This window comes from Xyrauchen texanus, chromosome 40 (genome assembly GCF_025860055.1).
Source record: "Xyrauchen texanus isolate HMW12.3.18 chromosome 40, RBS_HiC_50CHRs, whole genome shotgun sequence".
Taxonomy (NCBI): domain Eukaryota; kingdom Metazoa; phylum Chordata; class Actinopteri; order Cypriniformes; family Catostomidae; genus Xyrauchen; species Xyrauchen texanus.
The window spans coordinates 20,814,214-20,958,392 of NC_068315.1; the positions used below are offsets into that span (position 1 = coordinate 20,814,214).

Here is a 144,179-nt window from a genome sequence, read left to right on the forward strand (position 1 = left end):
GTTTAATGTGCATTTGCTAATACAAGACTGACAACTGGCGTGCCGCTATGCACTAACTTGCTTTAGTGACCTTTTAAACATACTGTTGTTTTAAGTACTGTAATATGATGTGAACACAGTAATCTGCTCACCAAGTTGGAGCCGTCTACCTATAGTTGCGTTCCAAATCGCATACCTCTGCAATATTCTATGCAATTTTGTTGTGTAAATAATGTGAGTAGTGTGGTCACACTCAAAATGCAAGTGGAAGAGTACTACAAGTGCACGGATTGTGTAATGTTGTGTAACCAAAATAAACAGAGTGTGTAATGTTAGACACTTCATGTACTCTTGCCTACTACTGTCAGCTAAAAATGGCGAATGCATCAGTGAAGTAAAAAAAACATTCCATTTAAGTGGATACTACACTTGACTTGACGGCATCATTTGCAATGTTGGGTGTAATCTGATTACAAAGTAAATAGTTACTGTAATAGAATTACTTTTTAGTCAAAAGAAGTGTAAGACATTCATTTTTTAATTCTTGTAATAACAGTTATTGACTTTCAATTCAGTTGATTACTTTACCCAACTATATTACATGGGTCACACATATTTCTAAAATAATTTATTTAACTAGAATGCATTTACAACATGAAATATGTTCATATGCACATTTTTTGGGTTTATGCAACCGTCTACGAACATGCTGGAGAAAGATTCGCCATTGGCTACAACATTTTTGAGAAGAGGGCATCATATATATTATACTGTATATATACTGTATGTATGTATGTATATATATATATATATATATATATTAGACAGTATGCAATAGGCTGGCATGTCTTAAGGTCAATATTATGTCAAAAATTAATCGGCTTTCTCTAGAAACTCGTCAGTCAATCATTGTTTTGAGGAATGAAGGCTATACAATGCTTGAAATTGCCAGAAAACTGAAGATTTCATCAAAGCTGTACACTGGAGTCTTCAAAGACAAAGGACAACTGGCTCTAACAAGGACAGAAAGAGATGTGGAAGGCAAGATGTACAACTAAACAAAGAGGATAAGTACATCAGAGTCTCTAGTTTGAGAAATAGACGCCTCACATGTCCTCAGCTGACAGCTTCATTGAATTCTACCTGCTCAACAACAGTTTCATGTACAACAGTAAAGAGAAGACTCATGGGTGCAGGCCTTATGGGAAGAATTGCAAAGACAAAAAGCCACTTTTGAAACAGAAAAATAAAAAGAAAAGATTAGAGTGGGCAAAGAAACAGACATTGGACAACAGATAATTTTTGTGGGATCAGCTAGACTGTAAGGTGTGTGAGAAGTGCTCCACAAGACAGACACATCTATGGCAAGTGCTTCAGGAATTGTGGGGTGAAATGTCACCTGACTATCAGGACAAACTGACAGCTGGAATACCCAGGATCTGCAAAGCTGTCATTGATGCACGTGGATGATTTTTTTGATGAGAACTCTTTGAAGTGGTTTAAGAAGTTCTGAACATTTTTCTCAAATTGTAATAGTAATTTTTCATGTTATTAATGTCCAGACTATACATTGTGATTAATTGAATGCAACTTTGGTGAATAAAAGTACCAATTTCTTTCCATAAGAGCAAAATCTCTACATTATCCCAAACTATTGGCTGCCAGTGTATGTGTGTGTGTGTGTATATATATACAGTGGGTACGGAAAGTATTCAGACCCTCTTAAATTTTTCACTGTTTGTTATATTGCAGCCACAGTTCTGTCTCTGAGCTCTTCAGGCAGTTCTTTTGACCTCATGATTCTCATTTGCTCTGACATGCACTGTGAGCTGTAAGGTCTTATATAGACAGGTGTGTGACTTTCCTAATCAAGTCCAATCAGTATAATCAAACACAGCTGGACTCAATTGAAGGCGTAGAACCATCTCAAGGATGATCAGAAGAAATGGACATCACCTGAGTTAAATATATGAGTGTCACGGCAAAGGGTCTGAATACTTAGGACCATGTGATACCATCCAAACTGAGCGATCGGGGGAGAAGGGCCTTAGTCAGGGAGGTAACCAAGAACCCAATGGTCACTCTGATAGAGCTCCAGCGTTTCTCTGTGGAGAGAGGACAACCTTCCAGAAGAACAACCATCTCTGCAGCAATCCACCAATCAGGCCTGTATGGTAGAGTGGCCAGACCATGAAAAACAATAAAAGACACATGACAGCCCACATGGAGTTTGCCAAAAGGCACCTGAAGGACTCTCCGACCATGAGAAACAAAATTCTCTGGTCTGATGAAACAAAGGTCTGAATGGCAAGTGTCATGTCTGGAGGAAACCTGGCACAGCTCATCACCTGGACAATCCCATCCCTACAGTGAAGCGTGGTGTTGGCAGCATCATGCTGTGGGGATGTTTTTCAGCTGCAGGAACTGGGAGACAGGATCGAGGGAAAGATGAATGCAGCAATGTACAGAGACATTCTTGATGAAAACCTGCTCCAGAGCGCTCTGGACCTCAGACTAGGATGAAGGTTCCTCTTCCAACAGGACAACGACCCTAAGCACACAGCCAACAAAGGAGTGGCTACAGGACAACTCTGTGAATGTCCTTGAGTGGCCCAGCCAGAGCCCAGACTTGAACCCGATTGAACATCTCTGGAGAGATCTGAAAATGGCTGTGCACCAACACTCCCCATACAACCTGATGGAGCTTGAGAGGTCCTGCAAAGAAGAATGGGAGAAACTGCCCAAAAATAGCTGTGCCAAGCTTGTAGAATCATACACAAAAAGACTTGAGGCTGTAATTGGTACCAAAGGTGCTTAAACACAGTATTGAGCAAAGGCTGTGAATACTTATGTATATGCAATTTTTTCATTTTTATTTTTTAATAAATTTGCAAAGATTTCAAATAAACTTCTTTCACGTTGTCATTATGGGGTATTGTTTGTAGAATTTTGAGGAAAATAATTAATTTAATCAATTTTGGAATAAGGCTGTAACATAACAAAATGTGGAAAAAGTGAAGCGCTGTGAATAATTTCCGGATGCACTGTATAAACAGGGTTGGGAGGGTTACTTTTGAAATGTATTCCACTACAGATTACATGCTGTAAAATGTAATTTGTTGTTGTAATTATAATGTAAAATGTAACAACTCAGTAATGTAATCTAAATACTTTGGATTACTTCTTCAGCACTGGTAGATTTTTTCACTTGTTTTAAAATACACATGTTAAAAATATATATTCTCTGAAAAACCGAAATATCTAATGCGGTGTTGTTTATAAAACAAGATCAATCAAATTGATTTTTTTTAAGGATTTTTAGATATTTTTACAGGAAAACAATACAAAAATATTATCAATAATATGATTTTTGCCCTACTATCAAAGGTCTTACTAGAAAAAAGATCCAATGTGAGTTTTCTTGATAAAAAAATAAGATTGTTCCTGGAAACATGTGCATGTAAAATGGCTAGAAATAGCATTTATAATAGCAAGATACACAAGGTTTATTTCTATTTCTTCTTACTTCAAACGTACTTCTCTGTCTGCTCGTATGAATGTAACTCATCATAAGAAATTGTTTCACTGCTGTTTAAATGTACTTTGGATCACATCATTTTACATTTTTTTACGCATTTGGCAGACGCTTTTATCCAAAGCGACTTACAGTGCAATTATTACAGGGACAATCCCCCCGGAGCAACCTGGAGTTAAGTGCCAGGTTGCTCAAGGACACAATGGCGGTGGCCGTGGGGTTAGAACCAGCGACCATCTGATTAACAGCCCTGTGCTTTAGCCACTACGCCACCACCACTCCCATCATTTATATTTATAAATGTTTTCCATCTGAAAGGACTAAATATTAAATGAGGAATGACAATAAAATGCAAAGTAGTCTATTCAGTAATCAAAATAATTTTTTAATGTAACTATATTTTAATTAACTATTACTTCTTTTGTATTTTAAATACGTAAATCCCATTACATGTACTCCGTTACTCCCCAACCCTGATATTGATATATATATATATATATATATATATATATATATATATATATATATATATATACACACACACGTATATTACATTTCATGTGTATGATTTCACACAATATAGTATGCTGAGATTGTACATTTTCTTTTCATATTTCACATTTGATCCTTTTAATCTAATCGCTTGTGTACAAATTTCACATTCTATCAATTTATTTTGTCATGAAATTGCATTTTTAATAATGGCACAAGCTGTTGTCACAGTTTGAAATTGTATACAAATTTTAACAAAATTTTCACAAGTTTGGAACCTAATGAAAATAGAATAACTATATTATAAAACTATTAATTTAAGTGCTACTATATCAAAACTACTATGCAAAAAAATAACAGAAAAGCACTTACATAGATTCACAAGCCCATTTGTTAAATTCTTTAATATTTACAGTGCTTTATGAAGAAATTTGTTTTATATTATATTACTGTGCCTTTTAAAAATGTATGAATTTACACATTTGTCACACTTACAAAAAGTTTAACCAAAGTCAGAGTTGACTTCGTTAAATGCAATGTCAATGCCATTTCACGGCTGAACTAAAGCGATGGTGACAGCGCGATCAAAACAGATCTGGACCCACTGCAGCTAAATAACGTCAATTTCCTTCAGGGCGTGCACTCACGAGACACAACATGCTGTAAAAGACGAAACTGAATCCAGCTTCTTTTATTTATTTATTTATTTTCTAACCAATTTGGAATGGCCAATTCCCAATGCGCTCCAAGTCCTCGTGGTATCGTAGTGACTCGCCTCAATCCGGGTGGCGAAGGACGGATCTCAGTTGCCTCTGCATCTGAGATCATCCTTGCATCTTATCACGTGGTTTGTTGAGCACGTTACCACGTACCACGTAGCAGGAGACGTAGCACGTACAACACATTATAGAGACCATGATGACGTTACCCCATGTGACTGTACCATCCCTAGCAACCGGGCCAATTTGGTTGCTTACGAGACCTGGATAGAGTCACTCAGCATGCCCTGGATTCAAACTCGTGACTCCAGGGGTGGTTGTCAGGTTCAATTCTCGCTGAGCTACCCAGGCCCCCTGAATCCTGCTTCTTAATTGCCAGTTTCTTATTCAGTAAAAGGATTGTGATGCTCAAGTTCTTCTTCGTCACTACACAACTCAATCTCTGGTGAGTAAAAACAGAATATTTACTCGCCAGTGGCTAATAAAATACATAATTTAGTATTTACTCGCTGTGATGAGGGCTGTTATGTTAGAGCTGATGGGCCACAGAACGAGATAGTGTCAGGGAGAAACGTGTGATGTTGAGGACTTGTGTGCGATAATGAAGGAGGTGGTAAAACAGACATTTTTTTGAACGAAAAACCAAAAACGTTTGTTAAAGTCTTTTAGAAAGTAGCTTAAAAGTAAAGTAGTAAATTATGTGATTATTTTTCCAATGAGGTAATCAAGCTGTACTCTTGAAAAGGGTACTCTCAAGCAATCTGATTACACTTTTAGAGAAGTAATTAGTAATTTGTAGTGAATTTCTTTTTTGAGTAACTTATTTAACACTGGTCATTTGAGACAGCTTAAGACAACTTGTGGATAAAGGACTGAGCATTATAGCTAAAGTTGCACTTCAGCTAAGAGTACTTTGTAGACATGTGGGTAAAGCCTTCCCTGCCAGATCAATAGAGAGCTTTGGGGTATTGACTGCTAAGAATACCATGCTGTTGAGCCTGTAAGGAGAAAGACACAGGGGCCGATGACTTCAGCGGCCATTACCCGTGGCACCACCCCTCTAATTAAACAAGCCTGAGCTCCCTTGAGGTCTGAGAGAGGGAGACTGAACATCCAAATCTCCTGTCTGCCTCTCTCTCACACACATATACAGGATCCTCATATTCCCCATCTCCTTTCATTTCCTCCCAGAAAACATCTCTCCCTCTAACCAAATATAACGGAGATAAATCTTATTAGCGATGCCCTTGAATCCTGCTACAAATGCTTCCCCATTCTCAGTGTGAGGGCCAAAGCACTTACGATATGATGCCGGGGGGGTGGGGGGGGTACATAAAGAGGACACAAATGAGCGCCGTTCAACTCAAAGTGGGGGGAAGGGATGTGTATGATGTTGAGGAGTATTGTGTCTATTGGTTAGGGATTAGCATACTGCTATATCGTCAACCTCTGGTGCCATCTGCCAGTGACTTTGCAAAAATGAAAATCAGATCCTCACAATGCACAGCAGCCTGAGCCGAGGTCCATCAGAATAGCCTGTAAAAATAGGTCAGTGGAGCTCTGATCCTTGTGTCTGCCACAACACAATCTGTGGCTTTATTACAGCATGTGCGTTTAGAAAAGATGGGTCTGAGCAGTCTAGGGGGAAGTCTGGAGAGATGCTCGGCTTGTGTGCATTTGAAATGTCACACGGTATGGAAAAAAAAAAGAGGATAAAAGAGAAAGAAGATTTCAGACAGGGATAAAAGAATTTGAAATGAGTCTTGGCAGCAAAACAAAGGCTTTGCCTGACTATGTCATCTACCAAGTGTCCAAGCAGCCGGTGAGAGTGGCGCAACTCCACAATATTACATTTACAATCACCCCCCGATGCCTGTCCATCAGTCTACTGTGCTTAGGATGGCCATCAACATCCTAAATCAGATCACCAACAATTTCAGTCCTGCTGTGGAGTGTTAAACCATAGCCCGTTCTTTTTTATCGACTACTAAAAAAAGATCAAAGACCCCTAGTCGGTAATGTGCGTATTAACGAAAGTGAGGTGGCTGATGCAACATTGTGGCAAGGCTTTTGCAACCCAGGCAGCTGAGCTCTATTCCTTGCAGTATGACTTGTATGAATAATGTATCCATTAGAGTAAAGCCTCGCTCGTTCTCTCTCACTCATTTTAGTCTGATTAGACTCGTCTCTGCACAGCTATAGAAAGAGGAAGACATATATAAAAAAACATTTTTACAGTATGCTGTATGCCAATAGAGATCAAACCTACAGGATTTTAGGGCTGGGTATTGAATAAAGATTTCCCGAATTTATTTGATTCCGATTCACAAGCTCTCGATTTCATTCTGAAGCAATTTTATTTGATTGTGATTAAATTGGGTATATTTCAGTTATAATGTCCAGTTTGCTTACAAATGAATGAAATTCTCTCTCAGCTAATGCTGTAAATTATACAGGGAACCTTCTAACTTGGTAAATTATGAAAACATAAATTTTCAAAACTTACAGATCCCGAAATATGCAGTTCGATTGCTATTTATTTAAAAGATATAACAATCAAGACAACCAATATTAAGTAAACTTTAAAGTAAAAGTAAAACATTCATCTTGTATTTTATCGTCATCGGATCGTTCCAATGAAGATCAAGATTCATTTGAAAATCGATATGATTATCGAGCTCAGCAGGATATTTAGTGTTAAGTTACTCTAAAAGTAATCCACTACAAATTACTAATTACATCTCAACAATTGTTATCAGATTTCACTGCTCATTACTTAATAGAAAAAGTAATTACATTTCTAACTACTTTAATTTTTAGTTGCTTTCCAAAACACTTTTTACACTTTGTCTGCTCAACGAATTCAAAATGATGTCTATATTTCCTCCTTGTTCTGATTACACAAACTTAAATGTAATGCATTATACTTTTTATTTTTTTACAATAAAGCAACTCATTTCTTTGTGATCAGAGTACACCCAACACTAAGGAGATATGATGGACTCTGTCTGTGTAACCTTCGATAGCTTTTCTCCTGAAAGCATCTCACTACTGTAAGACATGCTTGCTAAAAGCCTGGCCTTGCTATTTCTTCAAGCTGTTTTACATGGAAGAAATGGGTGATTGTGTTATATTGGAAAGTGGCAACACATGGTCAATCTCTACAAAGCAGAAAAGTGCACAAATAAAAGACATTAAAGGTGTGTTTAAGTATGCACATGGATTCTGTGTTTCAGGGCACAACTTTTGCATGTAGCTGAAATAAAAACCATGCAGGCTCAATGGGGGCATGATAAATGCAATGTGTACATGACTCTTAATCATCCATCATACAGGGATCTAAAAGGGTTGAATTTTGACACCGTATTGATGATATAGTGCAGAGTATCTCAGGAGGGGTTCACTGAAAGAGTAATATAATCCTGGTAAAGGCGCAGAGGCTAATATTAGCAGTGGGAATGGGAGATTGGTGCGGGGGAGAGGGAGTAACTGATAAAGAAAGGGAGAGGTCAAGGAAGAGAATGAGGCAGGCTCAGCTGTGCAATGGGCCCGGGGCACACCCGGCCATAATTACGCCTGGATTACGAGAGGCTCGCTCTCCAGACTGCCTGCCAAACATTATGTCCCAGATTATGGCCCAGATGCAGCACCACTAAGCTGCAGAAGTCGGTCAATGGCTGCTCGCTCACCTCTAAGCAGAATTAAAGCACACCCACAGCAGTAGGGGGTGGCAAGCGAGCTGGGCCAAAAAAGCGCAACTCCCCACCCTTGCACCCAACAACCAAATGAAAATGGGTTTGATTTGCAAAATATTTTTTGAGGGCTGTGCCATCTCAAACCCAGAACAAAAAAAAAACACACACACACTAAAGGGCCATTCACACAGAATGCCTTGCTGTGTTTTGTCTATGTAAATATGCACTCGACGGACGTCTCTGACCATCGTGATACATTTGAGCATTTAGTGGCATAAGAACCCTGTTTTTAAAACCCTGTATCATGTTAAAAACTGTTCACATTTTTAAAACCATGTCTCGAGACCAGTGTTGGGAAGTAAATAACTAAAAGAAGTGATGCTACCAACTACATTTTACAGTGGCGTTAAAGTAGCGATTGTACAATAGTAAAACTTTTTCAGTAGCTAGCTACATTTTCCAAGCGGTGTCACAAAATGCTACATTTATCATGTTGCATTGCAAATGCTACAATGGAGCGGATTGAGTTACCAAATGTGCTAACCTAAATCTCATATGGCATGTATCGCTGGGAAATCCAAATCATTGAAGTTAATCAGTTCTTTTGGACAGTTCATGTAAAAAGAACCAGTTAATAGTTAATATATATATATATATATATATATATATATATATATATATATATATATATATATATATATATATATATATATATTAGTTTTAGAGTTTGGAACTCCAGTTAATTTTTAGTGAGTCGGTTTGTTTGGAAGGTTTATATAAAGGAACTAGTTCACATAAATGATTCCCTAATTCACTTGAGCTCCTGCACAGCATTAAAGGAACTTCACCTTCTTTCTTGAAACAAACTATTGCTGCTGTTTTTTTCTTTTCTTCTTTTTTTTTTAACCATATTTACACTTTCTAGTTTTAATACTGTATATTTAGTATTAATATATATGTTTAACTTTATTGTTTAATGTCCCCCTAATAAAATATATCAGTTAATTAAATAAATATGAATTAATTTTATAATAATACATTATTTAATCTGATTGTTTTTACAAATATTTTGTTTAAATGGCTTCAATGTACTTTCTTTTTTGGTAACATGTAGTGTACACTACTTTGTTAAAAGTGTACTGCAGCTTAACTACTTTAAGTTATGAGCAGCTTGTAGCTTGGGAAGTTACATTTTCAAAGCAGTTCACACTGCTCAAGTCACCTGAGCTTTATTCCATTCAGATTTTTTAAGTGCAAAAATGTGTCCTATGCGAATGCCCCCCCTTACACATACAGACACACAAGCCCAAGCTAGTTCTAATTGCTTTATTAATTTGAAACAAATCACAGGAAAATGTTGAGAAAACCTAAACCTTTACATATTATTTATTGCATTTCAGAACACTGTAGTTCAAAAGCAGCATTGTGCTGTTTGCAAGTCCAATATGAGGCATCAGCCTCTGTCATTTAAACTTGCACAATTCTCTCGGTCCTCTTTTAATCTCCAGCATCCGGCACAGACAGTATAATTGGTTCTGGTTACAAAATGCATGTCTACAGACACAGGCGAGACAGTTCTACTGTGCTATGTGCAGTGCATCCATCTTCCTTTGGGGAGGAGCTTAAATCTAAATCAACGTTGGCATCCTCCATAAAAAAGCAAAAATAAGGGCGTTCTTTCCCAACCCCCTTCAGAGAGAAGACTTTAGAACATCAAAGACCTTCAGGGCAGACTCGATGCAGCCATCAAAATTGGAGTGTGTGAAACCGTCACCCCCACACACCAGCAGAGGCTGGGAGAGCAGTGTCATCTGCCCCGGGCAATCAGCCACCGATCTGGTCACCTAATTAGGGAACAACAAAATTGAGTGATTGGACTTCCAATAGCTGATGCAACCTCATTCTAACACTGATATTGAGTTGTTAACCCTCAGAGTCCCAAATAGAGTACATACAGTAAATACAGTGATGGCCAAAAATATTGGCATCCTTTGTAAATATGAGATAAGAAGGCTGTAAAAAATGTATCCTTATTGTTTATCCTTTTGGTCTTTCATTCAAAATATTCATAAACATGTATTCTCAAATACAGTAGATAAAAACAGCTACATGTCGCTGAATGATGATGACTAAATGCAGTCGGTGCCAGCCAAACATCACTTCAGTCTATTATGATGGACTTCAGAGGATGAACTGATGCCAACTCCAACCTGCATCACCTCGGTCTATTGATGGACTACGATCTTGAAATGGAATGTATAGACTAACTTTTGCCAACAAAAGCCTTCATCAGCCAATTAACAAGGACAATTGCATCTGTGAACTTCAGCAATTAATCAAGGATGGACTTCAAAGACATTAGTAATTAATCTTACAGTTCAAACACAATCGATGTTTAAACCCTGACCCTTAACACTTACTTCGTTTAATCATTTTAAACCATGATTTGAACTATACATAAGTAATATTTACATTATATTCATAATGTTAGCCAGAGGGGAACTGGCCCCCACAGTGAGTCTGGTTTCTCCCAAGGTTATTTTTCTCCATTAATCAACATCTTATGGAGTTTTGTGTTCCTTGCCACAGTCGCTTTCAGCTTGCTCACTGGGGTTATTAATACAATTATTATTGAATTATTTTTAAACACGATTAAGAATCGTATTTTATTTAATTACACAATGATGATTCATTAACTTTATAGACATTAAAGTTTTATTGTCTATTAATGCTGATATTATGTAAAGCTGCTTTGAAACGATGTGTGTTGTGAAAGGCGCTATACAAAAAAAATTCCAAACACAACACAAGTTTTTTCAAAAACTAATATTTTTGTCAAATATATGTGTGACAATTACTGGCACCCTTTAATTCAATACTTTGTGCAACCTCCCTTTGACAAGATAACAGCTCTGAGTCTTCTCCTATAATGCATAATGAGGTTGGAGAACACATGGCAAGGGATCTGAGACCATTCCACACAGAATGTCTCCAGATCTTTCAAAATCAGAGGTCCATGTTGGTGGACTCTCATCTCTAGTTCACCCCACAGATTTTCTATGGGGTTCAGGTCATAGAACTAGGATGACCATGGCAGAACCTTGATTTTGTGGTCAGTAAACTATTTTTGTCTTGATTTTTATGTGTTTTGGATCATTGTCCTGCTGGAAAATCCAACCACAGCCCATGTTAAGCTTTCTGGCAGAGGCTCTTATGTTTGACCTTTTATCTGTTGGTATTTGATAGAGTCCATGATGCCATGTATCTGAACAAGATGTCCAGTACCTCTGGCATAAAAACAGCCCTACAACATGAAAGATCCACCACCATATTTACCGTGGGCATGAGGTACTTTTCCATATGGCTACCTCTCTGTGTGCACCAAACTCATCGCTGTTGTTTACTGCTAAAAAGCTCTATTTTTTGTTTCATCTGACCATAGAACCCAGTCCCATTTGTAGTTCCAGTAGTGTATGGCAAACTGATAATGCTTGAGTTTGTTGTTGGATGAGAGCAGAGGCTTTTTTTTTTAAACCCTCCCAAACAACTTGTGAAGTAGGTGATGTCTGATTGTAGTTTTGGAGACTTTCTGACCCCAAGACCCAACTAATCCCTGTAATTCTCCAGCTGTGATCCTTGGAGAATTTTTGGCCACTTGAACCATCCTCCTCATCATGTGTGGAGATAACATAGACACACGTCCTCTTACAGGCCAATTCGTAACATCTCCAGTTGATTGGAACGTCTTAATTATTGCCATGATGCCATGAAATGTGTATTTTCAATGCTTTAGCTATTTTCTTAAAGCCACTTGTCATTTTGCGAAGCTCAACAAAATTTTTCTCCACATCATAGCTTTAATCTTTGGTCTTACCCAATGTGATGGATTGCTAAGAGAATTTGGCCAGTGTGTTAACTCATATTTATACCCATGTGAAACAGGAAGTCATGGCTGAACAATTTCATGTTCATTGTCACGCAGGTGTACTAATAAAAATACAAAATATGAATGGCAATATACTTCAGATATATTTTACTCACAGGGAATATATTTTACGAATTTCTAGGGGTGCAAATAATTGTGGCAACATGTTTTGGAGAAAAATATTTAATTATGTGATTTCCCCCCTTTCAATTAGTTTACTTCAATTAAAGGTTAGATGTTTGTGAATATTTTCAATGAAAGATCAAAAAGTTAAACCATAAAGACATATTTTACACAGCCTTCTTTGCACATATTTACCAAGGGTGCCAATATTTTTGGCCACAACTGTAAGTGCTAGTTCCTTATTTGAGCAGTGGGTGGGTGTGTATGCAAATGTGTCCATTTAAAGTTGAAGTGTGTAATTTTTTCAATGTTAAAATACTTTCTCCTATCCCAGTGATATGCAGAAACAACTATAAGTAAGCCACTCGTAGGCTTACTTATTCCCTGGAAAGTGTAAACAATGTGGAAAAATCAATATATTGTTCTGTTTGATCATCCTGACATAGCGACACTGACACGAATAATGGCGCAATTTTGAAGCGGTAATTATTTTCGCAAATCTGTTTGGTGATACTGTTTGCACAGAAATTACACTTTACAGTACACCTATACAATCGTATAAACTTAATTCTTTTTAAATCCAAAGCAAAATACAGAAAATTGACTGCTCCATAAATGTTGGATTAATCATAATCCATCATGTATGGCTTTTATATATTAAAGGAATAATTCACCCAAAAATGAAAGCTCTGTCAGCATTTTATTTCAAAACACCGGTTTTTATAAATCATCTTTTTTTCTGTACAAAAAAAGTGAATGGTGACTCAGCCTGTCAGTCACTAAAGTTCTGCTAAACATCTCTTTTTGTGTTGCACAGAAGTCATACGGATTCGAGACAACATTAGTGTGACATGAGAGCCTTGGAATAAGCATTATGATGTATGCATTCTATAATTAACAGTAAATTATTTCCAGTAGCATATGCAAATCTCTGCTGTCAAAAACAACCTTTGGCTGCAGACAAAAAAAAAAAAAAAAAAAGGCCACAGCTCAAAACAGCGTCTCTGTACAGTGTTTAAATGTAGAAATACTACAGAGAGTAAACACATTCCATGCATGGCCCATTACAAAGGCTTAGGCTGGCCCCAACGCTCCGCCAGATAAACATCGAGGTGCAACGCAAGGAAATAGTGTCCATTTCCTGAGGTTTTTACTAGGCATCGTAACAGATGGAGCTCTATCATCGTTCTGTCCAAACCTCCCCTCCCCTCTTGTTTCTTTAAATGGTAATCTTTGTGTAAATCAATTGATAAACGTTTGGCATGAAATGTGGCCAAGAACAAATTGTTTGGTTTATTCTAGAGCTAAGCTCATGTAAGCAGGCCTGAACTCCTCCATGTTCCTCTGGTGTTCATTCAGTACTCTAAAGTGAATACAGCATATCAGAACATAGGTTCTGCAAACTACAGAGCTTTAAAGCTGAAGTGTCATTTTTTCTATGCTAAATTACGTTTTACGTTCCGCAAGCTTATGTGCAAAGAGAACTGTAAGTAAGCCATTGGTAGGTCGATTTTCATGAAAAGTGTAAATAATGTGGTTCTGTTTGAGTATCCCAACCCAACAGAAATAACAAAATTGGCTCAACCAATGGTGTGAGTTTGGGGTGAGATTATCTGTTTTGTTCTGACCAATAGAAGGTAGAGGGGAGTGTTAAATATTTTTGCAATTCCGTTTGGTGATGACATTGATGCAGAAATTACACAATTAACCTTTAATAAGTATTTGTCATAAAACAAAAGTTGGGGAGTCTCCAACTTTTAAGGTCTAAAACCTTTTACAGCACATACTGTAGACATTTGATTTAATTTTATTCAACTTTCATAAACTATCATTTTATAAATGCTCAGTGGCCTTTAGATATGACAATTTGTTTATAGCCAGGCTAAGATTCAGAATTCACCTCAAATATTCATTAGCATGAAACTGAAGAAAGCACTCTGTAGGCAGTGTGTAAACCAAGCACATCACACAGGAAGTTGCATGATTTAATCACAGCTCTTATTTCAATGCTGTGGAATGTACAGTCGATGACAAAATCCTTGAAAGTCTCCCAATAAATAACAAAACCTGCACATTTATTTTAACTATTTTGAAATGGCATTTATGCACAAATCACATTTATTTTGAATCACTGAGGTGGTGCGCACACTTTCCATTAGGCCATTGTTTTTCACTCAACCACATTTTGCTCCAAAACCATATGCAGTTTTTATATGGAACACTAAAGATGAATTTTAAAGAATTTTCAAGCTCCATACACTTAGTCCATATTAGTGGTCGACCGATATATATCGTGAGGCGATAAATCGGCCGATATTCTGACTTTTTAAATTATTGACATGGGCCGATACATTTTCCATTTGGCCGATTTGTTTCTTGTGACAGACGTGTTTGAGCTCATAATGTTAAAGTGCTCATCTGTTTCATTCTCCCTCTCTCCTCCACAGTTCCCTGTAACGTTAACTGTCTTGTCTAATGATAAAAAGGCAAATATCAATAAAACTAATATCATACCATCTGCAAATATGTGCATATCTCATTTAAACAGATGCAATAAACAAAACTTAAGCAAATCCAGCATCCTGTGAGCATCTGCCTCTAAAGCATGTATTCCATCAGCCTCTCCTCAGCAGATCCTTGTAACTTTTAACTTTATTTTCTAATGATAAAAGGCAAATGTCAATAAAACTTCTATTATATATCGTCGGCAAATACGCAGATATCTCGTTTAAACAGATCTTACGAAAATCCAGCGTTTTCTTCCCATTGAGCACTCATCCAATATCTTCCTCTGAAGCCCGTATTCTGTAAACGTGTGCTATAAGTAAATGTCTTATTCACAATGCACTGTATGTACAGTTAGTTTGATTCTGTATTTTTGGAGTAAATGTGATGGCTAACATGCACATGCCATCCATGGTTGCTGGACTACTGTGTGTACTGTTATTTCCATCTTCCAAATATTTTAACAATTTCTTCATGTGTAGATAAATTATTAAAATCTAATGACTACACAGAAATCAGAAGAAACTGCTATTTACCATTTAAAATACAATATTATTTTTGTAGATTCTTTACAAGGTTTTGTGTGAAATTGAGTAAATATAGAGCTAATTAAGAGTTTATAATTTATTTATTTTTTAGCAATTTAATGTTTATGTTACTTACTATATTAAATTGTGTGATATATAGGCATTGTATCGGCCACCCTTCTCTCTGGATATCAGCATCGGCCGTTAAAAAACCCACATCGGTCGACAACTTAAGGCGTAAGACGATAGCTTTATGTGAGGAACACTGTTTTTCAATGACAGTAATTCCGTCTACTTTAACAGTGTTTTTTTGTCCTTTTCGGAGCTTGACAGATGTAGACACTATAATCTATAGATGCAACAGTATCGATCTTTATTGGCCAATAAAACTCACCATTGTATTTTGGTAAAATTTTTAAAAACAGCCGATGATGAGCGCTGATTATTTCCACCAAAATGTCTCTTGTGTGGAATTACTTTGAATTGGGTGACAATGACAGGAGAGTTGCAATTTGCAAACTTTGCATTGCTAGAATTTCACAAGGTGGAACTACAATTAAAACACAACTAATTTAATTACTCACCTTAAAGCTAGACACAGAAATAAATATGATGAGTTAAATCTAAAGCAGAGGCTGTTTCAGTTAAAAAGCTTCATCACTGAGAATTCAGTTAATGTGAATAAAGAATGTTAATGTGAGTTAATAATGGGCTTTTTGTTGCAGTGTTTTGTTTATATCTGAGACGAGGTACTCTGAAACATGCAAAACATGTAGAGACTTAGACAATAAAGTTATTATTTGAAGTTTTTATTTACATTTATTTCAAAGTTATGTAATTTATAATCAGTGATTTGAATCTAGGTGGCAAAAAAATAAAATACCACCAAACTATCGATATCGGCAGATGTTGTTTTAAATAATTGGATAAATATTTTTGGATTAAATATACCTTTAAACATAAATGATAATGAGGGAATTCACACAATCTGCACTCAAAAGTTGTACTTCCTGTTAAAATAAGCAGTGTGTATTTGCAGTAGATTGAAAGTCATGACTTGGTCTTTCCAGCCATTTGAGAGCAGGGAAGTCAATGACTTTGACATGTGCTGTGTGTGCTGATGTCTTCTCTGCATACTCTAATGTGGCAAATGACGGGAATCAGCCTCAGAGAGATCTGACTCCTGCTCTGTGCTCTCTGTGTGTTTGACCGGGAGCTGGCACATGCACAGGTGTGTGTACATGTGTGAGAGTGAGCGTTCTGTTCCTGCCTGTGCAGTCTAAACGGGCCTTGGCCCACTCTCTGGTGCTCGGCGAGCTCTGCACTCCCACACAGATGTTCTATGTCCTATGACCTTAAACTGAGGCCCAGCGCTGCATGCCACAGAAGAGTGTGGGGGCTTCGAAAGAGAACGTCTGTGTGTGTGTGTGTATATGTGAGAAATCAACTGGGCAAGAAAGGGCGCAGTCCCACACAGTTTGTGAATGCATAAAGTACTACTGTAAATTTGTGTGTGTGTGAGCCAAGCGAGTGGGGGAAGAGTATGAATTTGTATGCGTGCGTGCACCCTGATAAACTTAGACTAGTTTTTTCTTCCAGAACATTTTCTCAATTCACCATTGCAGATAACCTCCATTAGTCCACTTATTAAAAAGGAATGCACTTTGCTGTACAGCAGGGATGCTTTTATTAGTGGCACTTGCTTGAATGAGCCAAGGCCTTTTTCATACTTGCTATACTTTATCACATTGATTACTGTGGACCTTCAAGAAAAATTTACAATAATTTTACTCCAGATTCACAATGTGGTAGAAGGAAATGGAATACAATAGAGTGAGATTCAAAAGTCTGAGTACACTTGAAAATACTTCTATTTTGCATTTTTCTAATTTAATATGTAATTATTTTTCATTACATATAACAAAATTGAGATTTTGTTTTTATTTGTTTTTTTATATTTGGTATTTGCTTTAATGACAGTATGCTCTCAAGCTGGCATGGACTCCACAAGTTTGTGCAAAACCTGATGATCCATGTTCTTCAGCATGATATGAGAATCTTGTGTGCTTGAATGGAAGCAATGAGTTAACATGGTCACAAATTTGCTTATACTTGATTAGTGACCTAGGTATACTTGTAGTTCAAAATTTTACATATTTCCTATTTATTTTACATAACTTTTCAGTGTTTTATTTTTTCCACAACATCCTAACAATTTGCTTATTTTCAGGTTTAAATTAGATTTTTATTCCAAGATAGTCAGTGAAGACATTTAAGCCCCAATGTAAATATAATAAAATATTATGAAATATTGAGTGAACCAGAATCCTTTTGACATCAGAGTTTGCTTCATTTGGTTAGTGTGACAGCATTTTCCAAACTCGGCACCGCACCAGCGAACCTCACAAAACAAGACTACTTGATAAAAGGTGGTCTGGCATATGCTTCCATGTAAACTCTCTTTTTCAATTGGCATGAAAGCAATCGGTCCTAACTCACAGAGTAATCTGTCCTAACTTGCGAAAGTGAACAGCTGTAGAGCGCAACATTGCCCGCCCACTTTTTTAACAGTCTTGGTTCTGGAAGTATTTTTCCAATTCATTTCTTCCATAGGGATTTAATAAAATCCTTTAAAAAAAAAAAATTAAGAGTTTTACGACATGAACAAAACAACAAGTTCCAAGATGAATCACAACAGTAAAAACTTTGATTCGAAGAAGAGCAGTATTTGAAGTCTACTTAGTGTGTTTCATAAGGGAATGAACTACAATACCATGAAGGGAAACATTTTATTGCAAAATATTCATATACATGCAAATATCTAAATAGTTTGAGAGTGTAGGGAGACCAACATCATGGGAGTGTGCGGTCGCTGCTGGGCTCTTTTGGTGCTCTTTTTTGGCTGTGATTCTCTGATTGGTGGATTGTTTCCCTTGAGGATACATGGATAGAGTAGTTTTCGCTAATAATTTCACTATTTACCACGATTAAAAAAAAAAAAGTAGTATAGTACTGATAGCATCAACAGAAGCATTTGCAATTGATTAACAACCTCAGAGCTCACGGTATGTCTGTCTTTAAAGGTTTATGCTGCAAGATATTGTTAAGAAATAATTCGCCTCAGGAGAAAATGAACAGGATTTCTACTTCTGGAAACCTGTTGCACTTCATTACATAACATATACATTTCTCGTGGCTGCTTGCCTCATAATAAATCGCCTTCAAAGCGTGGCTCACACTCTTCGCATTTCTACCAACATCAGAGTTTCTCAGTCAAACCAAAATTTCACAAACACATTATGTCATCTCACCTGGGAGTACCTCCACTTCTGACACTTGATGCTGTCTGGTTGAGGTAGTCCTGGCATCACCTTCTCCAGCTCTTTGAGGATGATGGGCTGCACTGAATCCTTCTCCTCCTCCAGGTGCAGGACGCCAAAGGGCACACTGGTGTGGACCACCATGGAAGGTCCACAGTCCTTCAACTCTGCAGAGAGATACAGGCAGTTCTCAATCTGACGTGTTTTGACTGCTCATGAGATCACTCACAAACATACAGATCACAGGCTTGACATCATGTGACACAGCCCAAAGAGATGAGCCAAGGACTGAGCGAAGTCAAAGTAAATACATTTCAAACAGAGGGAGAAACGAGGGTGAGATAAATGGCAGTGAAAGCTGCAGAAAAAGAGATACAAGCTGAAAATGCCACAACGACTTTTACTTCCTTAGAAAAAAGAACGCAAAGAGTATCACATTTGAAGGTGAAGAGTGTTATTTTTAGTTTAAGTACTTTCTCCTATCCAAGTTTAATGTGATGCGTCAACAATAAGGAGTTAAATTGGGTTTTCGGAGGTGGGGGAACCCTAAAATTGAGTAGTAAGGATTCAAAACCCCTTAAAGATTTTTAATAAACCATGAAAATTTGCTTCGGAAAATCAGTGGATGTCAGAAACAATCATAGATCATATTTTGTGATTCCAAGGAAGAGAGAAGTGTAACACACATATATGTACGCAGACGCACACAGTCTCATGCTACTTTAGAGAATGATACTCCTAATTACTATGCCGCCTCTACCTGCATCCCAACTAACTAGAGAAAAGCATAATGAAGTTGAATGTTTGAGCAAGTACACTTGTTAAGTGGAGACTGAATGTGTGAAATGGAACAAACAAACACCAGAGCTTACAAGAAGTTGCATGGATTGACAAAGAAGCAACCTCTTTTTTCTTGATTGAATCAAAGGTGCCAGAACAACATTCCAGACTGTTCCGGTCCAATTTAACCCCTGATTAATTTAACCCATTCACAGGATGATTAAGACTGTAGCTCTGTAGTGCTATCAAAACATTGTTTGTTTGAGCGTCACAACCAGTCCGACACAGTGACATTGAACTGGACCAATGGAGTGACGGTTTGGAGTCCTTCTCGGATAAATCTTCTACATGGAAAACTGAAAGCAAGCAGATATCAAATGGAGCATTTCTTTGACACAACCTCAGTGTTTCCCATTAATTACCTAGACTGTTTTTTTGTTTAATGCTCAAGCAAGCCTAATTTTAACTGCAGCATGACTGTTTAGTGAAATGAACTTCTCCCAAACAGACATTCAAAATCATAATTTTTCATATGAATCTACCAAGGAGGTCTATAATACCTGGAAAAATCTAATAATATTTACTATTTAAATGTTGCTTGAAATAAATTTAGTTTGGTCAGGGTACACAGTTATGCTACGTTCCATTCAAGTTGGATGTGGGATATTCCTACTTAATATCTCCGAACATAAATGGATTCCATTTCCCGATATTCAGAACTGCAACACTCCCATTAGCTTAGCAGGGGTTTGACTGTCATTAAGAGATGTCTCCTAGCAACCCAATTGATAAACATTTAGCATTTGTGCTTCAAGTGTACAATTATCCAAAGAGATTATTAATCACCTGTTTCTGCAGGCATTTGTTAAACAATCTTCAATATCATGCAATGTGGAAACAAACTCATTTATCAATATTACTTAATAAAGTGAATGTTTATCACTTACTTTGCATGTCTCACTGAGTGTCAACATGTTTGTGTGACATCATGCACCTGCATCTCGGCAAAATCAGAGTTGAGAATTTCTGCACGAGCAGAAGTTGTAATTCTGACTTAAAGATGCATTTCATTACACTTTTCCTAGTAGGAAGTTGTAAAATCCGAGTTGAATGGAACGCAGCACTACTTTTCAAAACTTTATCCAACACTGAATGCCCAAGCAGCCTAATTTATACTTAGAAAACTCCTGATGTTCCTTTTACAATGCAAAAGTCACTTACCAATTTACTTGAAGTGAAAATCAGTCTTCCTTTCCTGTTTAAAAAATTAAGCAATCACACAGTCACGCAGAACATCTTGTGTTTTTAAATCCATTAAAATCTCTTTCTCAGTGGCGATAGCGGCAGTTATGACAATCTCGCACTCTTCGCTCTTGAATTACATACATCACTTAAATCGATTGCGTCACTCAAGGCCAGCTACAAGGCCTCGACCTGGACATATCCTAAGGATCACACCCACCAAGAACAAATAAATCAATCTGATTGGCTGATGAATCTGACAATCTGACTTTAGTTGTTCATTCATTTGCACTGTTGAGGGATTCTGTAGAGAATCTGAAGGCCTGATGGGGTAGAGTTTAAACACACGTGCTGCTTTGGGCATGCGATTTGTGAAACAGTAGTCACACTTTGCTTGTAAGCATCAAGGGATAAATTCTGACTGGATAAACTTTTAGTTTTTCTCTATTTGTTTGTAGATTAATTTAGAGTGGAAAGTCATTAAAAATACATACAATCATACAAAAAGGTGATTGAGAATGAAAGGATGAGAAATATTTATTTATTTGACATGTTAGGCCAGCAGAGAAGGCTTTGCTGGCCCTGAGAATTCACCATTGTGCTTGAGCATGTAAAATAAATGTCCTTTTTTCTCTCCGGACAAGTCAATTTGTTACTCAGACAAGTGAATGACCAATTTACTTGTCCGGAGGACAAGCACATGACAATGCTTAATGTCGAGCCCCAGCTCAAATGTATGCTCTAGTTGATTTTGTGTTTTGACCATTTGTGAACTGTGTTAAACTCCGTCTCATTTACCATGCTTTGTGGATGTGACTTTTTTGCCATGTCATCACCATTTATGATTAAGTTACTACTAGAGTACAAAATTGTTTACAAGAGCAAAACGTTCTTCATCGATCTAGCCTCTTAATTTAGCTCTCAAATTGCACCAGATTGATGCAATTAACTTCTCGTACAACTTGTACAACTAAAATGTACAAACTTTTCTTACATGGGACCATGCCCCCGGACCACCCAAGAGGGGCTGAGGTCCACCCAGCACAGTCTCACAAAATCCTGTTGGAAACACTGAACCTGATACACTTTTCTAACAAGGCAAGCTAGCTGTGGCATTTTCACTGTAATTGTGACATGACCAACATTACTGTTTCAGTCATAATACTCCGGTCAGCCGAAGTAAATTTGTGTGAATGAAGTTTAGTAACTGTTCCAAAAAGTTTACAGCTTTCTATTCTCCAGACCACAGTTTCTCAGTGATATCATCTATGGGCAAACCAAACCTAATGATCTAATGCCCTTACAGGCATAGCTCATCGGCAGAGCCCGACTCATGAATGAGACCAGGCCTGATGTATTAGCCTTGCACATGCTGTAGTCATCCCTCTAATGACACTACTTTAAAACACACATTTAACATGATTGGGGGAAATAATGTTTTATTGGGTTCCATAAACATGGGCTGTGATTGAACAGATGGTGATACAGTGATTTGGGCCAATAATTGAAAATGGGACGATGATGTTGTCGCCCATCATTGATCAAAGCCTGAGGCCAAGGACAGGGTCGGAATAAGAACAAAGAGACTGGATAAATTGTAATATTAAACCTTTCATATGTTTCGTCACACATATGTGATGGTTAATAACTGGGCCCCGCAGAGTAGTGTCACACATAGGTGCTTCTGCAACAGCCAGTTACGTTTCAAGCTGCCAGATTCAAATCGGCTTTTGTGCAGACACATGCAGTGCTGGTCAAGCATCTGTAATTTATAATTGCTCAAACAGTTACTCATACAGTCTTTTAAACCACAGAACAAGTTTATTTTATATACATACATCCAACTCTTCACCAAGTACCACGCTAAAATGTTTAGAACTCTTATAAGAAGTCAATACATCGAACGCGATCTTCTTTTGATGTATGCTGCCATTTTATTACATTAAGCAGTTGTCATTAGTCAAACAAACAGCTACTCAAAGAGTCTTTTCAAGCACATAATATGTTCATTTTATGTAACAAACAGCCTAAATGTCACCAAAGTACCACGATAAGAGTTCACAGCTTGTATATGCACAGCAGAAATATCTAAACACAATTTTCCCATGCACACAGCCATGTCTACTTATTAGTTGCAGATGCAGTTTTCAGTCACACAAACAGCAACTAAAACAGTCTTTTCAGGCATATAATACATTTGTTTTCTGAAACAGACAGCCAAACTAACACAAAAACGCCACAATATCAGTTTAAACTCATATACTCACAGTGAAAACATGCTGATCGAGCGTGATTCTCTGATGCAAGCAGCCAAGTCTGTTGTCATTAGCGATACACACACACACACATACACACACACACACACACACACACACACACACACACACACACACACACACAATGTCTGAGAAGTCAAACGGTGCACATAGGTAAACTGAACTGCTGATATTATTTGTTCATTTGTTTTTACATCTATAAAAACAAAATAAACAAAATACAGTACAGTGCAGCAGACAAAACCCATTTGTTCACGTTTACTATATTATATACAGCATTTTATTTTATTTTCTTTGAAAATAAATAAACAATTTAAAAATTAAATAAAAAAAATACTCCTCTACACTCCACGACATGCAAAAATAACTCACTCCAAGAGACACTACAGGGGAATATAGACCCTGCTCATGAAAATGTTAAAGCCACTGACAGATTCACATGGTTAACACATTGGCTTTATGGTTACTTGTAAGGAGAGGTTTTATTTTAAAAACAGTCAGTTCAATAAGATGTACAGGTATTCTATTCAGTATAATTTTGTGGACCAACAGGGAACAACGAGCCATTTAAATCATGACAATTGGCATGCACCGAGACAACATGGTGTTTGAGGATGTATGATTGTAGGAAACGGTTCCAAATGTTAGCAGCAAAGCTGGCATGGTTCTAGCAAGGGAAATAGGAAGTCTATTTTTTCACTCGCTTATATAAGAGTTTACAAGCATTTCAGCTAAAAGGGAAAGAGAGCACTCTGATTTCACACACAAATAATAATTTCCAATCACCAGAATTTATCATTTAAAATTTAGATGGAATTATGGAGATGGCACAACAAAATGTTGTTCCTAAGCTAAAATTATTGATTTAACCAGTCAATATGAGGTTCACTTTTACAAAGTCAAGTAAATTAACTATTATTTTGGATGATGGTGGAACAAAAAGTTTTTATAATGTTCTTAATTTACCCCAAAGTCTTTGAAATACAGTATATTGAGCATAACAATATAAAGTTTTCCAAAAACTATAGTATTTGTTGGACATTTTGTGTTAAATTCTTGAAAAGTGCACCATCTAAATTTCAGATTTTAATTAAAATTACATAAGCAAAATTGAATGGAAGGATTAACTTGAAAAATTATGGACAAGACATAAAGGATTGATTAAGTGCTGATTCCTTTGTGTGAAAATAACTAAAGTAATTGCTCTAACCAGTCAATATGAGGTTGACTTTTGCTGACCAACTCAATAGTTTTATGAATATCAGCACTGGGCCAAAAACACAGAGACATGGTCATTTTCCATTTGCAGAGCAGTCAGACAGTATATGCGTTTGGCACAGGGCCAGACAAATGGAGAATGTTATAGATAGAGAGAAAGAGAGAGAGAGTGAGACAGATCGAGAGAGAAAATGAAAGAGAGGCTGTCTTAAAAAAGAAAAAAAGAGTGTTTATGTATATGTATGCATCTGCCAGAAAGTGACTGTGTGCGCGTAAGAGAGAGGTCATGAAGCGTGGGCAGAGAGCTGGCATTGTGCCTGCTAGTTGAGTCACTTATTTCTTGGTGGGGGCAGAGCTTGTCGCAAAGTTCACAGGGTGAATAGGAAACCGCATGTACTGCCTGACAGAAAATAACTTTCCAGTATTACCACCGAATGAAAACATACGAATGAATTCATATTTTATAGCCCAATTTGAAAGGGATGAATTTTCCTGGAGGTTTGGTTAATACATGTTTTCTTTAAATTCACGTATGCGTACTGATAACTTACATACACACAAATCAAATTTCCACAATTCTGGTTACAAAACCTAATTATTACATATGCATTATTCATTTTCTATAGCCCTATTCAGACAGGACCATTTTTCCCTGAGGCAATTAGGAAATTTGTGTTTCCCAGATGTCATATGGTTTTAATCCAGTCGGAATTTAACACTTCGGTAAAAATTACGGTAAAATAGTAAAAATACGTATTTTAGGACAATTTGGCTGTCCGAGTGAAGACTTCAATTTCTCAGTTTTTTTCATGGAGCCACAAGAAAAAGTATGTTTATTAATTCTGTTTGTTATCAGACATAGGAGAGAAAAAAATATCTTTAAATTGTGGTGTGATTCAATGGTTTCCAATCTTCCTGGTCTTTCTCGGTCTTGCTCAGTCTTTCCCTCAAGGAAATACATTTGCAGGATGTATTTAAGCATAACATAGCAGGTTAAAATAACTTCCTCTCCCCTTATAATGTAAAACACACATCAACACATGCAACTTCAACTCATATAAGGAAAGCTTACACACAGAACCTACATAAAGCTTGCACTTACAACCTACATAAAGCTTACATAAACACTAGGCTTTAAGCATGCATATTACACAACATAACAAAGACATACGTTTAATAATGTACAACTGTAATACAAAATATCAATAATGCTACTAAATGATTACAAATACCGATGACAATTAAAAGTGATTTATAAAACTGATGATTAATAATACTGCAACATTACATTTTAGTAAATTTAGTCTTCACCGAGAAACCTAATGTTGTCTGGATAGGACTTTCTGTGAACTTTGTCGAACACCACATATAAAGCATAACTTCTGACTGCCTGGTGCACCTTTATTATGGATTTATACATGATACTGTAATACATGTGCACACATCCAGAGCAACATGACCTTCCTTAAAGGAATAGTTCACCCAAAAATGAAAATTCTCTCATCATTTACTCACCCTCATGCCATCCCAGATGTCTTTCATCTGTTGAACTCAAATGAAGATTTTTAGAAGAATTTCTCAGCTCTTTTGGTCCATAAAATGCAAGTGAATGGGTGCCAACATTTTCAAGCTCCAAAAAGTACATAAATCAGCATAAACGTAATCCACAAGACTCTTTAAATCCATGTCTTTACTGAGATATGACAGGTGTGCGTGAGAAACAGATCAATATTAAGTCTCCACTATCATATTCTTCTTCTTGTGTTTTTGGTGATTCACATTCTTCATGCATACTGCCCCCTACTGGGAAGGGAAAAGACTTTAAAGCAAAAAAGTACTTCAATATTGATCTGTTTCTCACCCACACCTACAATGTCACTTCTGAAGATATGGATAAAACCACTGGAGTCGCATGGATTACTTCTATGGTGCCTTTATTTGCTTTTTAGAGCGTCAACATTTTAGCACCCCTTCACTTGCATTGTATGGACCTACAGAGCTGAAATGTATCCTAAAAAAAAATCATAATTTGTGTTCTGCAGAAGAAAGAAAGTCATACACATCTGGGATGGCATAAGGGTGAGAAACTTATAAGAGAATCTTTATTTTTGGGTGAGGTACCCCTTTAAGTAATGCCCACTTCCAGATAACAGACACACCCACCTCAGTAATAACAAAGGAGATCCCTATTCCATTTGAATAAGTACATGAAATAACAAATACCCCTATATTAACAACTGTAACTTAAATGTTGTTTAGAAAACAAATTTCATCTGAATATTGTTTTTTGGACAAAATTTAATATTTGTGGTCATTTTAGTATTTTGGTTGGGATTAGACTTTTCTAATAAGTTTCAGGCTTCTTGTGTCTTGTCTCGCATAATTTACAAACCATTTCTGATTTTGGCAAACCATCATCCAGCCCTGATCTACTGTAGCTCATACTCGATTTACCGAACAGCACTAATGTGCTCCTTTCCAGATGCTAAGGAACACAGTAATAGCTTATCATTAGCGGACTGCCAAAAAGTTTTCAAAGAAAGCTTGGGGTGCTCTGCAAGATCAGGCGCAGACCTACTTTACTGGAACTACAAGCAAAACACATTACAAAAATGAAAATGAAGATTAAAGCATGGCCGTGTGAAGGCTGAAGAGGGTGGAAGGAGCTCTCTGGCCTAAAAGAACAGCATAGCAGAATGCAAAATTTAACAGCTCTCCTAATTATGATGTTGCCCTCGGAAACACTGGAGTGGATGGAAGGTGACAGACGCAGAGGCTGTTTTCATGAGAATAATTCCAGTGGGCTCTAGCAGATACATGGTCGTGAACTGAAACAACCTTTCTAAGAAATATTTTCACTAACAAACCACATGACAAACTCACAAACACAAACTTTTGTAGGTCATACATGCACAAAGCTCATATACACCTACTAGACAAAGACATATTAAGAACACATGAGCTCTGTTTTGCAAAACCTAGTAAGCTGCCTCATTGTCTGCTATCAAGATAAACAGCTACCTTCTTAGCTAGCATCTTTAAAAATGTGTTGTTAATTATGATGGCTTTTAAATAGAATGATAAAATGGTTATAATTAACCAACTTATTCAAAATCACAAAAATGTTTGGATTTCGGAGTGAAAAGAAGACAATGAAACATCCAAAAGATACATAAAACCGTCAATATACCCTTTAAAAAAAACTTTTATAAAATTCTTGAATCTCATTGGCTTATACACGTGTGTGAGAACTGACAATTGTGAATTAGTAATGGTGGCTTTCTGAACAAAAACTTAATCAGAGAGTAAGGAAATAAGAAAATGCAGACAGGAGCGTTTTAAGGATGAAAACCTAAAAAAAAAAAATGCTTTTAAATAAACACATGTACATATTTTCAATAATACAAAATCATAAATTATTGCTTACATAACATGCATGTGCAAACACAAACACTAAACATACACTCATAATCACACATGCAGGAAGATCTTCAACATTCTTGTGAATAGACATATGGGCATTCAGCATCATTATGAGACTGCCCTTTGTGCTATTGATGACACAATTCAAGTCAGACAAACTCAAATACACAGTAAAGTTGCGTAATTTGCAGAGAAGACAGGACAGGGGGAAAAAGAAAAGAGAATAAAGAGGATAAAACACTAGTGAAATGAAGAGACGAACAGGGTTTAAAATTATTGCTTAAAAAAAAAAGAATTTAAAATTCTCATTATGTGTGTGTGTTTGTGTACGGAATGGTCGACATGATAACCATGGCCAACTTTTGGTGTCTCGCAGATGTTAAAAAGAAACATGGATGCTAACAGTTTATCCTCTTTGGTGTAATATGAAAAACATTATTGACCAAAGTAATATTATCAATCACAGATTGTGGTACGGCAATATTTTGTAAATAAAGGTGGTGTGTTTTGTTTATGCTCTTTAAACTGCTTCTTTTAAACTTCGTTCTCTATCTGGTTTGTAACGATAGGCCTAGAGAGAAGGGCTGGTGGGAGCAACTATGGAGGAGAAAGACAGCATAAAAATTTGTCAATGAAAGTCGCATACCTGTGATTTTTTTGCACAGTGAGAAATCAGAGTCCAAATGAGAGTGCCAGAATTTTTCAGGAATGAATTTGATTATAGAAAGCGGTTGTCTTTACCTGAATTTTTCAATAGTTAATTTGGCCTTAGAATGTAGTTATCATTACCCAAATTTTCAGGAGTGAATTCAGTAATAGAATAATGTTGACATTACCTACATTTTCAGGAGTGAATTTGGTTTATAGAATGGAGCTGTTTTTAACTGAATTGTAGGGATTAAAATTCAGTTTATAGAATGGATTTGTCATTAACTGAATTTTCAGGAGTGAATTCAGTTGTAGAATGGAGTTTTCACTACCACAACTTTAGGAAGTGAATTCAGTATAATGCATGGATTTGTGATTAACTGAATTTCTGGAGTGAATTCAGTTGTGGAATGCGGTTATCATTTCCTGAATTTTCAGGAGTGAATTCGGCTTATAGAACGCAGTTATCATTACCTGAATTTTTGGGAGTAAATTCAGTTTATAGAATGGAGTTCTCATTATCTGAATTGTAGGGAGTGAATTCAGTTTATTGAATGTAGTTGTCGTTCTCATTATGAATTTTCAGGAATGAATTCCGTTGTGGATTGCAGTTATCATTAACCTGAATTTTCAGGACTGAATTGGTTATAGAATGATTTTGTCACTCGTGTTAATAACCAAACAGTGTGTGTACAGAAAGGGATTAAGAACTCAGAAGAGGACTGACAACTGTGTTTATCTGCTGTGTGTACGTGCCTGGTGTGTGAAAGAAACATGAAAGCAAGAAAAAACAGAAAAGACAGAAAAACAGAGCGAAAGATGCAAGTGAGAGTGGGAGATAGAGATGAGAGGGAGAAAACATGAAGGCACTGACCTAAATTGCGCTTTTTATCGTCTATGGCGATGAAGCGAATGCAAGGATTATTGGAGACGTACTGGGCTGCCCAAGGGACGTCGATCCGCACGTCGGCTTTGTAGAAGAGTCCAAGTGCATAGCGGGAAGAGTAACTGACAGCCTCCAGCTTCCTTCGCTGATTCTCCCCCATCACTGCACAGACACAAACACAGCAGTACAGGATGAAGCCTCTGGGCCCCAGCTAGCTCATCTCATCCACACTTCTCTCTGTTCAATTCAGACAGCCGCCAGCAACGGTGTCTGTGAAGAACGGGCCTTCAGATCGCACAGATCAAATGAGAGAAACGCTGTGCTGCCAACTCACAGACCTTCCACAGCACCAATCTGACAACATACTTCCCTGCTGACAAGACTAGCTTAGACCAGCATGTTTAATGCTGGTTAGGAGCTGGAACCAGGACAGCCATGTTGTTCACTGGTAAAAACTCCTGGTCTTGCAGGTTAATATAATTAAAGGGATATTTCACCCAAAATGTTTAATTCTGTCATCATTTGCTCACCCTCATGTTTTTCCAAACCCGTATGACTTTCTTCTGCAGAACAGAAAAGAAGACTATTTACTTTTTATTTTAATTGCAAAGTTTTTTCTCTCCATACAATGGAATGGTTACTAAGGCTAACATCCTGCCTCCTTTTGTGTTCCACAGAAGAAAGAAAGTCATATTGGAACAAAATCAATGTGAGTAAATGATGACAGAATTTTTGGGGGGCCAACTATCCCTAAGATGCCTGGTGAAGGCACCAGCATCCAAAACACAACAATCTGGAGATCTGGTTTCCATATCAGGCTTCTTAAACTAGCTTAATCAGCAAGGGTGTAACAAAAGCATGGAGATAGATGTATAGTTGATGAGTAGGGTATTTAAAAATAAAACCAGCAAGTCCTTTTTGCTTTTTATACACAAAATGTAGAGGTTTAAACAGACAGTGAGTGACACTTTAATGAGAATGCAGTGGAAGAATGCCACTTGAGCTTTTAGGATTCTTTCTTAGTCTTTTCTTTTTTATTTCATTTTAAATGCTGTCCTTGTTTCCTGACTGGAACATCTGTTATTTATTGGAAACAAGCAGTCACACTAAGGCCTGCTTTAGTTATTTAGGGCCCACAGGTACTGAGTATAGTAAAGGTTAAAGGTCACCCCTTCAGAATCAAATGCATATTTCTACCCGTTTCCAGTGAGAGAAGAAGGGGGTTCAGAGAAAAGCAAGAAGAGAAAATTAGGACCTGATCAACATTATTCTACAAAGCATTTTCTTCCCCTAAAGCATCAAACAGATGTTTGGTCAAAAAAAGATGAACATATAAGGGGGGGGACTGTTGCTTGCGTGTCACCAAGTGACAAACTCCTGCAGAAATTGGTGAGATTTTTGGGCTTTGTTTGGCACCTTTGGACCTGACAGCTATTGTAACTATGTGATTCAGTTATAACATTCTTTCCTTCACACATTTGTTGTAGATTGTATTTATGCATCTTGTTCAATAATTTTTGTTAATGGCTAATTTGTTTGGTTCGTCAATCTTTGTCTTGTACATGGCATGACATTTGTTTTACAGTTTTACATAGACTGTATAGTTTTATATATATATATATATATATATATATATATATATATATATATATATATATATATACACACATGTCCTACATATATACATATGTAGGACATGGTGTAAAGGTATAATGCAGTTGCCCCTCTACAAGCACAACTGGCCGCATCCTGTCCCCCTCCACTGGGGAAATATTTCAAAAACTCAAGCTGCTTTGTTCTTTGTTAGGATCAACAGATCAGAAGAGAATACTTTTCTATGGCTGTGTGGTTTGCCAAAGGACAGCAACGCCATGCAAACCCCTCACATCCTCAACCACTGCTGTAATTTTGTTGTCACAGCGAACACTTCACTGACTGCTAGTTCAATTAGGAGGCAAACGACTGACGATGATGGAATACGACAACAGAGGTGAAGCGGTCACATGACTACGCCCGGACATGTCCCTTTTATCACTTTCTGTGTCATTGCGGAACATCTGGGGGAGATTAGGAGCATGTAAATGTGCCCCTTGGTACAGAGACAATCTGGTGCAGCATCTGAGCGTGGATAGCCCATGGATAATGCAAACCCTGTCTGCTGAATCCACACAGGGGCTTTCTTTTTTTCTCATGGTAATGGAATCTTGTTACAGAACATGTCATTATTAATCGTCATAAAAGATCCCGACGCAAAAAGGAATATTTAATGAAACAGATATGAGAACACTTTTTACCACATTAACCCATTTAAGTAGTCAGAAATCACTTTCGCTGGCCCGGACAATAAGTGCGGATGCGCATTAATGAATCATCCCCTTTCAAAAGGCATGGGACCCTCTACGACTTCCATTTCGAGTAAAACGAGACTACCTATTTGATGGTCTGAATTACTTCAGCTTAGCCACAACAACTGAGATGTTTTTAGAGCAATGCTTTCAAAAAGAAAAGTACAGGCTATGTATTTTCTGGCTGCAACACTAAGTAAAGCTCTGAGTCACGCTGCAAAGTGGATGCTGCCCTACATTACCCCCCCACCCACTTCCTGTCGACTCAGGTTGGTAGCACAATTACCATTGACAGGTTTGTACTGTAGGTCTTCTTAATTTCAACTCAAGCACACACCACATGTTCAGAGCTTACAAACCAGCTGATCTGACAGAAATCACAAAAGCCATGAACAAACTGCTTTCTTCCACTAGTAAGTAGTATTTATGTTTTATAGACAAAATATTTCATGTTTCAGTAGGTATATATACAGTTGCCCCCAAAAGTACACAGCAAAAAATTTAATTGCAGCTTATGTTTTTTTTTTTAAAGATTTTTAAGATACTATGAAATGTGAATGACTTTGCATCTACATAAAACACATATTAGGCCAACGATATTCCCCAAAATGTTGTCCCAATTAGCATAACAGAGTCACCTGAACTAACAATTTCATATTGAAGAATGCTGCTGCTTGTGAGTTCCCAGCATGCATTGCAACATGAATAAATTATGCGGTTAGTGTCATAGGCTTATTTTTGGCTGTTTGCTGACTTAATGCTCTTATTGCTGTTTTTTTTTGTAGCCACTGTTAGTCAGTTATTGTGCGGTGATGTTAGGAGCTCATCTTAACTTAATGATGTTTGCGGATTGTCACCATTATAGAGGTTTTTGTGCTAAGGGTTGAGGTATATTGTGTGTCTACAGCTGGGTTTTCTTTTTTAATTGCATTTCTAAAAATTAAACTTAAGAAAATACTAATTGTTGCACGTTTCCATCCACTACATAATGCACATTATTATGTGGGAGCCACCTCGTCCTGATGGAGCAGCTGAATGAGTTTTTATTTGCAAGATGGGAGCAAGTATCTGATTTTATAAAATTCATCCACGAGACACTGCAGAATAAGTGTAATATTTGATATAACGGGGCTGAAATGACAACATGGGATGTCCACATGCTGCCAGTCTCCGCATACCTGGGAGCGCCCGGTCTCAAAACTGTTCAGGCGGATAGTGAGTACGAACTTTGACGAGTAGCTGTTGGTTAAACACTTCCGAATGACAAGCGCTATGTTCAAAGAATTGTGTGCCACGGTCTTTCAATGGTCAAAACGCATCATCCCTTTGCAAATAAACTGTTTCCATCACCTTAATGCACATTTTAACAAATGCAAAACTCTAATTCACCTCCTCTTTATGCAAATTTAGAACGTTTATTCGCATATAAAGCATTTCCATTCAGGATTTCTTATGCACTTTTCCTAAATCTGCATAAAAACAGTTGGATGGAAACCCAGCTTATCTCAAACAATTGTATGTACTGCCTTGCAAGTCATAACTCTCTTCAGAGGCAAAGATTGCAGTTAACTCCATGTAAAAATAATTGAAATGGTGATTAAATGAAAGTTCTCGTATTGCGAATTGATAGTTGGCTGAACAAGTAATTAACTAGTAGTTCTCTCAAAAAAAATGCTTGCGGGTGAGTGAACAAACAAATTCACATTGACTAAACAAAGCAACGATACTGAGGACAATTATTAATACAGTTGTAGGGACAACATATTAATAGATTAAGCTACTTTTAAGGGAAAAGGAGAAAGATTTAACAGAGCAGACTTGTTGTAGCATAGTTATTTTAACAAGAACTGAATAATTAATTCCCTAATGAGTCCCCTTTCCTTTGTCAAGTCTCATTCTTTGAAATACGGACCTCTTAAAATGCTCTGCTCTTAAAAAGGAGACAGAAGCTTGTTTTAGGTGGACTTGAGGCAATGCCTTGCGTTTGTGCAAAATTATATTCACCTACAGGAATATTTATCAACATTTCCTTACCCTATTGTCCTCAGCCCAAGGAGAGACAATACAAACCTTTAATTAAGTGTTTAACAAATGAACTCAAATTCTTAAAAGTGCAGTTTTAAGTTTTCCACTTTATCCGTCTTTATAAAAATGCATACCCATTGTCCTTTCATTGTGATGGTTTGTATTTGCTCTCTTAATGATAAGTAATGGCACTAATGTGCAATGAGAGCATTTGTGAGCAGTCGGGTAAAAATTTCCTCTTGCTTTAGACAGAGGGATTTGATTTCATTACGCACATCTGTGATCTTTAGCCTCCTTCCCTGACACATCCTCCGGTCGAAGGACTAACAAATCCACATGAGCAAAATTCTACCCAAACATTCAAGCTCTTTCAATCTTCTGAAGGAAAAAACTCACTCACATCGCTCTGCGAATGAGCCCTGCATAGGCTCAAATGCAAGACATACCTTACACTAAACCACACTCACTTGCAGAGCCACATACACAGCTGATGTCCTCTTCCTCTTCACACACGTGTTACCACAGAGATCTTCGGAGTCTGCATTGCGTCTGTCTGTACATAATAAATCTCTAGTCTGTTTGAGAAGGGCAGGGCAGTGTTTGGGGGCTTTGGCCAGTGTGCTATATACTAGGCCTCACAGAGAGTGAAGGAAAGAAAAGAAAATAAAGATAGAAAGAAGGTAATGCTAACTCCGCCTGCTTTTAAACACATGCTTACAGTTCCTGCCATACATATGCAGCACATTTGCAACCACTCTGGGACGAATTCACTGAAAAGCTTTGTGTGCAGCATTTTGACTCACAAGAACATGAATTATGCCACACAAACTGTGTTCAGAACAATGTTTTGCACATATTTGCATAGTTTATTCACAAAATCAAATGCGAAAACAACACAGACAGCATGTGCTAATAAACAACACTATAAGCGCATTTTATATATTTTTTTTTAAAGTAAACTCCCCCCCAAAAGAAAAAGGCTAGATTTTAAGGTACTCCCAGTAAATATAAAGGCTGTATAAGCAGCCTGCAAATTAGCCATCACTTGACTATGAAAATTTTAAAAAAAGCAAACTGTCTGGAGCTCTACGGCAGCAATCTGAAGCTGGTCATTGACATGTGTTTGGCTGTGAGAGTGACTACATTAGTATCTGTGTGTGTGTGTGTGTGTGCGTGCGTGCGTGTGTGCGTGTGTGTGTGTGTGTGTGTGTGTGTGTGTGTGTGTGTGCACGCGCAGCTCTGAGAAGAGAAGGTTAACTTTTTCCAGTTGGCCTCTTAGGGGCATGTGTTGAACTGTGTGCTCGTGGCCCCTGGATCTTTGATGTGGGAGTGGGTGAAACGTTCACTCTAACTCAGCATGTAGATAGAGCCATGCTTAATCAATGCAGGCCACAGCAGACAGAGAGTCCTACAGTACCCTGCCTTCAATTTCAGAAAAGGTACTGCACTTAACTACTAAGTCTAAGAGACGTACTAACTTTTAAAGGAAACGATTACCCAAAAAAGGAAATTCTGTCATTATTTTCTCACCTCATATAACGAATGTAATTCCAACCTGTATTCTGTTATTTTATCTGTCAAACACAACAGGACAATTCTGGAAGAATTTTTATGCAGCTTATTTCTATACAAGTTCAAATGAGTGTAACAGATCTATAAAAGTTAATACTGACCATGGCTGTCAAGCTCCAAAAATACTGTAAAATATTTAGTTGTTGTTTCAACTTTTGTTGTTGTTGTTGTTTGTGCTGCCTTAAAATTTTAAGTTGTGTTAACTCAAGAGGGAATCTTGTTTAAACAGGACATAAAGTTGACTTAAACAATTTAACTGGTTAAATGAGCTTAATGTCTTTTTAAGTAAACCTGACTTTCTTAGTTCAATCAACAATATTCTAATTAAATTCAAACTCAATATAAAAGTACAGTTCTCTTACGAGAGGTTCTCTCGTATTGCGTAAGCTAGCTTACGCTACGGGAAAGATTCATCTTTTCTGAGATATTGAAGCCAAAAAATTATCCTTAATTTTGTATCATTTGTCAACGCAGTGCAGCAACTGCAGACCTTGAGCAGGCTAGCTAGCGAGCTCATTGGTTGCTCTGCGGCAACTGCTGCAGCCTATAGACGAACTTGGACGAACTCGCGTCCAATGAGAGGCGTCAGCGCTACTGCATCAAAGCCCGCCAAAATGGGCTTGGCTAGAGTGCATATAAGCGTAGTTCGTAGGCTGGAACCCTGATTTTCATCTCTTCAGCGAAGCTCTTCGCATCTCTGAACTGGAAGCCGCGTCGCCGTTCGAGGGGCATCTAGCAAGCTTGGACAGCGCTCGAAGAAGCCCGCAGTCTTCGCCACCTTCAGCCATCCTGCGAGCTACGCCATCCGGCGACGTATCCTTTTTTACAGCAAGCTAAGTTCCTCAGCGAACTTCACAAAAAGAGTATCGAGCGTCTTTTTAAAGATGCCTCGCACTTCATCGCGGCTCATGCCGCTCCTCTCAGCACCGGAGACCGCCACCTCATCTGCACTCTCTGCCTGGGGCGGGAACATGCAGAGCTCGCCCTCGCTGACGGCGGATGCGACCTCTGCGAGGAGCTTCGATGTCGACCCTCGCGGGCTCGACTCGAAGCATGCAAAACTGAAGCCGCCTCGCCGCCTTTCGTTTAGCTCGTGAATAAGAGCGCCGCTCCCAAAGGCTGCGGAACCGGTGTTAGAAGCGACTGCCTCGCCGGAGCCTCTCCCTCGAGTCTCGCTTTCACCCTCCCGCCCCGGGACGCGCAGCTGCCGCCCGGCGGCCGCACTGCTGCCATCTGGGATGGCGAGGCGGAGGATAAGGGTTGCTGTTCCATCATGGCTTTGGACAGCGAGGAGTGGTCAGGCTCCCAAGCCTCCTCCTCGGCCCAGGAATCCAGAGGATTCGGTAGCAACACACCTTTGCCCGCCCTCCGCGAGATGGCGGTCTAAACCGGTGCTCCCGTCTAGGCCTGCAGAACTACTTCTGCCTGTGTTGGCAGCGCCTATGCCGCCGCCGGCCAAGCCGCATCTGCTCTGCATTCCATGGCCGTCTTACAGATCCTCCAAGCGGACCTCCTTCGAGAATGGGATGAGAAAGGCGGACACCCAGAGGCTGTTTCAGATCTAAGGAGCGCGACGGACAACGCGCCGCTCTCTCCGTCCGGTCTCTTCGGTTCCGCGGTGAGTGGCATTGTTGACCGGTTCACGGAAGTCCAGAAAGCCACCCAAGCCATGAATCTCTTCCTGCCTCGTCGCGCTAGCTCCTCTGCAGGCCGCCCACGTGACCAGCCTCCTGCACGAGCCTCTTCACAGCGCCCAGCTCAGCAAAGCCAGACTTTTCAGCGCCGACAGGGCGGCCGCCCTAGGTCGCACTCAGACAGCCGCCGCAGACCGCCGCCCCCCCCCGCGGGCCTCGGCCTAAGATTGCGTTGAAACCTGAGCAACCGAAGTCCTCCTAGCTTTGTTGAGAAAACGACGGCTCAGTCCCGTCTCTCAGGCTACTTCAGTGGTGGATTCAGCAGCCAACAAGCCGGTGATACTGCCCGCTTGCCTGCACTCAAACGCTGTTTTCACGGCGACCCAAAGAAATCTTGTAAAGAGCAAACATGCCTTATGTGTAGAAAATGTGCCCACAATCCAGTGTTCACCCCTACACACAAGCATTACACTTCCCGTGTTCCTATCAGAGCCCACTCACATAAAGCGGACACAGCCCGCTCGAGTGTTAGAGTCAATAAATGCGCCCACGAATCCGTCGCGGCGCCCTTCTCTGGCCGCTCTGTCACACGACCAGCCTTGTGTAGAAAATGTGCCCACAATCCAGTGTTCACCTCTACACACAAGCATTACACTTCCGTGTCCCGATCAGAGTCCACTCACATAAAGCGGACACAGCCCGCTCGAGTGTTAGAGTCAATAAGCGGCGCTCACGAATACGTTCGGCGCCCATTCTCTGCCCGCTCTGTCACCACGGCCAGCAAACACTTCTCTGTATGCAAGTCCCGTGCCCGTGACTATGCTCGCGCATCACTTAACAGATGTGACTCTTTCCCCATTCACCTCAATCGGAAGTCACTCACAGAACAGCCTGTCCCTGCTGTCTGCGAGCAGTCATGCATAAGCACAGTAAGCGCGCTCACACATTCTGTTCAGCGCGCTGTGTGCGGCAATCAGGGCGATTTGGCCATTCACCCTCTAGCGTTACGCTTCAAAGCGTGGGAAGCTATCCTAGGATATCCAAATGGGTGTTAAGCACAATAAAACAGGGCTATTTGCTACAGTTCGATCGCCGCCCTCCCCGCTTCAGAGCGCGGCTCGAAACTATTGTGAACACGGAAGCAGCCTGCATGCTTCGTTCAGAAATAGCAAACCTTATGTGCAAAAGGGCCATAGAGAAAGTGCCGCCTTCGCTGAGCGAGTCGGGGTTTTACAGCCGTTATTTTCTTGTTCCCAAGAAAGACGGCGGCCTCAGACCAATATAAGATCTCAGGGTTTTGAACAAGGTGCTTGCAAAAAGACCGTTCAAAATGCTTACAATCAGGAAACTCCTCGCACATACGTGCCAGGGGGACTGGTTTATCTCTCTCGATCTGAAAGATTCCTATTTTCAGATTCAGATAAATCCCCGTCACAGGCCATTCTTGAGATTCGCCTTCGACGGCCAGGTTTATCAATACACCGTCCTTCCGTTCGGCCTGTCTTTAGCACCCGTAGTTTCACGAAGTGCATGGATGCGGCGCTCGCACCCCTCGCGGAGTCAGGGCTTGCGAATTCTGAACTATTTGGACGACTGGCTGATTATGGCACAGTCACATACGGAGCTTCTGTCTCACAGAACAGTTCTCCTCAGCCATCTGAACAGTTTGGGTCTTGCAGTCAATTGGACCAAGAGCTCACTACAGCCCAGTCAGACAATTTCCTTCCTTGGAATAGAACTAGACTCCGTGGCAATGACGGCTCGCTTATCTACACAGCGCGTGCGCCGTGTTCAGCGACTAGCCGCGTCCTTTCAGATGAACAGCCTCACGCCTCTGAAAAAATTTCAGAGAGTGCTAGGTTGCATGGCCTCAGCCGCAGCAGTACTTCAGCTGGGTTTACTGCGCATGCGCCCGCTTCAGCATTGGCTAAACACCCGCGCGTCTCGCCGGGCTTGGGCCACAGGCCGCCAGCCGATCAAGGTGACTCAGACCTGTATTTCAGCTCTGCAGCCCTGGACAGTGCCCGAATGGTATCAGCGGGGAGTGACGATGGGAGCTGTATCTCGCCGAAAAGTCATCTCGACAGACGCGTCCAACACGGGTTGGGGCGCGGTCTGCGAGGGCTCTCCGGTTTTTTTTTTGGCCTATGGTCAGTTCAGGAAAAGCTCCTTCACATAAATTGTCTGGAAATGATAGCGGTCGAGTACGCGCTTGTGCGCTTTCTCCCGGTCATTCAAGGTCACCACGTCCTGGTCCGTTCGGACAACAGATCTGTGGTATCCTACCTAAACCGTCAGGGCGGTGTCAGATCCAGGAACCTATTCCATCTGACGAAACGCATACTGAGTTGGTCCCAGTGCCACCTGAACGACGGCCCAGACAGACTGTCCAGAGACAATATTCCCCCAGGGGAATGGTCCCTGCACGCTCAAACAGTCCAGAAGTTATGGCGCATATTCGGCAGAGCAGAGATAGACCTCTTTGCATCAGAAGAGAACTCTCACTGCCCAATATTTTTCTCGAAAAGCGAGGATGCGCTGGCCCAGGACTGGCCCAACCGCCCGCTTTACGCCTTCCCTCCCGTCTCGCTATTGCCACAGGTAATGCAGAGGATCAGGAAGCAGCGTCACTCGGTGCTCCTCATAGCCCCGCGTTGGGAGAATCAGACATGGTTCCCGGAGCTTACGCAGCTGTCACTGACAGCGCCGTGGCCCATCCCAGTGAGAGCAGATCTCCTCTCTCAAGCTCGCGGCACGATCTGGCATCCCCACCCAGAGCGCTGGGCGCTGCACGCGTGGGTGATCAACGACTACCCGTCGCTCTGCCAGAAGGGGTAATAAACACCATCATACACGCTAGAGCCCCTTCCATGAGAAGACTCTATGCGTCAAAATGGTCTGTGTTTTCAAAATGGTGCACCGACAGAGACCTGGACCCACGGATGTGGGGTGTCGTCGCTGCTCGTGTTTTTACAAAGAGCTGCTGGATAAGGGCAGATCCCCATCCACGCTCAAAGTGTATGTGGCGGCCGTCGCGGCATTCGCTGATCCCCTGCACGGCCAGTCACTGGGAAAAAACAAGCTGGTCATCTGCTTCCTCAGGGGAGCTAGAAGGATGAACCCCCCCTGCCCCCCATCGGTTCCTATCTGGGATCTTTCCATAGTTCTCGAAACTATGAAAGCCCCCCCTTTCGAACCGCTTCAATCCGTGGATTTGAAATACCTTTCACTCAAAACCGTTTTTCTGACTGCCCTGTCATCAGTCAAACGTGTGGGAGACCTTCACGCGCTGTCTGTCAGCACTGCGTGTCTTGAGTTTGGACCAAGTGACTCCAAGGTCATTTTAAAGCCTAGACACGGCTATGTTCCCAAGGTGATCGGTACTCCTTTCAGAGCACAGGTCATTTCCCTATCGGCGCTGCCAGCATCCGATAGCGAACGCGAAGCCAATCTCCTTTGCCCAGTCAGAGCACTGAGATTGTATACTGCACGCTCCGCCTCTTTCAGACGCTCTGAGCAGCTTTTCGTTTCGTTCGGAGGGCGCACCAAAGGTCTCGCCGCCGCGAAACAGACACTGTCTAGACGTCAAAAGACCTGCCATGCCCGTTGGGCATTAGGGCTCACTCCACTAGAGGCATGGCCTCATTGTGAGCATGGTCCAGTGGGATTTCCATTCACGACATATGTGTGGCAGCGGGCTGGGCTTCCCCCTCCACCTTTGTCAGATTTTACAATCTGGAAGTGCCCGCCCTGCAGGCAAAACTACTAGCGGTTTAATACGCTACAGCTCCCCTGGTGAGCTGCACTGATGGGACTCATTCCACACAGACCGGCACCGCCGCTCTGTCGTTCCCTTCCCACAATGTGCTTATGTATTACACACACACTGGCCCGCACTCTTGCCGGCCAAATATTATTTCCCCACTCACAAGGGCTCCCCGGGTCCCCCACCCCGGGGCTCATGCAGTGGATGCTTGGCGCGCACGGCGTTGACAATGGGTTCCCGCGAGCGTAAGCTAGCTTATGCAATATGAGAGAACCTCTCGTAAGAGAACGAATCGGTTACCTAACGTAACCTCGGTTCTCTCTAGACGAGGAACGAGTATTGCGTAGCCGGCCGTGCTTCGCGCCACGCAGCGACTTTCGCTTCATTCAATGAAAACCAGGGTTCCAGCCTACGAACTACGCTTATATGCACACTAGCCACGGCCATTTTGGCGGGCTTTGATGCAGTAAGCGCGCGGACGCCTCTCATTGGACGCGAGTTCGCCCAAGTTCGTCTATAGGCTGCAGCAGTTGCCGCAGAGCAACCAATGAGCTCGCTAGCTAGCCCGCTCAAGGTCTGCAGTTGCTGCACCGCGTTGACAAATGATACAAAATTAAGGATAATTTTTTGGCTTCAATATCTCAGAAAAGATGAATCTTTCCCGTAGCGAAGCTAGCTTACGCAATACTTGTTCCCTCGTCTAGAGAGAACCGAGGTTACGTTAGGTAACCGATTCGTTACTTGTGTTCTCATTTAATATGAATAACTACAGAAGTAGGTGGGGCTATTCCATTGTCAAAGGTTTGATAATAACTACAGTTGATGATCAGAGACCAACGACTGATCTCTCTTTCATATTCAGATTTAAAAGTGCATCCCATTAAAAAAGTTTTACTCCTAAAGAAATTACTTGTAATTTTAAATATATTTATAAATCATGGCCACTCACCTGAGATGAGGACTCTAGTCATATCAGTAACCTTATAAAAGCTGTTTTAGTCTACATGGGGCAGGGGCGCTCTCATGGGGGCTGCCATGTAAGATTCACATGACCAGCTGAAAACTACTCACTTAATCCAAGTAACCATCTTGCTATTGTACACTTTTACTCTTGGAATAAATTAATCATAGCAATCATTCATGTGAATGGTGAATTTATACAATGGCATCTGTATCTGAAAACTGTTGATTTTGAATGATGCTGCATCCACAGCACTAACGGTCACTGTATGTCCAGTATAACATAAACAAAAAGTTAATGAGTGCACCTTTAAAGGGATAGTTCACCCAAAGTTGATTTTTGGAGCTTCAAAGGTCTGATCACCATCACTGTTCCCTCTAAGCTGCACGCATGCATTGCTCCCGTGCTGACGGAGAAAACCTCTGTGCAAACTCAAAGATGTGTGGGAAAACCTAGAGATATCTTGTAGAGCTAAATGCATGGTCAGTGTTTCAACTGGAGTCCATGTAAATGTAAAAAAAATTCCAGTATGATGCTGAAGCTTTGAGTGAAATCTTGTGTAAAAAAAAAAATAGGTGGAAGTACGCATTAAGTCGTGAAACAACACATCCAAATAACCGCATTAACTTTTAATTGGTTTATGTGGATATGGTTGCGCGCCGAATGGTTAAATGTGATTCATAGTCAATGTCTGTCGACTGAATAACACAGTCACTTATGTCTTACGTGAATACAAACAGGTGCAACAAGAATTCAGGTATGTGTCAAAAACTTGGATCTGTAGATAAGACATTGCCATGTAAAAGCACTAATGCAACCTAATAGATCTGTCGCTGTTGTTAACAAACGACAGATTGAAAAGAAAGGCACTGACTGCTCTTTATTTAGGTCTACATTATTTGGTTTATATTACATTACCTTGTTCTTAGTTTAGTTTACAGTATACATGGGCTACTTCTTTATTATTATGACTATTTACCTGAATAATTCAAAACATAAAAAAACACCAAGGCAACATGCCATTGTTTTCATTTAATAAGTTAATATGTATATTAATATGGAACTTTTCAAATAAAGGAGGGCGTTCAATAGCATATTAGCCTATCCATTTTTACTGTGCTATTGAAATTGCACTGGTATTGGTACTACAATAGACGTTGACACGCCAATGCTATGTTCCATTCAACTTGGTGAGTCGTAATTTCCAACTTCCTACTCGGAAAATTGCAATGGAATGCCACATAAGGTCAGAATTTCAACTTGGAAACTTGGGCGGAAGTCCTCAACTCTGATTTTTGCTGAGATGCAAGTTTGTGATGTCACACAAAAGTTTCGGCACTCGTGTACATTTATATAGTAAATGATAAACATTCATTTTTATAAATTTTCAACAAGTGTGTTTGTGTGTGCATATACTTATATACTGTGTATATATTTCTGGTCATGTGGCCGAAGGTTCTGCCCAATAGAAATAGGATTTGCTCAGCAACAACAAAAATTAGAGGGAACATTGATCACTTGCATTTTATGGACCAACAGAGCTAATATATTCTTCTAAAAATCTTTGTTTTCTGCAGAAGAATGAAAGTCCTACACACCTGGGATGATATAAGAGAGTAAATAATGAGAGAATTTGTATTTTTGGTTGAACTATACCTTTAAGCTTGTAACACTTTACATGCAAATCACAATGATGGTGACAATCAAACACATCGCTGAGTAAAAAGATAAGCTTTGAATTATTGCTACATGACAAATAATAAAAAGTGGCAACAAAAACAACAACCAACAGCATAAATAAAAGCAAGCAAACTGTAAAAAAATTAAAAGACAGGAGAGTAACACTGTAATTTTCATAATTAGATTATGCTGGGAATCCAAATATGTTATGTGTGTAGTAATTGACTTATCTGAACAAGATCAATCCAGGGCGGTAATTCTGACTCAACATTTAAAGTTATGATAACTATAAGGCACCATATTAATAGTCCATATTAGTAGTCCATATTGCTAGTGTGCTATACTCAAAGTCTTCTGAAGTCCTACAATAGCTTCATGTCAGGAACAGACCGAAATTTACATAATTTTTAATTAATAAACTTTCCCTTTGCCGAAGCCCTGATATGAACTACAATAGACGTTGACACGCCAATGCTATGTTACATTCAACTTGGTGAGTCGTAATTTCCAACTTCCTACTCGGAAAAGTGCAATGGAATGCCACATAAGGTCAGAATTTCAACTTGGAAACTTGGGCGGAAGTCCTCAACTCTGATTTTTGCTGAGATGCAAGTTTGTGATGTCACACAAAAGTTTCGGCACTCGTGTACATTCCCAATTCCCATTGTCCTCGTGGTGGTGTAGTGACTCAATCGGGTGGCGGAGAACGAATCTCAGTTGCCTCCACGTCTGAGACATCAATCTTATCACGTGGCTTGTTGAGCGCATTACCACGCAGACATAGCGTGTATGGAGGCTTCAAGCCATCCACCACAGCATCCACGCACAATTCACCACGCGCCCCACCGAGAGCAAACCACGTTATAGTGACCACGAGGAGGTTACCCCATGTGACTCTACCCTCCCTAGCAACCAGCCAATTTGGTTTCTCAGAAGACCTGGCTGGAGTCACTCAGCATGCCCTGGATTCAAACTCCAGTGGTGGTGGTCAGAATCTTTACCCGCTGAGCTACCCAGGCCCCCAAACATTCATTTTTTCAAGTTCCTACATTTGATCATTATAAAACTTGTTTAGCAAACTTTTACAGAGACAGGTGACAGTTTGGTACATTATATTCACCTGTGGAAAAATGCATAGTATGCTAGTAATGCATAGAATTGTTTATGCTCCACAATTTGGTTGTCTCCGCTGACAATCAAATACCTACTAACCTGATGGGAGCATTGCAATGTTGTTTCCAGGCATCATTTACGGTTGGAGATTGAAGATATAAAGTATGAATATCTCACATATATCTTTGAATGGAATGCAGCACAAATGCCAGTGGTTTTCATTTGGTCTTGTTCCTAATTTTATTGATGTCAAATTTGACAGTACGAGTCATATTTGATTTGAGCTACGCAAGGTAAGATTTTAAGCAAATATTAACTTAAATGTCATTTATTTTCTCACACAACCCTATGATACTGCATTTAATATAAATATCATGTAGAATTTCCATTTTTTGAAATTATTGAGTTAAAGGAAACTATTCCTTTAACTCAAAAGCAATGACATGTCATTCCATTAGCATGCAAAAACATCTTATGGCTTAATTAATAAGACAAAAGCATGGGAAAACTGAGAATGGTGTTGTTTCAATCTTTTATCATAATTAGGCTCTTCTTTTTAACATAGCACAGTGCTATATATCAAAACCTCAAAATTAAATGCAGAAGTTGTGTGAAAAATACCAAAGCATGACACACACAGACACACACACACACACACACACACACACACACACACGCACACACACGCACGCACGCACGCACGCACACACACACGCACATGCGCGCGCACACACCCACCACCCCTACACAATCTCAAATTACTCACACACATTAATGCTGTGGATCAAGCAAAGAGTATCTCAACTTAGAGGTGTTCAACCTTTTTTCACATTCAAATGGCGAGTCGAATCTCATATGAGTTTCGTGTGAGCAGAGGTGGGTAGATTAGCCAAAAACTGTACTCAAGTAAAAGTACAATTCATTCAAAAACATAACTACTCAAGAAGAAGTACTAACATAAATAATTTAGTGAGTAAGAGTAAGAAAATATCCAATTAAAAGAGTACTCAAGTAGTGAGTAACTCGTTACTTTCACAAATGACATAATAGACTTTTACTCCCCTATATTCCATTACATAATGCACATTGAACATGTACTACAGAATTATGATTATTATTAATGGAAATTCTGTTTCCTTTACCCGTATGACTTTCTTTCTTCCATGCAAAACAATAAGGAGATATTAGACAGAATGTTTGCCTGAGTCACTATTTACTTTCAGTGAACGTTATATATATATAAATAAAGTGAATGGTGACTGAGACAGTCAGTCCCTAACATTCTGTCTAACATATTTTGTGTTCCACATAATACAAAGCCTCACACTGGTTTGGAACAACATGAGGGTAGAGAAATGACAGAATATTAAATTATGGCTGAGCTATCACTTTAAAGAGATAGTTTACCCAAAAATTCTCTCATCATTTACTCACCCTCATGCCATCCTAGATGTGTATGACTCCCTTTCTTCTGCAGAACACAAATTCATATATTTTAAATAATATTTTAGCACTGTAGGCCAAATTTATTATTCTCCAAAGGCACATGAAGGCAGTATAAAAGTAATCCATAAATCTCCAGTGGTTAAAGAATTGATATGATAGGTGTGGGTGAGAAATAGATCAATATTTGTCATTTTTTGCTAGACAGCAGGGGGTGATATGCAGAGAAGAATGTGAATAACCTAAACACAAGAAGAATGTGAAAGTGATCTGTTTCTCATCCACACTTATCACACTTTTGAAGATACTGATTTAACCACTAGAGTCTTATGAATAATTTTTATGCTGACTTGTGTTTGTTTGTTTAGCTTTAAAATGTTGCCTTGCCACACATTCACTTTTATTGTATGGACCTACACAGCTGAGAATTTCTTCTAAATATCTTCATTTAAGTTCAGCAGAAGAAAGAAAGTCATAACATCTGGGGTTGCATGAGGGTGAGTAAATAATGAGAATACAATTACATTTTTGGGTGAACTATCCCTTTAAGGGCTCTTGTAAGATCTGGATGAATTTGTCAATAAGAAGTAATAATTATTTCTAGTAATTATTACAGTGAAAACGTGAAAATGTCCAAGGACATTTTATATAATGCTGAAATATAATGCCTTCTTTTGCTATTTCATAGCTTTTAAAGTCCTGTGTGGATTCTTATTTCAGTGTAGTTACAGTTTTCAGTGTCGTAAGTATTTAGATCATTAGTTCTGTACAGCAGTACCTCCACTCTCTAAATGCAGAGTACACAACCTACATAGGGCACCAACCCTGATCGTGGAACACTTGCGGTGTCTGAAACCACCCCTATCCACTATATAGTGCACTATTTCGAGTTTTCGCTATTTTGTAGGAGTGTCTGAATTCTGAGTGAGCCACTCGTTCCCTACTTTTGTTCACTCATTCTTACCCACAATGCACTCTAATTAAAAGCATACATTTTAAATACACTTGAAGATGATTAATTTCCCACAATCCACCACAGGGAAGACGTAAGAGCTTGGATTTGGCTGCTTCCTTCACTCCTGCAATGTTTTATTTCATGCTGAATGTAGTAAATTACTTTTGGACAAATCATTACTGGATTAAAATTACATAACATATTGAGAGACAAAACATACAGATACATTTTAAAATGTACTCTTTATTTGATCAAATGTGTTTACTCTTTATATTAACACACAGTATAAATTAAAAATGACAAACAGAATGAAGATTTATTGTATATATTATTTAATAAGAATAACAAATATGGCCCAAGTATTTTAAAATGTCATATGTGATGTTTCTGCACCAGCACTAGAGCTCATTTAGTTCACTTACTGCTGATATAGTGAACTAGCTGTCATTCACTATATAGGAAATAGTGAATGAGTGAACGATTGGGTACACAGCCACTCTCGTCGTGACGATTGCCTCGTGCACATCACATGCGCGCCACATGCACATCGCTGTCCACATGCAGAAATGCGGTCTGTTCGCGCTCCAGTTGTCGATCACGTGAATGGCAGTAATTTAAACTTAACTTGGATGTTTACATGGATTTATACAGTTAATCCACCTGAAGTATCTGTGATAGTTCCCAGTACCCCCGCGAGTGCGCGGAGTAAATGCAGAAATACTGCTTAAGACATGCGGGACAAAGCACACTGATTTAAAAATGTACACTTAAAAACTGGTCATAAGATCCCAGTTACATCATCACTCCGAAAATGACCATTTCATTACGCAACAAAGCCCGTGTTAGAATTAGAGCCAAAACTTACCTCAGCGTGCTGCCTTAAGTTGGAGCTGTGACTTTAATCTTGAAATATCTGCTTGTCCTGGTGTTAAAAGAAGGCATTGCATGACAAAACTATACTTTTTTCACTGTGTGGAGCGAAGAAAGTGTTTCACTTTGAAGAGTTTGATGCTGCTGCACTGATGACTTGAATGACAATCTCATCACTCAAGTGGGAGCGTCTCATCGCACGCAGCCGTGAACTTCCGCTCTCGTAAAAATCCCATTCAATAATGTCTCAATAAATTACACATTATTTCAAATTAAACCCAGTTACTTTTAAACCTACTCTAAAGTAAACATTGCCCCAAAATGTTACTCAAGTAAATGTAACGAGTTACAACCCACCATTTATGAGGTTTAATTTCAGTTAGGATGCTACCTTAATACTAGAGTGCTCAATCACTTGCAAGATGTAATGGTGCTCAGAAAAATAAATATCCTAGTCTTTAAGGCACCGGACTACGTCGTCAATCGATAGCAAGGCAGCCCAAAACTGCCTCTTGCTTACATGAGGCTTTTATTTATTAACAAGGAAACGTTCCATTTTCAAATGATTTTGTTTTGATGTAGTTAACATTACAATGAGTCCAAAGAGGTGCTATTTGCATGTTGTAATCATTTGGGCAGTGATATCCATGCAAAGTTGCATGTCATTTGCTGGACTGGTTACACATAATAAATGCTGCAGTGCTTATAAAATAAATCCAGTGTTATTGTGAAACATGCTCTTGGGTTCACAGGCAATCAATGAGGGGTAAAGGGAGAAGGTGATGAATTAAGATACAAGGGCATTTTCTCACAAAACACAGTGTATTTTTTGGCTGCTAATGTGTCATCTATATAAGCACACAAAGTCAGCCAAAACTGTTCCCACAGTGGCTATGGATGTGTGAATATTCCCAGGAATGGGTCTTGGGGACTAAATTGTCGCAATCAGTGGAGAGTGTTGCGCCAATGTGATGTAAGCATTCTTCAGTTTTAGGGGGTGTGACTGTACGATAGTCAAGCAGAGTTATTAGGTCTTGCTGGTGTTTCTGACAGAATAAGTTAATCAAAAGAAAATGATACTAGAGACCCTAGAAAATCTGCTGTGTCTGAGGGGTTTGTAACCCATGCAACACAAAAGGAGATGTGTAACATAATGTATATGCTGCTCTATATCTATGAAAGCATATAGAGATCAGGGGCTGTCAAGCTCCCAAAAAAACAAAAATTACCATAAAAGTATCCTATAAATAGTTGTTAAAAATCATGCGCTTTCTTCCAAGCCCTAGAGGGGCTCCATATGTAAGCTTTGTGTGAGGAGCAGACTCAAATTTTAGTCACTATTCACTAAAATTATTCCTATTAAATCTCATTCACATGTACATATTTAAACTTGCTGTGTCAAGATGTGTCGTGGCAAGTTTGAATTTAATGACACCATTCCACTGGTTCTTGCGTGTTGTTCCACGCCGACTTTGAATAAGAGCATTGAGATTTGAGAGCTGCATCGAAGTACAGGATCATATGGCTGCAAAAGACTTGTAATACAGTACACAAGTCATATGAACTACCTTTAATGTGTGTTTCAGGTTCTTTCCTTTTTTGTGCCTATTTTTGACCTTGACAGCCATTTGTTGTAAGGAAATAAGCAGCAAAGACTTTTTGCCAGACTGCCTAATCTCCTTTTGTGCTTCACGGAACTAAGAAATGTAGGCGAGTAGACGATAGAAGACCTACTTGGGTTGATTTTAATTCTACAAATGAATGAATAACCACATCCAACATGCACAGACATTCAAAACAAGTTTATTTTTGAATGTGGGTGGTCAATATTTTTCAGGTTGGCATTGTTTGATTGTTTGAGGCAACATTGTTGCAAGCACACCAACTCCCATGCATTCATCATTGTTCCCTGGAAGGGCTGGCCTTTGCTGCTACCCTCTGGGACTCCGCACAGCAGTGTAGCATACTGAAAGGCTATATAGAGTGCACCAGAGAGCTGAACCATTTCCCAATTTATGATCTCTTAGCCCTTTAAAGGTTGATTTAATATTTGCCTGAGAGGTTCTGGAAAGCTTCCCAAAAATAAAAAGGAAGAGAAAAAACAAAAGACAAAAAGGGAGTCGAGCGTTGTTTAGCTAACCTTTACTGCACTTGGTGAACTATGTCCAACAATAAGAAGTATTTATTAGTCCGGGTGAAGTGTTGCTGTGAGGTGGGAGGGGGCCCGACAACATTCAGCTTTAAGGGGGCTTTGCACAGGAGCGCAATGTCCATCATTAGCCATGGCTCCTAATGGACTTTGTTACAACATGCATTTGCTGAATGCGACATGTGATGGTGGTGATATACAGCATTTTGGGATTGAAGAGACCCGAATTGCTTTTCCAACTGCTCACCAAGAGCCAGGTTATATTCAAGTCACTTGGAAAAGCACTCCCAAAAAGCCGATGAGATCTGTGTACTCGGTGCCAAGGCAAGCTGAATCCACCACTGCCAAACCACCTGGATGCAAAAGCACTTTATCTCATGTATGCGATTAAAGCAGTGAAGGCCAGCAGCATTATAGATGCCTCCAAGTTGTCTGAAAACATTTAGCTAGCAGCTGATGCATCCAAATGCCAATAAATCACCACTCTTATTTGCCATTTGATTTTATTAAAGGTGACTCACAAATCCTTTGTTACAGGCCTCCACGTAGGCTGGATTCACTTAAATGCTTATGAGATTTTGCCCTTCAAGTTTTAGCCTTAAAAAAACAAGCCTCAACCAATGGAAATTCTGATTTAAAATGTGCTAAACCTTTAACACATGCTCATCCATTTCATATGTCTGGCAAACCTGTCAGCAAAAATACAGAAATACACATCAATCTTTTCCAGGTACTTGTCTATTGGAAAACGAATGGTTTAGTTGTTCAAAAGCGTGTCACTGTTTTAACAATATAGCTTCAGAACACGAATGTCATAAAGTGAACCCAGAGTGTGGTGTTCGTTATTATCGATCTGGGCCATGGACAAAAAGCGAAAGCGATTAGAGCTACCATACTAGGCCGATCATCAGCATGCATTTTGTTTTCTACTGAAATTGCACAAAAATCCACAAGCAGCATTTGAGCGTATAAAATGTTTTCCTGTGATTGCTGCATGAAAAAGTGTCTGTCAACGCAGAGTTTCTTGTATTGTGTAGTGACTGGACAACCTCATTGCATCTGATCTCATTAAAAATACATGACTGACTGTTGCGACAATTTCACATATCACTGCAGTTCAGAGGTGAATTGTCCACTGTGTGGTGCTAAATGTGAGTTAATTGTTTTCCCAAACAGATGAGGTATTTCAGTTTAATGCTCTATAGATCAACAAAACCTTAAATCCTAAACCTAACCAATGGTGTCACAAAAGCAAATGTGACATAAAAAATGCAATTGCTGAAGCAACCATGTCAACTTGTGGTGCTTCCATGGTGCTCTCTTCTCTAATCCTTTGCTTCGCAAGAGCAACATTATATCTGTTGAGCTACTGCATAGTTTGAACACACTTATAAGCAGGTTTGGGGAGTAACGGAATACATGTTACAGGATAACGTATTTAAAATACTAAATATGAGCAACTGTATTCCACTACAGTTACAATTTAAATAATTGGTAATTAAAATATAGTTACATTCAAAAAGTATTTTGATTACTGAAGAGATTACTTTGCATTTTATTGTCTTTTCTTTCATTTAATATTTAGTCCTTTCAGATGGAAAACATTTATAAATATAAATGATGTGATCCGAAGTGCATTTGAACAGCAGTGAAACACTTTCTTATGACGTGTTACATTCAGAAGAGCAGACAGAGAAGAAAGTTTGAGGTAAGTTTGGAGCAGAAGAAATAGAAATAAACCTTGTGTGAATTGTCAGCATTATGCCAAGCTAAAATGCTATTTCTAGCCATTTTACATGCCCATGTTACAAGACACAAACATATTTTTTTTTTATCAAGAAAATTCATGTTAGATCATAATTTCTTTTTCTAGTAAGACCTTTGATATTAGGGCAAAAATCATATTATCGACAATACCATTTAAATTGTTTTCCTGTAAAAAATATCAATTTGGTTTATCTTGTTTTAGAAACAACACTGCAAGAGATATTTAGGTTTTTCAGAGAATGTATTTTTAACATGTGTATTTTTGTCTTACAGTACTGACAGAGATTTTATAGTCAAAACAAGTGAAAAAAATCTACTAGTGCTGAAGAAGTAATTAAAAGTATTTAGATTACATTACTGACCTTGAGTAATCTAACGAAATATGTTACAAATGACATTTTACAACATGTATTCTGTAATCTGTAGTGGAATACATTTCAAAAGTAACCCTCCCAACCCTGCTTATAAGATAGCATTAGGAAAAAGTAATAAAGTTAATGTTATGAATTGATAAAAGTCATTGTTGTTTTAGTGCCTGTAGTGTTACATTTATCACGACACGTACAAAATGCCACAAAACGTACAATGAGCTACTTTAAAATCTTTTTGCAAAAGTTTAGGTATAGTAACGTGTTTCTATGAGACTAGGTTGACCCCATTCAACGTTTTAGTTGTCTGAATTTTGTTTGTGGTTATCCCAGACAAGCGTTAATGTCAAGCCATACACATTCACTACATCATAACAGAAACTGCACTTAGCCTGTGGTATCAAATGTGCAGAGCTGCTGACATTTATGCCATAATTCCTCTTGAGAATGTTCTTTATGTATTAAAGAAGCTTAGATACATATTAGAGATAATGGGCCACACCATAAGAAAGATCCAGGTTTTCTCTTAAACCACTGGCCAATACCACTGAGAAATCTGTGGGCCAACAACAGATCATCCATAAACCACTGGCTTTGGCTGATGCTATAAATGAAAACTTCTCAGCTCTTTATATCCGGAGTTTGAGCTCTGGCCGCAAGAAAGACGGATGTGCTACGACAGCTGTAGGCCACTTTAGAGCCCTACAGGTTTTCAGGGATGTTTATTAATGTCTTCACTAAAGGTCTTTTTTCAGGTTCTCTGCAAACATGGCTATAATGGACACTTTTGTGTAACCAGGTAAATGAAGATGAAGTTGCTCTGATGTCAGCTGAACATTCTGGTGGATAAACAATGCGATTGCCAGCACGTCCAAGCGGTTTGTTTCAAAGATAGCTCGAGTGTAATTTGGGACCAAACACAGACATTTAGGGCAGCCACCTGAGGGCTTTGTCAATGACGTCAAGCCACAGAGGTTATTTTAAGCAGTGGGTCAAAGGTGACCCATTTCTTTAATAGAATATTTTATCCCAACACCATGAGTCCTATGTTAGGGCATAATGCTCTGTTTTAACTACCGGGCAATGTGAAAAGCTATTATCATAAACTTGTATACTGTATGGGCTATCTGCCTTTGCACAGATGTGGTATAGTAAATCAATATGTCCCATTTCTAACTCTAGACTCATTCAGAGAGCAAATAAAAGCTGCTTTAGAGTGGCAATGCAATCAATTCGGTTATCTAAATTATAGCAAATTACATCAGGAGTGCAACAACTCAGCATTCTTGATTTGCAACATTTCAACATTTTATCAAACTATCTGGATTCATGATAAAGTCAATAACAGATTTGATGATGAATTGAGCACCAATCCACAGCAAGGCTAGACAATAATAATGGCCTGGGGCAAGATGACAGAACTGTCACTACATCTTATGTTTGTTCGTTGAAAATATAGATGCGTTTTTATGCCTTGCAAACTTTCAATTTTATTTTATTACATTATTCAGAATTCTGATGATTTAATTATATCACCAAGGTAAAGTTATCAAGTTAGCTAACATAGATGAGGTTTTGTCAGCAAGAATGATTTATGATTGTATTGGAAGCATCCGCAAATGTGTTGAAAAGTATAAACAAATCTATGTATTCCACTTTCTCCAGCAAAAGTGTGTTTATAAATTTACAGAGATGTTATGGAGTTATATTATATCAGTAAAATTACCAGCTGTTGTTTTTTATTGTTTTTGTAAATGTTCAATGAAAAATATATTTCTTTATGAAACAAATTAAAATAATTTTTAAAGTTGCCAGTGGAAATGTTAGCAGGGCAAGAACCAATCTAGCAAAACAATATGTTTTTGTTGAGCGGGCACAGACAGCTTAGAACGAGACAATAGGATGTTCAGAGAGGTACTAAAAATTTCTTATCAGAATGCGGTAAGATGTGCTTCCTCAAAAGTATGACTAATTGGTGTAAAACACATGGTTCCTGTATTTAAAAAACATGTGTATCTCACGGGACAGGCTGTATTTTATAAGATAACTGTTTCGAGGCAGATGTTTCTTTTTCAAGCAGTGCGGCTGAAGTTAAAAGGGAGCACATGATGAAAAAGATGAAGCAGTGAACTGACACGCAAATGTGCGAGAACCGCCATAACTCATAAAAGATCATTTCAGTTTTGAGATGGCTCGGCAAAGGAACTGCTATTAGGAGCACGACTTAGCCCAAGCCTTTTCTGGCCTTGTCAAAAGAACCTCTTTCTCTCCAAGTCAGAGACATGAATCACAAATTCCTCTTAATTTATAGGGCAATTCACAGCTCATTCATCTTCTGCTCTAATCCAAATACAGATCATGGCACTACCCAAAAATGGCACCCGCTCTTGGCACAGCAGGGGTGAGATTATCTCGAGCCTCTGAAGTCACATCTAGCTTCTTTAGGCGGTGGACACTTTAACACTTACAACTCTGAGGTTTGGATACATTTCTCAAATCCTTGACTTTGGTAACTTCTTCTCAGGGTGTGACTCTAATTTCAGTAGCTTTTAGCACCTAACCTCTTCCCTTATTTGCAAAGTGGCATGACTGAGACTTTAAATGTAGCAAAACACTGATCCTAATACAAGATCTGTCCTATTTGTATATTTACCCTCATGTTCTGTTTGGGTTCTGGGAGATCCCCAAGGCTCATCTACTAGGTCATAAAACACACTTGATATAAAACAATGATAATATGCTTACAACAATTTGATAATATCCTCCATCAAATGTTACACTACTAATATTTGGGGTCTCAGAGATTCCAGATATAAAACATAAATAGATGCACTGAGAATTTCTGATTAGTGTACACATTGTAAAAGTACACTTCTGCCTGCTGTTAAATTTGATGTGTTTCACTTTATTAAAAAAATAATAAAAAATAAATATGTGTTTAACCAACCTTGTTCCACAAAATAGGTTTCTATACCTACATTTTTGCTAAATTATTTTTATGTGGCTTGTTGTACATATCGTGGCAGTTTCCTGGTGAAATGAATACTACAAGCGCTACAACAACAATGACTTTTGTTACCTTTCACACAAATCACGAGTAAAACAGCAAATTATCAGTTCATAAACACTTAAGATGCATCCCAAACCGCACACTTCTGCACCATTCTGTGCCATTTTGTAGTGTAAGTAATGCGATTAGTATGTTTACACTGAAAATGAAGCAAAAAGAAGTGTAGATTTAGTACCCGGATGATGCACTTTTTCAACCATTAAAACAGAGTGTGGAATGTTGGACACTTCATGCACACAGCGCACGTGGCTTGCCGTATATAGAAGAAGGGGCAGAGTTACCTGGCTGCAGTGCGGGTCTGACAAAACACTTCAATGGATACAGCACCTTACAAATATGAGTTGAATGTTTTACCATCACCCCAAGCTGTGTGAATATGTACGTTGCTTAAGATACAAGTGTTGAACTGAGGTTGGCTTACAAGCTTAAGCTAGCGGCAACACATCACTTGTGCTTGAAAAGGCACTTCTGTCAGCTGTTAAACGTCGTATGCTTGCATATAGTAAAATAAAACGTTAAGTTTTCCATTTGAGATGAAATTACACTTTGAAAATTCATACACTACATGGCGGAGTGCATAGTATATTTTGTAAGTGCATAGTGTATAGTGCGTAGTTTTACTTTTCACCCTGTTCCTCACACAATGCTATCTTATGACATCTACACTTTTCCTATAGTGCATTACTTGTAATCTGAAACATTTTAATGTTTGCATTACATAACCTACTACATTTACAAGCTTGTTCAACACTTTCAAATTAGCTCAACTGATAAGAGTGTTGCAATTGTGACGCAAAGGACCGGGATATGAGTTGACAAGTGAGCCTTGCTTCAGCAATTGCCTTTTAAATTTCACATTTGCTTTTAAAGACACTATCGGTTAGGTTTAAGTGTAAAGTTTAGGGTAGTGAGGTTGGTTTTGTTGATTTAGAACTCAATAGAGCATTAAATGTCGCCACAGTCAAGTAATTTTTTATGAGATCAGGCTGTTTTTACTGGGGTCAATCTGACTGCAAACCGAAGCAATGTTACTAAATTTAATTACAAAATCCGAAAAAAGCACATGCCTTCTTTGTGGTGAAACAGAGTGGTAAAGCTTCAACAATATTGGTCTACTAGATTTGATTTGGTCAGAGAACATACAAATAATTTGAAGGGAAAATAATGGTCAATATTGAAATTGCTATTCTTATTTGTACACATACTGCATTGGGATCTATGGTAACATAAAGAATGAAAAGCATTTCAACAGAGGGTTAAATACTCAAATACTCATAAATACTTAATTACTGCACTCCCCAACATTGTTTAAAAAAAAAAAAAAAAAAAAAACTGACATGATCTGTTAAAAATGACACAATCAGAGTGTGTCAAACAGTGGCTCTCTAAAGACTAGATGAACAAAGGTACTGCACCATGTGTCAACAACAAACTAAGCGCTACTTTGACAGGGTTAAAGCAAACCAATTAAAAAGAGACAGTGAGGAGGTGAAAAAAACTATACTCCCATTGTATGGTCTCCTGAGTGCTTTTGAGAGAGCTGTGGAGAGAGAAGGACTAAGTATCCATTTAGAACACAACACCCAGAAATAAGCATGCGTTTCTGTCAGGAGTCAGAATGAGGGATTACATCATGGCAGACTTGAAAGCAGCTAACCCAGACAGCCACTCGATGGGAGACAAAAAGAGAATCTAACCGAGAGAAGGATGATGTAACTCGACACATGTATTGTATTCCGGGCACGGGATGTAGCTCGAGGTAATTACTAGCAAAATTATACTCTCGGATATTTATGTTTGGTGGCGGGGAACAAAAGGAGCTCCGTTTTAAATTGTGGAAAACAAGGGAAAAAAAGGAAATAATCAGCATGCTACCTATCTTGCGCAGCCAGGCCCCAAATCAAATAACACAGCCAGGGAGACTGATTACCACATGAGAGGGCGAGCCTGCCAAAAATAGAGCTTTAATTTCATTAGAAATGAAGAATCATGTTTCTCAACATCAGCAGAGTTTCAAGGCCATCAGGGGATCTGGGCTGTGGAAAGATCCACACGAGTGTATCTGTGGGCCACATGGAGGCTAACTGCTAAAATGCCCTATTTCAGCACAATGATGTAATCACGTATGGGCACAAAGGCTCAATAAGTTTAGTGCGCCATGACAGGCCTGCACGCAGGCTGGACAGGAAGTAAAAGCAGGGACTTTACAATAGGAAAGGGTGTGGGCACACAATCACTCAGTGAGAGTAATTGAACTGGCAGTTGATTTGATGGCACAAACTATTATATGCAGATGCTGTTAACAGTGATAGCAATATTCCTTTTTCATCTTCAACTATCAAGCTGCAACTGGAGATATGCTTAAATGCATCTGTAAGAGACCCATAAAGTGCAGAAGAGTGAATCAGGGGTTATGATTCACAACTCAGCGGAGGCTTTAATCTCCTATAAAGAGGCTAGATGTGGCCATCTATTGCTTGGAAGGAGAAAGTCAAGTTTGTACTTCCTAGAGGCACCAAGAGGCCTTCGAGGCTATTTTTTTTTTTCTGCAACTGTAAAACTAGAGAGCTGCCTGGGATCAAGAGGAAACAACCACAATAACCAAATCCTGAAGAATGAGCAATTGTCTTCAATGAATTTATGGATACCAAAGAAAAGAAAATACCTAAAAAGTAATATAATTCCCCTTCTCACAGCATGGACTGAGAACATGAAACATTAGCTCAGTGTTTTACACGGGAACATTCATTCAGCGTAACAAATTTAGTAAAAAACAGTTTTCATAGACACAGAGTCAGCTTCCTCTTTTGGGTCTTCTCAGTCTTACCACAAAAAGCAGAAATGGTTCTTCATAAGCTTAGGCAAGCTTGTCAGAGTGGAAGTTAATTTTGTTCAGATTCTAATTCTGAAATGTACTTATTCAGCCAGTAACTGCATTTTTGGAGAGGTATGGGGCTGACCACCTGTTATAGATCACATCCTATGATGCACAAAAAGAGCCAGTGCTGCACTCCTGGCTTCTGCTCAGAATACACAGGCCCAGTGTTTTAAGTTGGACAAGATGTTGGAGGATAAAAACATTTAGTCCCCTGAGTTTTTGTTATTTCTCACACACATGTGCAGGTTTAAGGTATGTGCATGCCTGTGGCAGGTTTCCTGGGCTATAAGGCACTCTCTCTGCAAAAATACATTTTGTAAATGTGTTAAAATGAACACTAACCAAGATTAATAAATGCTGTAAAATAATTGTTTATTGTTAGGTAATGTTAACTAATATGTCAGCAAATACAACCTTATTATAAAGTGATTTATCTGAGAAGAAAAATTACTTGAGATGTTAAAGGAACAGTCACATAATTTGTTTTTAACTCAGTCAGTAAGAACTCACCCAAATGCCATTCCAAACCTATCTGACTGTAATCTGTGGAACATAAAAGGAAAAAGTTTTTTTTGCTTTCCAGTTTGTGCAAAATTCACTATAAGAGTCACTGTACACTTTCATTACCAGGCAAAGAGACAGATTTTTAAAATATATTTATTTTTGTATTCATGTTTTCCATGTAAGAAAGTATGATATATGGGTTTGGAATGAGGGTGAGTAAATAATGACAGAATTTTTGGGTAAATTGTTCCTTAAAGATTTGTTTTCATAATATATATTGGGTTAATTATCACAAATAAATATCACTTTTATTTTTCTGCAGAACACAAATGAAGATTTTTAGAAGAATATCTCAGCTCTTATGGTCCATACATTGCAAGTGAATGGCGACCAAAACTTTGAAGCTTCAAAAAACATATAAAGGCAATCCATACACCTAAAAGTAATCCATACATCTCCAGTGGTTAAATCCATGTCCTCAGAAGCGATATGATAGGCGTGGGTAAACAACTTTTGGCAAAAGTCTTTTGGCGATTGCATTCTACATGATTGCAATATTTCTTACCCACACCCACCATATTGCTTCAGAAGATATGGATTTAACCATTGGAGTCGTCTGGATTATTTCTATGCTGCCTTTATGTGCTTTTTGGAGCTTCAAAGATCTGGCACCAATTCACTTGCTTGAATGGATCTACAGAGCTGAGATATTCTTTTAAAAATCTTTGTTTGCATTATGCAAAAGAAAGAAAGTCACTTCTGGGATGGCATGAGGGTAAGTAAATGATTAGAGACTTTTTTTTTGGGTGAACTATTCTTTTAAAACAAGAGAAATACAAGTTACCAATAGCGTAAAATGAATTCAAGACACAATCTCTGAAGACTTGTCTGAATATCATGCGATTTTGCTTCACAAGAAAATGTTTCTTGTTTAAATAAAAATATTTAGACATTTTTACTAGCAAAATTATTCTTTGCAGTGCAGTTTTGTTATTGTGGAGTTACTACAGAGGAACATCAGAGGCTTGAAAACACTTGAACGTCTTATGTCACTCCAATTCTGACTGTGCCAGTGCTCGCAAAAGCTGCATTCCACCCTGTCATGTTTATTTCTGGCAGCTGGTGAAGCATGTCAGTGACAACAGACAGCTAGAATGAAACAATAAAAGAAGAAAATAGTACAATATATGATGAAAAACATCCAAACATTAAAGCGAACAAAAAAACAAGCAGAATCTGTTGCCAATTGGCTGCAACGGAATGAATTAAGGTTTTGGCACCAGAGTCGGCAAGCCTTGTTCATGTGAGAGGACCTCTGCCCTAAACTTACGTAACCCCAGTCAAACCACTAACCCTATATATTCAGTAATACATTAGAGGGAACAAATCAGTCAGGGGAGTGCTCTAATCCACATCAGGCATGCCACAGCCCAGCAGTGTGCATGAAGCTCATTCATCTTTTGCAAATGATACACATTCACATTTCCCTCTCACTGCCCCTGCACATGGACAGCCAATGTGAAAGACAAAGTCCACTGAATGGAAAGGTAGGGGTGTAAACACAAAACTGTCAATGCATTTAGGTTAAAACAATATTGCTGATCACATAGTTCAGTCCTATACTCAGGCACGTGCACATATACATCAAAGGGTGAGCACTTGCCCTTTTTCTTCCTCAAGAGAAAGTACCCTTTTTGGGGTGCTTTTTAAAAAGAAAATAAACAAATGTATATATGCATATGTATATGTATATATATATATATATATATTCCTGTATTTAAATATATTTATTGAATAATAAATCTAAATATCAGGCCCAACTTCTCTCTTCCTCCCTCCCTCCCTCTGCATCTATGCACAGCACACATCGGAACATCAGACACACAGACAGGCAGGCAGCAGCCCCTCCCAGCTCCTATCCAAGTTGTGTTTTGTGTGGAGGTGAGTGGTGATGAACAAAAGACTAAGCTACCAGTGCCTAGAGTTTACAGCTAATTAGCCAAATATAGTTAATATAGACAAGTTAATAGTAAACTGTCATGCTAACATGCATGACTCATGAGCTGCTAGCTAATGTAATAAATTAGCTAAAGTTTAGCTAAGGCAATATATCATGGCAATACAGACTAATGTACTGTACTTAATGGAGACACTACAGTAACATTTGTGTCTAATAACGTCATCACAATCGCCACACTGATATGCAAATTAGGCAATAACTAATTAAAATGCGCTAATTTGCATACATTTTTATTTATTTTTTATAAATTATTATGAGAAGTGCGCTTTGTTTCCACTTGAGCCCCTGCTCCCCCAAAATGTCTGTGCACGTCCCTACCTATACTTATAATAACCACAAATGTCAACTGATGAAATTGACATGAAAAGGAATATGCATTCCAGATGTAGGCCATTTTACTGTTCTTTTTGAACTCTGTAGAACTTTAAAGAGTCAACCTCTGTAATCATCATCATGATGATGTAAAAATATCCCCTTTCTCACAGGTTTCAAAATGTATTAATTTTTTTTTTAAATCTGCATTAGGCTGTACCAGAGCCGGCCCAAGGCATAAGCGAACTAAGCGACTGCTTAGGGCCCCGGTGGCCACCAGGGGGCCCCCAAGAGCACTTTTTTTTTTTTTTATGGGATTATACTGTCAATGGACAATGGTAATTATACAAAAACGCAATATTAAACGCAATATTATGTTAACGGGCTGCAGGATGCAAGCACATTCAGACAGCAAAACAGCAATGTCATAAAAAAGGACATATCCTCTGGTGCAAAGAAAAGGAAAAAGAAGAAAACAGAGGATGAGAAAAAACAGCATGATAAAGGTATGTTAAGTAGCTAGGCTAAGTTACGAGCTAACATTAGCTGGCTAGTTAGTTAACATAGCCTATGTAGCATATCTTCCTTTTTAGGAAAGTTTGATTAATCATCCGTAAATAGCCTTGACATCTTAATATATTATAGTACAACATATTACTTAGCTAGTTTTAGATTAAAGTTTTTGTCTTCTGTGTAAAAATATCTTTCCTGGGTATATATTTTTGTAATAAAAATAAGCTTCTGTTCCATAAACTTGGTACTGATAACAACTTAACATTGTTTACATTAGTCTACAATTTTGGGATCTTTGCTATCATATCCCAATATCATTATGCCTCAGTTAGCTGTTATAGATTAAGAGATGACTTGCTGCTGTGTATAATAGTTTGTGTTGAGAAAATAACATTCTGTTCTGTCAAATATGTACTCTTATGAAACTTCCCTAGGAGCACTGTTGAAATATTTTGGACGTGAGGCACAACCAATGCCACCTGCCCCAAGTGCCAGTGCTACAGCTGATAATGATTTTTCAACAATCCCAGATCAATATATTTATATGGATAAACCATGCCTTTGTTTTTGACAGACAGTTGCATTACCTTCTAATATGACATCTAACATGGCTAGCTTTTATTATTATTTTCATCTTTCATCAGGTCCATCCTCTGCATGCGAGGAGCACTTCCCAGCACGTGCATCCACTGATGTTGTCATCTATCCTGTCTGACTCAGAAAGGACTGATCTGGTAAGCAGAGGGCCACTGCCTATAAAGGAAAACTTCACATTCCCTGAAAACACCTACAGAAAGTTAATTAATGGGGAAATAATGTAAGTGGAGCTGGCTCACTTATTCAAAAAGAAATGATGCAGTCTACAGCTTCTGCTGCAAATTGTTCTCTAGGAAGTCCACAAAACTGGTAACAGAGGATCAACAAGATTGGGTAAATATAGGTGTGCTACTGTTACATTTAAAACCATAGAAGGGTAAAATCATGCCAGGCAGACATTGGTATGTTGTAAGCAACACAGCTACAACTAATAAAATTGATAAGGGGTGTGTTAGATTTATAGTGTGCGAATAATCAAGCATTGAAAATATTCAATCATATTGGCGGCACCGATGGGCCCCCAAATCAAATTCTGCTTAGGGCCCCATAAAGGCTTGTGCCGGCCCTGGGCTGTACTGCAAGATATAGGAACAAACCTCACTAAAAGTAATGTCAATAATACACAACATGAATATGATGAAATGTAATGAGAAAATTTGATGTGAAATTTGACATCATTATATCATATACACTGATCAGCCTCAACATTAAAACCACCTGCCTTATATTGTGAAAGGTCCCCCTTGTGCCGCCAAAATGGCGTCAACCTGCATCTCAGAATTTCATTCTGAGATGATATTCTTCTCACCAAAATTGTACAGAGTGGTTATCTGAGTTACTGTAGACTTTGTCTAATCGAACCAGTCTGGCCATTCTCTGTTGAACTCTCTCATCAACAAGGCATTTCCATCCACAGAACTGCTGCTCACTGCATGTTTTTTGGTTTTGGCACCATTCTGAGTAAATTCTTGAGACTTTTGTGTGTGAAGATCCCAGGAGATCAGCAGTTACAGAAATACTCAAACCAGCCCATCTGGCACCAACAATCATCCATGTGATTATCTAATCAGCCAATCATGTGACAGTAGTGCAGTGCATAAAATAAAGTAGATACGGATCAGGAGCTTCAGTTAATGTTCACATCAACCATCATAATGGGGGAAACGTGATCTCAGTTATTTGGACCGTGGCATGATTGTTGCTGCCAGATGTTGATCATCTCCTATTAAGGCCACATATTAAGGTCTGGGTATATTAGATGTTAAGTGAACAATCAGTTCTCATAATCAACGTGTTGAATGCAGAAGAAATGGGCAGGAGTAAAGACCTGAGTGTCTTTGACAAGGGACAAATTGTTATGGCCAGATGACTGGGTCAGAGCATCTCTGAAATGGCAAGGCTTATAGAGTGCTCCCGTTCCACAGAAGTGAGTACCTACCGACAGTGGTCCGAGGAGGGACAAACCACAAACTGGCAACAGGGTGTTGTGCTTCATATGGGGCTGCGTAACCGCAGACCGGTCAGGGTGCCCATGATGACTTCTGTCCAGTCGAAAGAACCTACAATGGGCATGCGAGTGTTGGAACTGGACCTTGGAGCAGCGGAAGAAGGTCGTCTGGTCCAATGAGTCCCGTTTTCTTTAACATCACGTGGACAGCCATGTACGTGTGTGGCATTTACCTGGGGAAGTGATGGCACTAGGATGTAATGTGGGAAGATGAAAAACCGAAGGAGGGAGTGTGATGCTCTCGGCAATGTTCTGCTGTTAATCAAAATGTGGAGGTCAATTTGACATGTGCCACCCACCTAAACATTGTAGCAGACCCCGTTCATGGCAATGTTATTCCCAGATGGCAGTGGCCCCTTTCAGCAGAATAATGCGCCCTGCCACACTGCACACAATGTTCAGGAATGGTTTGAGGAACATGATGAAGAGATCAAGGTGTTGCCCTGGCCTCCAAATTGCCCAAGATCTCAATCCGACTGAGCATCTGTGGGATGTGCTGGACCAACAAGTCTGATCCACGGCGGCTCCACCTCTCAACTTACAGGACTTGAAGGATCTGCTATGTCTTCATGCCAGATACCACAGGATACATTCAGGGGTCTTGTAGAGTCCATGCCTCAGCGAATTGGCATTGTTTTGTCAGCACACGGAGGACCAACAGCATATTATGATTTGGCTCATCAGTATATACACTCACCTAAAGGATTATTAGGAACACCATACTAATACTGTGTTTGACCCCCTTTCGCCTTCAGAACTGCCTTAATTCTACGTGGCATTGATTCAACAAGGTGCTGAAAGCATTCTTTAGAAATGTTGGCCCATATTGATAGGATAGCATCTTGCAGTTGATGGAGATTTGTGGGATGCACATCCAGGGCACGAAGCTCCCGTTCCACCACATCCCAAAGATGCTCTATTGGGTTGAGATCTGGTGACTGTGGGGGCCATTTTAGTACAGTGAACTCATTGTCATGTTCAAGAAACCAATTTGAAATGATTCGAGCTTTGTAACATGGTGCATTATCCTGCTGGAAGTAGCCATCAGAGGATGGGTACTTGGTGGCCATAAAGGGATGGACATGGTCAGAAACAATGCTCAGGTAGGCTGTGGCATTTAAACGATGCCCAATTGGCAGTAAGGGGCCTAAAGTGTGCCAAGAAAACATCCCCCACACCATTACACCACCACCACCACCCTGCACAGTGGTAACAAGGCATGATGGATCCACGTTCTCATTCTGTTTACGCCAAATTCTGACTCTACCATCTGAATGTCTCAACAGAAATCGAGACTCATCAGACCAGGCAACATTTTTCCAGTCTTCAACTGTCCAATTTTGGTGAGCTCTTGCAAATTGTAGCCTCTTTTTCCTATTTGTATTGGAGATGAGTGGTACCCGGTGGGGTCTTCTGCTGTTGTAGCCCATCCGCCTCAAGGTTGTGCGTGTTGTGGCTTCACAAATGCTTTGCTGCATACCTCGGTTGTAACGAGTGGTTATTTCAGGCAAAGTTGCTCTTCTATCAGCTTGAATCAGTCGGCCCATTCTCCTCTGACCTCTAGCATCAACAAGGCATTTTCGCCCACAGGACTGCCGCATACTGGATGTTTTTCCCTTTTCACACCATTCTTTATAAACCCTAGAAATGGTTGTGCGTGAAAATCCCAGTAACTGAGCAGATTGTGAAATACTCAGACCGGCCCATCTGGCATCAACAACCATGCCACGCTCAAAATTGCTTAAATCACCTTTCTTTCCCATTCTGACATTCAGTTTGGAGTTCAGGAGATTGTCTTGACCAGGACCACACCCCTAGATACATTGAAGCAACTGCCATGTGATTGGTTGATTAGATAATTGCATTAATGAGAAATTGAACAGGTGTTCCTAATAATCCTTTAGGTGAGTGTATGTGTGTGTGTATATGTATATATGGCGAATATGCATCACAACCAGAATTACATAATTTATTTCTCTATATAATCAAACATTGAAATAATAACCCTAAAAAAAAAAATCTTTGGTGAGGTACAGCTGGAAATATATACAAGACATTTTATTTAAACAATCTTTAAACTAAGGGTAAGGATTGGAGTTTCCTCTAAACTTAGGGTATCGATCACTTTCAACAACCCTCCACCTTAAGGCATAAAAACTATTTAAATAATTTGTTTCTACACACACACACACACACACACACACACACACACACACGTTGTGTTTCCATGTTTTATGGGGACTTTCCATAGACATAATGGTTTTTATACTGTACAAACTTTATATTCTATCCCCTAAACCTAACCCTACCCCTAAACCTCACAGAAAACATTCTGCATTTTTACATTTTCAAAAAACATAATTTAGTATGATTTATAAGCTGTTTTCCTCATGGGGACCGACAAAATGTCCCCACAAGGTCAAAAATTTCGGGTTTTACTATCCTTATGGGGACATTTGGTACCCACAAAGTGATAAATACACGCCCACACACACACACACACACACACACACACACACACACACACACACACACACACACACACACACACACACACACACACACACACACACACACACACACACACACACACACACACAAAAAGTTCACTCAAAAATGAAAATTCTACCTTCATTTACTCCCTTAAGGTGTTCCAAACCTGTATGAGGAGTGTTACGAACTGACAACCTCAGTGACCATACACTTTCATTGCATTTTTTTTTCTCGCGCAATGCAATGAATGTGAATGGTGATGCCACATTCTACCTAACACCTCCTTTTGTGTTCGATTTTTGGGAGAACGATCCCCTCAAAACTGTAAAGAGTTCAAGGTACAGAGACTAAAGGTCAAACAGATACAATTCTGTTGAATGGTGCTGTGATGAAGCAGGAAGTGTGAGGCAGAATCTGTGAAAATTATTTCCAGATTGCATCTCTGCAAGTGGCAATAGCTCAAACCTGCCTGCTGCCCCCAACTGTCCAGCAGCTTCCACTACAAATGTAACATCACTTACAGTATATGGTGACATCATTGCAAATGAAAATGGTGGCCTGCTTATATACAATAAAGGCACAAATCAACACAAATATGTGTTAGTATACCTTTGTTTTTTACAATTTAATTATCATTTGTAGTCTGAATGCACTAGAATATTACCCTGGCATACAGCTAAAGCACTAGGTCATGCGGAATTTTAAAACAAATTTCCCTGGGCAATCCTAGAATGAATCAGCTCAAGTATATTCCCACAGAATTCACCATATCTACATGGATAAATTATCAAGAGAACAAACAAACTGCTGTACCTCTGCTAGATCGCTTACATTTCTTAAACCCTGTATGCAGAAAGAACAAAAATGGTACAAGTAAAAAAGTAAATGAAAAACAGCCACTAAAAATGAAAGATCTAAAGGATTTAAGGAATTTAAAGAAATAGCTCTAATGTGTCTCCCAGGAGCCATGTCTCTTTGAACACATGGATTTGCTCAAAGTAAAACCAGCCATGAAACAAAACAGCAAAACACTTGAAAGAGTCCAAAAAGCTATGTCTTGTTGAAGTGGCTTTTAAATAACTATGATTTGACAGAGAACCAATTAGAAATGAGAGCCTACATTGACTGGAGCCTGACAGACAATAAATCTACTACTTCTCTGTGGAAAATAATGCTCACCTCCAACTCTGCATATGTATACAAAAAGAAAACTGGACAATAATTTGAACATGATCTTAAAATGATAAATCGCCCAATTAGGAAATTTGTCTGAATATGAATTGTCAAACAAATAACTGTGATTATGACTATTGTCTCTTTTAGAGCTTTCATGATTAATTGTCATATACATTGTCATATTTCTTAAGGCGCATGTTTGCTTCACACCTTAAGAAGTTATTTTTTACATATTTAACTTCAAACATGTCAATTAAATAATAAAATAGGGGTATATGATTTCCTTTTAAGGCTTCAAAAACTTATGAATGACATGAAAAATAATGCTTTAAATCTCAAAAAACTTAAGTCTGTCAATTTTACATTTACACTGTTGTTTTTGGAACTCAAACATTTTATATTTATATTATGTATATTTTTGGATAAAAAAAGAAAATGTATTTTTATATATTATATTATGCAATATTAAAATATTTCTGTCCTAATTTCTTCTCTTTCAAACATGATTTTGAGGCTCTTTCAAAAATAGGCAAATATATTTTTGAAAGAGAATATATTTGCCTATGAATGATTCTTTAAAGTGAAGCCGGAGCATTGTGCATTCACTAAAAAAAGTTTATAGTTGTTAGTTTATATTTTCGCTGGAGTTTGGTAAGAGCCTCTGCTGATTGAGAAGCGCTTTGGGCACTCTTGACGTCTGCAGTGCGGCTCAGTGACGCTTGGAGTTCAACTTAATGAGACACAAATTCTCCGTTCATGGCATTTATATATTCACTTTAAATTCCCTTATTTGAACATTAAAATGTTACTGGAATTTGAAGTGCATAATAATTGTGGTTCTCTCAAATACCTGCGGTTAGAACAAATAACCACGATCAGACGATTATTTAATAATCGCAACAGGCCTACGCCCAAGAATGAAAATGCATTTGTCATTTACTCACACTCATAAATTAAAGTGAATGGTGACTGATGCCTAGAACATTCTGTTCAACATTTCTTTTTGTGTTCCACAGAGTCATTCAGGTTTGGAACAACATGAAGGTTAGTAAATAACGACGTTTTGCTCCTCTTCTAAATGCATTCAGTTATTTGAAGTCCTGTGCAACTGCACTGTGACATTAATCACATGGCCTCAATCTCCATCCAGACAATTTAAGATACATTTTTCAGCTGCTCTAGTCCAGCCGTTTCACAGCATATCAATAGTGAAGAGAACCATTCGGCACTGCCCTACTTCTGCAGCTCAGTGTGTGACACCACAACCATTTAGACTGCATTTTCTAGCATCTCCTCCACCATTTTCAGTTGTCTCATTCATTCTTTAATTTGCGATGCAGCTCTTTTTCGGAGGCTGTGACTTTCTCCTCGCACCCTGTGTTATTCACAGTTACTCAGAATCTCCAACACCAAGAAGACCTATTTCCATTTCCGAACTTAAGGACTTATGTTTTACCATTTCAAAAAAAGCATACAAAGAATGCCATTTTGGACCCTGCAGCAGTGAGACAGCTGGAGAACAGCTTAAGATGAAGATATGGGGTCTCTGATGACCATCAGCCAATGGCAAGCCCTCTTACTACTAGCTGACTTTAGATACTGGGCAATCTGTTGAATGTACATAGAGGTGAATTTGTGAATCTGAAAGCACATCTAAGACTAATGCAGTCTGACATCCCAAAATAAAAATTCTGTCATTATTTACTCCTGATGTAATTCCAATGGCCTAACAATCACTAGAGCTTAATTTTTGGTCTGCATCTCTCACAAAGATATCATATGACTTCAGAAGACTTCTAATGTAGCACAATATAGCACACAAGTTCTATGGGCTACTTTTATGTTGCTTTTTTGCATTATTTTGAAACTTGAAGCTCTTATCCCCATTCATTTTAATTGCATGGAAAAGAGCGACAAGCAGCCTATATTAGTCAAAGATTTCTCCTTTTGTGTTCCACGGAAGAAAGAAACACATACCGATTTAGAACGACATTAGGGGGAGTAAATAATGCCAGACTTTTCATCTTTGGGTGAACAATCATGTTAAGAATGTTCTTTATGAAAACAAACAACAATTTGGGAGGAAAAATGAGCTTACCAGTATTTTAACACATCAGACACAACGTGAGACACCAGACCAAAATATGTTTTAATTTCTGCTTTAGAAATGTGTGTTTGTGGTGGTGTTGTAATGTACTCACAAGATCCCACGTCTCCTTGGAGCTGAAGTATTTGGGGTACTGGCATGGTCAGAACCACGATGTCAAACTGCTCTGGTGCACCAGCTTTGCGGCACACTTCCCAGCCGGCATTTTTTTGGTAAATGTGAGTGACTTGATGGTTGTAGAGCACCTCTGCTCCTGCTTGAGTGCGGAGAGGCACAGTTGGCAATGTTGCACATAGCAAAGAGTAAAAGGAGAGGAAAAGAAATGGAGAGAAAGAAATGGGAAAGGAGAAGAAAGAAGGTCAAGCAGAAGGAAAAGGTTGGATTTTATGTTATTAGAAAATCAGTCAAAATTTGGTTTATTGGCACATGCAAATAGTTCTATGTGATCCTGTAGCTTAGAAATAAAGGCAGCAGTGGAAAAAAACAGAAAATACAGCTTATGTGAAATAGCACAACATTTTTACAGGTTAAAGAGATTGTTTAAACAAAATAAAAATCCTGTCATAATTTTCTCACTCTCATATTGTTCCAAACCAGTATGACTTTTTATCTTATGTGGAACACAAAAAGAGATGTTAAGCAAAATGAAACCCTCAGTTAGCATTCACTTTCATTGTATGGAAAAAAGATGCAATGAAAGTGAATGGTGGCTCAGGCTAGCATTCTGTGTAAAAATACAGTAATGTTTAGAAACAACAAGAGGGTTAATGAACATTGACAGAATTTTCATTGTAGCTGAACTACTCTTTTAAGGACATGTTGAAGGAATGTTGAAACCAAATCAAAATCTGAAATCAGGTCAGGGCAATGGACTGAACTGTGTGCAAATATGTGCAATTCACTTTCCATGAAAATCCCATGCATAAAGTTCCACAGATCTCTGAATACTGGTAATTATGTTGTTTCCAAATGTTACTACGCATTAAAGCATTTTTATCTGACTGCTGCTGGGGTTTTTTTTTTCTTTTTTTTCCAGTACATGCAAAATATCAAAACATCCCGAACTGGCTAGAAAACATTCTAAAGGGCCAGATTACTGACTAAGCGCCCTGATATTAGGGTTCATAAATCTGTTTGCATGGTCTCGCCAAACTCTCTAGGAAATTTGACATATTTCTAAAAATGTTACATTTAGAAGAAACAACAGCTGCAGTAATAAGAAATAATGTTCTGGCAGGACATTTGTCATTAAACAGCTGATCAAACACAACTGCTTTATAAATAACAATAAAATCAGTTATTAGACTGCCTTGCTTCTCTGAATGTGTATTACTAGTACATTACAGCCATTCCGTGTAAAACTGCCCCATTGCAAAAAGACGAAGTGTGAAGTGTGTAATTTTTCATTGTTAAAATAATGTCAGTTATTATACAGTTGAGACAACTCCTGCTTACAAACCATAAATAAGATTTATTTCCTTTAAACGTGTAAACACTATTTCTCAATGGCACAATCAAAACATTTCCCTGTTTGTTTGAGTATCCCAACCAGTGCTTCCCAAAATCATTGTAAGTTATATCATTACCAACATGGTTCAACAATTTGGTGTTTCCCTAAATCGTAGCTTCAACGAACATCCGCAAACAGCATTGCAAATTTGTTTGGTTGGAACTACAGCTCTTTATCTGTGATTAGAATCATAGTTCCTTGTTAGTTTGCTGAATGGACATCACTAGGCTTCTATAACTTTTATTCCGTATAAATATATTATCTGTCAAAAGACTGACAAAGTTAACATGCACTGCAAAAAGCTTTGTTCAAAGGCAGCATAAAAGTAACCTGTACGAGTCCAGTGGTTAAATCCATCTTCTGAAGCTATATGATGGGTGTGGGTGAGAAACAGATCAATATTTAAGTTATTTTTTACTATAAATCTCCACTTACACTACCACATTATTCTACTTTTGTTTTTAGGTGATTCGCTTTCTTTGTGCATATCCCCACCTACTGGTCGGTGCTGCTCAAAGGTGGAAATTTATAGTAAAAAAGGATTGATTACTTTTATGCTGTCTTTATGTGCTTTCTGGCCAACTTTCACTTGCATTATAGGACCAACAGAGCTGAGATATTCTTCTACGAATCTTTGTTTGTGTTCTGCAGAAGAAAGAAAGTCATACACATCAAGTATGGCATGATGGTGAGTAAATGATGAGATAATTTTTATTTTTGGGTGAACTGTGCTTTAACACACATGGTTTCTCTTGAAAAACATAAGTATACATAACGCATAAGTGTTGTTCTTATATGCTTTTGAAAAGTGCGCATGTGCATAGTTGCTCAAGTGCGTCTAGGGAACCCCGAAATCTGATTTAAAGGGAAACCTCACTATTGAAGTGCTGTGCATCTATGGCCCATAAAGGGTCAGGAAACACTAAACTACATTTCTGAGATGTTACCAGATATGTATGTGTTACACATGATACAAGACAAAGTAATTATCCATTCATTTTCATTTTAAGACAAAAGTGGTTAATTTAGGGATTTTTGCGCTATTTTCATCTTCCAGGTTTAAAAACAACATTGAGTAATCGTCACACGATGTGACGTGTCCCTGTTCTATAGAGCACCGTTGCATCATAAGTGTCTCTATATGATAAATAATAAATAAATATTAACGAGACTGTGTGGCCTTATCCTATAATATTAATCATGCTGTTTCATGATTTTTCATTAAAAAACCATGTGACCAGCGCTTTAAACTCTCAAGAGCCTCGGTGTCAGCTGACAGAGTTGACAGTACCGACATGAGTCCCCCCACCGCGTGCTGCTAACAGAGGGACAGAATAGTCTTTCAATCATTGCCAAAACCTTTTAAATGTTCACGAAGCAAGCACTTATTAACATGAGTGTTTTGAGATATGCAGTGAGGTGGGCTGTCTCTGACTGGGGCTGATTTGAGATGCGGTTAACATTGATTAGTTAGACTTTAACTTTGCCAGCTATAAAAATATCTTACAATTTGTCATACTTAATCCTGATATTTAGTAAGAGCCAGCATGGACAACTGAGATGACAGATTGCTCTCCTCTTTCTCCCCTGCCCTGCCTCACCCCACCCACTAGGTGAGAGAGGGGCCCTTGTTCTCGCAGCTGACCCTTTAAGAAAGAAAATGAATGTGGAATGACCTACCTGACTCTTTGAGGTAGTGTTTGACGATGGAGGAAACTCCACTGGGAGTCACATAGTTCACAAGCCCCCCTTCCTTTGACATCATGCCTTGTACAGGTGCAGCGAGAGGTTTCAAAATGTCACATGCTAAGAGCTCTTCATAAAAACTAGAAATACAAGAAAATGATGAGAATGGCAAAGGAACTTTAGTGATGAGAATACCCTATTGCAATTAATTTACACAACCGAAGAGAAAGAAGCAGTATTACTTTTAACCTAAAAACATTATACCCACACACACATACAGATCAGACAGAGTTCAGTAATATCACCCACCTGCTGTGAATTTGAGCATAGTATGGTGTGGCACTTATGTACTGAGCACCAAGATCAACCGTGCATGAAGGATTGTTTGGATTTCTGCTTGTGGACATTCTTCCCCCTACAATGTCAACATTAATGCATTCTCTGTTTAGAACAAAACATCTTAATCTATTACAAATATAAATAGGCCCAATAGATATAATTTTGATTATTCTTAAATAATAAAAACACTTTACACCTAATAATAATAATAATAATAATATATATACACACACACACACACACACACACACACACACACACACACACACGATCCAGCAAATATGTAAGGATGTTTAAAATAGCATATTATCATAAAATTACTAACACATTAACTTTTGCAATTATTGCCACTATTGTAAAATACAATGTGGACAGTTGTAAATTATGTGATCATATCAGATATGATATAGCCCATTGATAGCATCATAACTTAATCTTATCCCTAAACAGTTGGTAATTTTAGATTTTAGGTGGGCGTGTCCAGTCAATAACAGTACCAAGTTCACGAGTTGTCCCTAGGTGGATCTTCCTGTTATAAAAGTATAAATGAATAATTGAATACTAAGTCTGTCTGAAGTCAGAACTTTAGTGCCATAAAGTCAACAATATATATATGCTTTCCTGACCTCCAGAGCAGCAAGTCACCAAGTTATATCAGTGTTTTAGCTTATTAAATTATAATTTGCTGCAAGTACCACTAATTCAGTGCTTTAAACACACGACTCATCTATCACTCGATAAATGTGAGACATGTTTTGATATCGGTACAATCAACATTACGTGAGTCACTCAAACAGATGAGATGCTAACCTGAACCCAGTGATTTATCCCAGACGACTATATTAACTTTGTTTGGCAGCTCCCTACGCAGCAGACAAGCACACATACTGCCAGTAAGTCCAGCGCCAACTATTAAAACTCGAGACATTGTTAGAAAAGTCAAACAAACAGCTGCAGTACAATGGCAAAGCTATCTTGAGATCTCGAACGGTTCAAAGCCCCTCGGTACCTTTAAGAATTACGAAAGGCTGAAGAGTTTTTTGTTGGCCAACCAAAATGTTCCCTTGATTAAGCAGTATGTATGGGTTGTGAAAGAGTGATCACAACATATTTAAATATAAAAAATTATAATAATACACATTCGGTGTCAATTTTGCAGTACAATTTATGAAAGAGTGAGCACTCAATATGCGTTTTTGCTCAATTTTATTAATAGCAAATTTACAATATTTTTTTTTTTTTGCCTTTAATCCTCTCAATTTAAATAGAGGGTACTTGACTCATGTGACTATTGTAATGCTCAATTCAGTAACTTTTAGTCTCATTATCTTAAAATATATATATTTTTTTTAAGTAATGACAAAAGCGATGTTATAGTTAGTCTAAAAAAAATGATAAGGCCAGTCGAGAGTAGGGTTGACACCTGTCCCGTAAAATAATGGATCATCCTGTATTTAAAGATAAAATTATGCGATTTGTCCAGTATTTAAACTGGCCAGATGGCGTCACGGGGAAATCGTTCCAGATCGCCAATATAACATTGGCTGTGTCTCGTTTAGAAGGATGCGTGACTATGCGTCCTCCGGGGAGGTTGCATTTACAAGCTGCATACGTCATCAAAGCTGTCTCCTTTAATTTTTTTTTTTTTTTTTTTTTTTATTGGGAAAGCAAAAAAGGTTAACAATTGTATAAATATAAGTGCATAAACATAAAAGGCATTGATAATAGATAAAAAATAATAAAAAGAAGGACAAAAAAATAAAAAATGAAACGATACGCCTCGATGATTTATGCGGCCGACAAATGCAACCTCCGGAGGACGCATCCTTCCAAACGAGACACAGCCATTGATATAAGTTGGAAAGTTTGCCTACAGTGGCTAAAGTACCATCTGAAAAGTCCACACATTGTGCTAAAACGTGCTAATACTGTGAAGGATGTGGTAAGGGGCCGTCTAAAAAGTCCACAAACGGTGGTAAAACTGTGGAGTTTTTTCTATAAATGTTCAAACAATGTACTAATACAAACATAAAGACAAGTACTGGTGAAGGAAAATAATAAACAAATAAAATAATTAAAAAATTATAAAAAAGTAAAAAATATATATAAAACAAAATGTATACATAAATAAGATAAAGAAGACAAAAATAATAAAAAATATAATATATATATATATATATATATATATATATATATATATATATATATATATATATATATATATATATATATGTGTGTGTGTGTGTGTGTGTGTGTGTGTGTGTGTGTGTGTGTGTGTGTGTGTGTGTGTGTGTGTGTGTGTGTGTGTGTGTTAATATAGAATTAATTTATTTTTTAAACAAGTCTTGGGTCAGGAAAGTTTTAATTATTTTTTTTATTAATAACGCATATTAACACAACGCATTTATTGCTAAAACTGTGTGTCCCATATTTTAAAAATTAAAAAGTGGCAACAGTAGTCAAGAGCCGTACTTTAATCTGGTTCTAGGAAGCAGCCAACAATACAATAATTTTGTACAGGGGGACTTTAGTGTTAAAGTCTGACTGACTAAATCTTTGCGCAAACAGACATGAAGATCAGTTGATGATGTCATTGTCAGCCGACGTCAAAGCATTTTCAGCACCAGCAGTGTGGCCAGTATTGACGCCTCGCGACTGATCTGATTTCAGTTCTCTGCTGTGGAGACGTCAGCTGAAGTTGGGTGAGTTTCGCAAACCGCGCCTGTTGTTTTCGTTATAAACGGTTTAGGACCATTCAATAAACACGGTTTGAAATATAGCTGTATACTGCACTCATCAGAGCACGAGTCTAAGCATTTAGTGTGTGAAGCGCTGCTATTTAATTAGCCTTCAAGGTTTGAGATGTGATATCAGTCAAAAGTACTGACTTCACTATCAGTAATTTACAACCTTTCGGTTTGTGAAAAAGTGTGGTTGAAGACTAAAATAAACTTGCTTAATCTACATTTTTAATGCGCATACTTAAAGTGAAGATATTACTTTTTTTTATATAATAGCTTACAATGACTTTGGCGGTTAGTGCAGTGTTTATATGAATTATTTTAAATTTCCTAAGCACAATTTGTTCCTCAAACTGCCCTTGTTCACCCACGTTTACAATAATATTAAGCACTGTTAATTTTGTATGCTTTGTTTTAGCTGAACAAACTGTAGGATTTACATGGACCTATTTGTGTATCTCTTTTGTAAATATCTTGCTTTTAGAGTCACGTGATACTTGTTGATCCATTCCAAACAATTTATTCATAGCTGCTGAAGATTGTAGATAAGCATCTTGACATTGGTCAGAGTGTTTTGTGGAGACCCTGTATGTTAATTCACTGTTTGTGAATGCTTCACAGAGAGAAGATGATGTGGCTTCTATTGTCTTTGGCCCTGTTTACATCTGGACTGGCTCAATGCAGACTGTCTGTTAAGGACGAGACAGGACTGGACCCTGAAGTCAATATGAACATTGTAAGTAACCAGCTGGGGTGTGCAGTCGTTTTCAGTCAGGGGCCAAATGCAGAATGCAGAAAGTTGCCGTGGGCCACATCACTGTAATAATTTAAAATAGGACTAGAAGCTACTAGATTGCCAATATGCATAATCTTTATAGTGTATGTTTGATATTATGTTTTGAAGTTTTAATCATAATTTGTGCTCTATGGTATGCTTGTGCAGGCCCTACCTTTAAATAAAGGATAGGGTATTTCGCTCACATAGAACGCTTGGAATGGAACAGTATTTTTGTCTTATACAAAATATTATACCCATTTATTCACATTTACATTTTTTTGACATCCATTCAGTGGCACTGCAAAGAACATATATATATATATATATATATATATATATATATCTGCTACTGAGTGTTGGGTGTGACCCATCACAATAATCAGATTCAGATTACATTTGATCATTTTATGAAGTGATTCAAGGAATTACTCTTTATTTTTCTAGGAAACTCTTTATAGATATACATTTTTTAACTTCTGTTCTGTTGTTACTTGCGTTACAAATACAATTTTAATTTGAACAAAATTATTGTGCTTCGTTTTATTTTGTAGACATGCATTTGCAAGCTGAGCGTGCCTGTCAGGCACAGATGTGCAAGTGCTTTAAGTGCTCTCTTCTACAGTTTGTCATCACTCAAATGGAGCTGTGAAGCCTGTGAATAATTGTTCTTGTTTCAATTAAATATTAGAACAAACCAATTAATGACCGTATACTTCCCAGTGCTACAGAGAACGTATTGGAAGAGTATGTTCGGATAACGTGTCTCTGTGCGCGCTCAATAAACTCTGTTCAGTCCCTTGCATGATGTATGATGTGAGGTATCGGGACATTTTTACAAGAACAAGTACATGAGTAAAGTATCTAAACTAATGTCAATCCTTTAATAAATGAATAATGTTTTCTGCTGGGCACTTCATCCTTGAAAATAAGGAGTATTCCAAATTCCTGTTGAGCTCTGCCAGTGTATTAAGCTGGTGACGACGCTAAACGCACTAGTGATGATAGCAATATCCAGTGCCCAGAATATGAATTTCATATAATTTCTCCATAGCATATGCCTAGTTCTGTTCTGTTTCTAAAGTCTCTTGTGTGCCGGACTTTGGACACCCCTGATTTACAACGTGTAAAAGTACATATTGCATTGAGAGAGGTTTCTTTATTGTCCAGCAAAAGTGGTGAATAAAAATATATCTCAATAACAAAAAGTTTTACTTAAATACATTATTTTACATTTTATCAGTTGAAAAGTGTATTTTAGTGGTCCTAACAGAATGCACAGATTCCTCCACAGTTCCCCATTTTATCATGTGCTCTAGAGAGGGTAACTCATAAGTTGACCGTCTCTATAATAAACCACATATGAACTTTGAACTATGTGAACAATACCTTTTGCTTTGTGAAACTGTAGGCTTAAAAAGTGGAAAAGTTTTTTAAACCATACTCAAACCACCTTTTAAAAATTTTAGACATTATATTTTTATATTATAGTTTATGTTACCTTTTGTGGTAAGGACACTGTAGAATATGAGTGCATTTTATGAAGACATTTTGTTTTTATTTGTATCCAAATCAAACTGGTCTTGTATAACAAAATGTACAATATTGTTCAGCACTGTTTTCAGCATTTAATTTCGGCAGCTTTGTATTAGTAATAATAATTAATTATTAGTTACATTTTTATACTGCTTCTCTCACTCACAAAGTGCTTTACAGAGCACGTGGGGGAATCTCCTCAACCTCCCTGTTTGCTTTGGCTTAAACCGTTTGGCAGTTCAAATCTTGAACATCATGTTACGCCTTCAATGAACTTTCCACATGATTTTTTATATTATTTCCAATTCCTCATTTTAGCATGTGCTCTAGAGAGGGTGGTGGATTCATAAGTTGCCCCTCTTAAACCATATTAAACAACATTTTGGACTTTGTCGTCTTTGTATCCCATGATTCAATATCACTTTGTCATAAGCACTTTGTAAAGATCTCCTCCAAGGATGACACTTGACGTAGTGGCTTAGAGGTGAGGTTCTTTATTAACCTTAACAATGTGCGCTCAGCACTTCTAAACACAAGCTTAATGACACACACACACAGTAACTCTCATGTCAGTCTCTCTCTCCCCATGGAGGCCCTCTGGCTGCCTTTTATGCCGCTCTCCCCGTGCTCACTGAAATTAGAGACAGGTGTTAGACATAATTTAGCTCAGGTGTAAGCGCCCTTACTGCTTTTCTCTCCCGGACGGGCACTTGACCACGCCCCCGCTGCCACACACTTGTAATGCTTGCTAGAGGATATTTTGCTGGCTTTGTGTAAAATTTTCCCAAAAGACTCTGAAATGGAATTGAACTTTGAGTGATATTTATTCACTTCCAGGTGGGGTTAGATATGAAACAAGAGTTCTTGGTTTAAACAATGATATTTCCTAATCATTGTTTGATTATTTACACAGGTCAGATATTCGTTTGCAGTAATGCTGAAAAGACAGTAATTTGATAGTTTTCATAAAAGATTTAATAGCATTGCGACCTGGGCCAGTTCTATGATGCAGTCTTTTTAATATTTAGGGTGGGCAACTCGGGGGACTTGCAGTTCTGTACTGTGCTACAAGTGGCACAGAAATTACCAGACTGATCACATTGTGAATTTGCTGAGAGGAGGTTGAAAGTTCTGCTGCTAAAATCAGTCTGTGTTCACTGAAATTCGAACCACTGCCCCTAGTAGCCAAAGCTGGAAGTGTTGTTGAGGTGAAATGTCTTATTGGCATCATTTATTAACTCTACCCCTTAACCCAAATGCCAACTCTAACTGTAACTGTCAGTGGAGTAAAACATTTTATTTTAGAGCAAAATATCTCCAAATTGCACTCACCAGTCTATGTGATCACGAGTACTTCCTGGTCTCCATGGAACCAGAACCTGTGCCGTGAAAATTGCAGCACATCAGTAGCACCTTTGGGAAAGTTGATCATGTTTGAATTGATGCAAAATTGTCTGATAGGGAATGGACCTTGTCAGTAATTTTGTAGTATGGGCTCAATTTCCGGGTACAAGAACATTCGGAAGCAGCGTGTCTATTTCCATTGTGATTATTGCAAACTTCACCTTAAAATGTTTTCATCAATAGCAGCAGCCAATGGAAATATTTAAACTGGCATCCAAAACATCAACCCATATTTCATTGCTTTGACTAACAGATAGTCCCACATCAAACTCACGCCATTGGTTGAGTCGATGTTGCTTAAAGTACTCCAGAGCCACAGTGATTACCCTCTTCAGGAAAATCAACCAACGAATGTCTTAAAGGGGTCATGACATACTCTTTTTTTTTAAATAATTGTTTTAAAAACTTTTAAATAAAAGTATTATCTTCCCTGAGATCCACTTATAAGTTAAGTTTTTTTGCTCTAAAACAGTCATCATTTAATAATATGTGATAATTTTCCACCCTGTCTCTGGCCCTCTGTCTGAAATGCTCGGTATAAAGCTATCTGGCCCTTTAAGACTTCAGTGTAAACGCACACTGTTCTGATTGGCTTACTCTGTGCAGTCCTTCAAATACAGCCATATTTATATTTGCCATATACATATATTTACAACTCAATCTAAAGAAAATGAACAAGCTTCAAATTATAATTTATAAATCTACATTTCAGGGTTAACAGATAAGGTACAGTATACCTAACACATTTCATCTAAATGTATCAAAATTTTCACTCAAGCACAGCAACTATCAAAAAGTCATGACATTTGAAACATTCATGAATTATGGTTTCCTGATGGGCCTAGTAGTGTTTAACTGCCGCATCTTTCAACAAAAGTGCCTTTGCAAATTTTGAATCAAATTGTGACTGGACAAGCAATCTGCGCTGATCTGAGATAAAAACATACAATCCACGCTGAAATGTTTTAAATACGCAAACGTAATACTGTCCATGGTGATGTTGGGTGCTTCAACAGGCCAAAGCAGGGATGCTGGTCTTCACATCTCACATCTTCCATATTTGTTTACACAGTCATTTGCAGCAGCAGCAGAATGAGATGCGTTTTAAACGTTGCGCTTGTATCACTCTTAAAACCTGGCATACATTGCCAGAAATGCATCAAAATGATTAAAGATGTCCATCTAGTGCATGTGTACAAAAGACTAAAAACTAAAAATAGCAAAGATGGGTGCAAAAATGGTCCAGGACACCTTCAGAACAGCACAACAGCAAACAGCAAGATGAAACAGGATGGAGGTGTCCTTATAAGTTGACATTGCATCTTTTAAAAGTGGCACGAGATGAATAATAATGGTCAAAGCCGTTCATCTAGTGTAGAAAAATATTTAAAGCCAGACTGGCACAGGAAGGTGTCCTGTATAAGTCCCCTTTGCTGTAGATGAATCTCCCATGACAGGCCCTGACTCCTCTTCACCTGTGTGCCTGACTGTGAGCACCAGTGGGTGGGGCCAAGGGTGCAATGATGGAAAATAGGCACTGATGTCTTGCTGAAGAGGCAGTCCCATGCAGAGGACGTCACAAGTTCCACAAATTCCAAACGAACGGTTTCAACAGCCTGGCTTAAATAATTGCTATTTTTCTATTAAGGAGGAAGTTTTCAGTTCTGAAACTTACAGTATGTTTTCATAGTACCTCTTATAGGTATGTCAAAAGATCAAGGAAAATGTTATTCCTCATGTCATAACCCCTTTAATCATAGTTGTCTCTGCACATTAAGAAGGTAAAGGAGAATGTATTTTAACATGAACAAAAAGACACTTGGAGACACACTCCAATAATAAAATATACCTCTGATGATTTTGATAGCAGTTAGATTTGCCCTTGATTTCAAAGAGAATTCTAATCTCTATAACATCGCCTTTAGAATGTAGTTTGTGACATTCTGCGTTTCATCAGACATATGCTGTTGAGTTATTTCCTCTTGATGCAGAAGTGCTTGAAACATTTATTCTGTACAGCACAAGCTATTTCTTCATGAAGAGAGGACCAATACCCCATTTCAAAGGAAGTAAGAGAGTGAAGTGCATCCCCCAGTGCTTACACTCCCCATAATGTGTTTTGAGCCAGCAGTGGGTTTATCCTTAAGTGGCCTAAAGTAGAATAAGCAGACAGAAGACCCCAGGGAGTGGGAAATTGTGGTGCCTTTAATTATGCATGGGGAGATTGCATTGCAGACCTGGAACCAACAAGCTCACACAACTTCTTTGAAGTCTCTGATTATAATGTATCTCATATCTGGGAGGAGGAGGAGGAGCGGTGTGACTCAACACACTGAAATAATTGTGCTCTTGAAAAGACAAATGACTAAACCAAGAATTCGTGCTGAAGCAGTGTTTTCTATTTTCAGTTTTCATTACATTTTAAAATACTGGCATGCAATAATTTTATGATGACAAGTTACTGTGTTACGTTCATGTTAGAATAAGACAAATATAGCTATTCTTTAAAATGCCTACATTTCTTGTTCAAACAGCTTTTCTTTGTCATGCATTTATAAAATATATTAGTTTTTTTTATCAGCACAGAACAATGCTTTTGCTATTTTGAAAAGAGAATGATTCACTGAATGGGTTTGCTGTTCTATATAATTGCTTTTCCCTTACATGGAGGTTTGTTTACATTGACTTCTCAATACTGTTGTATCTATCCCTTGCCTTGAACTATGCCCATGTTCACCGCTGTGTTTGTTTCCTGTAGAGTGAGATCATAAGACACTGGGGATACCCAGCTGAAGAATTTGAAGTGGTCACTGAGGATGGCTACATCCTGAGTGTCAACCGAATCCCACAAGGGGTCAAAAGCAAGGCCTGGCAAGGTAAGGCTTTGTGTAAGATGGATTTGAATGAGCCTATTCATGCTTCTGTCCGACTTGCGTTGGTATGAATTATTAAAGATGGGATCTTGCTTTCTGCACTGACATGGCCATCTGAAACATGAATCTCTGTAATAAGATCGCTGAATCTCTCTGACATTCACTGAATAAAACAATTACTCACTCTCATGTTGTTCCAAATCTGTGTGATTTTATTTATTCTGTGGATCACAGAAGGAGATGTTAGGCAGAAGATTAGCTTCAGTCACCTTTCGCTTTCATTGTATGGAGCAAAGATGCAATGAAAGTGAATGGAGACTGATGCTAAAATTCTGTTTAACTCCTTTTGTGTAACTATCCATTTAGCATCTTAGCATGATATGGTTTTTAATAGACATGTAGCAAAACAAGAGGGAAGACGTGGTTGTAGATGAGTCAGGAGGATCTCCTTAACACTCTGGTATAACTCTGGTATAACCCCTGTAAAAAAAAAGAAAGCAACCAACACATGACGCCTTTTTAGGATTTCCTTTTCATGAATAACCAGATCTCATGATCTCTTGTGAGGATGTGAGTTTATTAGAAGATCTTGTTTTGATAATTGATTAGTTTGTTTCTCTTTTCTTTTGCTACACATAGGGAAGCTAGGGAAGGTTTTCGCAATTTGGAAAATGGATTGCAATGTGTAGAGATTAGAATAAATCAATGGCTTTCAGCTCATTACAAACAAGCCTATTGCTGTATCGCCTGCTCTGTCCTTAGATATGATATTGTCAGTTATGAATAACAGTAATATTTAAAGCTTTTTAAACCCACTTTCCATTTACACAGTTTTTGGAACCCACCCACCTCAATTTTAATATATATATATTTATTATTATTATTATCATCGAAAATATGAATATATTGCAATAGCATATTTGTCTATTTTATAACACATTTATTACACATGTGAATTTTATCACATATTCGATCAAATAATCACAATTAAGTGATTATATAATAGTCGTGACAGGCCTGCTTTGTCTATAAGTGTGGTTAAATCACGGCTGTAACCACCAAAGACACATAGGGGAACACATGGCCCCCCAATATTCAGATTAGTGGCGATCAATATGGGTTTTTCAATGGAGAGTTCTCAAATCTTGAATATTTTGGTTTAATGTTCTCAGTGCTGTTATAATAGTGCTTCTGGAATCAGTATTCAGTTGTTTAAAATTTAGTGCTTCCCATAATTCATTAATGAGCAAAGAGATCTCTAAAGCTCATGCTTTCACACTAATCTCACCAGGGAATCCACTGGAGCAGAAAACCAATTCAACAGCCATACATCAGCTTCCACTCTCCCTCGCTGTGCTAACACAATGTCTCATGTTATTCTAAGTGAGAATACATTTCCCTGACACAAATCCCTTTGCTGGAGGATTTGAGGGCCTTTGAGAATCTTTGGCCTTGTGCATCTTTGCGTTTCACCCATTGTTATAGATTAAGGACATTGTTGGCTGTTCTTTAGTTGACCTTCAGAATTAATAGAAAATTGGCTTATGCAAATGAATGCGAGGAAATGCATTTGGTACTTCTTAAACCGCACTTAACCAGGAAGCCAGGGAATTTTGAAGACCACGTTAAATAGACAAACAGTACAGTTTTTGTATTATTGCGATCATAAGGCTGCATGTGTTTGTGTGTGGTGCTGGGATTTGGTAAATGTTAATAATGAATTTTGATAAGCAATAAATAAGTAAAGTGCCATCAAGCTGTTGATTTCAGCTGGTGCTGAGTGGTTTGACGTTCTGTATATTTGGCGTGTTATGCGCCGGAGCTCTGAGGTGGCACATGAGAGATGCATCTCATTTCCTGCTGTTCCATTTCCCCGAGTCCCACAGGACACAGTGCTATATGACTCAAAGGAACACCAGGGAATGGTAATGTTTTTTAGCACCAAGTGAACTTTCACAAAGCTATTTGGCTGTAGAGTATGTTGAATCACACCTAAGCAAGTACATTAATGTATTTTATAATGCATTAAATCAACTCATTCACTTTTATAAAACCTTGATTTAGGTTGAAGAATCTCTTTAATATGTTAGGTGTAAAGCAATGATTTTCCTTCTTCATTTCCCATAAACCCTATCGGGACTCATTGCACAATGCTCTCGTTGGATTCTCCTACAGTAATGTAAAATGTAATGTCTCAGTACCATTGCCAAAATCTTGCTCTGTGAGTTGCAGGGTTGAAGGAATGGCTGGTATGAAGTAAAACAATACTATCAGCCAAAGGTCTGTTTGTGCTACTAAGAGCTCACATCCGGTTTCTGACAGATATTTGTGATAAAGGTCCCAAAAAAGATAGGATGGCACGATGAGCCTAAATTTAATGCACATGCTCCCTCTGCTGGCAAAACTCTTCATTTCAGCACTGAGAAACAGGTGGATTTGGTCAATTTAATTCACATCCATTGAAAAGTTTGGTGACATCTTCACTCTTTTACCAGTCCAGTAATTCAGGATCTCTTGATCCATGTGTATCACAGAGCCCAAACATGTAGTGTTCCTCCAACATGGTCTCCTTGCTGCTGGAAGCAACTGGGTGACAAACCTTCCCAACACAAGCCTGGGCTTCATTCTAGCCGACGCTGGATTTGATGTGTGGATAGGCAACAGTCGTGGGAACACATGGTCCAGAAAACATGTCAGCCTTGACCCTAAAGAGAAAGAATACTGGAAGTTCAGGTATGAGAACAAAAGATTTTTGGATGTGCATATGAGATTCAATGGCACTTTGTATTCATTCATTGTATTTTTAGTCTGTTTTTGTATTTTTAGCTCTGGAATACTTGATATTGATTATAATTGTGACACTGACACTGAATATTTTTGTATAATGACCACTAAACTGTGTAATTGACAATGGCAACTGTGCTAGTTACACTCAAAAAAGAAATTCAGTCTATTTTTAGATTTACGCATGACAAATTTCCATCAATCTGAATTGAGTCATCTTTTTATAAAATACTGTACATTATTATAAATTAAGCGTAAATGTGAAGTACTGAAGTTTAAATAAATGCTTATTAAAAAGCATAAATTAAATAGATTAATTAACTAATTAAAAATTTATTTTAAGTTAAAATACAAATAAAAGAATTCACATTATGCTAAAAGGAATATTACAGGGTCAATACAAGTTAAGCTTAATCGACAGCATTTGTGGAATGTTGATTACCACAAAATATAATTTTGACACCCTCCTTTTCTTTAAAAAAAAAAAAAAGGAAAAAATTGAGTTTACAGTAAGGCACTTACAATGAAAGTGAATGTGGCCAATTTTTGGAGGGTTCAAAGGCAGAAAAAAGTTTATAATTTTATAAAAAAAACTTACAATAACTCTCTTGTTATTATTTGGTCAGCGAAGTTGTTTGCATTTTTTATTTTACAGTAATTTTAGGATATTAGTGTTTGTTGACAATACATCATCATGGTAACAAAGTTTTACTATAAAATGTACTAAAATTCACTATGTTGTTCCGGTGTCCACCCGACCCGCTGAAGGATGGCCTTCTTCAGGTCCTCATCAGCCAGGCGAGTTTCCACAGGAAGCTGATCAGCCGTGAGTGGGACCTTTGGTTAGCCGGAAGCGGTAGCCGCTTGTTCGAACGGTCCTATGAACGCCTGCAGCTCATCCTGGGGCCCCATCTTCATTAGCTGCAGATGGGACACGGTTGTCCATGAATCCAATGAGTTTATTTACACACTCAGGATGCAACTCAAACAAAAATAATACTTTTCAGCAGCCAACATAAAACTGCTGCTTTTCATCTTCCACAACACACACACACTGCACTCAGGTTCAGCTCACTCTACCTCCTCACTGGAATCTGGATCGCTAAATCCGTCTCCAACTCTCATTGCAATGACAAATAGCTGTTAGAGACAATAATTACCAGGTGATGATTCTTACCGTTCTCACCACCACGTAAACTTTTCTGTGTAAAGTTATAGTAAATTTTACAACTTTGTTACCATGATGATGTATTGTCAACAAACACTAATATCCTAAAATTACTGTAAAATAAAAAATGTAAACAACTTTGCTGATCAAATAATACACAAGTTTTAACAGAAGAGTTATTGTAAGTTTTTTTTTTAATAAAATTATAAACTTTTTTCTGCCTTTGAACCCTCAAAAAATTGGCCACATTCACTTTCATTGTAAGTGCCTTACTGTAACCTCAATTTTTGCCTTTTTTTTTTTTTTTTTTAAAGAAAAGGAGGGTGTCAATTTTTTGTGGTAATCAACATTCCACAAATGCTGTCGATTAAGCTTAACTTGTATTGACCCTGTAATATTCCTTTTAGCATAATGTGAATTATTTTATTTGTATTTTAACTTAAAATACATTTTTAATTAGTTAATTTATCTATTTAATTTATGCTTTTTAATAAGCATTTATTTAAACTTCAGTACTTCACATTTATGCTTAATTTATAATAATGTACAGTATTTTATAAAAAGATGACTCAATTCAGGTTTATGGAAATTTGTCATGCGTAAATCTAAAAATAAACTGAATTTCAGCCAAACCTCCATCCATCAATGCATGGTTCAAGACGAGTCTTTGGGTGCTAGTCACAAGGTAAAGTTATGCATGGGGATATCCACGATTAACCTGTAGTGACTGTGGCGATTTAATTCTGGGGACAAATGCAAAGTGTTGGGGCTTCAGTTAGTTCCAACCTCTTGAAACAATTTTTTGTACAAATTGGCCAGCGTTTACCACTTAATTAAGGGAAATTTGTTTGGATGGGTCCTGTAACAAAGCGTCTCTGTGTGGGATTTTTGATGCGCTGGCTGGGGAGGTGGAGCCGGGGGCAACTACGTCAGCTCCGTGTCAGGATGATGTAAAAGAGGGGAAGTCTTGGCATTCCCAGCCCTTAGAGGATTCCCCGCCAAGGATTTCCCTCTGGAGAAGACACAAGACAAGTCCCTTCGACATGCCTTCATCCAAGTGAAAGTGATTGATGGTCAACGTCTTCAGACAGACATCGCTGCCGCTGCACTCTCATATCCAAATTTTCCATAAATTATTGGTTGTATCGAGTGATGCAGGACACTCAGACAATAGAGGATACAACCCAATTGTTGATACCGAAGAGCTGTTGGGAAATGTTATTACAGACGGCTCATCATAATCCGATGGCGGGTTACTTAGGGCAGGAAAATCACTGAACAGTCTAATGGCCCGTTTCTGTTGGCTGGGCATTCGCGGGCATGTTTGTAGATGGAGTGCAGTATGCCACGAATGTCAGCTGGTGAATCAGCCAGCCACCACAAGAGTGCCTTTGTGCCCACTTCCTTTGGTCGAGGTCCCGTTCGAAAGAATTGGTACGGACCGCATAGGGCCATTAGAGCAGATGTCCCGTGGACTTGGTTTTGTGTTGGTTCTGGTGGACTACCTCTATGCAACATTTCAGCACGTAGTGTTGCAGAGACACTCTACAGAATCATCTCCTGAGTGGGGATTCTGAAAGAAATCCTAACTGATCAAGGCACTACTTTCATGTCACTTACACTACGTGAGCTGTATGAATTATTGGGTATTATGTGGGTATAATGATTTGGACAAGTGTGTACCACCCACAAATGGACGGCTTGGTCGAACGGTTTAATCAAAACCCCAAAAAACGGCGTATGGGCCTAAGCCTCGCGGTGTCCTAGAGGTTGTGAGGGAAAATTGGGAGGAGGGACCATGAAACATTAAAAACTAAATTCAATACGTTCTTGAGCTGAGAGCAAAACTCCACACATGAGAATTTGCTACAGGCTCAAGAACGTCAGTCCTGGCTGCATAACAGGGAGCTCTGCTATGGGAATTTATACAGGGAGATAAAGTCCTTGTATTACTAACCACATCAAGCTCAAAATTAAGTGGCAAGGGCGAGTCGATGAGGTTACAGATGGGGCGGAGCATGGCAAATTTACCACCTCAACCTCTTAAAACCATGGAGGGAGGTGGTCCCCATGTCTGTGGCGACAGTATTTCCGGAGAGGGAGGAGTTTGGGATGGAGGTATACTTAAAAGCCAGTCGAGACGAAGACCATCTGTCTCGATTGTCAAAGATGTGGCCCGGTTGCAAAGATAATTTTCTGATGTGTTTTTGCCCACAGGCAGCGGCATATGCAGCATCTAAGGGCAGTTCTGAGGTCTGCTTGAGACCCAAGACCAAAAAGGAGGTGAGATAGTTCCTGGGGCTGGCTATTATAGAAGGTTTGTGCCTAATTATTCGGACGTCACCAGCCCACTGACTGATCTCACTAAAAAGGGAGCCCCAGACCCGGGCTAGTGGTCAGGGCCATGCCAACAGGCTTTTATGCTGGTGAAAGCTGCACTTTGTGGTGGGCCATTGTTAAATGTTCCTGATTTTGCTCTCCCTTTTGTTTTACACACCGATGTGTTGGACAAGGGGTGGGGAGATGTGTTGTCCCAGGTGGTCGAGGGGGAGGATCGCCCGGTGCTGTACATCAGCCGAAAGCTTTCGGCGAGAGATGCGAGGTACAGCACCATTGAGGAGTGTCTGGCTATCAAGTGGGTGGTCCTCACCCTTTGGTTCTATCTCCTGGGATGGGCTTTCACCCTCTGTTCGGACCACGCCCTGCTCCAGTGTTTCCATCGCATGAAGGATACCAATGGCTCTTCAGCCTTTTAAGTTCGAGGTGGTCCACAGACCAGGGGCGCAGATGGCTGTCGCGGACTTTCTCTCCAGAAATGGGGGGTGTGTTTATGTTTGTTTTATGTTATTTTAAGTTCAGTTATGACATTAGAACTTACATTGACTATTCAGCCGGTTCCCGCCTCCTCCTTACCCACTTTACTTGTTACATTAATGTTCAAAAATTGGCCCCCAATTACTTCCATTGTAAGTACCTTACTGTAACCCAGAGTTTTTTTTTTTTTTTTAAGAAAAGGAGGGACAAGTCTAAAACAATTTTGTGGTAATCAACATTATGCCATAAATGCTGTCGGCTGAGCTTAACTTGTATTGAACCCAGAATATTCCTTTAATTCATAATTCACTATACTGTATGTAGTGACATGGCTGCATGGATTTGCTTCCATTCAGACACCTGTGTATCACTGAGGTCCGGCACTGATGTTGGGCGATGGGGCCTGGCTTTCAGTTGGCATTCCAATTCACCCCAAAGGTGTTCAGTGGTGTTCAGGTCTGGGCTTTGTGCAGGCCAGTCAACTTCTTCCACATCAGACACAGTAAACCATTTCTTTATGGATTTTGCTTTGTGCACAAGGGCATTTTCATGCAGATATAGAAAAGGGCTCTCCCCAAACTGTTTCCATAAAAATGGAAGCACCGAATGCCCTAGAATGCCATTGTTTGGAGTAGAATTATGATTTATCTTCACCGGTATTAACGGAGTAACCAAACTCTTTATTTAGAAGGGGGTGTCCACATATTTTTGGCCATATAGTGTATATACACTGATTAGCCACAACATTAAAATCACCTGCCTAATATTGTGTAGGTCCCGCTCGTGCCGACAAAACAGTGCTAACCATCATCTCAGAATAGCATTCGGAGATGATATTCTTCTCATCACAATTGTACAGAATGGTTATCTGAGTTACCGTAGTCTTCGTCAGATCAAACCAGTCTTCATCCTATTTTCTCAGTGGAAAAATAGCCATCCAAGCAGGGGTTTTCCTCCCTATTTCCTGGTAGATGGTGTGCAAGAGTCATTCACTATAGAAACCGCAAACTCCTCTGCAATTTTGAACAGCATGTCTTCTCCAATATGGAAACACCGGTAAGAGGTAAGCGTCTTGAGTTTGTGTAATTAATCAGTCTGTTGTGTCTCTCAGCTGTGATGAGCCTTAATGATGAAGTTGTTAGATTAAAGCCTTTTAAAGCAATTTTCTAGCTTTAGTAGTGTAGTAGTAATACTAGCGATCACAGAGTGCTGTTGAATGTAATCACTGAGTGATTCTGACATCACTTCACATCACCAACTTGCTCATATTACACACAAAAATGGTCTTTTGCCTCCACCTGCTGACTAATTTTGTGTAATGTCACAAAATGTATTATAAAGAGACAGAGAGCTCTTATATCTGCACTGCTCTTACACTAGATTAGAATCACACGAACAAAAGCAGAGTGATACACACAGTGAAGCGTCCGAGTGCTGATGGTGTGAGACCATCAGTACTCATGGACCACCTCTCGTCCAATCAGATTGAAGGACCGGAACTAACTGGTGTTTGTATGTATGTATATATATATATATATATATATAAATAAAACATTTTGTGTGCGTGTTTATGATTCTCATATCCATCTGTGTTGTTGTTTTCTCACAAAATGAAACAATCTAAACTCAAATGAATACATTGCGTGTAGTATGCAGGATAATGTACAAGCTGGTCATTATTGGAAAATACAAAACCTGATCACTGTGTCCTGGTTTATTTTGAAACAATGACTGTCTGACAGTACATGATTCTTACTTATTCTAATAATTATCAATTGGATTATTAATGTATCAGCCAAAAACATCAAAAACTGTTTTTCTCTGTGTGTGAGGCAGTCATGATGAAATGGCTAAAAAGGATCTTCCTACAGTGATAAACTTCATTACGAAGACCACTGGCCAGGAGCAAATCTTTTATGTGGGACATTCCCAGGGAACCACCATAGGTATCAACCATTCTCCAAGCATTTCAGATTGATGTACTTTTTTGGAAATGCGATACAGAGATGCTATTCATTAAATAATTACTCTTCAAAAGATGCCCCGAGATATACTGTGCACATTATTACATTCTCGTGTGTTTACTGTTGGTAAATGCCGAGTCTGTTATTATGTAGGACCACCTCACATGTCACAGATCCAGTTTTTTCAATGCATGATGTGTAATTTGTGTGTATTGTGAAAATGCATTTAGCATGTTGCTCCTACAAGAACATTTAAATGTTTATTTCCTATTTTAGTATTGATGTGTAACCTACTGTTCCTCTCTTTTGCTTCTTAGCCTTCATGGCTTTCTCCACAATGCCGGAGCTGGCCAGCAAAATCAAGATGTTCTTTGCCCTGGCTCCTGTTGCCACAGTGGGGCTAACAAAAAGCCCTATGACCAAATTGTCTGTTATTCCAGAGTTTCTCATTTGGGTGAGCAGTTTGTTCAAAACCCTGTTAATCTTTGTGGTTTGAAGCACTACACATTGGATGATTTACAGTACCAGTTCACATCAGCATATTCACTATGTGTCTTGCAGGATCTCTTTGGGAGTAAAGACTTCCTGCCTCAAAATGACCTGATCAAGTTTTTTGCCACTGAGTTCTGCAGCAGGAAGCCTTTGAGTGTGCTGTGTGGAAACGTTTTCTTTCTCCTCTGTGGTTTTGATGAGAAGAACCTGAACATGGTATAACATTATCCGATTTGTGCTCTTGTAATTGCTACTGAAAGTAACAGACCTCAGACCTTTAACTGTCTAGCAAACACTTATAGGCTAGTGACTACCCAGATTGCATTATCAACTGCCTAGCAACACCCTTATCTTTCAACCATAAAATCTGTCTTTAAACTGCCTTGCTATTCAAACTACATAAGGCCTATATACCCTTAAAACTGCCAAAATATCTCTTCAAATAATTTTCAAACTACATGAGACTTTAAAGCCTTTTTCAATGTTCAGACAAGTCTTTGTCAAGTGAACCTCCATAGTTTGTCATGATGAACTTTCCTTTTTCTAGTTAAAGCATGCTCTTTTATGTCAATGAATTTGGGAATGTTCATGAGTTTGTCTCTGTCTTTCAGACTAGAACACCTGTGTACACGACACACTGCCCAGCAGGAACCTCAGTGCAGAACATGGTTCACTGGGCTCAGGTAACACAATCTCTGTCACATGTTAATTTGTCTTCCTTTCCATCAGTAATACATTTGAAATCAAAGGTTTCTGCATTTTTTCTTAATTAGACAAACTCAAAATTAATGACGTTTTCAAAAGGTTGTGACAGTTCCTTTCATCTGCCTCAGTGTAAGATATCAGTGTTTAGTAACAGAGCAGAGAGGCACTGTGCTGTCACAAGAGTGTATTCTGGACAAGGCCCACAGCTGCACTCAGATATGTTAGACATTCTTCTGTGCCTATTAGGCCATTTTGCACAGCCTGTGTTCTCTGTTCTCATGTTTTTTACTCTGACACCTCTTTTTCTTTTTGGTTTGAACATAAAATCAGACTATGAAAAGTTTTGCTTCTCTTAATGGTTTGCTAGTTAATCTTCAGTTGATTTTTTTTTAGATAAAATATGCCTGTTATTTTTGCTGCTCTAACGAAAATCATTACAAATGAAGCCAAAGCAAGATCAACCGTTGAACAATGGCAAGCAACACACATACTGTGAGCATAGGCAAGTGGAGCGGTGCAAACAATGAAGCATCCAAGTGCTGCTTTAATTAAATATCAGCATGCTTAGAACGCTGCTTGCCCAGTCAGATTAGAAGACATAACAAACTGTTGAATATTGGAGATTTCATTACCAGTTATACGTTGTATTTTACCTGCATTCTCAATACTTCCTGTTGGAAAGCTTAAAATGAATGGCCAACACACCATCTTAAACACATCTGCTGTTCTAGATGTTGCATTAGATAGAATGATTTAGTGAGACTGACAGTAAGTATACATAGCAGCTACTTAAACCAATAAACCAATATGTAACCACACCTTACTCTTATACACTACACTTACAAAGACTTCTTTGATCATTTTGGCTCAAATATGTTAATGCTTTTAATATTGAACAACCTTTTACCTCCTTTGTTGTTTAAATTGTTTTTTGACACATTTTTTTTCTTTTCCAGGCTGTAAAATACAGTAAGCTAATGGCATACGATTTTGGAAAAACTGGAAATATGGCACATTATAACAAGGTAATGTTGAGGAGGCTATTTTCATAATTTTTCTCAACAATAACTGTAGATTTAATATACTGTACATGTCGCATTCGCAGACACTTTTGAAATATTTAAGACACTTGAGAGAAGGCACCTTTTGAGCTCATCTTGCTTACCCCATCAGACAACCCCTCCTCTGTACAACATACAGGACATGATGGTACCCACAGCTCTGTGGTCTGGTGGGCAGGACACGCTGGCAGATCCTCAGGATGTGGCTCTGCTGCTCACACAGATACCTAAATTGGTGTTCTACCGCAACATTGATCACTGGGAGCACCTAGACTTCATCTGGGGCTTGGATGCCCCACAGGAGATGTACAACAAAATGATTGAATTGATGAGGCAATATGTGTGAAGAGGACGTTTTGAGCATCAGGTTTTATCATCAGTTTTAAATTCTTAACACTAATTCAGGTCTCTTTTTGTTTGTGCATGTCCCCTGTGCTAAAATGTGTCTTTACAATTGGAAATATGTATTCCTGAATGTAAAAGGATAACTTTGGTTATGAGGAACAGAGAACTTACTTTGGTTTGCCTTTAGTTTTACCTCTAACCATGAAAACAAGTGTATCATTGTTTGCTCATGCTGTTTCAGGTGCTGGTAAACCTGGTAATTTTTCAAATGTTGTTGTTACAATAATCTGAGCCTTTGATAAGCTGTCACCTAGAAACTGAGCGTTACACTCATGATAAGGGGTTGTCTTGGAAATGCACTTGTTCAATGCGTTTTTTACTTTAGCTTTTACTAACCACTACTAGACAAGTTTATCTTGCCATACTGTCTCATCATGGTCATGTCATGGATCATACTTTTTTTTTTTTATGTTAATCTCTGATTTTACTGACTTGCTTTTAAGTATTTTTGATTACACTGACCAAAGTATGCCTTTTACTTTAATTCTTTGAACCATTCTGTAATGAAACCATGACTTGAACTTAATAAGCATTGATGAATGTGCATACAGGAAGTAACTTATGGTTTCAATAAACACAGAGGTCCTCCTTTTGAAAGATATTTTAATTGTGACCAATCAAATCTTACAGTAATAAACCATGTCACTGTTTACGACATTATATTTAATCAATGTACAATATAAGAAACAACATTAACTTATCAAGCACAGTGTCTCACAAATACCCTTAAACAGAAAACAGTATGGGAACATCAGAAATATCTTTCATCTCAGAAATGTAGTCCTATTATTGTAACAGCAAGTGTAGCCGATTTTTTTGTGATAAAGTGCAAAAGCTGTCTGTGATACCTGGTGCAAAATCATCCTAAACTCAGATGGTAACTTGTGACGGACCTACTGGTGCTGCAAGTCTTGTCCTCTTTTGGCCTTTCAACTTGATTTTGTTAACATTGCAGCAATTTTGTGGAATTGTAGTCTCTTTGAAATATCTAGTGGCGTCTCATTTTTCTGTAAGGGAAAAAAGACATCTCAAAATCAAAATGATCACAAAATGTGCACATACCGATTTCAGTGTTAATTTTTCAACATTACTTTTTTTCTATTACAAAAACAAATATTGTTAACTTGCATATATTAAGCAACTTCAACTTTAACCATACTTTCAAATAAGCCAGTGGAAAAAAATCACATGTACAATGTTTCACATCTACAAATAAACGGATCATCACCAGTTTCAGAATCTCTCAAGTCTCCAACAACTGCATTTTACCCAAGCAATCTTTAAATCTACTTACATTAATACACTTACCATATTTTTAGTTGACATTATCCTAAATGTCAACTTAACTGCAAATGTGAGAAATTTATTTCCTCCTACTTAGATCTCCATTATGTTCATTTTAAATTATTTTCTTGAAAAATATTCAAATAAAATAACACGTGATTCTCAGCCCAAAAAATTTATTAATTTGTTGAGTTCTATCTTTATCTACCAAGTTGCAACAGACCATTAATCTAAAGTATATTGGAAGACTAATTATTTTATTGTGATTTTATAACTTAATTTGTCTGACTAACATTGGGATATTTTACCATCATCAATTTTACCACCATTTTATAAAAGCAATATTCCACTGGATGCCTTGTGCTGTTGCGATTTTACGTTTCATTAATTGCCAAAGACCACATGAAGAAGTAATTAACTTACTTTGTTCTGTATTGAAACATCTGCATTTTTCTTCACTAACAATGGTATTATCCTTTGACTTTTCCTTTGGCAAGCATAGTGAAGTCCTGTGTTCCCTTTCTAAAATTATGCAAAAACACAGATAACAACATGAACATTTTGTCAGGATTAGATCTACAAAAAATACTCCAACTTCTCAAATAAAAAAACTTCTCTACTTACATAGTCTACAGCGTTTATGTCTACCTTACTGGCCAACAAGAGCTCCATCAGTTTTACATTTTTTCTAAGTTTCTGCTCCTTTTGAGAGAGAAAATGTGCAATGCTTTAATGTAGTATAATTAAACATATACAAAAAAACAATAATAAAAAAAAAAATCACAATTTATGTCTGATGCAAGAACACCAATATTACCACATTTTATCCTTATCCATGTAATCACAGGGAAATTCCTCCATTTCACAAGCCATATTCAATGTTCTGGATTTTCAACATAACCACAAGTCTCTTCTTGCACATATAGTTACTAGCCTGTTCCAGAACATGACACTGCTAGAACAGAGGGATAACTTACCATAATGAGATAGCCAATTAACAGGATAGGCATTAAAATAGCAATCATCAGGTAGTCCAAGAAGGAAAATGTTCTTCTTGTAGCATAGTGCAAACAAGTTCTTGCTTTCTAAAGGAAGAATACACATATGGATATGTTTGAGCAAAACAAGCAATTTGACTACACAAAATCACCATCAGTAAAATGTGCCCATGTTCAGGCCATGTACACAATGCAGATAAACATGGGTGCCATTCCATTTTGTACAAAAAGAATTCAGTTATTTATAGAAGAGAGTGTCATTCGCTTTCTACAATGGTATTCACTCCCGAGACATTTAGGTAGTGACAACAATGTATTATGCACAGAACTGAACCTTAACTTCTTGTTAATGATCTAGTTCTCTTCTTCTAGCAGTTTCTAAACATTGCCAAACGAGAATACTTCTTACACTAAATAACAGATGGCATCACTATGTCAGCCATCACAAATTCTGGAGAGAGCCTATTTTCCATACACCCACAGAATGATAATTTAGGTTATCAAGGGATAAAATCACCCAAAAAAGAAAATTCTCTCATCATTTACTCACCCTCATGCCATCCTAGACTTTCTTCTGCAGAACACAAACAAAGATTTTTAGAATATATCAGCTCAGTAGGTCCATACAATGAAAGTGAACGGCGACCAGAACTTTGAGTCTCCAAAAAGCACATAAAGGTAGCATAAAAGTAATCATATGACTCCAAACTTAAATCTACATCTTTAGAAGTGATATGATAGGTGTGGGTGAGAAACCGATAAATATTACAGATCAGTATCTCCACCTTTAAACAGTCCTGACCAGTAGGTGTCATGGAGATATACAGGAAGAAATCAAAACGGCAAAAGTGGACATTTATAGAAAAAAGATTTTAATATTGTTCCATTCTCACCCACACCTATTATATTGCTTCTGAAGACAGGGATTAAACCACTGGAGTCATGTGGATTACTTTTATGCTGCCTTTATGTGCTTTTTGGGGATCACCATTCACTTGTATGGACCTATAGAGCTGAGATATGCTTCTAAAAATCTTGTGTTCTGCCGAAGGAAAAAAAAAGTCATGCACATCTGGGATGGCATGAGGCTGAGTACATGATAAGAGAAATTTCATTGTTAGGTGAACTATCCCTTTAAAGTAAATTATTGCATACTAGCTTCATTCATCAAGTAAACCAATCTGAAATCAGCATATGCTAAAGATTGCCGCGAATGGTTTTCGATGGCATTATGACAGTAAGATGAGACAGGATTCGTTTCCATCTCCTGACACTCAACACGTGCGCAGTACCTTATTTCTGATGGACACATTAGCATTGTGATCTAGAAGGTATTTGATCATCCTGAGGTTTCCACGTCTGCAGGCAGCTATGATTGGTGTGTCTCCAGTACCCTGATCTTGAACATTTACATTTCCAGCATCGGCCGAGATCAATTCTTGCACCTTGCGGATGTCATCATCATAGGCTGCCTGACACATGGGCTATGGAAAGAAAGCAGCACAAAACATGATTACTTGCAAGTCCACAAAACATTCAGTGATCTCATGTGTAGCGCATTTAATGAGTAAAAAGGATTGAAACATAATAAGATAATGTCCATGGCATGTGATGATGTGTTTGATAAGACGATATCAGACATCGTGAAATGCAAAACTGGTCTTGTGACATGTCAAGAATGACAGTTAAGTGAACATACACACACCCTTTCCAAACACAAAATTGCAACAGAGCTAACAGTGTTACATCCTATTTAAATAACAAACAGTGCCCAATTATTTATGTAGACTATACAATATATTTTCAGGTAAATGTAAAAAAGGAGACTAGAAAATAGCTCACGTCACTCACCTCTGAATACAATATACCCATTTAGCTTCCACTGCCCCTAAGGCGAAACAAAATGGCAGTTGAAAACCTTAATCCGGACTGTTGAGAATATAAAACTAACAGCTCCTCGCTGACTCGTTTGCTCCTTCTAACCTGCGAAAACTCAACAGCGGCGAAGTGCTTCAGATAAGGGTGTGGTGGTCATTGAACGCTGACGCAGCCGAAATAGCGTCATCACGCCTGTTCAGGTGTGTTGCAATAGCTTCACTTGAAACGAGTTACTCAAATGTTAATATTCAATTCAAATTATTAGGGTTTTCAGAGAATGGAGTATCTGTTAAACTAGAAAACACCATGTTTTCTGCCATGAGTGTGCAATCTTTTGTTCTTGTAACAGAGGTTCAGGGGAAAATGGAAATAAACCACACCAAAATAAAGTCACAACACAACAGATTTCAGCCATGACGAAATTAATTCACAATAAAACAATTTTGTTATGTTATTACTAAATTATGTTGTGACTATTTTGTTGTGTTGTGGCTTGTTTATGTTGTGTTATGGCTTATTTTTGTTGTGACTATTTTGTTATGTTGTGGCTATTTTGTTGTGTTGTGGCTAATTTATGTTGTGCTATTTTGTTGTGTTGTGGTTTGTTTATGTTGTGCTATTTTGTTGTGTTGTGGCTTGTTTCTGTTGTGTTATGGCTTATTTATGTTGTGTTTTGGCACAGAGCTGGGATATGTTGTGGCTTATTTCTGTTGTGTTATGGCTTATGTATGTTGTGTTGTGGCTTGTTTATGTTGTGCTATTTTGTTGTGTTGTGGCTTATTTCTGTTGTGTTATGGCTTATGTATGTTGTGCTATTTTGTTGTGTTGTGGCTTGATTATGTTGTGCTATTTTGTTGTGTTGTAGCTTATATCTGTTGTGTTATGGCTTATGTATGTTGTGTTGTGGCTTGTTTATGTTGTGCTATTTTGTTGTGTTGTGGCTTATGTATGTTGTGCTATTTTGTTGTGTTGTGGCTTGTTTATGTTGTCTTATTTTGTTGTGTTGTGGCTTATTTCTGTTGTGCTATTTTGTTGTGCTGTGGCTTATTTCTGTTCTGTTGTGGCTTATGTATGTTGTGTTGTGGCTTGTTTATGTTGTGCTATTTTGTTGTGTTGTGGCTTATTTCTGTTCTGTTGTGGCTTATGTATGTTGTGCTATTTTGTTGTGTTATGGCTTATTTATGTTATGCTATTTTGTGTGTGGCTTATGTGTTGTGCTATTTGTTGTGTTATGGCTTATTTATGTTATGCTATTTTGTGTTGTGGCTTATTTTGTTTTGTTGTGACTTATGTATGTTGTGTTATGGCTTATTTATGTTGTGCTATTTTGTTGTGTTGTGGCTTAATTTGTTGTGTTGTGGCTTATGTATGTTGTGTTATGGCTTATTTATGTTGTGCTATTTTGTTGTGTTGTAGCTTATGTATGTTGTGTTATGGCTTATTTATGTTGTGCTATTTTGTTGTGCTATTTTGTTGTGTTGTGGATTATGTATGTTGTGTTATGGCTTATGTATGTTGTGTTGTGGCTTGTTTATGTTGTGCTATTTTGTTGTGTTGTTGCTTATTTCTGTTGTGTTATGGCTTATGTATGTTGTGTTGTGGCTTGTTTATGTTGTGCTATTTTGTTGTGTTGTGGCTTATTTCTGTTCTGTTGTGGCTTATTTCTGTTGTGTTATGGCTTATTTATGTTGTGCTATTTGGTTGTGTTGTGGCTTATGTATGTTGTGTTATGGCTTATTTATGTTGTGTTGTGGCTTATTTTGTTGTGTTGTGGCTTATGTATGTTGTGTTATGGCTTATTTATGTTGTGCTATTTTGTTGTGTTGTGGCTTATTTTGTTGTGTTATGGCTTATTTATGTTGTGTTATGGCTTATTTATGTTGTGCTATTTTGTTGTGTTGTGGTTTATTTTGTTCTGTTGTGGCTTATGTATGTTGTGTTATGGCTTATTTATGTTGTGCTATTTTGTTGTGTTGTGGCTTATGTATGTTGTGTTGTGGCTTATTTCTGTTGTGCTATTTTGTTGTGTTGTGGATTATGTATGTTGTGTTGTGGCTTGTTTATGTTGTGCTATTTTGTTGTGTTGTGGCTTATTTCTGTTGTGCTATTTTGTTGTGTTGTGGATTATGTATGTTGTGTTGTGGCTTATTTCTGTTGTACTATTTTGTTGTGTTGTGGCTTATGTATGTTGTGTTGTGGCTTGTTTATGTTGTGCTATTTTGTTGTGTTGTGGCTTATTTCTGTTCTGTTGTGGCTTATTTATGTTGTGTTATGGCTTATGTATGTTGTGTTGTGGCTTGTTTATGTTGTGCTATTTTGTTGTGTTGTGGCTTATTTCTGTTCTGTTGTGGCTTGTGTTTATTTTGTTGTGCTATTTTGTTGTGTTGTGGCTTATTTCTGTTCTGTTGTGGCTTATTTCTGTTGTGTTGTGGATTATGTATGTTGTGTTATGGCTTATTTATGTTGTGGCTTATTTTTTGTGTTGTGGCTTATTTATGTTGTGTTGTGGCTTATTTTTTTGTGTTGTGGCTTATGTATGTTGTGTTATGGCTTATTTATGTTATGTTGTGGCTTATTTTTTTGTGTTGTGGCTTATTTATGTTGTGTTGTGGCTTATTTTTTTGTGTTGTGTTTATGTATGTTGTGTTATGGCTTATGTATGTTGTGTTATGGCTTATTTATGTTGTGCTATTTTGTTGTGTTGTGGCTTATGTATGTTGTGTTATGGCTTATTTATGTTGTGCTATTTTGATGTGTTGTGGCTTATGTTGTGTTGTGGCTTATTTCTGTTGTGCTATTTTGTTGTGTTGTGGATTATGTATGTTGTGTTATTTTGTTGTGTTGTGGCTTGTTTATGTTGTCTTATTTTGTTGTGTTGTGGCTTATTTCTGTTGTGCTATTTTGTTGTGTTGTGGATTATGTATGTTGTGCTATTTTGTTGTGTTGTGGCTTGTTTATGTTGTCTTATTTTGTTGTGTTGTGGCTTATTTCTGTTGTGCTATTTTGTTGTGCTGTGGCTTATTTCTGTTCTGTTGTGGCTTATGTATGTTGTGTTGTGGCTTGTTTATGTTGTGCTATTTTGTTGTGTTGTGGCTTATTTCTGTTCTGTTGTGGCTTATGTATGTTGTGCTATTTTGTTGTGTTATGGCTTATTTATGTTATGCTATTTGGTTGTGTTGTGGCTTATTTTGTTTTGTTGTGACTTATGTATGTTGTGTTATGGCTTATTTATGTTGTGCTATTTTGTTGTGTTGTGGCTTATTTTGTTGTGTTGTGGCTTATGTATGTTGTGTTATGGCTTATTTATGTTGTGCTATTTTGTTGTGTTGTAGCTTATGTATGTTGTGTTATGGCTTATTTATGTTGTGCTATTTTGTTGTGCTATTTTGTTGTGTTGTGGATTATGTATGTTGTGTTATGGCTTATGTATGTTGTGTTGTGGCTTGTTTATGTTGTGCTATTTTGTTGTGTTGTTGCTTATTTCTGTTGTGTTATGGCTTATGTATGTTGTGTTGTGGCTTGTTTATGTTGTGCTATTTTGTTGTGTTGTGGCTTATTTCTGTTCTGTTGTGGCTTATTTCTGTTGTGTTATGGCTTATTTATGTTGTGCTATTTGGTTGTGTTGTGGCTTATGTATGTTGTGTTATGGCTTATTTATGTTGTGTTGTGGCTTATTTTGTTGTGTTGTGGCTTATGTATGTTGTGTTATGGCTTATTTATGTTGTGCTATTTTGTTGTGTTGTGGCTTATTTTGTTGTGTTATGGCTTATTTATGTTGTGTTATGGCTTATTTATGTTGTGCTATTTTGTTGTGTTGTGGATTATGTATGTTGTGTTGTGGCTTGTTTATGTTGTGCTATTTTGTTGTGTTGTGGCTTATTTCTGTTGTGCTATTTTGTTGTGTTGTGGATTATGTATGTTGTGTTGTGGCTTATTTCTGTTGTGCTATTTTGTTGTGTTGTGGCTTATGTATGTTGTGTTGTGGCTTGTTTATGTTGTGCTATTTTGTTGTGTTGTGGCTTATTTCTGTTCTGTTGTGGCTTATTTATGTTGTGTTATGGCTTATGTATGTTGTGTTGTGGCTTGTTTATGTTGTGCTATTTTGTTGTGTTGTGGCTTATTTCTGTTCTGTTGTGGCTTGTTTATGTTGTGCTATTTTGTTGTGTTGTGGCTTATTTCTGTTCTGTTGTGGCTTATTTCTGTTGTGTTGTGGATTATGTATGTTGTGTTATGGCTTATTTATGTTGTGGCTTATTTTTTGTGTTGTGGCTTATTTATGTTGTGTTGTGGCTTATTTTTTTGTGTTGTGGCTTATGTATGTTGTGTTATGGCTTATTTATGTTATGTTGTGGCTTATTTTTTTGTGTTGTGGCTTATTAATGTTGTGTTGTGGCTTATTTTTTTGTGTTGTGTTTATGTATGTTGTGTTATGGCTTATGTATGTTGTGTTATGGCTTATTTATGTTGTGCTATTTTGTTGTGTTGTGGCTTATGTATGTTGTGTTATGGCTTATTTATGTTGTGCTATTTTGATGTGTTGTGGCTTATGTTGTGTTGTGGCTTATTTCTGTTGTGCTATTTTGTTGTGTTGTGGATTATGTATGTTGTGTTATTTTGTTGTGTTGTGGCTTGTTTATGTTGTCTTATTTTGTTGTGTTGTGGCTTATTTCTGTTGTGCTATTTTGTTGTGTTGTGGATTATGTATGTTGTGCTATTTTGTTGTGTTGTGGCTTGTTTATGTTGTCTTATTTTGTTGTGTTGTGGCTTATTTCTGTTGTGCTATTTTGTTGTGCTGTGGCTTATTTCTGTTCTGTTGTGGCTTATGTATGTTGTGTTGTGGCTTGTTTATGTTGTGCTATTTTGTTGTGTTGTGGCTTATTTCTGTTCTGTTGTGGCTTATGTATGTTGTGCTATTTTGTTGTGTTATGGCTTATTTATGTTATGCTATTTGGTTGTGTTGTGGCTTATTTTGTTTTGTTGTGACTTATGTATGTTGTGTTATGGCTTATTTATGTTGTGCTATTTTGTTGTGTTGTGGCTTATTTTGTTGTGTTGTGGCTTATGTATGTTGTGTTATGGCTTATTTATGTTGTGCTATTTTGTTGTGTTGTAGCTTATGTATGTTGTGTTATGGCTTATTTATGTTGTGCTATTTTGTTGTGCTATTTTGTTGTGTTGTGGATTATGTATGTTGTGTTATGGCTTATGTATGTTGTGTTGTGGCTTGTTTATGTTGTGCTATTTTGTTGTGTTGTTGCTTATTTCTGTTGTGTTATGGCTTATGTATGTTGTGTTGTGGCTTGTTTATGTTGTGCTATTTTGTTGTGTTGTGGCTTATTTCTGTTCTGTTGTGGCTTATTTCTGTTGTGTTATGGCTTATTTATGTTGTGCTATTTGGTTGTGTTGTGGCTTATGTATGTTGTGTTATGGCTTATTTATGTTGTGTTGTGGCTTATTTTGTTGTGTTGTGGCTTATGTATGTTGTGTTATGGCTTATTTATGTTGTGCTATTTTGTTGTGTTGTGGCTTATTTTGTTGTGTTATGGCTTATTTATGTTGTGTTATGGCTTATTTATGTTGTGCTATTTTGTTGTGTTGTGGTTTATTTTGTTGTGTTGTGGCTTATGTATGTTGTGTTATGGCTTATTTATGTTGTGCTATTTTGTTGTGTTGTGGCTTATGTATGTTGTGTTGTGGCTTATTTCTGTTGTGCTATTTTGTTGTGTTGTGGATTATGTATGTTGTGTTGTGGCTTGTTTATGTTGTGCTATTTTGTTGTGTTGTGGCTTATTTCTGTTGTGCTATTTTGTTGTGTTGTGGATTATGTATGTTGTGTTGTGGCTTATTTCTGTTGTGCTATTTTGTTGTGTTGTGGCTTATGTATGTTGTGTTGTGGCTTGTTTATGTTGTGCTATTTTGTTGTGTTGTGGCTTATTTCTGTTCTGTTGTGGCTTATTTATGTTGTGTTATGGCTTATGTATGTTGTGTTGTGGCTTGTTTATGTTGTGCTATTTTGTTGTGTTGTGGCTTATTTCTGTTCTGTTGTGGCTTGTTTATGTTGTGCTATTTTGTTGTGTTGTGGCTTATTTCTGTTCTGTTGTGGCTTATTTCTGTTGTGTTGTGGATTATGTATGTTGTGTTATGGCTTATTTATGTTGTGGCTTATTTTTTTGTGTTGTGGCTTATTTATGTTGTGTTGTGGCTTATTTTTTTGTGTTGTGGCTTATGTATGTTGTGTTATGGCTTATTTATGTTATGTTGTGGCTTATTTTTTTGTGTTGTGGCTTATTTATGTTGTGTTGTGGCTTATTTTTTTGTGTTGTGTTGATGTATGTTGTGTTATGGCTTATGTATGTTGTGTTATGGCTTATTTATGTTGTGCTATTTTGTTGTGTTGTGGCTTATGTATGTTGTGTTATGGCTTATTTATGTTGTGCTATTTTGATGTGTTGTGGCTTATGTTGTGTTGTGGCTTATTTCTGTTGTGCTATTTTGTTGTGTTGTGGATTATGTATGTTGTGTTATGGCTTATTTATGTTGTATTGTGGCTTATTTCTGTTGTGCAATATCTTGTTTCTGTTATGGCTTATTTATGTTGGCTTATTTCTTTGTGTTATATAAAAAGTAGGATTATGACACTATAACGTCAATCTCTCTATATTCAAAACTTCTCTGAAAGAGAAAATTTTGACTTCTTTATAGCTCCTCTGTGACACTGCTTCATCTCTCACTATAAAATTATCATTCTTTAAAACTTATGGTACAAATTCCTAAAGCAAGGATATGCTTCCATCATTGAAATCATACAGGTCAAATGATACAATAACTTGTATCTGTGAACCTGTGACACTGAAAAGGCAGTGATACATGTTTACCATCTGTGAGCATCACATAGAATTAAAAAACACACTCTTCCTGACTTTCTTGAGACTTAAAATAATTAAATAATAATTCTTGAGACTTAAAATAAGGGCTGTTTACATATATAGCTTTATTTTGTTTTAATCATGCGCTTAGCTAATAAAGAAATACAGTTGAGATACAGAGGACTAACTGGTAACATACAATGTTTCTGACTGCATTTAACCAAAAGAACAATCAATTCACTTGCTTACTAATAAAATGTAGGCTATACATTATTTTAAAATAGTATGTAGTTCCTTTATATTATTTGTAGTTATCAGCAGTCGTCATGTGCGATTGGGCAGATGTCATTTGGCGAACAGAGAAGTCCTGCCCGTCCATCTATTGGATAAGAAAAAAGCCAAATAAATGTAAACTATTGGAGAAGAAATGGGTTCCATCATGACATGCACTTTAGAATGAGAATAAAAAAACTAAATAGTCCGTCAGTGGTTACAAATGGCATGAATCCGATAATCAGAGTAAATGAGCATGTGTGTCCATCGGGTGTACGCCGTGATTTGCATTGATGACAGCAGTCGTACAGTACACCTCACGCTCCGATGTCGCTGTCATTCCCACCCCCTTAAGCGGTCACACTGGCTGTGACCCAGGACTCAGAACCTAGTGAGATCGACAGCATTTGAGGCATCATTGTGGAATCCTGTCTATTCAACTGAGTTGACTCGGGTGCTGTCTAGATGGGCAGCTCACGGTTTTGGAAACCCATCCACTGAATTTACCACCACCACAGCAGCATTCATTCATTTGACTCGCGGAGCTCTGTGCAAACCGTCTGACATCGCAGGCTTATTCGCTCGGAAAGACAGCAATCAGCCATTTTAGCCCTGTGCGTATATCCATGCAAAAATGACAAAGCTTCCACGAGGGACAAAGGCAAAAGGCCGAGAGTTTTAAACAATAATAAAAACCTTCTCTTTCATTTAGGCGAGTTCCACATTTCCGCGCTGAATTCGCATGAGCCACATGTGACGATTGTAGGAATGTGGAGTATGGGATCACAACAGCCCATCATCACCTACAGGTGAGTATTTTATTATATTTATACACTTTATCATTGTATTACTAAATGAGACCTGTCAATTATTATTATTATTAGTAGTAGTATATTTTAGTAAACATTGTTTTTGTTTCTGTACAATATTCTGCTTGCATGAATTGGTTGGAATCTTGTCTGAAGCCACAGATGGTAAAAATGCCTGTTCAGTGTCACAGGTTCACAGATATAAGTTATTTTATCATTTGACCTGTACGATTTCAATGATGGAAGCATATCCTTGCATACGTTTTAAAGAATGAGCATTTTATAGTGACAGATGAAGCAGTTTCACATAGAAGCTATAAAGAAGTCATTTTCTCTTTCAGAGAAGTTTTGAATGTAGAGAGATTGACGTTATAGTTTTATAATGCTAATTTTGCCTACAATGCTCACAGTTTAAATGATTTAGCCCATTTCATTTTAAATACATACAACATAATATAGACCTATATCATATAATATAATATATTGGAAGCTGGAATATTCTTTTTCTATCGTAAAATTTTACATCATTCCAGCATAGTATAGGAACAGATTAATAATGGCTAGTTAGACATTGGCTACCAGGTACATAAACACATAGGATACAGTAGTCATCATGTTAATAATCTAAAAGTTAGGCTATATTTTGTATTGAGGTGAGACACAGTCATCTAACATAAACATGTTTGCAAACAAATGCTGTGGTTTCATTTACTCGCCTCTCATAGAATGTTGAAGAACCACTCAACTCTCTGAACAACACACACACACACACACACACACACACACACACACACACACACACACACACACACACACCATATATTATATACTGTATATACAGTATTTCAGAATCTGAATGAGCTTTATTGCCAAGTGTTCTCACGTACACATGGGATTTATTTTGGTGATAGGAGAAACAAGTGCACACAGAACATTACAGTGAGACACAGAATATAAAACAAGGTAAGGGTGTAAATAAACTTACAAATAATAGGACATATAACAGAATGGCATATGTACAAGTGCAAGTAATATAATGCAAGGTAGTGGTATGTACAGTTATTGAATTAAATATATGAATTTACATATGCACATGAGATATGTGTTAACATTATTGCACTATGGGGGAGTCCTGAGGCCATTTAATCGTTCATGTGGAAAATGTCCTGAGGATAAAAACTGTTCTTGTGCCTGGTTGTCCTGGTGCTCAGTGCTCTGTAGCGCCGGCCAGAGGGCAACAGTTCAAAGAGGGATTGGACAGGGTGTGTGGGGTCCAGAGTGATTCTACCTGCATGTTTCCTCAATCTGAAGACGTACAGGCATTGGAGGGTAGGTGGGAGGCAACAATAATCCTTTTAGCTGTCCTGACTGTCCGTTGTACTTTCCTTCTGTCTGATTTAGTGGCTGAACCAAACCAGGTTTTTTATATATATATTGTTATAATTTACATTGGTTGACTCATTATCCACTAAACCATTCTTTGCTTTCTTGCAAAAGACTTGGTTCTAGAAGTTGGGTAAACATGAAATTGCTTAACTATTTAAACTTTCCTAATTCATTAAATGCAACTTCATATTATTCAAAGGTAAGGTCGTGAGTATTAGCGATTGCTCAGTGTAAAATCTCACCATTTTGTGAAATCTAATTTACACTGTGCTCTTATTTTAACAGTGCATCTACTTTAAGTTGCCATGGCAGCATTAACCTGAATATTTTGCTCTATGGTGGTGATGCATTTTCATTTGCCTATGTTCATTTGGAAAAGTGTGGCATTGCACTTTTAGCTTTCAGAGAGTAAAAAAACTCAGTCAGAGCATCTGTCCAATATGTGCCCAGCTTTGTGCTGAGTGAAAAAGCTTGCCAAGGATTTTTTTTTTTTCACAGCTGAAGATATCATGAGTCACCATATTTTGCTGCATGGGAACAAGCCGTCATAGAAACTGTGGCACAGATTATTTGACCAAGACACCAAGATTTATTTGATGGAATTGCACTAGGCATGGTAACTGTGTTCATGAATTAAGAAGAATATGGTATCAAAGGGTTGTAAGCCAAAGCCACTGCTGAGTAACCGAAAACAGAAAGTATCGTTTTAGGCAGAGAGACTGTATCGACCCAGTGGCCTCTTAATAGCACTTAGCATGATGCCAGATACAATGTTTTTTGCTCTTCAGCTTGGAATCACCTTGGGAGATGACAGACGGATGCATAGGGAGGATTGGAGCCTACCAGCCAACATCATAAATTCACCATGGACCAGGGCTTCAGTTTCAGCACACTGGTAAGTGGTATTGTGGGAGCAAAGGTGGGTGGTCGAGGGACAGATGATCTGAGGTCAGTTGAAGGGATGGAATGGCCTCCTCTGACTCACTGCCATTAGCATTCTTACTGCAGCTGCTCCTTCATTCAGATCCCTCCATCCTGGAATGGGAGGGAGACAAGAAACGGATGTAAGCCCCCTTCACTCTTAATTTCCTCGTTCATGAATAGTTGATCAAACACATTATTCTGGCCAATCACAACCAGTGTTATTATCCTTAACAAAATCTGAATGACAACATTTATATGAACTGAAATAAAAATTAACATTATTAGTAAAAACTGAAACAAAAATGCCACTAGATAGCAATAACACTATAATTTCACATCATTACACATATTTAAATATCACTTAATGCATTAAAGGGATGGTTCACCCCGAAATGGAAATACTTTCATTGTTTACGTGCCCTCATGCCATCCCAGATTTGTAGGACACACAAACACTGATTTTTAGAAGAATATTTCAGCTCTGTGGATGCAGCGGCGAGTGGTGTTGACTAACAAAGGTTTACTAAAGTTATCCCAAGCCCATGTTCATGATATCCATTACAGATGAATGATGTTTTTTAAGACAGTGATGTCTGAGGTATAAGAGATCAGACGTATACAGAAGTGGTTTTCGTCTTGCCCTTTATGCACTGAGATTTGACCAGATTCCTTGAATCTTGTCACTACAGTATATTGTGCACAGTAGAGGGTGAAATGCCCAAAACCCTTCCAATATTTTTCTCAAAGTGCTGGATTATTTGCTGAAGCATCTGTTGGCAAATTGACAAATCTCGAATCATCCTTGCTATTGCAGGACTAGGCTGTTTTTGGAGGCTCCCTATATACTATGACACAATTGCCCCAGCTGTTTAACATCTCCAGTTTCACATTGGCTTGTTATTTTAACTTGTCAAATTGTTATTAGTCTTAAATTGCCCCCGTCTCAACATTTTTTGGAGTGTGTTGCATTAGCAAAAGTTTAAAATAATTTACAAATCACTTGGGGATATATAAAACACTGAAAAAAAATACTAAAACTAACATTTATAAATTGAGAACTAATGAAAACAAAAATAATCCATAAAGACAAATTAAAAAATGAAAACAAAATTCAAGGGGCCCTGGGTAGCTCAGCTAGTATTGACGCTGACTACCATCCCTGGAGTTGCCGTCGAAATCCAGGGTGTGCTGAGTGACTCAAGGTCTCCTAAACAACCAAATTTGCCCAGTTGCTAGGGAGGGTAGAGTCACATGGGGTAACCTCCTCGTGGTCACAATTAAGTGGTTCTCGCTCTCAATGGGGCTTGCGGTAAGTTGCGAGTGGATTGCGGAGAATAGCATGAGCCTCCACATGCTGTGAGTCTCTGCAGCGTCATGTACAACAAGCCACATGATAATATTCATGGCTTGACTCTCAGAAGAGGTGAGTAACCATGCCACCACGAGGAACTAGTAAGAAGTGGGAATTGGGCATGCCAAATTGGGGATAAAAAATTAATTAAAAACTATAATAACCCTGACAGAAACCCTCTGCTGGTGGCTAACAATAGTGCTGTATTTTGGTGTCTATACAGTAGATTTGGCTTTTAGCCAGCATTCACAGATTTTGTGTGTATGTGTACTGTTCAAAAGACAAGTAAACCATCATGTCCAACAAGTGTAACAGCTCCTGCTGTATGTTGATCAGACGCCCACTCTTTTCAGTGACTCTAAAACAGAGGCTCTGTTGTCATTGGAATAGGAGCTGGAAGGGAACTCAGCATGGGTGCTGCTGGGTGTTCCGGTTTCACCCAAGCTGGGTGATGAACAGAGCTTATGTTGTGTCAATCTGAGGGCAAACGTTCTGTGCTCTGATACTTTGCAGAAGAAGCTAGCAGCCGAGCCAGACCACACTGACATCACTCTGCCAGCGGTCGAGCGTGTCCGGGCCCTTAGCAAAATGGGCTACAATATCGAGATAAATGAAGACATTGCCCCACGGTGCTACTTCCGCTCTGGCGTGGAGATGGAGCGAATGGCTGCCATTTATCTAGAGGAGGGCAGTCTGGAGAATGCTTTTGTCCTCTACAACAAGTTCATCACGTACTGTCTTTTTGTATATTAGCAGTCTTCACATACACAGCTAGTGAAAGTCTGGACACACTTGACTGGTCTTAAAGACTTTTTGACAGCTTCAATCCAGTTCAATCTCATCATTTACTCACCCTCATGCCATCCCAGATGTGTATACATTTCTTTCTTCTGCTGAACACAAACAAAGATTTTTTTAGAAGAATATCTCAGCTCTGTAGGTCCATACAATGCAAGTAAATGGATGTAAAAATTTGAAGCTCCAAAAAGCACATAAAAGCCACATAAAAGTAATCCATAAGACTACAGTGTTTAAATCCCATGTCTTCTGAAGCGATATGAAAGATGTGTGACAAACAGTTCAATAATTAAATTCTTTTTTACTATCACTCTTCACTTTTCTTTTGTTTTTGGTGATTTGCATATCACCACCTACTGGTCATTTTATAGTCAAATATAACGTTAAAAAGAGTTCAATATTGATCTGTTTCTCACCCACACCCATCAGATCGCTTCAGAGACATGGATTTGGCCACTGGAATCGTAGGGATTACTTTTGTTCTGTGTTTATGTGCAGTTTGGAGCTTAACTTCACTTTGCCACCCATTCACACGTATGGACCTACAGAGTGGAAATATTCTCCTAAAAATCTTTGTTTGTGTTCTACAGAAGAAATAAAGTCAAACAAGTCTGGGATGCCATGAGGGTGAGTTAATGATGAGAGACTTTTTATTTTTGGGTGAACTATTCCTTTAACATTTTTGGTCACCTTATAATTCCAGTATTTCAGTTGTCGCTATTTCATAGTTTTGATGAAAGCGTGGAAAATAGTTATAGAGTTGGTGTGTCCAAACTTTCTTTAATGTAATCTTTCAGTCTCAAGTTATACCTTGCCACATTCCAATATAAAGCAAATATGTCATAATTTGTAAATGCTTTTTAATTTATCTTCTCAATTGATGTACTATATAATTTATTCAACTGTATAATTCATTGCCATCAATCCATAGATCAGTTTTCCTGTTTCACTTCTATACAGTTTATTTGCGGAGAAACTCCCATGTCACAGGGAGTATCAGCAGTGCAATGTCCCTGAGAAGCAAGTGATAATGAAGGTAAGTCCCTGACACTGATGGAGCCCTGTGGCGCTCAGCTTACTGTAAATCTGATAAGCATCATGCTCCATTACCTTGGCTAGAGAACCTGTCAGGCTCCCAGCGGCACGCTGTTCCACACATGGTGGGTTTGCCTTGTGTAGATAGATACATGTTCTGCTTTCATAGTGACATGAAACTGACTTCAAGTCTCAGTTCAAAAGGATTTTTCTGGTCACTACACGTATCACAGGTTGTTTTACGGACAAACTTTGCATGAAAAAAAGCTCCACATGAAATGGCTTGACAAACACAGTTTTGTTTCTTTTGTGTTGCCATATTTCCCTTTGAAACAAAAAGTTTGGGCAGAGCATACTAAATTGCCTCTTTTATTTTGTATTTTTTTACATGGCTAGAAGCCTGTAGTTTACTTCCAACCCATGAACAATTATTTGCTACTTGCTCATTGGTTGCTGGTGATATGAAAGTAGGTGCATTCATTCCAGAGAGCATTTGATTGGACAAAATCTGTGCCATCAGTATTTGTTTTCCCAAAATGAACAAGACGAAGAATAAAATAAAGTTTATTGTAATTGTATTGTGAATTGTAAAGTTGAGGAGTAAACTAGAATGTAGATTGGTTCAAAGATGATACACATGGACTAAAAGCCACAAAACCTCAAATTTGATTTCACTGGGCCTTTAAAACAGTCACCTTTGTCTTTGCTACAGGAATCTACCAGATTTAATACAAGTTAAGCTCAATCAACAGCATTTGTGGCATAATGTTAATTACTACCAAAAATAATTTCGACTTGTTCCTGCTTTTCTTTTAAAAAAAATAAAATCTGGGTTAGAGTGAGGCACTTAGAATGGAAGTCAATGGGGTTCCAATCGGTAAATGTTACAGCTTACCAGCTCAAATTATACACAAGTTTTAACAGAATAATGAATGTGGGTCCTTTTATAAAATGTTAAGCTTCACGTTTCTCCTTTAAACCCTCCATAAAATTGGCTTCATTTATATAGTTTTATTGTACCTAACTCTAACCTTTTTCTTTTTTTTTGCTTCTTTTCTTTTTTTTAAAGAAAAGGAGGGATAAGTTGAATCATTTTGGCCATCATTATGCCATAAATGCTTCCAATTGAGCGTTAATATGTTCCTTTAATATTTATGACATTCTCATTTTTTACGTCATTTAATATATTTGTCATATTTTCTGCTTGATCATTTTTGTTCACTTGACACAATAAAACATTTAACTTAAAAATTCTAATGTTTGTTGAGTTTCCCCTGAATGCAAAATATGAAAAAGTGTTCCTAGCTGCATTCAACAATCATTTAATTCCCCCTGAGAGCTTGAGCTAGCTTGTATCGATCTGGTACACACTGTCTGTAACACAACCCCTATTGTTTGCCTCATTATCCATTCATGATGTCCAGAAATTGCAGGAAGTAGCTTTTCCACGAAAGGATCAGCTGAAGAGACTTCTCCATGAGAAATACAGCAAGGAACACAGTGATTATCTGAAGAGTCAGGTAAGATATAGCAGTGGAAAAACTGCTCAGTCATATCAAATTCCTGTATTAAAGACAACTTTTTGTGGTTCTAAACCTCATTTAGGGCACCCACGGTCATGGAAAACCTGGAAATATCAGGAATTTTAATGGAAAATTAGTAATGGATTTTTAAATAGTGAATATAAATTACACTATAGTTATGATTTATGTTTAGTTATGCTAGTTAAGAGCAATCTTTATTAAATGTTTTTTATTTTATTTATTATTACCTCATTTAGTAATCGGGAATGAATGAAAAATGTATGGAAATGCATTGCTCAAGAACTGTGAGAACATTGCTCATTATGTTTGGATAATCTTAGAACACAAGAGTGAATTTCTTTAGTAAAATGGTCATTTTGTGTGAATACTTGTGCAGAGCCAAGCCATGTATGTTGAGATGTGTGGTGAACGACTGCAGAAGATGTCGCTATTGGAGGAGGAAAGGCAACGTGTGGAGCAGCTCAGGAAGATGCAGATTGAGTCTGAGCAGTTCCGCTACTTTGAGGACCAACTGCGTAGACAGGAGCTGGCCAGTTGCAGGGAGGAACAAACCGATGGGTCCTGCTTGTCCCAAACCCCAAAGAACCATGTACGCCTTGAACCCAATCGTAAAAAATCATTTGTCCCTGTCCCTAAACCAGCAGCCACGTTAGCAGCTGTACAAAGTGAGTGCCCTAACCTAGCTGTTCATTCATGTTTTTAGTGATCTGTATTTTAATCAGGTGTTAAATTGGACAGGAATGATCCAAATACACATGTTTCTAATATACATCCACCGATATACTGTAATTTTGCTTGGTTAATTAAAAGTTGTATACAGGTTTTGACATCAGGACCACTCGCATCCAAAACAAGAATCATACCACTGGACCAACACTTACCATATGTAGGCTTTAGTTGTATTTGAATATTTATACATATACTGTATATATCAGTGTATTTTCAACAAAATATATGTATATAGTGGTTGGCTGCAATGGTTTTAATAATGGCCGATTCTGATATAATATCTACAGTGGTGGGTAGCCGCTGACTGGTATAATGCCGTTATATTAGACAATTAAATGATGTTAAATTAGATTTTACTCAATATTTATAAAAAATATTTGAATACAGAATATTTTATTATTGGAACATTATAAAAATTGTAAGTATGTTAACAAGGCAGTCAATAGATTTTGTAGTTTGACCAAAGACTATAATGGTAATCGGGCTAACCGGATATGGTTATTTACATTTCTGTATTTGGCAGATGCTTTTATCCAAAGTGACTTACAGTGCACTTATTACAGGGACAATCCCCCTGGAGCAACCTGGAGTTAAGTGCCTTGCTCAAGGACACAATGGTGGTGGCTGTGGGGATCGAACCAGCAACCTTCTGATTAACAGTTATGTGCTTTAGCCCACTACGCCACCACCACTCCAGGTTATTGGCTGATGTTGACCTCAAAATGGCCAACTTTCATTTGATTGATCAGTCTTTCACTATAAGAAACATTTATATAAAGGTGATAACACAGGTCATTATGTTTTGTGGGGATGGAGTGGTCATATCATATCTTTCCTATTGGGCACCATAATCAGTACCATATTTTAGGATTCCCCCTCCTCCAAAATCCTGATTATTAACAGTACTACAATATGTGGCTGTCTGTTTGTAGATCAGCGTGTGGAAGGCCTGAGGCGGGTTTTAATCCCACGAGACCTGACTTACAGGTTCCTGCTGCTGGCTGACAGTAACACAGCCAGAGGAATTGAGACGTGTGGAGTTCTCTGTGGAAAGCTGGTAAGCCTTCAGCCGGAGCAAACGTCCTCTCTGTGGGTGTTCAAGCCCTTTTTTCCAGCACTGACTAAAGACTAATGGCCTGATCCTTTCCTGGAAGTGAGTGTTAATATGGGTTCTGGATTGTTTATGTATCCCAACCCTTTCTCACTGACCGTAAAATGAAGTGAGTGTAGGTGTTGCACAATCATAAGTACAAGATGTGAACTTTGAAGAGAACTTCCTCATACTTTCACCACACACAGAAAAGTGTCAACATTCAGTATTAATTTACAACCACAGGCCTGTTGTATATAGCTTGCATACATTTAATACATTTTAAACATATTTAGCTACAAAATCTTTTGCAATATATGCTTTTATGAAGCAACGTTAATTGAGGTAACTACTTCCCTATAGTTTTTTGTTTTATGGGGTCATTTACTGTATGTATACATCAGCTTGACATATTTTTACAGATATTTTGGCCTTGATATAAGTTACAAACACAGTGACAAGGCAATACAGCAATTTGTATTTACAGTAGTATACAAATCCACACAATTTAAGCAGTTTATAGTTACACTTAGGGGTTTGGCACAATTTGTTTTCATGTTTCTCTCAGAGATCATGCATGCCATATACTAAGTCAATCTTACAGTATCTGAAATTAGACACTTTGGGCTTTTCAGAAATGCCTAATTTTTTGGGGTTTGGCCACGACAACTTTTTTTTAGTTATTTATCCATTTTATTCATATAAATAGTCATCTCATAAAAAAATAAATGAGTTTCCAAATTAGGATATGATTTTCTTTAACAAGAAAGGCAATGATATTTTGTGATGTTCTCTGTAGACGAGGTCAATACTTGTGCTTTTACCTTTTGGGTGACAATGCAGGTGAAAAAGTTAAAACAATAAAATAAACATGTTTTCTATGAAATATTAGATATTCCTATGAAATGAGATTGCTGCTCCAGAGTTAAATGCTGGTGCTGCTAATTCTTACAGGAGTGGGGAAAAAAAACAAAAAACTGAAATCTATAAATATTTACATTTTCTTTAAGGCAATGTCGCTGGCTATATATTATAGAAGAAAATTTGCTCAAAACTTAAAACATGAGTTTTGAATGGAAAAAAAGATTCCTTTACTTTCATAGTAACTGGGTCCTAATATCCTCTACAGAGGACATCAACTACAATAGGAATACTTTTTTTCACAAAACAATTATTGTGATATTTATCTTATTCCCTCAAACACTATATTGATATTAAATTAAATTTCAAATAAAAAAAAAATGCTGGGTCTCAGGTGGATAAACCAGCTACCCTCTGGGTTTCAGTTTGTTCATTTTGAAGACAATAATTCGAATAACTAAAATAATATTTGTCAGTTGGATTCTTCCCTGTGAACGTTTGTCGTCTTTTTTTCACACAATGCGTAACCTCCTTTTCATAGCGCCGTGAAAGTGCAGACTGCTGAAGGCCAACCCCCAAAGTGAAAATAATACATTTGATTTGTCTGATTTTCTGTCTCTCTGCTTATACAATTGATTTACAGAACACTTCAGAATATCCTGTGAAGGGTACTAACACTAACACACGATAGTAAGCAGTTTTGATTGGCTACCACAGACCAATTACACTCTCCATCAGACAAGCGAGACATTGCAAAAACTTTTGAGTTAATCTGCTGTACTTTTAAGTAATTTATTAAACGCATGTATACTTGTTTTTTAAAAGGGGGAAGAATGTTTCATAATTTTAATAAATTATCCGCCATCATTGTTGACGCCCTAATTTTGAAGGGTTTTAACGGACTGACTGCACACCACTAGTTCCAAGAAAATTAAGTACCATTTGGATGTAAATGTGGTTCTCAAGTTAATTCGATTTCATGATAATCATAGATTGTAATAGAGCCACAGCTTTAAGCAGCAGCAATGCTGTCAGGATGAAAGCTCAACTCGAGCTTTCCGTTTACATTCACATTTATTCATTTAGCAGATTATTTGTTTTACAAAGTGACTTATAAATGAGTAATGCGATTGATCCTAATAGAAGGACTGTGCCCATCTGATATGTGGTTAATAAATAAACTGAAATCTATGTGTTTTTCTCTACAGGCACACAATGATTTTGTGCTCACCCACGTGATCGTTCCCAAGCAGTCAGCCGGCCCTGATTACTGTGACATGGAGAATGTGGAAGAGCTGTTCAGTTACCAGGACCATCATAATCTTCTGACCTTGGGCTGGATCCATGTGGGTCTCTCTCTTTAAAATGTGTTGTCTTTGCATGGAAGGTCATGGAAATGTTCATAGTGAATATTCACTATCAACTAGACGTTCTTCTTGTATAGAGTAAAAGTTCTTCAGATGACGTAGTCTTGTCCAATTCGAGAAGGAATCGTTCTTTTGAGTCCGTCTTATCAATATATTGACAGAACTGATTCAAAAATATGTCTGAATTAATATGGGCAAATTTATTAGTGGTTTTGAATGGAATTTGATTACTCAAAAAGAGTTGGAACCCTATTTCTCACTTACCTTGCTGTCTCTTGCATATTTCTTCAATCTGTATGCAACTTAAATAAAATTAGTGCTATGTACTCCATCTTTTGTATGTGAAATGCCTAATCTGATCCCTTCTAGTAGGCTAATGATGTACTGTATATGGAAGTGGCAGAGCACTCTCTTCAAAACTAATCCTAATGCAATTGTATTCATCCTTTTATTTGCATAATCAAATATTATGAGGCATAGAGGACCTAAGGATCACCATGGAAACTCAGTTCAATAATTAATCGAGCAGTTGTTCTCTCATGGTGAACTACTTGGTGTGGCTATGAAAAGACCTTAAAAAATGTGTTAATTTGATTATATGCTTATTTGTCCCACAGACGCACCCAACTCAGACGGCCTTCCTCTCCAGCGTGGATCTTCACACACACAGCTCTTATCAACTCATGCTTCCAGAGGCCATCGCTATTGTTTGCTCCCCTAAACATAATGAGTATGACACTCACAGTACTCCCACACCATTTACTGTGCTCATAACAACCTCAAGGCTTTTTCATTCGAAACCTCTAAAGCTCTACAGCAAATCAATGCAGATTCATTTACTTTATTACCAATAGAGGTTTTAACGTTTAACAATACATGCATTATGAAGTCATTTCAACACTTATTAATGAACATTAACAAATTCAACACATGATTGTGATGACAGATTCATCAGGTAATGAATCAAGTGCATAAATGATCAAGTGCATATTCATTTGTAACTCCAGTAAACTTGTTACATGGTAGGTTACCATCATCTCATCAAAGTGGTCACGCACTAACAAAAAGTACCAAAAAGAACTATTGGTAGATTGAGGTTTTTTTTCTAGAGAGGAGGGTGGTATATATTACAACATATATATTTGGGTCACGGAACAATACCCACGTTCCTGGATGTCCAGAATCTATTCATGCTACTCATGTAAATTCGATATGATTTCGAACGCAGCTAATAAGATGTGAACAAAATTGCTGTAATCAAACAAACTGTTGATTTACAGAAGATTTACTCAAAATTGACTAAGTAAATTAAATAGAAAATACTTATTTTTAATTATTTTACAGTGAAGAGTATCATTATAGTAAGTTCATTAACCATTGACCAGGCTGTTGGTATATTTTAGAATTTAAACAAGGAGGAACTAAAACTTTTGTTTATTGGATAGTTTACCCAAAACTGAACATTTTACATCCAAGATGTGTATGACGTTCTTTCTTCTGCCGAACACAAACAAATATTTTTAGAAGGATGGGTTAGAGTTAGGGTTAGATTTCTTCTTAAAATCTTCAAATGTGTTCTGCTGAAGAAAGTCATACACATCTGGGCTGTAAATGATAAGAGAATTTAAAACTTTGGCCGAACTATCCCCTTAATCGTCTAAGCCGACACAATTATATGCCAATTATCAATAAAATTGACCCAATTAATCAGTCTTGATGATATATACTGTATCTATCGATATATCAATCTATCACTAAAAAGTACAGTCCTTTTATTACCATGTTTTTTTTACATGGTGTCCTAGCAATACTGTGTTTTTTGGATTATGGTTTTCTTTGTAGTACCTTTACCCGGTAAATGCCAAGGTACATGAATTGTGGTAATCATTTAGTACCGTGGTATGTATCAAAGTACCATTACGGTACCAAGGTACCAGCACAGTTCTTTTTTGTAAAGGTGGTTCAGCTTAGTAAGAATGAGAAAAACAATGACATTTTAGAAATGTGTGTTGTTTTGCTGCTTTAGCACAGGAGTGTTTCGACTCACCAGCGCTGGAATGGGAGAAGTGGCTGGTTGCAGATTGAAAGGTTTTCACCCCCACTCTAAAGACCCGCCTCTGTTCACTGTAAGAGCACCCTGTTGCAGATGGGAAGATGAATTGAGCAGCTATATGCCCTCTGTTTTGTGTTAACATGAAATGTTAAACCCGTTTAGAGAAGTGAGAAATTGCTATTTCTATTTGCAGATTTGCAAGCACATCGTGGTGAAGGACACAAAAACGACAGTGCTGGACCTCAGGTGACAGAGGAAGAGGAGAGATACTGCAGTGTCAAAGAACCATTGAGAATATTTATTTATATATTTGTTTACTTGAAGGCTTTTTGTATTTATTTACTTTACAATAAGGTTCTGTGAAATGGAATCCCTCAGCTGAACAGTTTGCTGTGAGCAGGTTTAGTGAAGCTGTTGAGATGCTCCAATGGCATTTTGTGCTTTCTATGTTATAATAAGCTTTATGTTTGTGGCCAGGTGGTTTTCAGATTTTTCTGTCAGAGCATATTGTGTCTAATGATCTGACTGCTATTTTGTTTCTGTGTCCTCAAGGTGGCATCATTTAGCAAGGAATATGAGGCTGCTACAATGTGACTTGTTTTCAGGACTTTTTAAAAGGAAGTTGTGTGGGTGTGTGCGCGCGCGCGTGTGTGTGATTTGCCTTTGATATTGGTTAATGTCACTTGCAGTTCTCACTATAACATGATATACACTAAAAAGGTGAGGAATTTCGTTTTGTATCTGGATTTTTTTAGTTTTGTGTATGCTGCCAGTAAAAACAGTGAGAACTTTTTAGGCCTTACTAAAAATTATAGACATACATGAGGAGATTTGTATTGGTTGAAAGCATTAAATGATTGATATTTATACTGAGCTACATCAACCTTTAAAATGGTGCAACACATAGAACTCAGAATCTGGCTTTCAATAAAACAAAATCTATTTCTGGCTTAAAAGATTTCTGTTGTATCAAGCAATATATTTGTGTTGGCCATTGGACTGACTTTCTCAACCTTAAAATGGATCGGATTTAAAGAAAAGTGTCTCTTAAAAAGTATAAACAAGTAGAAAAATGTTCCCCAATAAAGGGGAACAAAACATTGCTGTGGGAGCTTTGGTTTAACCCAAAACCAAAGCTCCCACAGCAGAATGGGCAAAGAAACCACAAGGCATTACTAGAGGGGCTTTTGCCATCAGGGCCATGACTGAACTCTTCTCAGGTTACCATTCCATCATTATTACAACCAGACATGATTTTTTTCAGCAGTAGAAGATAAAAAGAGATGAAATCTGACCTACAGTGGCCCCAGAAAACATTTGGACACTTATAAATGCATGGATGTTTTTGTATTTTATAACCAAATTTCAAACCAATGGAATTTATTTGAAAGATATATAAGAGAAACATGCTTTTCAAGCAAAACATTTCAGCAAAACAATGACATTTGTTGGGTTTTGAATTATAAAGCAGTATTATTAATATTAATATTGTTCAAAGTTAAGGGGAAAAGGTATTAGAGCATAGTCTGGTTGTCAAAAGTTAATTTGATGAACTACACCTTTGAAAAAAGTCTTAACATACTTTATTTGCAGACAGCACTTGTGTATATACAATATATTGTGTTCAGCAGGGACTAAAATCTAAATGTTTTTCATTTCGGATCGTTCTGAGCAGAAACAATATTTTTAAGTTCAGGTTACGCTATTCCACAGCCTCATTTCCAATTGGTAACCAGTTACAATGAAATAAAAGAACAGTTAATAACGTTCTTGTTAAAATGACAGTAATCTGTGCTAAGGGTGGGTGATATACCAGTTACTGTGTTTCCAGATCTCGAGAAACGAGGCACCTGTTTTGTTAAAAAGCTCAAAATAAAGGATTCCCTTACCCAAAATAAGCAAAAATGAGCGCTAAGTTTTTTTTACCATGTGGGGGAATTTTCACAATAGAAATCATAAACATAACATACTGGAGTCTACATGAAGTAACGTCTTTTCAATAAATTTGTTCATTATAATAAATATTTTCCCAAAAATATTTCAAACATTTCAAATATCATTTGGCCACCAAAAATCAACTAATGGCCTAAATCTCTCCTGCATCCATGCACACATCAAGCACCACCTTCTGTAAATAATTGTATTTTATAAAATGTTTTGCATTATTTATTAAACTAGCGGTGTCCGTCTGAATCAAAGCGCATGCTTATCTTCTACTAAAAATAGAGAAGCCTTATTTTTCGTAGCAACGGGAAGTGATATTCTGAATTATAATTCTGTGTCATGAAATAATTTACATATTTATAATTTAAAGGTAACAAAATTAACCTGTTACCTACCAGTTACCAGCAGTGACGTGCGGTGATGTCTTAAAGAGGCTAGGCACTGAGTTATGAAAGCCAGATTACCTGATTGTTTAAGATAATATACGTAATAACAGTGAAGCGCAGCATATCACGAAATGTACAAATCAGGATGTATATAGTGTGTACTCTCTCTCTCTCTCTCTCTCTCACGCACACACACACACACACACACACACACACACACAAGCGCGTAAACAGTGAACGTTACGCACAAGCGCGGCATATCAAGAAATGTACAAATCAGGATGTATATCGTGTATTCTCTCGCTCTCTCTCTCTCTCTCTCTCTCTCTCTCACGCACACACACAAGCGCACAGCCACATAGCCAATTTCTTACATACCAATCAGTTTGAAATGATCGGATAATTTTTGGGCCCTTTTGCTGTACTAGTCCATCTAAGGCTGGCGTAGACCTCCCTCTTGCAATTAACTCATATTTGGAATTAAAATCGAGCTTGGAAAAATTTCTTAATTCCGTGATTACAGCCGGTGCTGTCATTTTGATTTTGAATTTGGCGGGGATTAGGCATGGCTACGCTAGCTGTGGTGTAATGACGTTAGCTACGCAAATGTCCAGGAATATCTTGATTTTAATTGGTCCATGTCTGATACGTAACGGAGATTATTACGGGCATAACATATTTACGTCAAAAGGCACAGCAGATTTGTGCTTTTTGCCGTACGTGTTAAAGAATACAGGATCGAAGTGCGCATGCGCAACATGGGTTTTCCGCTTGTCGTCTGCAACGAATGGACCGTAAAAGCACTGCTTATTCTACCATTTGTTTTTGGTTGATTATGCGTAACTGCTACATTTGTCATCATAACGTCTAAACAATTGGAATAACACACATATTGCATATATAAATCACAAGAATAAAAAGTAAAAATATAAATACAAGTTTATTATTTAATAAACATTTTATTTTTGAATTTTGGCAGGGTAGGCAGTGCCTAGTTTGCCTACCCAGACCGCACGTCAGTGGTTACCAGCATTAAAAATAAAGTTCTCTTACGAGAGGTTCTCTCGTATTGCGTAAGCTAGCTTACGCTACGGAAAGATTAATCTTTTCTGAGATATTGAAGCCAAAAAATTATCCTTAATTTTTGTATCCATTGTCAACGCAGTCGCGGCAGCTGCAGACCTTGAGCGGGCTAGCTAAGCGAGCTCATAGGTTGCTCTGCGGCAACTGCTGCAGCCTATAGACGAGCTTGGGCGAACTCGCATCCAATGAGAGGCGTCCGGCGCTCACTGCAACAAAGCCCGCCAAAATGGGCGTGACTAGAGTGCATATAAGCGTAGTTCAGTAGGCTGGAACCCTGATTTTCATCTCTTCAGCGAAGCTCTTCACATCTCTGAACTGGAAGCCGCGTCGCCGTTCGAGGGGCATCAAGCAAGCGTGGACAGCGCTCGAAGAAGCCGGCCGTCTTCGCCACCTTCAGCCGTCCTGCGAGCTACGCCATCCGGCGACGTATCCTTTTAAAGCAAGCTAGTTCTTCTGAACTTCACAAAAAGTACTGGCGTCTTTTTAAAGATGCCTCGCTCCACTTGCGCCTCATGCGCGCCCCTCTCAGCACCGGAGACCGCCACGTCATCTGCGTTCTCTGCCTGGGACTGGGGCATGCAGAGCTCGCCCTCGCTGAAGGCGGATCGCGATCTCTGCGAGGAGCTTCGATGTCGACCCTGCGGGCTCGACTCGAGCGCTCAGGACGAAGCCGCCGCGCGCCTTCCATTCAGCCGCGCAGTAAAAGCGCCGCTCTCAAAGGCTGCGGAACCAGTGGTAGAAGCGATTGCCTCGCCGGAGCCCCTCCCTCGAGCATCGCCTTCACCCTCCCGCCCACCGGGACGCGCAGTTGCCGCCGGCGGCTGCTCTGCTGCCATCTCGGACGAAGCGGAGGATAAGGGCTGTTCCATCATGGCTTCGGACAGCGAGGTGTGGTCAGGCTCACACGCCTCCTCCTCGGCCCAGGAATCCAGCAGGACCCGCGCCGGGTCGAGGGGAACTAGCGCCTCCTCACACAGGCCGTCGACCGCCTCGGGCTCGAGTGGTCACCGCCCCTGAGCAGGCTCCCAACAGACTCCACGCCGCACCTTTGCCCGCCCTCCGCGAGATGGCGGTCTAAGCTGGTGCTCCCGTCTAAGGCCTGCAGAACTACTTCCACCTGTGTTGGCGCGCCTATACCGCCGCCCGGCCAAGCCGCATCTGCTCTGCATTCCATGGCCGTCTTACAGACAGAGGCTGTTTCAGATCTGACTAGCCGACTTGGGAGAAGCTGAGCGCACTACGCGCGCTCTCTCTGTCCGGTCTCTTCGGTTCCGCGGTGAGTGGCATTGTTGACCGTTTCTCGAAGCCCAAGCCATGAATCTCTTTCTGCCTCGTCGCGCTAGCTCCTCTGCAGGCCGCCCATGTGACCAGCCTCCTGCACGAGCCTCTTCACAGCGCCCAGCTCAACAAGCCAGACTTCTCAGCGTTGACAGGGCGGCCGCCCTCGATCGCGCTCAGACAGCCGCCGCAGACCGCCGCCCCCCTGCGGGCCTCGGCCTAAAATTGTACTGAAACCTGAGCAACCGAAGTCCTCCTAAGCGTTGTTGAGAAAGCGGCGGCTCAGTCCCGCCACGGCGGACCACCGTCGAAGCTTACGCCCCTGTCAGTCCCCTTCTCTCAGGCTACTGCAGTGGTGGATTCAGCAGCCAACAAGCGGTGATACTACCCGTTTGCCTGCACTCAAGCGCCGTTTTCACGGCGACCCAAAGAAATCTTGTAAAGAGTAAACATGCCTTATGTGTAGAAAATGTGCCCACAATCCAGTGCTCACCCCTACACACAAGCATTACACATCCGTGTCCCTATCAGAGCACACTCACATAAGCGGTTCACGACCGGCTCGAGTGTTAGAGTTAATAAGCGTGCCCACGAGCCCGTCGCGTGCGCCCCTCCTCTGCCCGCTCTGTCACACGGCCAGCTGTATGTAAGTCCCGTACGCCCCTGTCAGTCCCCTTCTCTCAGGCTACTGCAGTGGTGGATTCAGCAGCCAACAAGCCGGTGATATTACCCGCTTGCCTGCACTCAAACACCGTTTCCACGGCGACCCAAAATAAAGCCTTATGTGTAGAGAATGTGCCCACAATTCAGTGTTCACCCCTACACACAAGCATTACACGTCCGTGTCCCTATCAGAACACACTCACATAAAGCGGTTACGACCGGCTCGAGTGTTAGGGTTAATAAACGCACCCACGAATCCGTGCGTGCGCCCATTCTCTGGCCGCTCTGTCACACGACCAGCCTTATGTGTAGAAAATGTGCCCACAATCTAGTGTTCACCTCTACACACAAGCATTACACGTTCCGTGTCCCCATCAGAACACACTCAAAAGCGGTTACTGAACCACTTTCGAGTGTTAGAGTCAATAAATGCGCTCACGAATACGTCGCGCGCCCATTCTCTGCCCGCTCTGTCACACGGCCAGCAAACACTTCTCTGTATGTAAGTCCCGTGCCCGTGGCTATGCTTGCGCATCACTTAACAGGCGTGACTCTTTCCCCATTCACCTCAATCGGAAGTCACTTACAGAACAGCCTGTCCATGCTGTCTGCGAGCAGTCCAGCATAAGCACAGTAAGCGGCTCACACATTCTGTTCAGCGGCTGTGTCGCGGCAATCAGAGCAATTTGGCCATTCACCCTCTAACATTACGCTTCAAAGCGTGGGAAGATATTCCAGGGATATCCGAATGGGTGTTAAGCACAATAAAACAGGGCTATTTGCTACAGTTCGATCGCCGTCCTCCTTGCTTCAGAGCGCGGCTCGAAACTACTTTGAACACGGAAGCAGCGTCGTTCAGTATTTCGTTCAGAAATAGCAAACCTTCTGTGCAAAAGGGCCATAGAGAGAGTGCCGCCTCCCCTGAGCGAGTCAGGGTTTTACAGCCGTTATTTTCTTGTCCCCAAGAAAGACTGCGGCCTCAGACCAATATTAGATCTCAGGGTTTTGAACAAAGCGCTTGCAAAAAGACCGTTCAAAATGCTTACAACCAGCAAACTCCTCACGCATGTGCGCCAGGGGGACTGGTTTATTTCTCTCGATCTGAAAAATGCATACTTTCAGATTCAGATAAATCCCGTCACAGGCCATTCTTGAGATTCAGCCCGGCGGCCAGGTTTATCAATACACCGTCCTTCCGTTCGGCCTGTCCTTAGCACCCCGTACTTTCACGAAGTGCATGGGCCTGGCGCTCGCACCCCTCTTGAGTCAGGGTTTGCGAATTCTGAACTATTTGGACGATTGGCTGATTTTGGCACAATCACATACGGAGCTTCTGTCTCACAGGACAGTTCTCCTCAGTCATCTGAACAGTTTGGGCCTTGCAGTCAATTGGACCAAGAGCTCACTACAGCCCAGTCAGGCAATTTCCGTCCTTGGAATAGAACTAGACTCAGTGGCAATGACGGCTCGCTTATCTACACAGCGCGCGCACCGTGTGCAGCGACTAGCCGCGTCATTTCAGATGAACAGCCTCACACCTCTGAAGAAATTTCAGAGAGTGCTAGGCTACATGGCCTCAGCCGCAGCAGTACTTCAGCTGGGTTTACTGCACATGCGCCCGCTTCAGCATTGGCTAAACACCCGGCTAAACTTGGGCCACAGGCCGCCAGCCCAACAAGGTGACTCAGACCTGTATTTCAGCTCTGCAGCCCTGGACAGTGGCCGAATGGTATCAGCGGGGAGTGACAATGGGAGCTGTATCTCGCCGAAAAGTCATCTCGACAGACGCGTCCAACACGGGTTGGGGCGCGGTCTGCGAGGGCTCTCCGGTTTTCGGCCTATGGTCAGTTCAGGAAAAGCTCCTTCACATAAATTGTCTGGAAATGATAGCGGTCGAGTGCGGCTCGTGCGTCTTTCTCCCGGTCAATCAGGGTCACCACGTCCTGGTCCGTTCGGACAACAGATCTGTGGTATCCTACCTAAACCGTCAGGGCGGTGTCAGATCCAGGAACCTCTTCCATCTGACGAAGCGCATACTGAGTTGGTCCCAGTGCCACCTGCGCTCGCTGAGGGCGACGCGCGTGCCAGGCCACCTGAGCGGCGGCCCGGACAGACTGTCCAGAGACAATATTCCCCAGGGAAATGGTCCCTGCACGCTCAAACAGTCCAGGCGTTATGGCACCTATTCGGCAGAGTGGAGATAGACCTCTTTGCGTCCAAAGAGAACTCTCACTGCCCAATATTTTTCTCGAAAAGTGAGGGCCAGCTGGCCCAGGACTGGCCCAGGCGCCCGCTTTCGCCTTCCCTCCCGTCTGCGCTATTGCCACAAGTAATGCAGAGGATCAGGAAGCAGCGTCACTCGGTGCTCCTCATAGCCCGGCGTTGGGAGAATCAGACATGGTTCCCGGAGCTTACGCAGCTGTCACTGACAGCGCCGTGGCCCATCCCAGTAAGAGCAGATTTCCTCTCTCAAGCTTGCGGCACAATCTGGCATCCCCACCCAGAGCGTTGAGGCTGCATGCGTGGGTGATCAGCGACTACCCGTCGCTCTGCCAGAAGGAGTAATAAACACCATCATACACGCTAGAGCCCCTTCCACGAGAAGACTCTATGCGTCAAAATGGTCTGTGTTCTCAAAATGGTGCACCGACCGAGACCTGGACCCGCGGACATGTGGGGTGTCAGTCAGCTGCTCAGTATTTCTACAAGAGCTGCTGGATAAGGGCAGATCCCCATCCACGCTCAAAGTGTATGTGGCGGCCGTTGCGGCGTTCAGCTGAACCCTGCACGGCCAGTCATGGGGTAAAAGCGAGCTGGTCATCCGGCTTCCTCAGGGAGCTAGAAGGATGAACCCCAGCGCCCCCATCGGTTCCTATCTGGGATCTTTCTATAGTTCTCGAAACTATGAAAGCCCCCTTTCGAACCGCTTCAATCCGTGGATTTGAAATACCTTTCACTCAAAACCGTTTTCTGACTGCCCTGTCATCAGTCAAGCGTGTGGGAGACCTTCACGCGCTGTCTGTCAGCTGCGTGTCTTGAGTTTGGACCAAGTGACTCCAAGGTCATTTTAAAGCCCAGACACGGCTATGTTCCCAAGGTGATCGGTACTCCTTTCAGAGCACAGGTCATTTCCCTATCGGGCTGCCAGCATTCCGATAGCTGACGCGACGCCAATCTCCTTTGCCCGGTCAGAGCACTGAGATTGTATACTGCGCGCTCCGCCGCTTTCAGGCGCTCTGAGCAGCTTTTCGTTTAGTTCAGAGGGCGCACCAAAGGTCTCGCCGCCTCGAAACAGACACTATCTAGATGGATAGTGGGCGCTATTGCTGCTGCATACGGCGTCAAAAGACCTGCCATGCCCATTGGGCATTAGGGCTCACTCCACTAGAGGCATGGCATCCTCGTGGGCATGGTCCAGCGGGATTTCCATTCACGACATATGTGTGGCAGCGGGATGGACTTCCCCTCCACCTTTGTCAGATTTTACAATATGGAAGTGCCCGCTCTGCAGGCAAAACTACTAGCGGTTTAATACGCTACAGCTCCCCTGGTGAGCTGCACTGATGGGACACATTCCACACAGACCGGCACCGCCGCTCTGTCGTTCCCTTCCCACTATGTGCTTATGTATTACACAATCAATGACCCGCATTCTTGCCGGCCAAATATTATTTCCCCACTCATAAGGGCTCCCCGGGTCCCCCTTAATTCCCTGGGGCTCATACAGTGGATGCTTGGCGCGCACGGCGTTGACAATGGGTTCCGTAGCGTAAGCTAGCTTACGCATATCTGAGAGAACCTCTCGTAAGAGAACGTATCGGTTACCTAACGTAACCTTGGTTCTCTCTAGATGAGGGAGCGAGTATTGCGTAGCCGGCCGTGCTTTCGCGCCACGGCGACTTTTACGCTTCAGTCAATGAAAACCAGGGTTCCAGCCTCACGAACTACGCTTATATGCACTCTAGTCACGCCCATTTTGGCGGGCTTTGATGCAGTGAGCGCGCGGACGCCTCTCATTGGATGCGAGTTCGCCCAAGCTCGTCTATATGCTGCAGCAGTTGCCGCAGAGCAACCTATGAGCTCGCTAGCTAGCCCGCTCAAGGTCTGCAGCTGCCGCACTGCGTTGACAATGGATACAAAAATTAAGGATAATTTTTTGGCTTCAATATCTCAGAAAAGATGAATCTTTCTGTAGCGTAAGCTAGCTTACGCAATACTCGTTCCCTCATCTAAAGAGAACCGAGGTTACGTTAGGTAACCGATACGTTTTCACTCGTTCCCGTTTTCGGTTACGTTCTGCCCCAAATATGTGTTTTTGTTTTTTGTTTTCGTTCTTTGAACTGTTTTTAGTCCCAGGTGTTCAGACATTTATAAGTGCGACTTAAGTGTCCAAATACATTTGGGTCCACTGTATGAGCTTGTCCGTGCAGTTTAGTGTGTGTTTAATATAACATGTGTTTCTTGTATGATGTGGCATTGGAATGTTTCATCACTAGTGTGTGTGGCTTTGTGCCAGTGGTCCCACTGAAAAGTCCTGTGCTGCTGTGGCTCTTTGTGCACAAAGAGGCTTATATGACTGTACAAGCACCATTCCTTCCCGCATCCCATTTGGTAATAAAAGCAAAAAAGACATCTGCTATGAAACAGCATGTCACTGCTGTTGTTGATTATTTTTAAATCTACATTTGGTTTGGGGTGAGCTACATCATCATCCTTGTAATTTCCCAGCAATTATGTAGTATGATGAAATGTGGAGCAACATGTGTGGTCAAAAGCTTTGAATCACTTGAATGAAATGTTTCTCGTGATCTTAAAAATCGTTTGATCTGAAGACGTGTGCTTAAATGTTTGAAATTTTTTAGACAAAATTGTGCCACCATATAATTTATTTCATTATAAACTTAGTTTTAAAAATGTTTTTTAAATGGATGACTTGGACCAAATAATAAAGAAAAGCAGCCAATAAGTGCCCAATGTAGATGGGAACTCCTTCAGTACTGTTAAAAAGCATCCCAGGGTGATACCTGAAGAAGTTGAAAATGTCAAGAGTAGGTGTCTGCAAATTCTAGGCAAAGGGTGACTACTTTGAAGATGCTGAAATATAACACAGTTTTGGTTTATTTTGGATTTTGTTTATTCACAACATAATTCCCATATTTCCATTTATGTTATTCCATAGTTTTGATGATGTGTGTATATATATATATATATATATATATATATATATATATATATATATATATATATATATAAAGAATGAGTGTGTTTCAAAACATTTGACTGGTAGTGTATCTAATCTAATGTGCATTTCATTATTTTAATTTCAGTGTTTTCCACTGTGCATTTGTATGGTCATGATGTTTATGCTTATGATTCAGGGTGATAAAATATAGAAAGATTTATTGAAATTGTAGAATAGAAACTGTGAGTTAACTTTTGAATATTTATTTGTAGATTTACACTTAAATAAATGCAAACAATTGTTAAAATCATAAACTAACCTAGTAGCTGCACTCTAAAAAATTGCATTTTAATCTTGTTTTTTTAGATTTACTAATTTCAATGGTGACACATTTCCAACGAACTGAATTAAGTAATCTTTAAATAATGTACACATTATGAATTCAGAATAAATGTGAAAGTTAAAATAAATGTGGAATATAAATGTAGGAAACAAAATGTATATGTTTTAAATAATACATTTTGTTAAATGACAATGCAACTGTATTTGTTCTGGCATTAACCGAACTGACTTTATAATTGGGAAAGCTAAGCATATTTGCTTAAATGTAATTTAACCCATTTATAAAAATCCTTTTCCCAGAGTCTAAAACTGAGCTGTGAACTGTGTTGAAATGAAAGACATTGAATACATTTTATTATTGCAGAACTTTATTCCTTTCTGGAGTTATCATATAATATCCATACAGACTGCTTGAAAGCCCACAGCAGTGCAATAACACATGCAGTTATGTTACCTCATAGGATTTTAACACAAAAAGGAGAATGAGCTCTGTTCATTGATTGTTGAACACACTCCTCGCCACCCCAAGCAATCTCCCTAGTCTTTCATCTTGGCAGCTCATTCAAGCTTTTTTTACCCAATGAAAATAACACTTTACCATGACATGATATCAAAACATTCAAACAGATGTGAGCAGTGCAAGACGAAACAATAGAGGCAAGTAAAGGGTAAGTTCACAGTTTACAGGCTATGAAGCAATAGCAGAATGAGGGGACCAGGAGGGGGGTGGTTGGAGGTGCCGTTTAGAAACACTTGCGATGCACGATGGATGGCCCAGCTTCGTCGTACTCCTGCTTGCTTATCCACATCTGCTGGAAGGTGGAGAGGGAGGCCAGGATGGAGCCACCAATCCATACTGAGTACTTGCGCTCAGGTGGAGCGATGATCTGAATACGTGCATGAACATGACATAAGAGAATCTGTGATGTTAATTCCTATGGATAAACCCTAATGGAGTTTTACTGGTTGTTCATGTTTCTAAACCCCAGATGAGTATTAGAACTTTTGAACCATCAGTTACCTTGGCTAACACTTTATTTTAAATATATGTGTAAATGTATTTTACCAATCATCACCCTGCTCTAAAGACCAGTTTACACCAGCATTAATTCCATGCTGGTCCAGTTATGCTGGTGACCAACCATGCTGGTCTGTTTAACAGAGCATTAATGAACAGCACTACAAAGCAAATCTAATCATATATGAATAATCAATCTGCACTGACCTTGATCTTCATGGTGCTGGGAGCCAAAGCAGTAATCTCCTTTTGCATCCTGTCTGCAATACCAGGGTACATTGTGGTACCACCAGAAAGCACATTGTTGGCATATAGGTCCTTACGGATGTCAATGTCACATTTCATGATGCTGTTGTAAGTGGTTTCATGGATACCTGCAGATTCCATTCCTAAGGTATTGCAAAGTTTAGTAAAGTTAGAGTGCAAATCAAAGTTAAGTTTAGTAAAGTTAGAGTGCAAATCAAAGTTAAGTTAGTAAAGGTAGAGTGCAAATCAAAGTTAAGTTAGTAAAGGTAGAGTGCAAATCAAAAGAATAATCCACAGTCAGTCAGTCATTAAGCAAAATAAACCTCTTCAACAAATTATCCCATTACACGGCTACATATAAAATTATTAAATAAATAGACATGAAATATGGATTTGAGTTTAAAGTACGTGAGAAGAGACATGAAACTAGCAGTGTTGGAGATTGGGACAATGGTTAAATATACAGTTTAGCAGTCAAAAATATCTGACCTTGGAATTGCATGATTTTCTCCCCTTTTCACCCCAATTTGAAAAGCCCAATACCAATGCGCTCTAAGTCCTTGTCGTGGCATAGTGACTCACCTCAATCCGGGTGGTGGAGGATGAATCTCAGTTGCCTCCATGTCTGAGACTGTCATTACTCGCATCTTATCTCGTGGCTTGTTGAGCGCATTACCGTGGAGACCTAGCGCGTGTGGAGGCTTCACACTATTCTCCACGGCATCCACGCACAACTCACCATGTGCCCCACCGAAAGAGAGAACCACATTACAGCGTCCATCATGAGGAGGTTAACCCAACATGACTATACCCACCATAGTAACTGGGCCAATTGGTTTCATAGGAAGCCTGACTGGAGTCACTCAGCACGCCCTGGATTTGAACTCCAGGTGTGGTAGTCAGCATCTTTACTTGCTGAGCTACCAAGGCCCCCTTGAAATAGCATGATTAACTGATCACAAACAAGTATTCCACTGCTGTGTAGTAAGCATTTTTATTACACGCTCTCTGGGAAACTTGATTTTCATTAGTCAAAGGCGGCATCTAGCAGTCTGATATTGCTCAGTAACAACCGCACATCCACATATCATGCCATTCATCTGGGTATTGCAAGCCATTGCTCCTGCTTCTTGGATCATTGTGTGATCTCTCAAGTAAGCTAATAAAGTAATTTAAACTCAAATCAATGTCTCATGTGGATTTATTTATATATTTGGCATGTAGTCTTGTAATAAGATGCATAATGAGCAGTCATATGGTCATTAATTACAAAATAAATACAAACTGACACAAACTAGCGGTGGAATTTAGCTGTTCAATTATGTATTTCTTCTCACACAATTCTACAATTTCAATGCAAATCAATATTTTCCATGTACTGTATTTATTTGTTTGGTTAGTAGCTGTGTGATAAGCAAAATAAACCCTTGTAGGGTGATACAAGATGATCCTGATCTCTCTGTTGGGGTTTATTTTGCGATAATAACCGGCTGACTGTTATATGCTGAATAATTTTTTCTGGACCTATCAAAGGCTTGTGTATATCAAACTACTCTGAATCAGTTTAAAACAGAATGACAGAAAGAGAAAGATGAATGGAAGAGATACAAAGAATAGAGAGATTACCAATGAAGGAGGGCTGGAAGAGAGTCTCAGGACAGCGGAACCTCTCATTGCCAATGGTGATGACCTGTCCATCAGGGAGCTCATAGCTCTTCTCCAGAGAGGAGGAAGAGGCAGCAGTGGCCATCTCATTCTCAAAGTCCAGCGCAACATAGCATAACTTCTCCTTGATATCACGAACAATTTCTCTCTCAGCTGTAGAAGGCAGATAAGAACGATTCTTTGAGAAAATCAAATAACAGATGGTGTGCAAAATATTTTGTTCAACTCTTCCATGATTGTGTTTTGTGCTGGTACTGCTAGTATTATATGGTACATCAGCTTGCTGATACATCTTCACACTCACCAGTGGTGACGAATGAGTACCCTCGTTCAGTTAGGATCTTCATGAGGTAGTCAGTGAGATCACGGCCGGCCAAGTCCAAGCGCATAATGGCATGGGGAAGAGCGTAGCCCTCGTAAATGGGCACGTTATGGGTGACACCATCACCAGAGTCAAGGACAATGCCTGTCCAACAACAAGAAGATGCTCGGTCAGGGATGGCCATCATTATTGGACATTATTGGACAACTGAACTTTGTGTGATTGACAGGTAAACTGACCTGTTGTACGACCTGAAGCGTAGAGAGACAGCACAGCTTGGATAGCTACATACATGGCTGGAACATTGAAAGTCTCAAACATGATCTGCAGTATGGGAGCATTGTTGAAATTAACACAAATAATATGTGGTTGGGGAAAATATGTCCCCATACAGTTATTAGTGCTCCGAATATATTCCGATTAATTTATCAACTATATCAACTATGAATCTTTCATGCAAACCTCAGCAAAATGGAAAGGATTCTCTTTCACACTTGATTTTAATCTCTATCTAACCTGGGTCATCTTCTCCCTGTTGGCTTTGGGATTGAGGGGGGCCTCTGTCAGCAGAGTGGGGTGCTCTTCTGGAGCCACACGCAGTTCATTGTAGAACGAATGATGCCAGATCTGATCAACATAAAGAGTGGACATTAAAAAACAGAACACTTTCATATCAAATGCTCCATTAGGAGAATAGAAAAGTAAACAAATCACTTTGTGCTCTGTGGTGGTGAGTGAAAGATGATCTTCATAATTGCAGTTTAACGTACAGATTATAATCATTATGAAGGTGTTGTGTGGACGAGAAGATAAGTGAGTCACACCATCTGTGCATCTGCTGAAATGAAACTGTGTGGAATGAAATATATAAAGTGCGTGAGTCATCAGCAGGATCAGTCAAATTTATTTGGAAAAGTGCTTTTGAGGGATGGATGTGGGTGTAGTTATTGCTTCTGGTGACGTAGTGGTGTTTCTGACTAAATCTCCCTAAGGGAAAGCGTGTTGTTATTAGACTAATTACCTGTCTGTTTTATACAATGAAGGTTTTTGTTATTCTTCTGTTATCTCAGACCAGAAGAATGATGGTATACTCCATATTACATCACACCCCATCGAAAAGAAAAATCCCTTTAATATCTCTTAAATATCTTTTAGACATAGTAAATTAAACTAAACTAGACTTACTAGATTAAGATAACGGAAAACAAGTCTTACAATGTGCTCTGGTTTTCCAAGATATCTGTGATCGAAAGTCAGAGATTTCAATATGAACTCAAACATTTCTCAGTTGTTTCAATTTTGCCTCTTTTTCAAATCTAAACAATTATATGGTGTTGTTGAAAAAGGAAAATTGTGAGTAAGTAGGTTTACTTAAGTTTGGACTCTCCCCTCATTCAGGCTCTTCTTATTTTAGTTTGTTATCTGCTGACTTGTTTGATATGATCTACTTACTTTTTCCATGTCGTCCCAGTTTGTGATGATTCCATGCTCTATGGGGTACTTGAGGGTCAAGATTCCCCTTTTGCTTTGTGCCTCATCACCAACGTAACTGTCTTTCTGTCCCATTCCCACCATAACTCCCTAAAGACAGAGCACAACCATTCAATACAGTTGGATACAACAGACTTTTGTATCCATTAATCTGCCAGAAAATAGGAGTGAATTCCAGTGAACTGCATCTTAATCTCTTTTACACTTGGAATGCACAAATTCTGGGCTGCTGTCCAACTTTCCACGGAACATTTGGAATTAGATCAAAACAATCAAGAGAGATGAATAGCACAGCATATAATGTTTACATTTCAGCTAGCTGTTACCCACTTACACAAATATAGCTATAGATGTTATACTGTAGCTAGCCATGAATGAAACCTAAAATAAAACTTTTTATGAGTTTGGTCACTTAAAGGGATAGTTCACCCGAAAATGGAAATTCTCTAATCATTTAATTATCCTCATGTTGTTCCAAAACTGTAGAACTTTCTTCCCTACTTCTAACATAAAATATGTTAGCCTCAGTCAGAATTCACTTTCACTGTGTGACTTTCACTGAGGCTGTCAGTTCTGCCTAACATCTCCTTTTGTGTTCCATGAAATGCAGAAATTCATATAGGCTTGGAGCAATATGAAGGTGGGTAAAAAAGACAAAATGTTTATTTTGGTGAACTATCCTTTAAATATATATATATATATATATATATATATATATATATATATATATATATATATATATATATATATAAAAAAATTTCAATTAAAATGTTTTTGTTATAGTTGATTTTGAGTGATTACGGCCCCCTAGTGTTGAGGGATGCCCACCTGGTGTCTGGGACGACCCACTATGGAGGGGAACACAGCTCTGGGAGCATCATCCCCGGCGAAGCCTGCCTTACACAGTCCTGATCCATTATCACACACGAGGGCAGTGCTTTCTTCGTCGTCACACATTTTCAGCTCGGATTTCCTTCCTTACTCCAACAGGAGACAATCACTGCAAAAAAGTAAATCTAATCAGACAGTAGATTAACATACTGCGATTTCTCTCGAAGATCAGATTTGTCTTGAGTTGTAAAAGAACGCATTGAGGTTTAGGATAGCTCACCCAAAAATGAAACATCTGTCATCATTTACTTTCATGTTGATCAAAACTGAAATGTTTTGAGTTTTTTTTATTTTGTGGAACAAAAGTGGAAATGTTAGGCAGAATGACTGCATCAGTCACTATTCACTGTGATTGTATGGATAAAAGATGCAATGAAAATGAATGGTCACTAAGGATATCATCCTGCTTAACATCTTTTATGTTCCATGGAGAAAAGAAAGTCATACAGGTTTGGAGCAACATGAGGGTGAGTTCATGATGACATAATTAAAATGTTTGGGTAAACTATCCCTTTAAGTGTCTCTTCAATGTGTTTACTTATGGTACTTATAGCTATAGTTGGCAAAACCTGACAAAACCTCCCTGTGGGAACATCCAGGGACATCCTCAATTGGAAAAACAATTATTATTATTATTATTATTTAAAAAAAATGCAAAAGGTATTTTTTAAGGATTGGGTTAGGGATTGGATTCAGATTTTTCTAGATTAACTATAATTAATATTATATATATATATATATATATATATATATATATATATATATATATATATATATATATATATATATATATATATATATATATATATATAGGTAACATCCGAAGGTTGTGCACAGGAGCACTTCAAAGAAATCTTTATTTTATATATATATATATAATAAATATATAATATAATTATATAAATATATATAATATACATATAAAATAAAGATTTCTTTAGAAGTGCTCATGTAGCTAATAAAAGTGTGTATGGGTGTTTGTGTGGGTGTGTAGTGAAAAGGAGCAAAAAAGTATTGACCACACCCTATTCCACTATGAATACTACAAAGTAACTAAGGTGTTCCTGTTAAGTCAATTCATAAACATTAAAGTGTAAAATGTATTATTAATTATCACTGTTTCCAGGTATTATCTAAAGTGTTCATTTTAAACTTGCTTTAGCAGTACCAACTCTAACTATTGCTAATGGTAAATGCAAGAAATGATACAACAAAATAATCAAAACCTGCTGAAATGAAGCATAAAATGTAATTTCTTAAAATGAATAGGATATATAAACAGTCTCTGAAGGTCTGCCTAAATTGCCACTCCAGTCCCTAGTGAGTGCACATTGCACCATGGGAAAACTTCCTAATTTGGAGATGACGAGGAAGAATGTCTGTCTTTGGACTTCACAGACTCTCCCTCTGTCATCCTTGCCTGTTCACAATAGTTTATGAAAAAACATTATGGCTGAGGGAAAGAGGGGATGGGTCTCTGGTCCAGAACAACCATATTTAGTCATAAACCTCACAAATCAAATGGGCTCCCACAGCGTTCATGTTTTCTAAGTTTTATCTGAAAACAGTTTATTTGTACAATCCATAGTAAGATTACAATAATATTTACTGGTTAAACTTCTCACAAAGCACTGCATCTGGGATCTAACCAACCACAGAAGCAATCATCTTAAACCATCTTGCACCTGTACAATGCCCATATTTACTGGTATCTAAAATATCTAAACATTCTTAAAATTACATAAATTTACATGAGAAGCAAGACGACACAAGATATTAAGACAGGCTTACTACGAATGTCTATTTCATAAAAATGTATTCTGTCATCCTTTTAAACAATTAATAGATTGTCAATATATTTACGAAAATGAAAGTAGTAGCAGTAGCAGTAAAACCATTAAAATTTAAAAACCAGCTTGCACCTATGCAATAACCATTTCTTCAAACCATATTTTCAATTTAAACAGTCTGTTCACCACCAATCAAGTTTTAAGTTATAATCTATCATCACATCTATTGTTGCTTAAATCTAAGCCTCATCTGAGTCTCTCAGCATCAGCTAAAGCATGCAAAGTACAAAGCTGGGTAGACAGACAGAGAGAGGAGACAGAAAGAGGATACTGTATGTGAGAGTCAAATGTGTGAGGCCAGCTGGATGACACTTACCCTGACAGTGCTGGGCCGGGGTTGGGGATTTAGCCACTTGGTGATGGTGTGCCACACACTGGCTTGTGTTGTTCTTATGTAGTTCCCATCCCTGCTCAATGCACACTCCCACATCCCAAACAAGGAGCCTGGGTTGCACTCCCATCGGTAGCCTTACTCCACTAAAGCCTTATAGGGATGACTGGGAGAAAACACTCTAATCCGGTCGGCAGCAGGGCGGCCTCCTGTCTCAGTGCTTGGGGCATACCAATGGCCCTTTTCCTTTTTTCTCCTCTGAAATTTGGGGACCTCACCATGCAGGAACATAAACACAGGTCAGGGCCCAGCTCTTCAGTAGCCACACATAATTTATTTACACCTGGAGTCAGAGTGAAACAACATATTAGAATTACATCTAGGACTGGGATTACTATGCTGTTAGGTTAAATTATTTCCCAACCTTGTTCCTGGAGGCACCCTACAATACACTTCTTTCTCAAAGTTTCAAACAGTTGACTGAACACATCCACTCAGAAGTAGAGACACCAAGACCTGAAATAGGTACAGTATATTAAATAAGGAAGATATACAAAATGTGTACAGTTAGAGGGCCTCCAGTAATAGAGTTGGAAACCACGTGTGTAGAGCTTATATCAACTGAAAGAACGTGAATAGATGTACTGTGTATAAGTTTTGGGTCAACAAAGATTGTTATGCTTAGAGCTCTTTATCTGGATATTATGTCTAAAAAAAATAAAATAAAGAATCGCTGTGGCTCCCTTTACACCTGGCATAAACATATGTTTTTGGTGACCGAATCATAAGCCAGGTGTAAATGTACCCAATACTCAAATCACTGAAACCACATTTGGAGGTGTTTGAGACAGATTCTGACCACATTCAAAGAAGGTTTATTATCGTTATGCGCAATCAAGTACTGCATCTGTAACATGTTAGCAGCCTTTTCCAGTTTGCACAGTAAGCGAAATCTATCTCTATCCAGTGAAGCATTGGAATGCAAGATGTAAATGTAAACCAGCTGAAGAATATCCAGATTCTATCTGTATACAAATTGCATGTTAATGCTAGGCATAAATAGAGACAAGAAAAATACACCAGAAATAACAAGAAAATGCTAACTATATTTACTATATGGTACCAAGATAAATGAAACCTGGACATAGATGTTAGAGGTCTTTTCAGATGTGCACGAATAATCTGATTTTTAATCTGTATCTTTGTGTTACTTTCCAATAGGGGCATTCTAGCTTTAAGCGGTATAAGTGGCTGCTTAGGGCCCCCAAGCCACCAGGGGCTCCCGTAAATCAAGTTCATATTTTATGTTTACATTTTTTTTATTTTCTGAAAGCTGCAAGCAAGTAAGCTGTTATGGGTTAATAGACAGTTATTTGGGCCCCCTTGTGTCCCATAGGGAAGGGAGAAATTCTGTTGAGCAATAATGCACACCACCTGTTCTAATGGTTATATGTTGAAGGTGCTCTTTCTATTGTACTGTATGTAGTTATTTATTGTTATTTAGTCATATATTGTTAATTTCTATAAAATTATATTTAAACATTTTATTTTCATAAATTTTGATAACAGAAATGGCAATACTTACCAGTAAAAATATATACTTATGTAGATAAATATCTTGTTTTAATACATTATATCATAATATATAAACACAACGTAATATATATACACATGCACATATACAGGGTTGGGAGGGTTACTTCTGAAATGTATTCCACTACAGATTACAGAACACATGCTGTAAAATGTAATTTGTAATGTATTCCTTTAGATTACTCAAGGTCAGTAACGTAAATTACTAAATACTTTGGATTACTTCTTCAGCACTCATCAATTTTTTCACTTTTTCTGACTATAAAAACTTACTGAACAAAGAACCAGTTCAGTAAGACAAATTACACATGTTAAAAATACATTCTCTGAAAAACCTAAATATCTTACATTTATCAGATTGGATTCAGCTGGACCTTTCTGTAGCCTTTGACACAGTCAACCATGAATGGGATGAGAGAGACTGGTCTGTAGTGTTCTATCTGTGTGGGGTTAAGTGCAGGTTTATTCAGCAGTAGGGTTACTCAAACCTGCTTAAATGTAGTGGGAAAAGTGCCTGTAAGTAGAGATGTTTTAATTATGTGTGTATGTGCAGGTAGGATGGATGGAGAGATGGCCTGGAGAAGGTGTGATGGGATGGGGTCAAGGGAACAGGTGGTGGGGTGTTGGAGAGGAGTTTAGAGACCTCATCTTATGCAGTGTTGTTTCTAAAACAAAATCAATCTAATTGATTTTGTTTTAAGGATTTTTTTTTATATTTTTTACAGAAAACAATACAAAAATATGATCAAGAATATGATTTTTGCCCTAATATCAAAGGTCTTACTAGAAAAAAGGAATCATGATCCAACGTGAATTTTCTTGATAAAAAATATGATTGTGTCTTGTAACATGTGCATGTAAAATGGCTAGAAATAACTTTTTAGCTTAGCGGAAAGCTGACAATTTATACAAGGTTTATTTCTATTTCTTGTGTTCCAAACTTACTTCTCTGTCTGCTTGTAGAAAGTGTTTCACTGCTGTTCAAATGCACTTTGTTCGAATCATTTATATGTAAACATTTTTACATCTGAAAGGACTAAATATTAAATTAAACAAATGACAATAAAATGCAAAGTAATCACTTCAGTAATCAAAATCATTTTTGAATGTAACTGTACTCTAAATACAAATTATTTAAATTGTAACTGTAGTGGAATACAGTTTTCTTTAAATATGTAATCCCATTACATGTATTTCATTACTCCCCAGCCCGGCATGTGTGTGTATGTATATATATACACACACACACACACAATTCCTGACATTTAATCGTAGAAAACATTCCCTGTCTTAGGTCAGTTAGGATCAATGTCAATGTAAAATGTCAGATTAATAGCGGAGAGAATGAATTATTTAAGTTTTTTTTTCTTTCATCACATCCAAAGTGGGTCAGAACTTTACATACACTTTTTTTGTTTTTGGTAGCATTGCTTTTAAATTGTTTAACTTGGGTCAAATGTTTTGTGTAGCCTTCCACAAGCTTCTCACAATAAGTTGCTGGAATATTGGCCCATTCCTCCAGATAGAACTGGTGTAACAGAGTCAGGTTTGTAGGCCTAATTGCTCGCACACACTTTTTCAGTTCTGCCCACAAATTTTCTATAGGATTGAGGTCAGGACTTTGTGATGGTCACTCCAATACCGTGACTTTGTTGTCCTTAAGCCATTTTGCCACAACTTTGGAGATTTGCTTGGGGTCATTGTCTATTTGGAAGCCCCATTTGCAACCAAACTTTAACTTCCTGGCTGATATCCTGAAATGTTGCTTCAATATATCCACAGAATTTTCCTGATGATGCCATCTATTTTGTGAAGTACACCAGTCCCTCTTGCAGCAAAGTACCCCCACAAAATGACACTCTCACCCCCATGCTTCACTGTTGAGATGGTGTTCTTTGGCTTTCAAGCCTCGCCCTTTTTCCTCCAAACATAATGATGGTCATAATGGCCAAAAAGTTGAACAAAAAAAGTTTTGTTTCATCAGACAAGAGGAGATTTCTCCAAAAAGTAAGATCTTTGTCCTCATGTGCACCTACAAACTGTAGTCTGGCTTTATTTCTGGCAGGTTTGGAGCAGTGGCTTATTCCTTGCTGAGCAGCCTTTCAGGTTATATAGGACTCGTTTTACTGTGGATATAGATACTTCTCTAACTGTTTCCTCCAGCATATTCACAAGGTCCATTGCTGTTGTTCTGGGATTGATTTGCACTTTTCGCATAACACTATGTTCATCTCTAGGATACAGAATGTGTCTCCTTCCTTTACGGTAAGATTGCTGCGTGGTCCCATGGTGTTTATACTTGAGTACTAATGTTTGTACAGATGACCGTGGTACCTTCAGGTGTTTGGAAACTGCTCCCAAGGCTGAACCAGACTTGTGGTGGTCTAACATTTTTTCTGAGGTCTTGGTTGATTTCAATTGACTTTCCCATGATCTCATATAAATAAATAAACAAATAACAGCAGAACAAACTTGGCAAATAAAGTTTGTAGACAAACTTTGAGGTTTGAAATATCCTGTTCTGAAAGTTTAAAAAGCTTTAAAAGCTTAATTCATGTGGTAGTTAGTTCCAGACAGACAGACAGACAGATAGAAAAGACAGACAGACAGACAGAGAGAGAGACAGACAGATAGATAGATAGACAGACAGATAGATAGATAGCATGTTTTAGTGCTTAGCTAGGAATTGCTAACACCTTTTAACACTTATCTAGGCATTGCTAGGAATTTGCCAGGGTGATAATAACATCACCCTGGCAAATGAGTCAATCCGGAAGTCTCTACAATGTTCTGGTGCAGAAATATGTGTTTTGCTAATCGGTTGCTAGGGTGACCCCATCTGGTGGCTAAGCAGTTGCTAGGGTGATACTAACAATGCTTCTTGCTGGCCTGAGTCAAATGAAAAACAACAAAACATGGAAGTCTCTACAATGTTCTGGTGCAGAGATATGTACTTGGTTGCTACGGTGATATCATTTGGTTTCTAGACAGCTACCAAGGTTATACAACACGGATCCTTGCTAGCTGAGTCAAATGAGCTAACCTGGAAGTATCTACGATATTCTGGTGCAGAGATATGTGTTTTGCTACTCGGTTGCTAGGGTGAGCTTATTTGGTTGCTAGGCTGTTTCCAGGGTGATACTAACAAGGCTGCATGTCATACGAGCCAACAAAAAAGTTTCTATGTTATTCTGATCTGGCGATATCTATCTAAGCCAATTTGAATCGAAGTCAATGGGTTTTGGTTGCTAGGGTGTACTAAATGATTGCTACAGTGTGGCAAAGTATTTTACAGCATGATATTTAAAGGCTCCTTGCTGATCTGAGTCAAATAAGCCAAAGTTGAAGTCTCTATGATGTTGTGGTGCTGAGATATATGTTTTGCTATTCGGTTGCTAGGGTAAGTCCATCTGGTTGCTAGGCAGTTTGCAGGGTGATTATAAAAAGGCTGCTTGCTGGACTTTTTAGAAAGTGGCCTCCACTAAAATTGACACTATTGGTAAATATGTGCAAAGAAGGTAGGTCTTTATTGATTATCCTTTTGATCTTTCATTCAAAATAATCACAAAAAATCTATCCTCTAATGGATATCAAACAATTGCAAACACAACACAAGTTTAATTAAAAAAACTCAGAAAACTGTTTTTCATGGGGTTCAGGTCAGGGGATAGGTTCTGCCATGGCCATCCCATTCCCCTGACCTGAACCCCATAGAAAACCTTTGGGGTGAACTAAAGAGGAGAGTCCAACTGCATGGACCTCTGATTTTGAAAGTTCTGGAGACATTCTGTCTGGAATGGTCTCAGATCCCTTGCCATGTGTTCTCCAACCTCATTATGCATTATAGGAGAAGACTCAGAGCTGTTATCTTGTCAAAGGGAGGTTGCAAAAAGTATTGAATTAAAGGGTGTCAATAATTGCGCCACACATATATCAAAAACTTGTGTTTTTGTTTTATCAGATCGGTCCCATTTGAAGTTCCATATATGGAATTAATATATATATATATATATATATATATATATATATATATATATATATTAGACTTTCTGACCCCAAGACCCAACTAATTTCTGCAATTCTCCAGCTGTGATCCTTTGAGAATTTTTGGCCACTTGAACCATCCTCCTCATCGTGTGTGGAGACAATATATACACACGTCCTCTTACAGGCCGATTCGTAACATCCTCTTTGATTGGAACTTTTAATTATTGTTACGATGGTGGAAATAGGCATTTTCAATGCTTTGGCTATTTTCTTATAGCCACTTGTCATTTTCTGAAGCTTAACAACCTTTTGCTGCCCATCATAGCTTTATTCTTTGGTCTTACCCAATGTGATGGATGACTAGGGGAATTTGGCTTGTGTGTTACCTTATATTTTTAAACCCTTGTGAAACAGGAAGGCTGAACAATTTAATGTTCCTAGTTGTCCAGGTGTATAAAAATATAAAAAAAATAATGGTAATATACTTCAGATATATTTGATATATTTTAAGAATTTCTAGGGCTGCCAATAACTGTGACAACTGTGTTTTGGAGAAAATATTTCTTTTATTATAAGATTTTCCCTCCTTTCAATAATTTTACTTAAATTAAAGATTCGATTTTTGTGAATATTTTGAATGAAATATCAAAAGGATAAACAATAAAGACATATTTTTTTTACAGCCTTCTTTGCTCATATTTACCAAGGGTGATAATATTAGTGGAGGCCAATGTATATCTTTAGATAATGAATACTGGATACAATCCAGTAATAAGACCAAACTTTTTATACAATACTTTTTATAATTTATAAAAGATGTCTTAATAACATATTGTAATAAACCAGCCATTATGACTTGGCAATAAACTTATGAAATGCTAAAAATATACTCATGAGGTGAAGCATCATTAGAGTAAAGAGCAATTGAGTTTCACTTTACGATATCAAGCTCAAAACCTCTAATTACTACAGCAGTTTCTGTTAATTGTTTTTTTTATGGGGAGAGTTTCTGGTCCACCTACAACATGAAATTTAATTATAACTTACTGTAAGGAAAATACCTTGTGATGCAACATATACATCCAACCAGTTGTACCAGTTCACCTGAGGCAGGGTTAGCTTTTTTCCCTTTTGGATACATTCCATACTAGCAAGAGATTCCATCCAAATTTTTCTCAAGTAAACAAGCTTGCCGTATGTGTCTGTCTCTTTTTAGGACATTTTCTGCTCAGCTGTCCTCATTCAAGGAAAGACCTTGCTTTTCCCTACCCCTTTAGAAGTGTGCT

At 38.6% G+C, this 144,179-nt stretch overlaps 5 protein-coding genes across 8 annotated transcripts; 2 read left to right on the forward strand and 3 right to left on the reverse strand.

The window, feature by feature from the left end:
- Nucleotides 1-9,740: 9,740 nt before the first annotated feature.
- rnls (renalase, FAD-dependent amine oxidase) lies at nucleotides 9,741-73,666 on the reverse strand. Of its 2 annotated transcripts, none has more exons than XM_052112705.1 (7): nucleotides 73,464-73,666; nucleotides 72,624-72,729; nucleotides 72,309-72,454; nucleotides 69,213-69,371; nucleotides 29,282-29,455; nucleotides 18,812-18,987; nucleotides 9,741-10,264 (listed from the first exon to the last, which is right to left on the reverse strand). In XM_052112705.1, exons 1-7 carry the CDS (start codon nucleotides 73,579-73,581, stop codon nucleotides 10,112-10,114), a joined length of 1,032 nt encoding a protein of 343 aa, XP_051968665.1. In that variant the 5' UTR covers nucleotides 73,582-73,666; the 3' UTR covers nucleotides 9,741-10,111. The 2 variants fall into 2 exon arrangements, with proteins under 2 accessions (XP_051968665.1, XP_051968664.1); XM_052112704.1 differs by having other exon boundaries at nucleotides 69,213-69,374.
- A 1,558-nt stretch (nucleotides 73,667-75,224) lies between these two features.
- On the forward strand, nucleotides 75,225-93,808 carry lipf (lipase, gastric). Of its 3 annotated transcripts, none has more exons than XM_052112702.1 (10): nucleotides 75,225-75,355; nucleotides 76,016-76,130; nucleotides 81,868-81,985; nucleotides 84,517-84,715; nucleotides 90,585-90,694; nucleotides 91,030-91,166; nucleotides 91,274-91,420; nucleotides 91,816-91,887; nucleotides 92,866-92,934; nucleotides 93,015-93,148. In XM_052112702.1, the coding sequence occupies exons 2-10, from the start codon at nucleotides 76,023-76,025 to the stop codon at nucleotides 93,057-93,059; spliced, it is 1,005 nt and encodes a 334-aa protein (XP_051968662.1). In that variant the 5' UTR covers nucleotides 75,225-75,355; nucleotides 76,016-76,022; the 3' UTR covers nucleotides 93,060-93,148. The 3 variants fall into 3 exon arrangements, with proteins under 3 accessions (XP_051968662.1, XP_051968661.1, XP_051968660.1); XM_052112701.1 differs by having other exon boundaries at nucleotides 75,237-75,355; nucleotides 93,110-93,808; XM_052112700.1 differs by having other exon boundaries at nucleotides 75,240-75,355; nucleotides 93,083-93,808.
- A 153-nt stretch (nucleotides 93,809-93,961) lies between these two features.
- On the reverse strand, nucleotides 93,962-97,676 carry ankrd22 (ankyrin repeat domain 22). The gene is made up of 6 exons (XM_052112707.1): nucleotides 97,509-97,676; nucleotides 96,950-97,141; nucleotides 95,637-95,744; nucleotides 95,284-95,361; nucleotides 95,083-95,181; nucleotides 93,962-94,382 (listed from the first exon to the last, which is right to left on the reverse strand). Exons 1-6 carry the CDS (start codon nucleotides 97,527-97,529, stop codon nucleotides 94,305-94,307), a joined length of 576 nt encoding a protein of 191 aa, XP_051968667.1. The 5' UTR covers nucleotides 97,530-97,676; the 3' UTR covers nucleotides 93,962-94,304.
- A 7,072-nt stretch (nucleotides 97,677-104,748) lies between these two features.
- stambpl1 (STAM binding protein-like 1) lies at nucleotides 104,749-120,863 on the forward strand. Its single transcript, XM_052112699.1, has 12 exons — nucleotides 104,749-105,288; nucleotides 105,387-105,483; nucleotides 107,658-107,764; nucleotides 109,658-109,875; nucleotides 110,903-110,978; nucleotides 112,402-112,497; nucleotides 112,898-113,186; nucleotides 114,183-114,307; nucleotides 116,410-116,547; nucleotides 117,186-117,298; nucleotides 118,595-118,694; nucleotides 118,815-120,863. Exons 3-12 carry the CDS (start codon nucleotides 107,735-107,737, stop codon nucleotides 118,869-118,871), a joined length of 1,242 nt encoding a protein of 413 aa, XP_051968659.1. The 5' UTR covers nucleotides 104,749-105,288; nucleotides 105,387-105,483; nucleotides 107,658-107,734; the 3' UTR covers nucleotides 118,872-120,863.
- An 8,986-nt stretch (nucleotides 120,864-129,849) lies between these two features.
- Nucleotides 129,850-137,438, reverse strand: acta2 (actin alpha 2, smooth muscle). Its single transcript, XM_052112703.1, has 9 exons — nucleotides 137,299-137,438; nucleotides 135,070-135,241; nucleotides 134,203-134,331; nucleotides 133,267-133,377; nucleotides 132,990-133,074; nucleotides 132,733-132,894; nucleotides 132,390-132,581; nucleotides 130,725-130,906; nucleotides 129,850-130,386 (listed from the first exon to the last, which is right to left on the reverse strand). The coding sequence occupies exons 2-9, from the start codon at nucleotides 135,196-135,198 to the stop codon at nucleotides 130,243-130,245; spliced, it is 1,134 nt and encodes a 377-aa protein (XP_051968663.1). The 5' UTR covers nucleotides 135,199-135,241; nucleotides 137,299-137,438; the 3' UTR covers nucleotides 129,850-130,242.
- Nucleotides 137,439-144,179: the final 6,741 nt, after the last annotated feature.

What these genes read in the sequence shown, in the direction of transcription:
- rnls (XM_052112704.1), bottom strand. Translation starts at nt 73,581, where the DNA reads ATGTCTCGAGTTTTAATAGTTGGCGCTGGACTTACTGGCAGTATGTGT. An exon ending in TATGCTCAAATTCACAGCAG is followed by an intron (nt 72,455 to 72,623) that starts GTGGGTGATATT and finishes TTGTATTTCTAG; the next exon opens with TTTTTATGAAGAGCTCTTAG. An exon ending in CCAAGGAGACGTGGGATCTT is followed by an intron (nt 29,456 to 69,212) that starts GTGAGTACATTA and finishes GTGTCTGTGCAG; the next exon opens with TGATGGGGGAGAATCAGCGA.
- lipf (XM_052112700.1), top strand. Translation starts at nt 76,023, where the DNA reads ATGATGTGGCTTCTATTGTCTTTGGCCCTGTTTACATCTGGACTGGCT. An exon ending in TTCCAGAGTTTCTCATTTGG is followed by an intron (nt 91,167 to 91,273) that starts GTGAGCAGTTTG and finishes TGTGTCTTGCAG; the next exon opens with GATCTCTTTGGGAGTAAAGA. An exon ending in ATATGGCACATTATAACAAG is followed by an intron (nt 92,935 to 93,082) that starts GTAATGTTGAGG and finishes TTACCCCATCAG; the next exon opens with ACAACCCCTCCTCTGTACAA.
- ankrd22 (XM_052112707.1), bottom strand. Translation starts at nt 97,529, where the DNA reads ATGGGTATATTGTATTCAGAG. An exon ending in ATGTGTCCATCAGAAATAAG is followed by an intron (nt 95,745 to 96,949) that starts GTACTGCGCACG and finishes TTCTTCCTTTAG; the next exon opens with AAAGCAAGAACTTGTTTGCA. An exon ending in ACATAAACGCTGTAGACTAT is followed by an intron (nt 95,182 to 95,283) that starts GTAAGTAGAGAA and finishes GCATAATTTTAG; the next exon opens with AAAGGGAACACAGGACTTCA.
- stambpl1 (XM_052112699.1), top strand. Translation starts at nt 107,735, where the DNA reads ATGGACCAGGGCTTCAGTTTCAGCACACTG. An exon ending in CTCTACAACAAGTTCATCAC is followed by an intron (nt 109,876 to 110,902) that starts GTACTGTCTTTT and finishes ACTTCTATACAG; the next exon opens with TTTATTTGCGGAGAAACTCC. An exon ending in TGACCTTGGGCTGGATCCAT is followed by an intron (nt 116,548 to 117,185) that starts GTGGGTCTCTCT and finishes TTTGTCCCACAG; the next exon opens with ACGCACCCAACTCAGACGGC.
- acta2 (XM_052112703.1), bottom strand. Translation starts at nt 135,198, where the DNA reads ATGTGTGACGACGAAGAAAGCACTGCCCTCGTGTGTGATAATGGATCA. An exon ending in ACTGGGACGACATGGAAAAA is followed by an intron (nt 133,378 to 134,202) that starts GTAAGTAGATCA and finishes TATGTTGATCAG; the next exon opens with ATCTGGCATCATTCGTTCTA. An exon ending in CTTCCAGCCCTCCTTCATTG is followed by an intron (nt 130,907 to 132,389) that starts GTAATCTCTCTA and finishes GCAATACCTTAG; the next exon opens with GAATGGAATCTGCAGGTATC.